The following is a 120,673-nucleotide window of genomic DNA, read 5'->3' on the forward strand; positions in this document are numbered from 1 at the left end:
CTTTGTTGAAGCCATTAATACAACGGAGTGCGAGATTCAATTCCCTTACATAATTCAGTATAGGTGCTTGAAACAAATTTTGACCAAACTAAGCGTTGACGTTCAATTGTTTGCCTAAACAAGTGATGACAAAATTTGACGCACAAGGGTAGGAGATTGCCAGCTGAACATAATCTTGGATACGAAAAAGCTACCCTGTTGATACCAATTTAATTTTGTGTTTATGCTGAAATGATTTTATTTATCATTGCTTATTTCAACTGATTCGCATAATTATTCGAAATCAAACAAAATAGCGAAGGTGGGGACACTTAGAAGGGAGAATGATTATTGTTTAACACCAAGTTATCAATGTCAAAGTTAAATCAAGGCGAAAAGAAAATAATAAGAAGACATGATACTTGATTTGGACTAGAACACGCTGAGCTGGATTTTGATAATGCGAACACACTGAAGCAATCGTCCACAGGAAGACATGTCAACCGACTCAGACCCATTGATCTGATTCCTAGCCAACCAGTCTTTGCTTTTTTTTTACATGTAAATTTTTTTTTTAAATATTTTTAAAGATATGCTATTTAATTAGTGCAAAAAGTGTTTAAGTTTCGTGTTTTGTCTTGAAAAACGATAATCAAGCTCTACGGAATGATGTAGTAATGAATATCATGCATTATATATATAAAAAAAACTAGTATGTACGTCTTTTCACACTGTATGATGTATAGAATTATGTCTTTACACGAACTCAAATATGAGAGCCAAACATAGTTTTTATCATACTTACTCCATTAAGGACAAAATATATCACGTTAACATGACACAATGATTTTAAATTTGAACAGATTACATCCTTTGATTAATGCTCTTTCCAGCTACGAGCAGAAATCGTATCATTTAGAAAGGGCCGTGATCACCAAAACAGGGCCTTTTGGTGAATTGTTAAACTGAAGACCGCAGTCTACATTTTGAAGACAAAACGTTGCTTTTTCTTTAGAAATGAACAACAAACTGGTCATTTTTTTGTATGAAATGATTAAACAAATATTGCGGTATATGATTACACAAATGGGTAACTTTTACGCAAAACTTAACCTCGAAATTAGGTACGGACGGACAAGATAAACACTATATATCCACAGTCGACGTGGGCATACACATCACTTAAAATGCTCTTAGAAACTAAAAGGCAACTTGGTAAAATACTTGAAATCCAACGTGAATACAGGTTATACGTAGGAGTGTGCTTGTTGTTAAAATCAATATAGATCTGTAATATGCATGGAAACATTAACGAAATTTCTTAGAATACCTATTTATATACATGCATCAAGGATCAAATTAAATTGATTTTATTTGCGAACAAAATCGCTTGCGACAATTAGTATCCTCTTTTAATGAAAGAATGCATATATAAACATGTAGTTAATATTTTAAAACAGTAAAAAGTCTCACTTCCGCAGTTCCAATTAAAGTTACAGTGTTGACTGATTTAGTATTATAGTTAATTTTTAAAAGAATTTATAGTAATTAAATTTAGTGCGAGTTTGAAAAGCAAGTTAATATTATGTAATCTGTCACACCCCATTTAAATGTTCAGTTCGTCACAAGTCAGTATATCGTAATGGCGTCGCAATATTTTACTGCAGCTGAATGCATGCTTGCTGGATTAAATATGGAAGATAAGGAATTTATCAACAGCAATTTCTATGTCAAAAAAGTTCGAAAGAGAGGGAGATCCGTGTTTGCGAAAAGAGCATTCAAAAAAGGAGATTATGTGATGGAATACAAAGGTATTTGTAAAATGTATACCGAAAAAGAATTCCTTTCCACACAGATGATGTACGAGAGTAATGAGGAATTGTCATATTGTTTGGAATTTACTTTTCAAAACCAAAAATACTATATTGACGCTACACGCGAATACGATTACGGTATTGCACGCCTAATAAATCATGCCAGGAATCCTAACATCAAACTTTTTAGACCAGTCTTAGTAGAAACTGACAAACTACCACGAATAGCAATGTATGCTGCTACAAATATTTCTGCAGGTGAGGAACTCTTTTGGGATTATTTCTCATCGTTAAATCCAGTCAAATGTTTGCTCGATCAAACAAATTCAACAGTTACGTCAGAAATGCAATGGATTTTTTCAAAAAGAACAAAATCAGGTGGAATAATATGTCCGTCCAAAAAAAGGATACCTCACAGAAGTGGATTGTGTACGATATGCTACGAATTTAAGAAGAAGCTGTCAAATCATTTAATCAACGTTCATTCTGTTAAATCTGTTATAACACGAAGGAAAATGATCAAGGATGGAAGAAAACATTCAAAATTAGCTAGTACGTTTTGCAAAACCCCCAAAAAGAAATCATTGTGGTGCCCATTTTGTCATCGTGACTACAAACAACTGTCTACACATCTATCGAGAATTCATAGTGCAAGTGCCGATATGAAAAAGGCAATTATCAGAAAAAATAGGGAAAAGGAAATTAAGAAAAGGAAGACAGATTTCTTGCAGAAAACAGAAAAATAAGGAGAAATAAAAACTGAGCCCGGTTTCAGATGTAATCGGAAACATTTGGCCTAACGTAGAGTAATGCGCATGCTCTTAAGACTATTTTATTTTTGTCAATACTTAGTTAGTCAGTGCAATTATTTAGCTACAAAATGAATGGTAACCCATATATAAAAGAACGTATTATATCTCATTACCACGATTTGATTAGTAGGAATGGGCATTTTCATGGAATTTATTCAAAAATTTCTAAACGGTTAGAAAATGAAAATTTCGTTGTGGACAGACGTTTTGTACGACGCACTATACAAACATTCATTTCATGTGGAAAACTATATCGTGACCGTAAAGGCAAACCAAATAGACTTTCGAAAAACAGACAAATACGTGAAATCATTGATAACTGTATGAAAGCCAATGATGAAACAACTGCAAAATATTTGAAATCCATTGTTCAAAGGAGGGGATATACTATCAGTTTAACGACAATAAATAAGATACGAAGAGAATTGGGGTGGACACTAAAAGGTACTAGGTACTGTCAAATGATAAGAAATGTAAATAAACCAAAACGTGTGGATTGGGTCAGAGAGAATATTAACGACACCTTTGAGGACGTCATCTGGACAGATGAAACATCAATTTGGCTAGAACAGCATATGAAACGATGCTACAGGAAAAAGGGCGTAAATGCTAAAAGGAAACCAAAACCAAAATACCCTTTAAAATTGCACGTTTGGGCAGGAATTAGCAGGAGGGGCGCAACAGAAGTGTGTATTTTCAATGGAATAATGGACGCAACCTTATATATTGACATTTTAGAACAAACTCTTATTCCCTTTATCAGACAAAAATACCCTGAACACCATCGATTCATGCAAGACAACGATCCAAAACATCGATCTCTCAAAGCAAAAGAATTCTTTGAAAACAACAACATTATTTGGTGGAAAACACCCGCAGGTAGATTACGCATGCATATGTACTCGTATTGTAAAAATGTTCATTAGACAATCGTTTTTGCATGTGATTTTAGTCCCAATACATTTTTTTTTCATGAAAAAAACATTCTTGTTACAGATCCACAAAATTTTATTTGATTTGCATACTAAGAAAAGTTCGTTTTAACAAATAATACTACCTTTTTTCAACCAAAGTCGAACTTTAAAAATGTCAAAGCCTCCCGTTTATAAAATGATCTTAGTCTTAATAATCAATCATTTCTTACATATACCATATACTAAAACCGTTTACAGGACCAACCAATTAAATATCGGTATACTTAACAGCGTGTTTGTATTCTTCAAAATGAAATTGAAAAGCTGACAATTCAGAATTTTTTTAATTTGTTTTACCTTTTTCACTTTCAATTGTTTGTGTGTTTGTAAGATATGGTTTTGTCTATCTAGTAAACAAAATTTGTTTGTGCTTGGATCCTTTGATCAGATTTTTCCAGAATTACACTCCACATTCCCTTTGGGCAATTACATGGCAGTTCCATTAATTATATTCCGCCCCGTACACAAAAATTTAAATTACAGGAAAACTCCTTTATCATTTAAAGATATTGAATGCATTATTTTTTAATTGTTAAAACCTAAATAACCCTGCATGTTGTTTTTTTCTTATATCGCTCTCGGTATTGTGAGGGAGTATTCATTTAAAAGAGGGGCAATTTATTTTTTAATTCCTATGATATAAAAAAAAGTGTAATTCAACAACAAACAGGAACTTACTGAAATCTAGGGTAACATCAGGTGCTTCAAATGGTAAGCAAATTCTACTCTGCATGTGACCCCTCATTGTACTCATGGAAAAAGCCTTCTTTAGAAAAACAATATTTCAAAATCGTTAATGGATATAAACTTTTGTCAAATAATTAAAGAAAAAAGACCTGGTCTTGGTCTTTTTTTATCTCCAAAAATGGCGGTTGTCACACGTGGAGCAGGTACTGCTTACCCTTCCGGAGCACCTTATTTCACCCCCGGTTTTTGGTTAGGTCCGTGTTGCTCGCCTTTAGTTTTATGTGTTTGTTGTTGTTGATCGTTGTTTGTCTTTATCTAATTTTTATTTTGGCCACGTATTTGTCTTTCCATATTGGTTTGCGATTTTTTGATAACGTCTTGGTATCTTCTCTTCTTATTTTTTGCTGGACTAAAATTCGACAATCATAAACCTCGTCGTTATACATAGACCTAGCTTGGTCCCAAAGGTCCAATTTAAAAAAAAAAACAAAAAAAACAATTTATTATTTTTTAAATTTTGTTGTTGCATAGTTTGAATCTACTTGACGCCACGAGTAATTTGATATACAACAACCTGATGTTGCCTTTAATGGGGACAATGACTATTTTTTGAGAACCATCCTGTCCCCTAGGGTTTATGCTACGGTTCTAAAAAACCAATCAGTTCTTTATTACCCCCCTGATTACTTGAAAACTTCATTGCATTCTTCCAAAAAATAAAACCGAAACTCTAGAAAATCTAAATATTTGAAAACTTAGATTAGTGGACACGCCCTACCTCAGGGTAAGAATTTGGCTTTCAAAAACTAATCAACTCTTCTACTTGTTTGTCCCAACATTTTATGATGATCATTTTGAGAAATGACTGAAAAATTGTACAACGAAAACGGTGGAAAAGAAAAAAAAATAATCAGAAGAATAACAATATGTATTTCCACCGTTGGAAAGACCTAATTATAATAGGCGCAACTTAGGCAAGATTCGATGACACATAAATGTCCTATGATAATTGTCAGACATTCATAAGTCCTAAGATAGTTCGTTAACGGAGACCCTTGGATTAGTACCTCTTCTTTGCAAATTAACAAAAAATTATAAATAACGTTGGTCAACAAGAATGTAGGACAAATTTGCTGCACATTTTTTAAAACATACGTGGACGGTCACTGCCATTTTTGGTTTAATTTTGCCCTAGAGATTGCAGAGAACAATAAGAATATTTATCAAAAGATGCCTCTTTGTCAACCGCTCACTCCTGTTTTTATTTTCAATTGGAATCTCTTTAAGTCTGAAAAGCGACCATTCTTACCAAATTTGGTTTTAACTTTCACGAAGAAGGGGAGAAGATGTTTTAATGATGTTTTGTCCAAATTTGAATATTGTGCATGTTCAATAATTTCACATAAGAACTCGAACAATGTGTTACACTACTCATTAGCAAGTTTCAAAAGTATAAATCTGAGCTTGTCTTCTAGATATAAAAAATGCTGAAGTTTTGGATATCTATGAACTATATCACAACATTTTTTTACAAGTCCTAAGTGCATATTTTATCAGTTGACAGGCTGGGCGTTGTTATTTAAATACAAAATTGTATTTCTACACATACAATTTTCAAGCCGTGTTGAGAGCCTTGTGACATTTTGTACAATGAAAATTAACGGCATTAATTATGATCAATAGCAATTTCCTGAGAACTGTTTGTGGAAAACATTAATAAACTGAAGTCTATAAAGAATGTGATCTTTTTAATGTTAGTGACAATAAATTTGCGATATACATTGTAATTGAATTTTTCGCCTACAATTAAATTTGACCAGGAAACGAAGGCGTCATTTTTATTATCTAACATTCGGTTGATAACCATGAATCAGAATATGCGAAATACAAATTGGGGGTAAACAAATTGGATCAAGAATATTGGAACTGTACTTGGGAATGAACTAAAAGATACTGATGCCTCTTTGCGATTTTTTAATGATAACGAACGAATAAGGAAGTAAAACTTAAGGCAACAAGCTGGCTGGGATTTTTTTGAAAAAAATATTTTGCTGGCCTAGCTGACCGAAAAAAAATTCAGATGTTGCACTGTAGCTGAAATTTTTTTTTATGGTTTTGTGAAAAAAAAATGTATTTCTGGTCCACATGATCATGATGATAGGAAAAAAATTTTTGCTTTCCTTCTCATAAGAAAAAAAATATTTTATCGGAGGAAGGTTCTGAAAAAAAAATTATGAACACAATGAAAATCCAGCCCCGCCATCCCCCCCCCCCCCCCCCCCCCCCCCATAAGAAAATGGTTGTTGTCTAAGGCAATGTGATTATTTTAATAGCAATTGAGAAATGTTAGTGAAAACATTAATAAATTTACGTCTCTAAAGAATGTGATCTTTTTAATTTCAGTTACAATAAATTTTCACCTCCAATTACACCTGACTAGGAAATAAAGGCGCCATTTTTATTACATGACCATAAAACAAAATATGCGAACTGCATTTTAAGAATTATGAAAACTTTGGGATCATTTTCCAGAAACATGTGCAAGATGAAAAAAAATATTTATGCTTAAACATGTAAAGTACTATATGTCATGTATGTATTCACAGGTTTAGTTCTTTGGAAGGGGGAAGAAACTTTTACCATTATTGACACAGCTTGAAAACTGTATGTGTTAAAATCCAATAATACTGTCTATGTTATATAGAGAATCACCCATATATGACCACGTTTATGAATTGTTTATCAATATATTAGTATGAAAAATCATCAAATTGCTTTTATAACAACCCCTAAAAATATTAAAAATGTTAAAAGATGTGCCTTTGCGAGTTTTTCTTTTCATAACGAAGAAATAAAAACGCAGAACCAGGAACAATGTGAGAATTAAAGAAAGAACAGTTTTGTTTCGAAAAAAACCCAGCTCTTTTGTCGAAATGTTTTTAACAAATTTATGGTAAGTGTTAAACAATCCAATTTCAATGAGACTCTCAAGGAGCACCTGAGTTCTCTCTAGGAACTCACAAGAGGATCGTTATTTTCTATATGCCGTCTTTTTAAATGTTATTCGTCATTGCTGTTGTTGTTTTTTTACCATGGTTTTGTAAATCACTTCCAGCGTATGCTTTTTGATCTTTTAATTCGAAACGAAAAACAGGGAAAACAATTTTAAGTTGGCATTCCAAGGAAAATGACACAATTGTGACATTTAGTTTCTTATAATTGAACTAAGATATTTACAGTGGTGCAGGGGATTGGTCCCGGTGGTTGAACCTCACCTTATTTAAAAATATAATATAATAATTCCTAGACAAAATTGCGAGCATTTGCAAAAACATAGCCTGGAACCCCTCTTTTCCCCATGAACTCCCTTTCAAAAATCCTGGATCCGCGACTGTTTGGTTCATGATTGAACTTTACAGTAAATAATTGTTGCAGAGATACTTCTCGATAAGTTATGTAAAGTTCTTCATAGCACTACAAATAAAATATTGCATAACTAGGCAACATGCATATATATATTTATATATTCATGTTGCCTAGTTATGCAATATTTCTTATTTTTGGTGCTATGAAGAACTCTGACTAGTCAACATGAATTATAATGTATTTCAAGACATGCTGACAGTTCATATGTCATTTCTATGTATTCATTTTTTGGTTTTCTTATTTTTTTCCTGGCCGTATTTCAAAAGTCTTTAAAAAAACCTTTTAACTTTTTTTATATTTTATACTTCAATTCAGTTGTTGGACAAATAAATTCATAAACACACACTTAGATAAACAACCTGTCAATCACTAAATCTAGAAACAAAAGCTTTGCCACAATCCATCGAAGGCAAAAGTTCTACAACATATATATATATATATATATATTAATATTTTTTGGATTATTTTTTTTATATTTTTTTCGCTTACGCATTCTTCACAATCAATAATTTTTTTCCGAATATAACAGTTTCACAAATTTAAAGCAGTAAAATTCTACAAAAGACAACAGGATCAATAGATTTCATGTCAACACCGAAGTGCTGAATATTGGGCTGGTGATAACCTCGGGGACTAACTGTCCACAAGCAGTGGTAGTAAATAAACATCTTAATGCATGCGTTAGACGCGCTTATCGACAACTAATGTCTAATCAGTAACGCTTGAACCCAAAAGTTTGAAGATAAAAAATATACCAAAAGTTGAAGATTATTAACAAGAGTGGAAATATGATATAGTCTCGCCTGTGTATCTTTCAAAATAATTAACAGAATCAATGGCTTTATTATTTTTTTATACTTAACTTTTGATGTGGATGAACACAACTCATTGAATCACCGAACCATGAAAATGGGGTCAAGGACAGGTGATAACTGCTAGACTGACATGTCCACCTTTCAAAAAATATACAGATGGAAAATTGTAGGACGAGTTAGCTGAACATACTATGTATCCTTTTATATAAAATTTTGCAGAAAAATTACTTAGTTCAACAAACAGGAAATCTATAAAAAATAGATAAAGTTCATATTTTAAAACACATGCACATCTTCATTATGTAAACAAACATCCTGTAAAATTTTAAAGATGTAGTAGGAAGATAGCAAACTATGCACCCTGTATACACAATTTTGCTGAAAAAAATGACCAAGTTCAACACTGTGGAAATTTGTGAGTTTATTTTCATTCTTATGTATGACCAACTGCACATATTATGTAAGAATATTTTTTATATGTCCATTTTTCAGAATCTCCGGATTTAAATCCAATAGAAAATCTCTGGCACGAAATGAAAGACTTTCTTAGAAAACATATTAAACCAACGAATCAAAACGAATTGGTAAATGGAATACAACGCTTCTGGGACACAGTAACAATAGAAAAGTGCAATTCATACATAGATCACTTAAGAAAAGTGATGCCAGTAGTAATCGAAGTAAACGGTGAAGCAACCGGTTACTGACATTTAGAATGTAACATGTATTACCTGTTAAATCTCGCCTGCTTTACCAATTAATTACGTGTAACCCCGCCTTCTTCCTTATTTTAATTTACATATAAAACAATTTGTTTGACGCTTAACTTACATTGTCACAGTAACAATGAAGAAAAGAAAACTTAAAAATATGGTTCTTGTCCGATGGGTTGGAAATAACTCCAAGGATTATGATGGAAAAGAACATTACATAGAGAAAGAAAAAATGATTGAAAGTGAATCAAAAGTAGGAGATGCCGTCAGAATTAGATGGTATGGAAAAATTTGGAATGGAATCCTCGTTTCTGACAGAAAAGATATTTGTGAAGAACCAATCAAAAAAGGGAAAAAGGAAAGAAGTCACTGTAAATCAGTTAAAAATAAACCTAAAACAAAGAAAGAAAAAGACAGAGGCAAGGTAAGAAATTACTTTCTTCTCACATAATGTTATTTACTAGTTCACGTAAGCATCTGAAAGCAAATGCATATTGTATATGTTATACATAGAGAGGTTAAACCAAACACAAACCTCACAACTGAAGCAATTATTTAAAGACAGGACAACAAATCACTAAAAACCACACCAAACAAATAACAGACAGGACAAAAAAAAACGAGGGTACAAACTACTGGCTTGGAACAGTCACATATACATTAATGTGGCGGGGTTGAACTAGTTAAAGGGATCCAACCCCCCCCCCCCCCTTTTTTTCTTATTGTTCTTATTGTCTTTCATTTCGTGTATTTCTCATATGTTTCTGATTTACGCAAACTGAATAACGGGGTTTATTAAAGTAAGAACAATCATCTATAGCATCTTTTTCAAATATGAACATGTTCAAAACATAAAAATAAAATCTTTACAAAGAACAAACACTTTTATTCATGTCATGAATATTCATTAGTAATCTGCATATAAATCTCAGTGTGTAATTTTCAATAGACATTTTAAGTTTTTTCCGTATTCTTTTTAAATGTAACTGTAAATTAAAATACAATAAATAGGGGAGGAGGAGCTTTCGATCCTAGGTATAGAATCAGAACTTGTCCATATTTCTTTTTGTTTTTATTTTGTTTGTTAATTCAAATAGTTTAATTTCTATTTCTTAATGTAGGTCCTCTATAATTTATTCTTTTAAAATATACGACTTACAATATTGTTGTCGTTAGATTCCATTATTAGCGTTGATGGTATAATGTAATGAGTTTCTTTTTCGAAATAAACATTCGAAATATTATAATGTATAATCGATAGAAATAAAAGATTTACTTAATCAAAATATAAAATATAAACAAGTTGACTAGTATTTATAAACATGGTATTAATAAATTTATTACGCAAGCAGGGAATAATTGTATATAACCTTATCTTTTTTACTACAAATGTCTGATAGGATCTTTGTGTTTAATCTAAGATGTCATAATTTATAAAATTCCCGACTGAAACTGACAGAAGGACCAATGTATCAAAGAAAAGAAAATATGCCATCTTTGTAATACTGGAGTTGAAACTGAATATCACTATTTGTGTACCCTCCCAAATATTGTAGTAATTAGACGACTCCCTTCTTATTACCGAAAAATATCAGAATAGATAAAAAAAACAAAAAAAAAACACATACTTTTAAACAACTTCATCATACAATTTGGGTATTTCTCAAGAAAATGATTCATATCTTTAAATAAATAGGTAACTTACTAGGTAAAAGGTATATCCAATGGTACAATTTAGTAATTATATATACGCCGGGCGCAGATCGAGGGGGGGTATGGGTGGGGGTAGAACCCCTTTTTTTGCTTATGAGTATAAAAACTCCTAGGGAAAATTGCCAAAATTTGCCAAAACATAGCCTGGAACCCCCCTTTTGAATTGCCCTGGATCCGTGCCTGTACGCAATGTATGTCAGGCGTGAAAATTAAATTTTCTTGTGCCATTCCGTACTGATTTAGATTTTAAACCATATGTAAATTTCTCTAATTGCATAAATGTGACTGTGTCTCTATGCTGCTATTGATTTATTGTATTTTTATTATTTTATGACCTCTTGTACACTTTGTGTCTGGGGGTAAATAGAGTATTTGTTGCTGTTGTATATATGTCAAAAATTATCAACCAACTGAATTTAAAAAAGTGTTGCTCCGCTTCATGTCGTTCACATCGGGTCCTACATTTTGATTGATTCACATTCATAAGTTTACCGGTTACTTGCCCATGGTCGGTGCTTCTCTCCAGGCGCTATGGCTCCCTCGGCCAATAAAACCCGTCGCCACCAAACTAAACAAAAATATATATTTATACCCCCCGTTAGCGAAGCGGGGGTATAAATTATTCAGGAAGTTCCGTTCGTTGGTTCGTTCGTCCGTCCGTCCGTCCAGACCTGTTATGCTTTACTCCTCTGTAACCAGTTGATGGAAGTCAATAAAACTTTGAGGGATTCTTAAGTAACTTATGGCATTGTGCACCTTCTACTTTTTTTTATCCGATTTATTTTTGGAGTTTCCCATATCAAACAACGGACTTTGCTATTTCTGGTATATGAGAGGGTAGGCATTCCCCATCCATAACTCCTCTGAAACCAGTGATTGGAATTCAATGAAACTTTCAGGGATTCTTAAGTACATAATGGCATGATGCACCTCCTATTTTTTTTTTATCCGAATGATGTTTGGGGTTTCCCATATCAAACAACGGACTTTGCAAAACTGTTCAATCTACAACACCTCGAAAACCAGTCTTCAATAAAAAAATTCAGATTCTTTTGTAAAAAGTGTCATTGTACACCCCTGTTTTATTTCTTTATCAGAGTAATTTATATTTAGCTTCTCTTGCAAACCAGTTGACTTCGCTTTTTCAATTATATACTTTGTCTCAGTGGGTATGCATCCAAGTAACTTTTGATATTTTATTTTATTTGTAGATTTTGTATGTAGGCAACCTGACACTTTCCTCGACAAAAAAAAAGGTAAGACGTCTTTTTTCATATCTTTTCAGAATGTCTTTAAAAATCTTTTGTATTCCGTGTTAAATGGTTATAATTTTAAACAATGAGTTGAATTAGGATGAAAAATAATTTAATGCACTCTGTACGAAGTTTTATGAACTCATTGACCTTGCAGTTTTGAAAATTGTATGAGGAACTTCCGCCCCGTAGATAAATTGTGCCCTTGGTCTTTATGTCTTAACAGGCGCAAATCCACGACTTTAAAAAAAAGGTGGGGGCCGGGAAAAAGGGGGGAGTTCCAGACTATGTTTTGGCAAATTTTGGCAATTTTCCATAGGACTTTTTCATATACTTTTCAGAAACAAGAGGCTCTCAAGAGCCTGTATTGCTCACCTAATTAAATGACCCTTAACAGTTAAGATTTTGTTTATAAGTAAAGCAAATTTGTTTCATGTTTTTCCAGTTATATCCTGTGTAAAATTTGACTCTGCTCTGGTGGCCATCTTGGATTCTGAACTGTAACCAAAACACAAATATGATAAGGGACCAATTGCTGATTATTCCCTCAAAGTTTCAGTTTAATCGGCCGAGTTGTTTCAGATTATTGTTTCGCCTCTATCCTATGTTATTTTATGTAAACTTGATTATGCTATGAAAGCCATCTTGCATTTTCAGCACCAACACACAAATCTGAGTAAGGACCATCAATAGATCATTCATAAAGCATTTCAGTTTAAAAAAGCTTTGTGGTTTCTGACTAAAAGATTTTTCCATGTACTTTCAATGTTATCATAGGTAAAAATTGATTTCGCTATGGCGGCCATCTTGAACTTTTGATTGGCATCAAAAACATAAATTTGATTTAAGAATATCAATAGATGATTCTGTGTGAGTTTTAGTTCAATTGGCTCTGTGTTTCCTGATTTAAAGGGAAATTTCTCTATTATTACTTTATGCCCTAAATTGGTTCAATATCTGTTAAAAATCAACCCTGCAAAGTTTGATGGTCGTATCTTCAACCGTAATGAAATAAAACGATATTTAAATGAGCGTTTTATTAAACCTGGAAGTCGCCATTTTTCTCCTACTTCCTGTAGAAGCTGACGTCAGCTCCTACAGTCTCGTGTTTTTTAAAAACCAAAGACCTGCTACGTACTTAAAATGTAGAGAAAAATCCATGTCGGCAAACGAATACATTTTGTGTATTTAAATTATTTCTGTTGTTAAAATATCGGGTCACGACCCTCGTTGTGACTTTATAGCCACACGTGTGATCATCAATTCATCTATTTGAATAAACAGGATGTGTATTGGCCATGACTTGTGAATTTCGATCTTTTCATCCAATCAAATGTGTACAAGAGTATAAAAAGAATGGTAAATTAAAACTTTTAATATTTTGTTCAATAAAAGAGAAAGAAACCACCTAAAACGTTAATTAAATTTACATTGTAATTCCACCAACAAATTTGTAAATTAATAAACTGACTGAAGTTTTTAAATATTTTGAATATTTTTAAGTATATTTGCCGTGAAATAAAAAAGTGTGTTCTTGTCAAATTATTAAAGGGATTTATGTATTGTGTAAGATAACACTAATAATGAAATGCGCAAACAAAACCCGGCATCTATCCTAATGCCCAATACGTATTTATTTCGGATTAACCTGTATTCATTGCGATAAATTTCCTCGGCTAAAATATGAATTATTAGAGAACTTGCCCATATTTAAATCATATAGTCATTTCTATGTACCGTGTTTTTAAGGTGAAATTTTTCCTAAATTATTTATATCGCCATATAATTTACATATTTGCAGTGAGAGAAAGTAACAATATTTATATTCTGAAAATACCGAAATATACGTTTTTTAGTGGTATATAAATATAAAGACATTAATTCAGACAGAGATGTATGTCTCCGATACAGGAAAGAATGATGTGCGTATGATTACAAGAGGAAAAGGAAAGAGGTGACATCATTTTGTGTGCCGAAAATCTGTACCCAACCTTATTTTTTTCTAAGCCCAAAAGACCTATCTATAATTCATGTATAATTGATGTATTTTTTTGTAAAAGTCTAAATGACCACCACGTTAGCAACTAGTATGTCTTGCTAATTTTATATGAACCTAAAATGTCGGGGAGTATATTCGCATATCCATGTTTGACGTTTTGATGTACTTTTTGTACAAAAAAAAAAGCTATATCATGACGCCAAGAAGAAATGAGGATAGCTATATGCCAGTAGCTTTTATCTGTACGCAATCCTCGTTAAAGAAATTAAAAAAAAAAATTAAAAGCCTTTACAAGTACTTGAATATAATGTCTGTAAATAAATCAATAGAAACTGCTATCTTCTTTAAAATCTGTTTTCTACCATGTACATGTATGCACGTGTGTGTTGGTATCTGTTTTTGTAAAATTCAATTTAATTATTTGTAAACGTGTCGTTTGGACACTTGGAAAGTCAACTGACTCAGGTATGTGTAGGTAAAATAATTTGTATATTAGGCGAGGGGTTTGTTTGGAATACCTCGGCGTGTCAGACACATGGCTGGCAAAAAAACTCTTTTTCAATAAATTTTCCAATTATATGTCTAAGCATTCATTGGCAGTGTATGAAACATCTCGGAACAATAAAATCAAATTAACAAATTATTGCCTTTGTCTACTTTAAATCTTTAAAAATTATGTGATATACAGTGAATCGAATTTTGATTAAAATAAAATAGTTTAAAACAAACTTAGATAGGATATGGTCCCTCGTAATAAATATGTTTTATTTTATAACGTAATACTTCGTATAGTTAATAAATTTCGGTAATTTGTATATTGTACTAGCCGATATTATTACAGGAAGCACAAACAGGTGTCAAACAAGTGGCAATATACAGAGACTTAACAATAATTATAATTTGTTAATTCAATGTTTTAATACCCAACTTTAAACACTGTGCTAAGAATAGAGACATATCTTTGGCATCCTATATAATTGTTTCTGGTAAGAAATAAAAAATAACTGTTATGCTGATTGCAAAAACACAAATAGATTTATTTTATGAATATATGATTGTTTTCAACAGGTTTTACTAGGAATTTAAAACGACAAATGCATCAAATAATAAATTAACGTTATCGACTATTACACTTTTCTATTGGAAAAGCCCTTTGTGGTTATTTAACAATCGCATTTGTGCATATCGTATTTTAAATATATGGGGAATAACATCTTAAATTTTAATTTTTTTGCGAAGTTTCCCTTTAAAGAGTTTTCCATATATTTCCAATATTATCCTATGTAAAGTTTGATTTCGCACACGGCCATCTTGATCTTTTTATCGGTACCAAAATCACAAATCTGATAAAAGACCATCAATAGACCATTAAAGCAGAAATTCGGTTCCATAGGCAGACGGAGACGAATTAAACATAAAGATTTCTGGCAAGTTTACTGTTTTTGATTCAGTAAATACTTGTTCACACTTATTTTTCCAACGTTTAATACATTAATATTCATTTATATTTGCATATAAAAAAAAAAATAGAGGAACAAAAACTTTTGCAAAATCGTAGGCACTATCTTTTTAAATAAGAAACTAACAAGGGGCTGTCAGAGTGACAGCAAACCGGATTTTCCTGCAGAGGTCGAACCCTGAACAGTTGAGCAAGTATGGACACAACATTTAAGCTTAAAACAGCTCTGAATTTGGATTGTGATTGAATATTGGACACAGCATAGGTTTGTGACACAAAATGAATGTGGTCAAAGAACTGAAAAATTTTAAATTTGTCATTTACCTATTATGGTCCAATATCCAAAATCTAAGTACATTGTTAGAATCAGCATATCAAAGAACCCCTAGAATACAATTTTTGATGAAATCAAACAAAAGTTTAATTTAGGACCCTTTGGACCTCAATGTGGACCAATTTGATAAAGGAGCACAAAATCCAAAGTCTCTAAATACATGGTTAGATTCAGCATTTCAAAGAATCCCATAAATTCAATTTTTGTTGAAATCAAACAAAGTTTAATTTTGGACCCTGATTTGGACCAACTTGAAAACTGGGCCCAAAAATCAAAAATTTATAAATACAGGTTTAGATTTAGAAATTTTTGACAACTAATGACTTAACTCAATTGAACAGAGACAATCATTGATAGACTAAAATCCATATACTTATTAATTACACCATTTCTGTTCAAAGGAAAAAAACTCAAAATAAATAAACTTATTTGCCAGTGATGTAAACAACAAAAATGGTTCTCTAAAATTAGATATGATTTAACCACTAAAAATATTTCTCTAAAATTAGATATGATGTTATACCTATTTTCAAATTATTATTAATTGTCCAATAACATCTCTGAATCTAGATTCCGAGCAAATATGTAATAATAGCATGAGGGCTGACCATGCCCCAAATCAAAAATCTAAATACCACTTAGATTCAGCATATCAAAGAACACCAAGAATTCAATTTCTTTTTAAATCAAAAAAAGTTGTATTTTGGACCCTTTGGACCTAAATGTGGACCAATTTGAAGACAGGCCTCAGAATTAAAAAAAAATCTAAAAACACAACTAGATTCAGCATATCAAGGAACACCAATAATTTAATTTTTAAAGAAATCAAACAAAGTTTAATTTTGGACCCTTTGGACCTTCATATGAATCATTTCAAAAACAGACTTTAAATCCAAAATATTAAATATCTGTTTAGATTCAGCACATAAAAGAACACAAACCATTCAGTTTTTTTTTAAAATTCAAACATAGTTTAATTTTGGACCCTTTGGACCTTAATGTGGACCAATTTGAAAACAGGCCCCAAAATCAAAAATATAAATACATAATTAGATTCAGCATATCAAAGAACACCAATAATTCAATTTTTGAAGAAATCAAACAAAGTTTAATTTTGGACCCTTTGAACCTTAATATGGACGGTGAAAATCGTCAATATCGAACTTGACCTCCATTTTGTCATCAGTAACAACATATTAAAATTTGAAAAGCTTTGGTTGAACGGTTCACGAGTAAATGCACGGACACTGTTTGGCAGCCGCCCGCCCGCCCGCCGTACATCCCCAAATTAATAACCGATTTTTTTTTATAAAATCCGGTAAAAAATCATTATTATGGCTAAATAAGAGACAATCCAATTAAATCTTCAACATTTTCTGAAACATTGGAAGTGGTACTTAACAAAGTTTGAGTTTTGGTGCTGATCCGAAATTCAACATTGCTGCCAGGGCCAATAATGCATTCTGATTGGCTGAAATTTCAAAAATCTTCTTGTAAGAAATCGCTTGGCAGATTGAATTGTGATATTGTATTGAATGTTTCTTAGATTGTAGGAATGTCCCTAAGATGGTTCTCTACTAATTTTGAGTTTTTTTGTGCTGATCTGAAATCAAAGATGGCCGGCACCGTAGTACAAAGTTTAACATAGAACCCTATGGGAAATACATACAAACAGCTTCTTCTCAGAATCTGTTTAACATATTTTAACAAAATCACTGGAAAAATTATACTAGGGTGGACCTATTTCATTCCAAACTTGTAATTTTGTGCTGATCTGATTCAAGATTGCCACCAGTTTAACACAGAAACTTGAAGATTATGGATTAACATTGTAGGAAATTTTCTCAAATGGCCACCACTTTCTGATAGGAATTTCCACATTATATGATAATTATGTATTTAAATCAGGTAAGCGATACAGGCTCTTGAGAGCCTCTGGTTACATATTTAGCCAATACCTCCACCAACAGTCCTAATCTTTTTGTTATAATTGACAGAATATTGTATTAAAATTTCAAAACAATTCATCATTCGCAAAAACATAGTGTTCACTGCAGATTTTGACCAAGCAGATACCGAGAGAAGCATATCATTAAACGACCGCATTTTTTTTTTTGTGCATCTATATAAAATAAAATAAGCGTGTGGTCAGGATAAAAGCTAAACGACCGCATTTTTTTTTTGTGCATCTATATAAAATAAAATAAGCGTGTGGTCAGGATAAAAGCTTACATCCGTCAAAAGAATATCAATTGGACGTCACCAAATAAATGTTTAGGAATTAAAAAAAAAAACACAACTATAGAAATGTTTTACTTCAAAAAGACATGCAAATTCAGAAAATCAAATGACCAAATGATCTAAGCCACATCATCGAACTGATGGTCAAAATTATGACTCTGGATATATATTTGCAAGAAACCTAGAAAATGAATTTCATAGAGGTAAACACAGTCATCAATACAACAAAAGAATTGTAATGTTCTTTGTTTTCCCTTATATCAAAGATACGAGAGGTTTTAACAATATATAAGTTCCAATATTTTGTTTATCAAAAATTTATTCCCTGTCATATATCAATTAACAAAAAACAGACCTATAGATATATTTCCATATTTTAGAATACTTATGAAACCTGATAAGCATCCGTTTAGCAGAAAAAGACATTTATGTCAACAACCTTACAAATCTGAGTATTTTAGGAGAACAGGAGCATTCAAAATATTTCATAAAACAAATAAACGGTGACAAAATTTGTCAATCTCTGACTTTTCTTTGTCCTTAATAAAGAAAAATACTACAACAATGACCATTGTTATGAAAAAATGTATTTACAAGGACATACCTTTTTAATATATTGAAAAAAGTAAAAAAGTAAAAAAGAAAACAGTTTAGCCAAAATTTAGAACAGTTTCTTCATTTGTAAATATTGTTTACATTTGTATTTTACATTTTGAAAAAAAAGACAATACTTATAAAATATGTTTGATCAGATAGTAACACCCCAGAGAGTAACGCTTTCAGATTTATATCAATGAAAAACTGATAAAAAGTTACATTGCCGTTCCCTCTTAAAGGACGCTTTAAATGGAATTTCTTTTAATAATTGTTATCATGTTTCATGTATACAAACCTTTAAATGTTAATTAGGTGCAAATGTCAAAATAATCGGATTTATAGCATCTATAACTAGCATCAATGGAAATACCACATTGGAAGATTAATAGAGAGATTAATTGGTTTGACAAATAGCTGATGCATTTACGACTGTGGTTTAACCGCATCAAAAACAAATACTGACATCTGATTAGTTTCAGATACTTACAAGTGATAATATCAGGGGCGTAGCTACCTTCTTAATGAAGTGGAATCACAAACTAAAGGGCGGGGGATCTGGGGGCCGCCTAAGGCCCCCAGTAGGTCCAGGGCAAAGCCCTGGTTAGGGGGGGGCAGGGGGGCGAAGCCCCCCGGAAGATCAAAACAATCACAACCGTAATAAAAATTGTACATTTTTGTTGTGGTTTTTTGGTCAACTATTTTTAACTTCGAGCCGAATGAAGACTAAACATTGTCGTTTGCGTTTTTTGTACGCCGTGAGAACTTTTAAAATCATTTGTATTGAGCAAAGTAGATGAATAAAAAAAAACAATAAACAAAACACAATACTATATGTGGAGTTTCTGTTAGAATAAACATCTTTGGATACCAAATACTTGGTGGACACATTCTCCAATATTTTGCTGAACATATGGATTTAGATGTTTAAAAATTCTGTGGGTAAACTCTACATGCAAGAGAGAGATAGGAATGTCTAATTTTACGCAGTTAGGAATTCTCGAAGTTGAAATTAATGAACTTTTTCAGAGGGAATGGTACTTTGATCACGATCTTTTCATGATCTGCGTTTGTTAATTATCCAGCTAATTAACAAATACATGTGAATTCGATCAGTTGCATGGCAATATCTAGATGATAACAGTGAAGATACGTGTATTATAAGTTTGGTGTTTCTTTCGAACAAGAACCAGCAGTTTAGTGTCCGACTCGGATAGAAAATTCATTATAAAATTGAATGACCAAATAGTCCAGTAAAACGGGTTAGAATTAACAATTTATTTAAATGCTTTTACAATCAACTATTCGTATAGCCGGCCCATATAGAAACGATTTATCGAATCTATATACAAGATGTTTTTTTTGTAAAATAAATAAAAACGTAATACATGTACTGGAAAATGAGTACTTTCTTTATAATAACAGCAGTTCCAACTTCTCATCTATTAGTTTACGGAAATTATTGATTGATCGAATGGTTATTAATGTCCAGTAGCAAATATTACATGCACACCAGGACGGGAATACGTTTACGTGTTGTGAAAATGAAGTATTCGTGTTGTCAAGACCTACATACTTTGTCAATTTTGAACTAGTTCACAAGGTAACAGTCATTATTCCCGGATCGATACGAGTTGAAGTCGTCTTCCTAGTAAGATGTGTGTTTTGGGGCGAAGCGGAAAATAATAATTTTCAAGTTTTTTTGTTAACCCTAAAGGGATTATGTTGTTTTTTTTTCACTCAAGGCGAGTATACGTTATGGTGGTGGTACCGACAACTATGTAGCTGTTTTTTTCCTAAACAATGTCCGTAATATAAAAAGTTCCGCCATGTTTACACCAGTTGTATGTATTTATCGTACACATACATGTCTTACAGGATTAAAATTTCGCTGCATGTGTATTCCTCTTGCTCTTATTCTTTGTGTAGTTTTTAAAATGCATACATAGAAAGACTAATTCCTATAAGTTAACTTTGTCCCTCTCTCTCTCTCTCTCTCTCTCTCTCTCTCTCTCTGTGTTTTTTTTTTTTTTTTTGGCGAAAACGACGTGGATGCACGTGCTGTCATGCCTCCGGGTAGCTACGCCCCTGAATTATATCAACCTAATGATATATTTAATCTGAATTTCTCACCCTTTTCATATGTCATGGAGCATGAAATAGTGACCTATTCCAGCGATTCATCCCTACCACTCATTACATAGTAAGTGGCCCCCCGAGTTTCCTACTGCAGACTCTTCCCTCAATATATGTCCATAATAAAAAGGTGCCAAAATGTCTACAATGAACAGCTAAACCAATTATAAAGTGTCATTCATAATTACAATTTTTTTATATTAGATAATTGTCTGAATTAAAATTGATGTGTTCTTATATTAACAACTGACAAGTGTATCAGTAAATTATTAGTTAAAAACCTACCACAACCTGTGAGAAAGTTGCAACACTCAAAATACATGTATGCTTGTTAATTATCTTTGAAATATAATTCATCTGTAAAATTACAATATCAAAATTCAATACATATTGTCGAAAAGACAGATAATATCAAGGTCTTTGTATAAAAACCCTTCTACGAGTTTAAATATATACCTGTTAATGGATTATATTTTTATTCCTTTTAGAGTGCAAACATATCAACCCCAAGTGAAGTTACAAAGCGCCAATTATTTAGTCCTCTAAAAAAGGTAAGTTTTTCACGTATAGTGGCTCCATGAAAAACTTAGATCCAAATGAGTTTAGGATTCACTAAAACCCAACCCCAGGTATTTGAGTCCCCTTATTATGATTCCCTGTCTTCAATGCAGAAAATAAACCCATTACACACAACAACTAAGTAAGTTGTAAATGTTTCAATCCATTGAAAGATTATAGAGAAGATGCGGATTAAAGGAAGTCAACATATAGTTCTGTTACACACCATAAAGTTATGCTATGGGTGTACCCACCCCTACTTGCACCCAACTAAAATGCATCCTCAATACAGAAAACAAATATATGGTGCACATCTGTACACATATTAGTGTGGTTTAAATACATTCAGTAGTTGTAGAGGAGATGCTGATTGCAGGAGGTTACCCTCTTCTAATCCATTATGCGGGTCTCCCCTAGTTGCCCCACAACTTAAATATTCCCCCTACAGACCTTCAATGGAGAAATTAAATACCTACAACTAAAATGTATAACAAGTATTTTGTATAAGTTTAACTTCAAACAATTCATTAGCATAGAGTGAGTGCATGTTGCAAGTGAGCAATATTTCAGCTATATCATGGCGAAAACAAGACTAACGTGTAATGCGAGCTTTCGTATGTCTGCTTTGGACTAGACCAACACGCTGGGCTGGATTTTTATAGTGCTACCACACCGGAGTAACTGTCCGCAGTTAGACATGTCACCCCACTCGGACACATTATTCTGACTCCGAGCCGACCAGTCCTTGCTCTATCTCCACAATGCTGCGTGCTTAGCGGAGAAGCAACAAGTACCAATTTTGATGTCTGTGGTTTTACCCGACCGGGGATCGAACATTAGCATAGAAGACTTAAGGATTGCAAAATATAACCTTATACTAATTTTATGATGGTACCCCTATCTTTCGACCCAACAAAATAAAAAGCATGGCGTACAACTACAATGTTTACCAACTGCGTTATACAAGTTTGACTTTAATTAATTCATTGGTGATATGGAGGAGTGGTGGATTTCAAGGTGTAATCCTATACTTATGCTTAGGGGGAAAGAGGGGTTTAACCCCTTTTTGCTCCCCAAATAAAATGTTCCCTTAAACACCATCAATATTGAAAATAAATATATAGTGCACACTAGTAATTTTAGAAGAGATTTTAATTGCAGGATGTGACCCTTATCGTCTACATAAACTATAATTTCCACTTGGACACTCTTTGGACCCTCAACAAACTCCTACTTGAACACAAGTAAAGAATGGATAAAACCATTGTGCACAATTACAATATATATTAAGTTTGTTGTTTAAGTATAATTTCAATCCAGTTTGTGGAAAAATGAAATTCAGAGATGTCAAGTAAATTCCACAAAAACACTTCAAAAACTGATGACACCAGAGTTTTAAGACAAAAACATTTTTCGAGGTTAAATATGCAACTGGTAATGGATTATATTTTTGTTCTTTTTAGACTGCAAACATTTTAACCCCCAATAAACTGGCAAAGGACCAATTATTTAGTCCACTAAAAAAGGTAAGTTTTTCATGTGTAGTGGCTCCATAACAAACATAGATCAGAGTGAGCTTAGAACTCCCTAATAACCCCCGTCTTTAGCCATATGAGTCCCACTTTTATGACCAACAGATCATTAATGCAGAAAATAAATCATTATTCACAACTGCTATGCATACACTAGATATTTGCAAATTTCTATTTAAAATATATTCAGCAGTTTTAGAGGATATGCGAATTGCAGGGTTTTACCAAATATGAAAGTACCATTTAACTTATGCTTACCACTTTTCTCATCCATGTGAAAAAAATAAACCCATGGAGGAAAACCATAGAAAATATGTAGTAAGTTGTATAAGCATGGATTTCATACAGGTCGATACACTGATTCGATAAAAACACTTAAAACAGATGTCATCGAGATAAATGGATTATATTTTCGTTCTTTTTTAGAGTGCAAGCATATCAACTGCCAGTAAAGTTGCAAGGCATCAATTATTTAGTCCTCTAAAAAAGGTGAGTTTTCACGTTTAGTGAACAACTACAAAAAATAAATATTACGTTGTATAAGTTTGTTAAATCCATGCATTGGTTATGGAGTAGTTAATTGAAGGGATGCTCAGGAGGTACACGTATTTGCTCACCAACTTAAATCCCCCTAAAGACCCTCAATGCAGAAATAAGTACATTGTGCACATGATTTAACGTTGGTTAAAATATATCCAGTACTTTTAGAGATTTCGATTACAGGTTGTAACTCTACACCCTTCTACATAAAATATGATTTTTATTTGAACCCTCTTTAAACCCCAAACAAACACCTGTTTGAAAAAAATGAAACCATGGTGCAAAATAAAAATGGATATTAAGTATGTTGGATAAGTTTAACTTCATTCTTTAGCAATATTGGATTGCAGGATGTATCCTTACTAATGTTATACAGTTACCACGGTTACATCCTATTTGCAACCCAACTTAATATTCATATATAGACCCTTAAAAACGTTTGCTTGAATTCTATAAAAAGTGGTTAATATCAAGATTATAATAATCATGGTTATAACAGAACAGTTGCTAAAAGTCGAAAAGACTTGACGAAACAACAACTTGAAACGCACTAACGAACCAAACAGCGGAAAAGCGCCTTGGTTATTGTTCTCTATTTCAATCTGAAAGAGTTCTTCAAAGTTAAAGAAATATTCTAACGATAATGAGTACCTATTTTGTCAAGGAAAGATACTCAGTCTTTCCAATACTTAGCTCACATGGCCGTGTGATTTTGCCATCACTTTGCGTCCTTCGTCCGTCGTCGTCGGCGTCGTCCACAATTTACATTTTAATCTTCTCCTCTAAAACCATTGGGCCAATTGGAACAAAACTTGATATGGATGGTCCCCTTTCAAAATTATATCAGATAGCCCCTCCCTCCATCCAAAATGGCCGCCGTTACTAAAAATATAAATTTCTCTAAATAGCTAAAACTGCCTTATTTTTCAGCAAAATGGGCTCAAATTTGAACTGTACCCTCATGGAAAAGAGTTGTTTAACATATATTCCGGGTTTTTTTCCGAAAAATGTATACTTTTGCCGATTTTACCTACTATGCAAATTAGGCTGATTTTGACAAAAATCCAATTCAAAATCTTCTCCTCTGAAGCCACTGGGCCAATTGGAACCAAACTTGACATGGATGGTCCCTGGGTTATTATAATTATATCCAATAACCCCGTCCTCCACCCAAAATGGCCGCCGTTATTAACAATAGGAATTTCTTTACATAAAATCTTTAAATCTTCTCCTCTTAAACCACTGGGCCAGTTGAAACCAAACTTGGCATAAGGCATCCGTGTGGGGTCCCCTTTCAAAATTATATCCGACAGCCCCGCCCTCCATCCAAAATGGCCACCAATAACAAAAAATAGAAATTTCTTTAAATGGCTAATCAAACTGCATTATTTTTCAGCAGAATGGATTCAAATACAAAAAATGTATCAACTAAATATTTGTTTAACAGTTATTTTTTTTGAAAAAACATAATGTTTTCATCAAGTTGTGTCATTCTGGTCACTGACAATCCAGGTGAGCGATTACATGCTCCAGGGAGACTAGGGTTTAAATTGAAAAGTCTATAAAACTACTCGAAAACGAACTATTAGGTTCATTCAACTTATGCCTGAAAAACAGGTACAAAAAGGCAGGATAAATGTTGACATGGGTTGTGTATAAGTAAGTCTGATCTTGTGTAAAAATTTAATTAGCAGTGTGCCATCAAACTGGAATAAGTCCACATTTTTTGGGCATGAAATATACGATGATGATGTTCCGTATGAATGTTAAATATAATATGTTGGCATTCTATGGAAAGCTCATCAAGAACAAATTAGCTTTCGTATTTTAATGCAAACTGAAAATCTTTATACACACCACTCCTTAAATTTCCTTAATTTAGCAGCATTTTGTCCCTTCAAAAAATATATACTTAGTAAAATCTCTCAACTTACAAAAATAGTAGTCAGAATTGTAATAAAAATCCTAACCCAATCCTAACGTTCAACATTTGTTGTCTTTAAAATTCATTTTTCTAAGCCTTTCTTAAAAAAAAAATATTGCTCGCATACGAGTTTTGTTTTTTAGATGACGCCTACAAGAATTAATTTTAAAAAGGCGTGTTCACCAGTCCCCCCTTCATCGCAGAAAACATCTACAAGTTTCAGTCCTCCACCATGTATTGCATTGACAGGAGTATCTCCTGCAACAAAGAGGACACATATAAAAGTCGTTACTAGACCTGATTCATCAACAACAATTGCTTCGTCCAATGCAGAGGAGTACCACACCCATTCAACAAAGCAATCATTTGTAGAATATTCTGTAAGTACTTTAGTTCTACGATAGGTGTCGCCGCTACTATACTTTAAACATCTTTGAACTTTGAATCCCTAGGATAAAGTTTTACAACAAATAACTAAATTGAAGAGAACGTTTGTTGCCCCCCCCCCCCCCCCTTTCCGAGGAAAATTATTATGCCTAAGAACAACGGATGTTAGATTTACCATTCTAGTACTTATGTATCTCCCTTCATATTGTTTTTCGTCATGTCGGTTAATTACAAAACCTAATACACGCAACTCCTCCATTTTTAATGGGATTTCCTTAGAATTTTGCAATGCCCGTTTTTTTTTAACATATGGCTATTCGCATATCGTTTATCCTATGTTAAATTAAAAACACATGGTCTCAAGAAATAAAAAAATCTGGGTCTTCAAGTGGAAAACTTGAATCTCCATGTCGTAATGATCCTTATCGTAAATATTATTGCAATTGCATTAAGACGGTGTTTTTTCCCATGTAGTCCTATGTTAAAATTTAAACACCCTTGGGGTGCAAGTAATAAAGATCACAAAAACTTGAATCTCCATGTCTTGAGGATGCTTTATGTCAAGTTTTATTGTATTTGCATTTAGCCCCTTAAACAAAATATACTAGTTCAATTTCTTAACTTACAAAAATAGTGGCCAGAATTGTAATTAAAAAAAAATCCCCCAAAAATCTTAATCTTCAATATTTGAATAGATTTTATCAAGATTTTCTTAAAAAACTAATCATTGCATCAATAAAAATGTCCATCAACACGTTTTGTTCTGTAGATAGCACCAACAAGAGTAATTTCTGCACAAAAGACGTATACACCAGCCATCTTTTTATCGCAGAAAACATCTACAAGTTTCAGTCCTCCACCATGTAGTGCATTTACCCGAGCATCTCCTTCACGAAATAAAACACCTGTAAAAGTCGTCAAAAGACTGGATTCATCAGTAGAAATTGCTTCATCCAATGCAGAGGAGCATAGTAACCAATCAACACAGTATTCATCAGTAGAATTTTCTGTAAGTACTTTAGTTCTATTTTAGCTGTTCTTGCTACAAATATCTTTGAACCCCTAAGAGCAAGTTTAAAAAAAAAAAAAATAAACTGGAAAAAAATATGTTAAAATTGTCTTATCCTGGGATGTGTTCTCTGAGGTGATGCATTATTTTTTTTTTTCTTCAAAATTTACCTTGGGCATATAGCGAAAAGGGGAGATATTGAAGCATTAGAAATCATTTTTTTTTTGCCAGACAGCCATTTTATTCTTCGAAAAATCCAACTCCCCCCCCCCCACCCACCGTTATGTTTGTGCCTAAGTACACCGGATGTAAGATTTACCACTTTAGTACTGGATCAGACCAATTACGTAAGACGTAAAACATAAACATGACGATGTTTTTCTTTATTCAAATGAAACTAAGGAACTTAAATATGAAAATATATTTCAAATTGTGCTCTATGAAATTTCACAAACGTTTCTGTGTACCTTAATTATGTCATCAGACAATTGTGGCATTTCACACAGACTCACTACTGTACAGCTGTTACGTCTGTACGCCTTTGTGTGTTAATGGTTTTAATGGTTAAAGGGTTAAATTTACACATTTATATTCTAATGTATAAAATAATAATGTAATCAGCATTGAGAGGAAGGAAACAAACTTAATATAAAATTCGCTTTTACTTCTAAATTTAACTTATCGGAGTTCTTATTTACTAGTAACCCTGAATTAATTTTTGATCTCTGTTTCCTTAATAACCCATGAAAAGCTATTTAAAAATAAAGAGTGTCAAATGAAATCCCTCCTAGAACTTTCAATAACAAATGTTATCTTTAAATCAAGAGGTTTTATGGAATATCACTGCCGGCGTTTTGACCTGCGAGTCGTAATATCATCACCTCTATCAGTCTGCAGTAATTTGTCACATATCTAACACAACAATACTACGATCCTTGTAATTTTTACAGTCTGTTCAGTAATATAAATAACTTGGTATTATTATGAGAGCGTCAGGTACTTTGCAGTAGATACTCTTGGGAAAAAAGGCATTAAAAGTTATATTTATGATAACATGCAAATTCAAGGAGGAATACGGAAATCCTAAATTACTTTTAAAATTGTTTGACTCGTGTGTCAATCGTTTTCTTTGTTATATAGTGAGTTATAAGCATTATATATATAGAATATTGAAAAGGTTTAAATAATTTCAGCTTGAAAAACTATATGATAGGTTTTCTCCAGAAGGAACCCTGTAAGATATTGCAAGTTTGTGTTGGGTTTAAATAAATATACCTCAAACATGGCTACCTTAGCAGAGTTGGGACGTTATACAATCCCCATGCAATTTCTGAAGTAAATAAGTATAATGATGTTTTTTCTTTCATTCTATTTCTGGGGACAAAAGGAAAGGGAAACAAATAACTGATGTATAACGCTTTGAAAAATCTTAATATCAAAATATGTAGTAACTGTTTTAAACAATTTTCGAACTTAAGAATATCAAACCACACACTTGAGATCAAGGTTGGAAGGTATAAAAATATACCTGCATATTAGAGAAATTTTGAGAATCGCAACTAAATAAGATTGAGAATGAGATGCTCTTTTTGTGTAAATGCAAACTATATGAGAATCTGAGAAATGCCTTTTACAACAAAGTTAGTTTACTTTTACCTAAATTCCTCAGGCTATATAACACCGATAGACTCGATAGATTTGAATTGTTGATAAACTGCCAGGAAAACGATGTTCTGTTACTGATAGTATATTTCGTAGTGGTATGTAATGAGTTAAGAAACGCATCAAGAGAAATATTAAATAATTGATTTGTTTCTTTTTTTCAGTCATGATTCTACTTGTACAAAATTTTAAACTGAATAAATTTATCTTATCTGATCTGATCTTATGTAAAAGGCATTTTGCATACATATATGTTTTTCAGATATATCCATGAGGGTATAGGAATTAATGTTCTTTTAATATCTATATTTCTAATACATAGACCTTTCATCTAACTTTATGTAAAGATGCTGTTTGTTGTCTAAAGCTGATAGAAGGCATAAATGATTTAGAAATAATTTTGAACGGATAAGAAACCAAAGGTTATTTAATCATTCAATTTTCATCTTTAAACCATTTTGTTATCAGAAAAATCACGCTTTTATTGATGAATTAAATAAGTATTATAAAGTAAATGCCACGATATCTTATTGGGTTACATAGTTCATAATTAACTTCAACTGGTCAAGTGAGAGACGGCTTATGTATCCTGTATCCTTTAATGTCTTGTAAACAATGAAAAAGCAGGTCAGATGTGAATTTTGGGTTGTTGCAATTAAGACTCTAGACACGTCACTGTTGCCTCTTTTAGTATTTTAAGGCATGTTTTCGAAATTTCATATTAGTGCACTTTTTTAAGATAGGTTTGATATATTCTTTGGATTTCTTGTATGATTTATTTGTATTACCTTTCAACAATATTTCAAAATTGAAAACACAAGACTTTTACATTTTTTTCAAATAATCAAATACTAGTTACATAAATTTGTAAAATGATAATTGTTTTGGTAGCTTTTGCAATAATATTTTGTTCAGAATTTATAAATATTCACTGTGTTAGAATTTTTGAAAAATATCCTAACATTGATAGTTTACTAATGTAATCAAAGTATGAATCACAGTCAGTGTCTATATTTAACAAGAATGTGTGAACGAGATACTTATCCCTAAATGAGTGCAGAAAAGTTAAGGAAAAGATATCAATCTAATTTTTCACAATTACCGTAAAAATGCAATATTCGACTCTGTTTTCAGAATTTTACAACATCAACACCAAAGAAAGATGTAAGTAAAAATAAATTAATTGTTTGCACGATTAAATGTACAATCGAAACAAAATAGGCATAGCTACGGACTTCTTCCCAAGTCAAGGTTTTCAGAGTCTACGTTGTTCCCCAAAAGCCCTTGACGGATTCGATACATATTTTGCGGGTCTACATTCAAGTCTGCATAATCCAATCAAAATAGTTGTTATTTCGACTTAATTAGGTCATGTCAAATCTTTCGAATACTGCCTTTCTTGTATTTTTCTATAATAGTTAAATACATTTTATGTCTTGAAAACTCACGTATTTCCGATAAATCGTAACTATCTTCACAAAATAATAATTTCAATTTCAGCGCTCGAATTTATCGGTAATTTTGAATGGTTGTAGCTAAGATAAACTATTCGAAGTCGGAAGCGTAAGGAAATGTAAAACCCGCAAAATATGTATCTAATCCGTCAAGGATTTGTGGGGAACAACGTGGACTCAGAGTTGGAGTTGTGTGGATCTAAAAGGCATACCTTTTCAAATATATCAAACTTGTAAATATTTTTGTATTCCTCTTTTGGCTAATAAGCAATCCTCATTAGTTTGAAAATACTGTTGTCAGTATTGTCAAATGTTTGGGGATAGACTTGTAAGACAGGAAAAAAAATAAAAGCTGTTTCGGTATTGGTGTCGAACACTTAAAACCAAAAACATTTCTCTGTATGATTTTTTTTCCACTTGATGCCACCTTTAGACAAAGAATGCAATTATATCAGTGAAATGTAAATACAACTTAAATTTAGTCTTAAATCAGAGACAAAATTAGAGAGGAGTGGCTACAACACAAACCGTTTGTAGTGAATAAGCGAACGAGGTTTTAAGAAATACATGTCGGAACTAGTTTCTGCTATCAATATCGAAAAATTAGTTGGCCGTTTTAAAAAATCGACCTCTTTCTATACTGGGGCCAAATATTAATTATATTACTGATAAAGATAAAAACAAGTTTGTTACGTATCGTGGTATATAGACAAATAACAAGTTAACACATGAACCAGACAAGTACCCACAACCCGAAAGACAGACAAATACAAGGAACAGACAAAACTAAAAAAGAAAAAGAAAACACGAACTCCTATAAAAACTAGGAGTGAAACCAGATGCTCCGAAAGTGAAGCGAATCCTGCAGCACCAACGACATCCGTCGTGTTTCTCTTGGTCACACCCAGTGACAGTGTGAACATTATAAATTGCAAAGATATAAGATAGATGGATAGACAGATACAGACGTTGTAACATTATAGCTATATTTTCTAATAAGGTGTACAGTTATAGTTTTTTGAAAGTTGATTAAACACGTGAACAGAGCTGTTCATCTAAAATCAATCGAAATATAATGAATGTCTAAATGAAATAAGGTCAATGAAATTCTTACATGCAGTTTTTCATTTCATTTGATAAAAAGTATTGGTCACTGAAAAAACTTGACCAAATTACTGCATAGAATTCTTCTTGCCTTTGTTAATTTGTTTTCCTTCATTTTTTACAATGAAAAAAAAAAACATTTTTCATTGTTAAACAACTCAAACCCTTTTAGCTATACTTCTGCATTGATACATTAACCCGACTCTTCAAATTACTGAATTATCCTTTTTTCATTATTCAGGACACTAATGCCCCAAGTGTGTACAATTTCATAACGCGTCCCTGGGATCCAAGTCCAAAAAGCATTATAAAGAAACATAGAAGAGCCGTAGAATCAGCAACAACGTCTCCAGGCAGAGAATACACCATGTTGGACGAACAGCTTCAAAACGACTCCGGGATTGAAAAACAGGTATATATCAAAAACTTAAATCTAAGGTACCGAAGTTTCAAGGAATATTTAAAAAAGGGACAATACATTTATATTCAAAGTTGCAAATACAAGTATGGAAATCACAGACAACACGTAGTGAGACCAGATCTTCTGAAAGGGTTGGCATTTCCTGTCCTCGTATTGTCAAAATATTAGAGTCTTTCCGAAGAAAAACACAAATCAAACTGTCAACATCGAAATTTCATATGCATCCACCAGTTCTTTATGATGATGATCATATCATTTATGGAGTGATGAAGCATTAAAGGACATTTTTTTCCAATGGATGAAAGGCCTATTCTTCAAGGCTATGAAGTTTTCAACAAATCAAAACATACACCTGTATGTATTTCAGTAACTAAATAAAGTAATTGATTTATTTTTTTCTTAGTATTCAGATTGTGAGTACCGTTATCCCTATGCTCCGCTCCTGTCCGTTATACAATTACTGCAACACGTTCTTGTATTTGAACAACATATATACAAATGAGTAACAGTTAATACTAATATTGTTCTTCGTTTTATTTCATTTTAGAATAATGACCCACAAAACCTACAAATGTCATTTAATGATCATAATTCAGAGGACAACACAATTACAACAGGTATATAGAACTATCTCCCTTTAAATAGAGAATGTGTATTCTTGCAACTTTTTCCAGAACTAATTTATTAACATATGCTATTATAATGCTATATTTGCTTGCCAAATGTTACACATATAAATTGTGCTTTATCTGAAAAACGGTCACATGCATGTCAATGTCTTCGCACAAAACTCATCTTCACCTTTGGTACCTGTAGAACTGAAGTCGCACAGAGAGTAATTCAACCTGGCTGCAGCCAATCGTATTGAGTTTTACAAAATAATCTTGTAATTGACAAAATTTTGAAAAACTATCACCAGTTGCATTAACTGCAATACTTGAGCTATTCCTTTTCTTCCTTTTTAATTCTTTTATGTCAATTAATCCGCGTGACTTATTTACTTTTCAAGCGTTATACAAAGGAGATGTTATAATTGGTATAATCTTACTCATTTTTGGAACCATATCTTCATCTTCAACGGCTCTACGGACACAACTCGCACCATCTACTAGACAATGTTGCGACGGACTTACAATTATATACGGCTTTATTCGCCAAGGGTGAAAATGATTTATAAAGAATAATTGGTATTGGATACAAGTTCAAAGTCATATCTAAGCGTTCTTAACATCAAAGTTAGACATCCAATTCCATTGCTTTTTAATTTCAGACAGTATATTATACTTGCAATAGAAATATTCCTTCTTACATTTTAAAGTCGGCGTGTTATACGCATTGGGAAAATTACTGAAAATTACTACAGCACTATATTAATTCACTAAAACTGGTTAATTAAACTTAATCTGTCACTTTTTAAGAAAATTCCAGTACAAAGCCAGGAAAGTAGGAGGTTATGTTTTTATGTTACGTAGAGTTTGCCTTCCGTTTTTCTTACAACCAATTGGTCTTTGAAACTATTCTGACGGTGTTTTCATTTTCATATTTTTAGAAATTTTATAACATATATCATGTAGTTGATGGACCAGTTTGTGCTCAGACAAAATGATTTTGAAAACATGCTATCCAACTTTCAAAATAAGTTTTTCTTTAAACTTAACATAAGCTTGAAAAAAAAAACTATTTTCAACTTGACCTTCTATGATTTTTAGATTATTCGGAGAAAATAACAGACGTCTTGCGTAGTAAGCAGTGGAGGCTACTTAACAATAAAGGTCCTGCTGCCCTTACGAGAAGTTTGGTGAAGGCAATCTTTACAAATGACGAGCTGCTGAATTCATCATTTGGCGGCAAAAAAGGCAACATGTTTGATCCCGAAAGGATCTCCCGTATAAGAGGTATAGTTCTAGATTACAATGATTTGTATGTGTATTGCTAAGGTCTCAAGCTGTTTTTTGTTAAATATCTTAAGGTCAGAAGTCACATTTCAAGTTTCCGAAATGCTGAAGGAGAAATACGGCAATTTCATGTGTGGTTAGGTATGTTAATTTTCTGTGTGTCAGTCTAACCACAATAAAGAAATCCTTGAGCAAGAACTGCTTACCATTGCGGAGCAGCTGAGATAACCCCTGGTTTTAAGTGGGTCCGTGTTGCTCATCTTTACTTTTCTGTGTTTGTTCTCGTTGATTGTTGTTTGTCTTTGTCTCTTTTTTTGTTTTGGCCACGTGTTTGTCTGTCGATATTGATTCACGATCTTTTTATTACGTCTTGGTATCTTCTACCCCGTTTTTTTCATGAACATTGGCGTTTTATTTATTGAAAATGCTTACATGTACTGAATTCAGTAAAGCGCTTTCCTTTTGAGTGCGAAAAGAGATAAAACCTTGCGTTTGACTTACGTTTATATTTGAATTCCTTTTTGTTTTTAAATCAAAGCTATACTATAGAAAAATGCCATGGCTCATTCAGTGATTCACTTCCTAAATCTTAAAACACATATTGGTCAATCTGAGAACACCAGGAAAACTTTTCAATACTTTCTTTGCAGACACAGTTAACCAGGAGTTTAGTATTCCAGCTTGCATATGTTCAACAGTGTGGAATGAATGCAGGACCAGTGTTACACAAATGTTGAAGCATTTCAGAAAAGGTAATTATTCATTCCGAGGACATTTTTTTGAAATACAAAATACACAATATACTTTTTCCCTTTTTTTATTCTACAAGTGCAATTGTTTTAAAATACGTCTGTTTCTGAACACCTTAACAATTTTGACAATAATATTTAGATATGAAATTTCAACAAAAAAATAATGTTCCGTATTAATTTATACTACATTGATGTTAGGCATTTTCTCTTTGACCTGTTTAAAATATATACCCCCAGTCCAATCAAGATTTGGTACATTGATTCCAGTTGTGCAACATAAAATAGTCTTCTCATTTCCACATAATTAAAATGAATGAAAGCAAAACTATTTAATGCAAACAACCGACTGTACTTAATTGAAACGAAAGCATTTCAAAATTATTGAACAATTGCAAATACGGGTATCATGCAAGATATTTATACTTTCTCTTTCTATTGTTACAAAATTTTGTTTTTGTCCTTATAGGGAAAGACGGACATAAAGAACAGGAATAAAACAACTGTCAGAAAACAATTCTACACACTCTTAAGCAGCCTAATGAAGAAGTGATAATTGATATTTTAAAAGAAAACTTATACTGTAGCTAGCAAAAAGTACTTATTTTTTTGTCAATCTTGATAACGTTCAGCCGTTATCAAGGATGAGAAAGTTGAATAACTTGAACAATTTCAACATCATATTAGTTCTATGAGACAAAGTAGTTTCTGTTTTTTTCATAACCTTAGCGTCCAGCCGTTATGTGCAAAAATAGAAGTTCACATTGTGTTAATTTTTTTTTATAACGTTAGCGTTCAGACGTGTTTTTTTTTAAAACAAAATCAAGAAGTATACATGTATGTATTCTCTGTTTCTTTAAAACGTTAACATTCAGCCGTTCTGTAGAAAAAAGTAAAAATGTCATAATTGGATAAAATCATACATCTTGTATAAATATTAACAGATGAAAGTTAAAAACACTGTTTTCATTCTTTATAACGTTAGCGTTTAGCCGTTACCTAGGATGAAAAAATGAACATGAACAATTTCTACGTCATATTAGTTCTAAAAGACAAAGTAATATTTTTTTTTTCTCATGACGTTAGCGTTAGTTAAGCCATTATGTAGAAAAAAAATGAATATCTTTTTGGAAAGAAATTTCAAATTGAGGTGCAGGTAACATATTTATTAGGTAATGTAGACAACGCTTGCTTGCAATGGGTATATAGAAAATCACTTTTTGTGAGATTGGACAGAAGTTAGAGGGGAAACGCGAGTTTCCATACACGGTAAAGGGAAATTATACATAAAGCGTAGAGTTCAACTGAGGTCATTGTCGACGTAGGGGAGTAGAATTACGACACATGACATCTGAGCAGGTTTAGTTTTTGTTCCTGCATTCAGACGTTCGACAACAGTTGTAATCATAAAAATCTTTCTTCGCTATAATCGACATCGGGTGTCGGTTCAAAGGCATAATTTTTTTTATAGGCTTTTGGAGTTATTTTTGCCGTATTTATAGTTAAAGAAAAGTGTGCGAATACATATTCATGCTCCGATTTTCCATCTAAGTTGACCTGTAGTTTACCTGTTTAAAGAACCAATCAATAAATTTGAGAATTGTAAACTAAGATTTACATAACTATCCAAAATTTATGCCACAAAATCCAAAAGGTTTGATTAAAATCCTTCTTCCCGTGGACTAAAACTCATGAAAGTTTCATTTCAAGAAAAAAAACTGTTATGACCATAAACATATGTTGTTTTTTTTTTAATTTATCCCCATGAAACCTAAAATATCCTCTAGATCTGTATCCCCTTGGATCCCTTAAAATACTGGGGCGGAGATTCCCTGAATCAAGCATATCACTGATGAATTTGAAGTATTTCTACATTGCTGAAATCATGAATACCAAAAACACTTCTTTGAAGGCCCTTGTTGAAATAAAATAAAAATACTTGGCAGGGCATCTCCAAGCCCCCACTTTTCCCGGATAGGTCTTGAGTGCGCATATTCATTTCTATATTGCCGCAAAAGTATCACTGCATAAAATTCAATAACAAACCCCACTCCTATTTAGATCCCTCCTTTAAACAAACTTAAATGGTCTCCACAGAAAACGTTCCTTAAATTTCAAAGTTGGTTTTGCCCCCAAGGGTACCTGGGGTATAGAAATTGGTACTCGGTTTCTCCGTCCTGCGAGGTAAAACTCCTCTTACAGGAGCGTCCGTTTTGTTGTGCGGGATGTATAAATCCACAACTTACGGGTGGGAACGCAAAGCGTAAGTCCCGTGTTGGGAGAATGCCACACTCACTGCACGTAAAAAAAAACCCTTGTAACAAAACACTTCGTGAATGGTCCATAGGTGACCCATTGCAAAGCTAAATTTTCCGATCCTATCCAATACAAACCTTTGCCCGTGCTAGTCGAAATTATTCGACCATAGACATGATTACTTATTCTCGTTCTGAATAAAGCTGAAATACTGCTCGCTAAACGTTAAGACAAACGTAGAGCACCAATATTAGAACCATTATTCAAAAGCGAACAATCAGTATACAAGACAAAAACAGTACAACGCAAATTCAAACAAAAACAGAAAAGACAAAAGTTCTTACAACACGAACTCCTACATTAAACCGGGAGTGAGACCAGGTGATCTGGAATTGTTAGCATCTCCTGCCCCATATTTGGCACCCGTCATAAAGTCCTTCCTTTCTCGAAGCCAGTAAAAGAACCACAGGTTCGCAAAATTAAACTGGAAGAATGTCAGCAAGTAGTTGTGACACAGAAACTCCATATGGATCCACCAGCATGTGGTGGCGGCCATAAAATTTCTGAAGTGATTACTTTAGTCTAGGTTTATCGTAACCCTGATTGAGTAATTTTCCACTTAATAGTTGTGCCCTGTTCAGATCAATCAATCGTACGTTTCGTACTTCCGGTGTTTGAGAAATGTGTCAGGCAAATTCATATGAGAACAAAGACAAATAAAAACATAGAAATACTGTATCACCGAACTGATACAAAAGTCGACCAAACTTTGCAATGGACTCGAAACATGATACTTTAAGCTGAGCTATCAGCTGGCCCCCTTTTCTAACCCCGTTGTGAAAAAAAAAATGCAAAGGTTCAACTCATATTCGTATTATTAATTTTGCTGGAAACGAATTATTTTACTATTAATAGTACGAATTGTTTTAATTTTTTTTTTGTTATAGTAAGACCCAACCAGTTTTGACCCCTCCAGATCTCCCTTAATGACCATCAGTACATACTCATTGCACAATTTGATACATTGGTTTTATTTCCTGTCGTATGACTGGCAGGAACTTTGTGAAAATATAATAAAAAGCTCTTGCAATAAGAAGTACAATTTTTAAAAAACCACAATAAAATCGAATGAAAAATAGAAGAAATCCAAAACTTGGGAAAATTGAAACTCCCCTTGGACCTTATTTCTCAGAAACGGTAAGACGCACATGAAATCAGTTTCATGCTGCATCAAAATCGGATATAAAATTAAAGAACCTATTCACTCTTTTTTAAACTGAATAAATTACCCTTTTTAGCCCCTTAACCAGAAACGGTAAGAGCTAGAACCAACGATATCTAATTTGAACTGCGTTTTAATATAAATGACGTGTTAAAAATTCAAAAGAATCAGTGAAGAAATACTTGAATTATTGAACAGCAATGAAATGTCTATAGACGACGACCGGTGACGGACGACGGACATAGTGATACCATTAAACGGCCAAAAATGTTTTCGGCCGTTTAAAGCTGGACATTTTCAAAATACTATAATAAAATTTATTGCGTATTTCATTATTTGGAGTCAACCAATTAACAGAATTACAAAGTACACAAAATGAACAAAATAAACTAAAATTGTTAATTGAATTCAATATATATAGGGAAAATGTATAGGCTATGTCAATGGGTTTTTACCCTGGCCAATCTTTACCTCAAAAATGCAATTCCACGGACTGCTTTATACAGTCACTTGTGCACGGCAAAATATCTAATGTATGCTTCAAAATAGAAAATAGCTTAGTCATATTACTGCTGAAAGTCCCTCTATCATTTACTTCTCATCCTTAAATCAATTGTAAATAAGTAATTCAACCCTTTTACATGTAAAAAGATGTAATATTTGACCCTCAACACACTTATCACAGCAATTTCACCTTCACAGTTTTAAATAAATTCTAAGTGTCATATGGTTGTTAATTCTACGTGAAATTAAAGGTCTACCAGAAGGCGTTAACTAATTTATATCAAATTTTGTCATGGGAATTAAAGGTCGTTTGGTTTTCTTAAACAAGAAAATATATACTGAATACAAATATAGGGATTTCTAAATACAACAGATAAATCTGGTTACGATGATGATTTCGATGCCACGGGAAATTTTGTTCCACATACTGCAATTTCTTGAAACTAAGGATTTGGTAATTTTGCGAACTGTTTGCCGGTTTTTTTATGGAATAGTGTTTCATCCTTGTTTGATGAAAAGAATTGTAGTTCATGACTTTTCAACTTTTAATGATTACAACCTTGTCAGTATATTAAAGCATGCTAATCATTTAGAGACTCTGGATTTATTTCGTTGCTCGGAAATTACGGGTGCCTTTGCTCAAGATTTGGACTTCCACAAACTGGAAACTTTGAAAGTTCTAATTGTTGCGCATACAAAACTAAATGATGAAAATTTGTCAGTTCTACTGAAAAGTGCATGTAAACTTAAAAAGTTATATTTAAATGATTGCCCGCATATAACTGATGGGTCTGTAACTGCAATATCAAACCTCTTTGATTTGAAGGAATTAGCAATTGGAACAGTTAATTGGCGAGAAGGAACTATTGGTATAAGTAATAATGGTATGCTTGAGATTGTTTCTCACTGCAAAAATATTACTCATCTAGATGTAGAATCTTTAATTTTAAGCGGGACTGAATTTTGTAACTTGATGAAAACAGGATCAAATCTACAATTTTTAGATGCATCGGGGTCAATCATTTTTGATGAAGATTTATTAATGGTTAAAGAACATTTAAAACATTTGAAAGAGCTTTTGTTGATAGACTGTTCGGTGACAGAAACTGGAAAACAACAAATTTTAAAAGCATATCCTAATCTGACAATATTAATAGAACCTAATTTCTAATATGTGGAGTTAAATACTGTGGACATTTATATTCGAATATACCGAATAAAACATCGCTATCAAAATGGAAGAATAAAATAAGCGTGTTGTTCACGAAAACTTGGCATCAGTGAATTTTGGATTAAAATAACATTCCAATTTTTATGGTGTTTTTTTTTAAATAGGTAAAAGGAATTCAACAACTACAAATCATGTCAGGTTAGTTTAAGGAAATCATTATCGCCCATACAAAAAAAATCAGTCTACTTGTATTTGTACATAAAGCATGCGACTTTAAATTTAGCGCATAAATAGAATGCACTCTACCACTACCATGTCTTTACCACTATTTTCCTGGTATTTAATTCAACAACAAATATTGAAATTTACGAAATATTTTTATAAACTTGAAAGGTTGGAATTAATTTTCAAAATACATTTTTACTTCAACAAAAATAAAGAAATCTTTTTATTTTTCTTCATATTTTTTGTTGTTGTATTTTTTAACTTGTTCTCCTTATTGCAAATAGATTTATTACAAATTTAAAAATCTCCATTAAGTGTTGCTGTTGTCAAGATAAAGAGGCACTAAGAGGCTCATTTTTCTATTATTGCATAATATAGGATTTTTTTTATATTTCAACTGATTTTGATGTTGATTTTTTTAAGTCCTTATTGCAAGACCTTTCAGTGGTATGCCAATGGATTTCATGTGACTCCTACCGTTTACGATATATATGAGGTCTAAGGATCAATTTCCAATTCTTGTATGGTATTGAAATTTGTAAAACCGGTAACAAATTATTTTTACCACACTCATTTTGGTGTTACAGACATAACTAATTTTCTGGTGTCGAGAATATATATGTTTTTGTAATTTTTAATTTTGTATTGCCTCTTTAGTCATAATGATATTATTGGTGCTTGGTTAATAAAATTGTCATTCAACAAATGTTTTCAGTTGTCCTCATTTTCGCCATGTGCAAGTTGTAAAACGCCAAAGCCAAAGCATATTAAGGATCAGTATGGACAGACCACTCATATATTACAAGGCAAATATCAAAAATGATAAACTTTATCAGTTATTTTATATATTACTGACCTAGATGAAAGGCATACACACTTACACTTGCATTTCCCCACTCAATTAACCTCAAGTTGTTGCAAAAATGGCAGAGTGCACCTTGTTTTATTTAGCATGACATTTAGAAATATCCCAGACTCTTTCACATGTCTTGACTCGCAAAAAATAAACTCTTCTCACATTTTGCACATTTAATGTTTTGGTTTCATCTGATGATTTTCCATTTGTACACATGTTTTTCATTTGTAGACGTGTAGTAAGGTTTTCAAATTTCACAAATTGTGAGTGAAAAGGTCAAAATATAACATTAGCTCTTTAGGCATGGGCTTATTATTGCCATGTGCAGTAAGGTTTCTGAATTTAAAGGGCTTTTAGGTCGAATCTAAAACTAATGGAAACTTAACAATTTCCATAAGACAGATCTAGATCTGAAGTTCAGGGCAAAGTGTTTTAAAAATGCATACAATGTAATCATGTCAACATTAATAAATAAAATACCTTTAAATTAAACACAAAATCACAAGGAAGCAAAACTGAATTTAAGAATCGGTCGTCATAAATGGCCCAACCGAAACTGATAGGGGAACAGAAACAACACAATGACATCTAGTAAGACATGTATTGCTGTTATTTTTTTGTTTTTTGCCTTCTAAATCTGAACTACAAGAATGATTTGAATGATACATGAACTTAAACATGTCCACACACAACTCACCACGCCCAAAGTAAAATATAGCCGTCAGAAACAGCAGATCTCATCAACCCCTGCTACTAGACTACTACACAGGTATTTATTCTAGCATAGAATAAGGGAACGACCATTTAACTTTGAGGAGGGGGGGGATGGTTTTTTGTTTCTTTCAGAATTTTTTTCGTGCGACCCAAGCAACATATTATTTTTTTTGGGTCTTATTTGAGCATTTAACATTAAATTTTATGGCGAAAATTCCCAAACAGAAAATTTATTTTTTCCTTTCTCCCTGATCAAAATATTTTTTTCTTCAAATTGGGAATCAAAATATTTTTTTAGAAAAAAACCAAGACCCCCCTTCACAGTTAAATGGTCGCTCCCTAACGGTGGTCACAATACTGATACAGTTACAGTATAAATGTGGATTCAAAATTAGTGTGGACACAGATGTAAAGTGAAATTAATATGTAAAATCTACCCATATTTTTATTCCTTAAGAAAATTAAGGTGACCTTTTGACCCATATTTTATGACTAATTATATGATATATCTTGCAGTTTTAGTCGGCTATCTTGGAATTCCAATTACCATGCAAAACACAAGACTTTGTAGATGTTTATCCCAGAAGTTTTATTCTAAGTTTGCTTTCAAAAGGTTTACTGGTATGTTTTTTCCTTTTGAGTATACTAAGTCTTTTGGTGATGGCTATCTTGGATTTTGGATCATCATAAAAACAACTTTGTAGAGGACTATCCAAAAAGTAAAATAACAATAATACCGAACTCCAAGGAAAATTCAAATCGGAAAGTCCCTTATGAAATGGCAAAATCAAAAGCTCAAACACATCAAACGAATGGAAAACAACTGTCATATTCCTGACTTGGTACAGGCATTTCCTTATGTAGAAAATGGTGTATTAAACCTGGTTTTATATCTAGCTAAACCTCTCACATGTATGACAGTCGCATAAAATTCCATTATATTGACAACAATGTGTGAACAAAACAAACAGACATAATAGGTAAAAATGTCAAAAATAGGGGTACAGCAGTCAACATCGTGTTATAATCTTAATCACTATAAAAACAAACAAATATATCAACAAAGAAAAACAAATTGGCATATAGACAAAGCACATAAGCAAAAATGTAAGACAAGAATACAAAAAATGACCACAGCACAACAACACATTGGCGGCATGCATAAGTACCGAGCCACGCCAAAAGGATATTACCAAAAATGGACTAAACAGTAAAGGTTAATAATTTACAAAGACAAATAAAAGAACACTATAACACGTAATTAAGATGACAAACAGCGTCGGTACCTAGAATCTATACTTCAAGATCATCATGTATTATTTGTGAAGTTGATACGGAATATTTATCAACAAGGTCTTGGTATCTTCCGATGAACTTTTTTAGAAAAAGAAAGAGACGTTCTTTGACATAACTCTGGTTCATCAACTTTCTGCTCAGACACTGGTGACGTTTTATAAAGTCTGAGTAGCAGCTGCAAGCTCTTGAATACCACATGAGTTGGGAAATGTATATCCCATATGCAGGTGACGTTGGTATATTGCTACTAAGGTGGGGGAAATTGATAATTTCAAAATTAAAATCGTCTCGTTTGTCATAGATTCTCGTACTGAGATGACCTCTTATGTCAAATTCGAGGTATAAGTCTAAAAATGAGGCGGAGAAAGCCAAAGAGCATTATTACACAGTTTGCCTTAATTAATTTGGTTACTGCAGTGAAACCGTTTAAAAAAATCTTCTATGTTAAACATAAACATGTGGCAGCTATCTTTGATATATGAACAATAAAAAATGTATAAACTTTGCGAAGTCTGAGAAGAAGGCATTTGAACATTTTCCAGTAAGGTCTAATACCAATCTACTGTGTATGTCAAGTGATGGTGGCCATCATGGATTTCCAATCGTCATGAAAAACATATACTTTGTAGAGGACCATCAAATGAACATAGCTTGTTAAATTTGGTTTAAACTGGTTCAGAGGTTTCAAGGAGGAAAGCTTCCAAATCATTTTTCACAATAGGGTCCTAAGTTAAACTAAGTCCTATGATGGCATGCATCTTGGATTTCCGATCTGAATAAAAAACAAAAACTTTGTAGAGGACCATCCAATAATCATTTATGTATAGTATGGCTTCACTTAGCTTTGTAGTTTCTGAGAAGAAGGCATTTGAAAAGTTTCCCCTAGGGTCTAATGTTAATTTAAGTTCTGCAGAAGCTACCATTTTGAATTTCCTATTAGCATATTTTGATAAAAAAACATGAACTTTACAGAGGACCATCCAATGAATATTGTTGGTAAGTTTGGTATCAATTGGTTCAGAGGTTTCAGAAATTAATGTCTTTAAAACATTTTCACCATATGGTGACTTTTGTTCAAGCAAGTTCTATGGTGACAGCCGTTTTGGATTTCCGATCGGAACAAAAAACATACACTTCGTAGAAGACCATCCAATAAACAATCATGCACAGATAAGCTATATAGTTTCTGGGAAGAAGGCATTGGACATTTTCCAAAAGGGTCCAATGTTAATTCAAGTTTTGCATTGGCAGCCATCTTGAATATCCGATGTGCATAGAAATCAAATTGGTAGAGGACCATTCAACAAAAATTGCTAGTTAGTTTGGTTTCAATTGATTCAAAGGTTTCTGAGAAAAGGTCTTTGGTTTCAATTGGTTCTGATGTATGAGGAGAAGCCTTTTAAATGATTTCTCCCATAGGGTGCTATATTAAACTAAGTCCTGTGGTGGCAGCCATCTTGGATCTCCGATCGGAACAAAAACATAAATTTTGTAGAGGACCATCAAATAAATATCCATGTACAGTATGGCTTTAATCCGCTTTGTAGTTTCTGAGAAGAAGACATTTACAAATTCTCTTATAGATTCCAATGTTAATCTAAGTTCTGTGCATGCGTTGGTGGCCATCTTGGATTTTCGATCAGCATAAAAACATCAACTTTGTAGAGGACCATCCAATGAACATTGTGACCAAGTTTCCTTTCAATTGGTCCAGTAGTTTCAGAGAAGACGATTGAATTGTAAATGCTTAAAGACAACGTTGACAAGGGGCAAAATGATGACAATGGCTCACATGACCTTTCGGATCAGGTGAGCTAAAAATGTATTAGTGAAATGTATAACAAATGGATAAAGGGACCATATTAAAAATTTACTGACATGTGAGTCTTCCATGGAAGACATCTGTCGCCTACAGACAATGTCTCCCAACACAAAAAAATAATGAAGAAAATTCTAAATGTGGTGCACATCAACAGTTCAAATAAAAAATGTACACCAGTTTGGATTGATTCCTTTCAATAGTTTAGGATGAGTTGCAGATAAGTGCATGAACCACCTTAAACCTTTTCAACTGAATATGGCAATGTGGAAATGGCTATTCTTTTTCAATAAAAAAAATTTTCAGAGCAAAATAAAATAGTTAGTGCCATAATAATGAATTTGTGCAGTTTGGTTTAATTTCTTCAAATAGTGTAGGAGGAGTTGCTGATCAGAGAAGCCATCGCCCATTTCAATTCAATATGTGGAAATGGTTGTATTTCTTAATAAAATAGTTATTTCAGAGCAAAATAATATAGCTAGTGCATAGCTGGTGCACATCAACAGTTCATAATAATGAATTTGTATAAGTTTGGTTTAATTTCTTCAAACAGTTTAGAAGGAGTTGCGGATTAGAGAAGCCCCCCCCCCCCCCTCCCTTTTCTGTTCAATATGGCAATGTGGAATGGGCTATTTTTTTCAATAATAATTATTCCAGAGCAAAATAAAATAGCTAGTGCACATCAACGTTTCATAATAATGAATTTGTGCAAGTTTAGTTTAATTCCCTTAAGTAGTTTAGGAGTAGTTGTGGATTAACAGAAGTGTGACAACGACGACGCAGACGCAAGACGACGGATAGTGATCCCTATGTGTCGACTCTGCTATGCAGGCGACACAAAAATGACTTTTCCTTTCAATAGCCTGTGTATAGATCTGTCTATGTAACAACCATATTTTTAATTGATTTCATACTGCAGCTATAGGGTAGTTTATTTACATCAGAAAATATAAAGGCTACACCTACCAGCAGCTTGATCAGTACAGCAAGTCATGATGGAAATTCTAGAACACATGTAGTTTCAACTGGGATGTGGATACCTTAATTACTATAAAACCAATTACAACTTTTATCTCAGACACTGTAAAATCCAAAAATTCTATAAGAAATATGAAACAAAATAGCCATGGGAAACAACAAATCCCATCAACCCCTGAAACTCGACAACAGTTGCACCACAGGGATTTGTCACAAAATAAGTGTGGATGTAGAATGATTTTGGTAAGAATACTGGTACGAAAATTGTGGTAATATTAAAATGAAACTAGAGGCTCAGGAGTCCTGAGCCTGTGTAGCTCACATGGTATCCTGGTCAGCAGATGCCTAATCAGAATGAAAAAAAAATATTTGTGAGGACCTTGCAACATACCTGCAAAGTTACAAATCAATTGACATTGTAGTTTTCAGAATTGTCTGTGGCAGCCATGTTTTTCACCCAGTCAAGATGAAATAAGGAATCTTTGTAGAGGACCTCTTATTCATCATTCCTACAAAGTTACAAATCATTTGGCTTTGGATTGTTTAGGTTTCAGCCAATCAGATGCAAAAATTGCCAGATCAAAACGAAATGAGGAATCTTTGTAGATGACCTCAACTGCATCATTCCTGCAAGTCTGATTCCAAATGGCACAGTAATTTCAGAGGAGATGATCAAAATGTGAAATGTAAACGACGACAATGACGATGGACTGACGATGGCACAAAGTGATGGCAATAGCTCACACTGGCCTTTGGCCATGTGAGGTAAAAAGATCAGTCATACAAATTTAAAGTAAAAAATGTCAGGACAGCAAAAGTTGACAGATGTCGACGATGACAGTCCCATACCATAAGTGTTGACTAAACATAAAGTTTAAACAGGATGGTACAGGAGCTTCCAAAAATGGAAATGTATGAAAAAAAAAGAAAATTTGCAAAGATCAAACTTTGCATGTGAACAAATGAAATATAAGATAATAAACAAAGCATATTATATATATAAATAGTAAATTAGATAAATTTGACTGAAACATGTAATTTGACTAAATTATTGTCATAGTCAAGTTCACATGAAAAAGAAATCTTGCAACATGAAATATTCTGAAATCAAGACGGAAAACAAGAAAATTCAGAAATTCAGAAATGGAGAACATATTGCAAATTCGTTAACAACTTGCTGAATATGTATGAAAAGAATCCTGTACCATCTTCTTGAAACCTTGAACAGTCAAAGCCAAACAGCATACATAAGGCATGTAATGTTTCATTTTTTTTTAAATATACAAACTTAACTGCATCAGTAAAACATTTTTTTGGAAAAATTATACAACAAAACAGTTTACAGAATGAAATTGACACAAGTAAGTACATTAGGTATACATACCTTCTCACAAATATTTTTCACTGATTAAAAGCTTTTTCTGTTCACTTGATGGAAATACATAAGATTAGAAGCTGTTATTGTCTCATCCATCTATCCATAATGTATGCAAAACATCCGTTTTTACGCACAAGTAAGTATATTAATTTCAAATTTTGCCGAAAATATCTAATGCACTATAGTTCTATTTTCTGTAATATACTGAGCACAAATGGGAACCTGAAAAGCGCCCTTGACATATGATTTCAAATAATACTCATTGTCATCAAATTGGGTAGGGGGGTGCAACAGAGGTTTTAAAAACACCACCAACATATATTTCCTCAGAATTAAAACTTTACCCATTGGGTATTAATTTCAGCAGAGGGATAAATGTTGTGTAATTCACTTTTAAAAGAATTTGTTTTAGCAAAAAAGAAATTGAGGGCTTGTTGAAAACCACCCAATGATATATCATAGCTTTAAAATTACAACCCATTGATCTTTTAGAGTGGAAAATTTACGATTCAATCATATACAGTATTTGAAACCTAAACCAGAGGCTCCCAAGGAGTCTGTAATCGCTCACCTGGATTACCACAGACATCAATAAAAAAATGAAGCATCGGTCATATGAAAAAAATCTATTTTTAGTAACAGCAGCATTGGATGGAGAGCGTACCTATGGACAACAGGGATCTACAATATTTTTTTTTTCAATTTGTTCGTTCGGACAAGTGAGTTACTTATACTTATACTTGTGTCTTATAAGACACAAATCGGAAAAGGGATCATCTAAGTAGTACTCTAACTTTGGTTCAATTAAGCTAAGCGGTTTATTTTCATGGATGACTGGCTGGCTTATCAGTCAAAATTCTGAAAGGGAAACATCTAAAGAGCACTCCAGTCAAATTATGTTCAATTTGGTTGAGCGGTCTATTTTAAGATTTTTTTCCATTCGACCATTCATGGGCCATGGTGGCCATCTTGGATGACATACTATCTTATAGGACATAAATCTGAAGGGGGACCATATAAGGAGTATTCAAGTCAATTTTAAATCAATTTGGCTAAGCGGCTTATTTAAAGAAGATTTTTTACTCAAATAATCATGGGCCATGGCGGCCATCTTGGGAGACCAGCCAGCTCCGAAAGGGAACCATCTAAGGATTATTCCAGACATTGGTTTTAGAGGACAAAATTGTTTAATGATTTTTTTGTCAAAATCAGCCTAATTTGCATAATTTCGGTTAAAATCGGCAAAACACAATACGTCTCTGCAAAACCTGTAACATATGTCATAATACTCATTAAATTGTAGCTACTGTTCACAATTAAACTCATTTGGTGGGAAAATGTGGCTGTACTGGCTCTGGAAGTGTCTTTTACTCCTATGTTCTATTTATAGACATAGTGGCCATGTTGGTTGGAGGGTAGATCATCGGATATAATTTTGAAAGTAGACACCCTAAAGATGATCCAGGCCAACTTTTGTTCCAAACGAAATCACAGGGGATCATTTTTATTTTAAATTTACAGACGGACGGACGGACGAGTCGATGGACACAGAGTGATGGCAAAAGGTCACCATGGCTTTTAGCCAGTTGAGCTAAAAAGTTAAACCATTCCAGCGGTATCTCTGTATATAAGTCATGACTTTATATTGTAAATGTTATCTTATACTAATATGTTATTGTACTGTTGAGAATTAGATAACTGTCAACAATTGACAATATTCTGCATTTTGCAATGCACTTTTGTTGCGAGTTAACATTGGAAGAAATAAAATCATACAGTGTGTCAATAGCTTTAACTAAGATGGTTAGACACTACTTTTTGCTAGATTTTGCAGTTTAAATCAAATATCCCTGCTGTGAAAATAAGGTGTAAAACCTCTGATACCCTCTATTTTTGTATAATGATGTAATAATATAATATTTATATTTACATGCTTTACACTTTTATATTTAACTGTAAACAATACAAAAAAAAACAACATGTAATTTATATTATACATGTGTATATGTATTTAAATATCTATTAACGCAATTGAGTGTTTATAGATTGATCTATGTGCTGTTATCTACAAATATTATAATTAATCCGACTGTGTGTATCTATTAATAGATCAGCAATCCTGTATTAATTTAGATCTGCAAAGGAAATCCTCTCACACTTCTAACATCGTGTATATTATTAACGTTTGTCTATATGTAACACTTGCCCAAATGAAATACCTTTTTTTAGGGGTATGGATTTGGTCTTGTAAATATATGCTAGGATGTTGACAAATGTGATGGTTCAATTCTGGATAGGAACAAAGCAAAAATCAAGTCAGTTCCTGTGAACTGTAAAAATTACATGTATCTTTCCTATCAAAACCTGAGTCAAGATATTTTTTTCAACCAGAGTTAAAGTTAAAATATTCCCCCTCTTGTTCATAAAATGGTTGGCAACAATATCAACATTTTAATTGAGGTTCGCAAACTGTATTCGTCATATGGTACGTCGTCTGAAAACAAATTAAGAACATTTTACCTATAAATGCAACCAATTAGCTAAAACTTTGGACATTATGAATTTGAGCCAAACTCTACATGGGATTTATTTGTAACAACTTGCATCTCCATCACACAAGACAGGATTTATATGTAATAATAGTCCTTTTCATTTTGTCTAATATTGAAGAGAAAATTGTAAAAAAATATTTCCCAACTGAGCTTATAATGAACTTCAGACAACAAACATGGAATCCATATAGGCCATGGAACATATGTCATGTTCATACCAAGAATTATTTTATTTTTACTGTGAGATGTTTGTGAAGATTTTCATACCTTTTTTCCCATTGAAGCCTATTCTAGAATTTGTGGCCAAATTCGGGAATGCTACACAGTTTTTTAACCCATAAACTGTAACAGTTACTAATTGAAAGGAAAGTCAAAAGATGGTATGTCATGTCAAACACTAGTGGATTTTAGGCCAATCTTTTCATGAATGTAAAATTGAGAAGTTTGTAAAAGAAGGGCATCAAACTATACTTAAAGAAAATAAAATTAATGTTACTATACAGCAACAATCACATTAGTAGTTTCAGTAATGTAATTTATGTGAATGCCATGTAACTATAAACAAATGAAGTATGTATTTTTCCTGTAAAAGCAATTAAAATTACCTGTAATCAAAATTTAAAAAGGTCAAGAGATGAAATCATTTATGTTAACAATTAGTAATTAAAACAGAAGTGTTTGTATAAATAACAACTTTTACATGTAACCATAATGAGAGAGAGGTCAAAGGATAATTACTCCTTGTCAAAAATCATCATCCATGTTATGTGTTAAGTTATTGCTGAATAATCGTTCTGACACATTTACAGGTACAAATAATTGAATTAAAGAAAAGGTCATTACATAAAATAACTGTAAAAATGTGTCACTTCTGTAAAAGTTTGTACTGTATATTGACAACATATGTCAGAAGTAACAATTAAGATTCCGTCAAGCATAAAAAATACTCAAAGGGAGCCTTCATTTGTTAAAATTACTCAGTATTTTTATTTCTATTGGTGCTCAGTGAAGAGGGATTTAAAAAGTCAACACTACCAGACAAGTGCTCCATTTTGGTTAATTGATTGAAAAATGATGGATGGTTACAAGTCCTGGTACCCATAAAAATATTAATAATCAGGAGAATTAAAAGTCTGAGTGGGGATATATACCAATTTTGCCAAGCCTTTGAATGTTGAAAAATATATTTCAACTGACTTTTTGTTAAAGAATATTTCAGGATTTCTGATGGTAATTGGTATGTGACCAGAACTACTTCCAGGGTTTTTAAGAGTCGGAAGACTGATTAATATAAACCATAATATTTGTCCATGTAAAAAATACAATTTTATTGTTAAATAGATAATCAATATGACTACCTCAATCTCCTTGTTTTATTCATAGTTATATGTTGATATAATTCAATCATTAATCATACATCTGATTACACAAAGTTTCTCTTGGAGCATCTCAAAGTATCTAGTTTTATGAAAATGAATGAAATTGTGATTGAAGGTTATGTGTGTTTCAACATAAATTTTCTGCATGGTGCAGTAGTGTGTATATCTTTTATGTGAAAAATACATAAATAATCTGTCACATCTGAGATGCCCCATTAAAGGGAAATAACTCTTTAAAATATTTAATTTACTAATACATTTGTTTCAGCCATTTTCAAAGCTAAATTTAATTTCACATAGATGCTTAAAAGGCATTGATGAAACTAACTTTAACAAACATTGTACTGATGTAAAGAGTTATCTCCCTTATTAAGGTCTACCCTTTAACAATATTACTATAGTTACTGTTCATACATACTAAACCTTACATACATTTTAATTATGGAAATACTCAACACTCTTTCAACAGTTTCATCAGTTTACAATAACTTGATAAATTTGAAATAAATCTGAAACTAAACCACATTAAATCCACCTGTTTGGTTACCGGTATATGAATTCTATGAAAAAAATATAAAGGATGTGTATAGCTTCATAGCAAAATTGCAAATTAGCATATTTCAATCTGATAAATATAGAAATTATTTAGAACTTAGTCAAAATATACAGAGATTGTATTATAAACAATGATCCTATCTCATCTTTAATACTAACCTTTTACAATCAGCTTTGAAATAAAGAAAATTCTTATATTCTCTTTACCCACAAATAACCAATGTTTGAGATATATATTAATTCCCTATTATGTCAATTTTATGACTGAAGAGTTCCTTCAGAAGAATGGTAATCAAGATTTTCAAGAATGAAATTACAGTAACATTAAAAAATAACTCTTCTTAAAAAAGTTTTGAACATCACATAAAGTACAATATATATTGAACAACCATTTGAGGGTGGGGGGGGGGGGGGGGGGGGTGGGGGGGGGGGGGGGTTCATTCTGAATTTTTTTTATTTTTTTGTCACTAAAGTGACAATTTTTAAAAAACTAAACATTAATTTAATAACAAAAACTCAATTAGACAATCAGAATTTTTTTTCCTTCTCCCTGATCAAAATAATGTTTTCTTCAAAGTTGGGAATAAGAATATTATTTAGAAAATATGCATAACCCTAGTCCCTCTTAAGACTTCCCTTAGATTTAAAACATTGTTAAAATCTTTGGTCTTAAAAATTCACTAAATACAAAATATCACCTTATTGGATATTGTTACAGGCTAAGGTGGTCACTACCACATGATTGGACATTTGGACACATTAACTGGCTGCAGTGGTCAACCAGTTAATCAACTGCATCTCTCATTACTCCATAAGACAGTTACTGTAAACTGGTTTATTTATTCAGAATTTAAATTTGTGGATTTCTAGGACCAAACAGGTCTGCAAGAATTTAAGATTTACATGTTTTTCTTATATCTAATACTGATCTTTCTCCAAAATTACAAATTGTCATAATGTTTTCTGTTTACGCTGTATCCAAGGCAACAGTTGTCTTTTTGTTTCACTGTGCTAATTGTCTTCTCTTAACTGCAACAATGACGGACCAAACCAAAGCTACTGCATTACCAAATAAAACACGGTACTGAAAAATAAATTATAGAATGCCTCAAATAAAAGATGGTACTGAAAAATATATTATAGAATACACCAAATCTGGATAAAACAATTTCAAAAATATAACAAACTTGCATAACAAAATATTACACAATACTGAAAAAAATGTACTGGTATAGAAAAAAAATCAACTCTGCCTTACCAAATAAAACTTGGTATTGAAAAAATATTTATAGAATAAATTAAACCTGTGTTACCAAACAATACACACTATGAGAAAACTACTGAATACATGGTACTAAATAAAACTATTAGCTCCAATGTCCCTGCCTGAATAACTCATCTAGCAAAGTTTTCATACATACTTTAACAAGAGTGCACACGCTGAAATGTCTCGCCTGCTTTACTGACTATTGATTTTATGTTGAAAGTCATAAAGATAAAGGTTTTACTAAAACATTACAGAAACTTAACATTTTTAAAGATCTATGACAATGAGGTCAAGGTCAGATGATACCTGCCAGACAGACATGTACACCTTACAATCATTCCATACACCATATATAGTTGACCTATTGCTTATAATACTTGAAAAAAACCCAACAAAAACACAAAAACTTAACAAATGAACCATGAAAATGAGGTCAAGGTCAGATGATACCTGCCAGACAGACATGTACACATTTCAATCATTTGATACACCAAATATAGTTGACCTTTTGCTTATAGTACTTGAAAAAACAGACGAAAACACAAAAACATAACATTGACCAATGAACCATGAAAATGAGGTCAAGGTCAGATGAAACCTGCCAGACTGACATGTACCCATTACAAACATTCTATACACCAAATATAGTTGACCTACTGCTTTTAGTATTTTAGAAACGGACCTAATCATGTAACTTTAACCTTGACCACTGATCCATGAAATTAGGTCAAGGACACGTGAACTCTGTCTGACAGACATTTAGACGTTGCAAGGAACCCATATACCAAATACAGTTATCCTCTTATTCATAATAAGTGAGAAATTCACATGACAAAAAAACTCAAAATTTTTTTCAAGCAGTCGCTGAACCATGAAAATGAGGTCAAGGACAATGGACATCTGATTGACTGAAACTTCGTAACATAAGATATCTGTATACAAGATATGAAGGATACAGGTGTCCTACCTTCTGAAATATAAAGCTTTATACAAATAGTTTACACCAACGCCGCCAGATAGTAATACCTATGTCTCACATAATGAGACTTTCATCGCAGGCGAGACAAAAATCAACATAAAAAAAATCCGTTACAAATTTCCCCTCGCCTCAAGCAAATGGCCTCAATTAAGCAGTCATCAAAATATAAGCAACCAATAATATCAATTTTGCTGTATACAATTTTTCTCTATTCATTAGTTTTAGGTTGATATACAAAAACTTTAATGATTCATAAAAACAGTCATTAAAGGGCAGTAAATCCATTTGTCTGAAATTTTGATGGTTTTACGAAATACTTTCTAAGTATTCTGCTCGTCAGATTTTCCTTATCAGTGTAAACATATTTGTTGAGCTAGAAGTGTATTTGTTAAACTCATAGAACTTTGTTAAAATGCAAATCAAAGTACATTCAGGGTATTTATATATAAATTAAAAAATAGGATAATGAAGGAAATTATTGACTTAGATGAGCCTGTATCCCTGTCTTCAAGTTCTAACTCACATGAACCTGTATCCCTGTCTAGGGTCTAGTTTCCAATGATTAATAGGTTTGCCATAAAAGTACACATGTAAAGAAAACATTCAATCAAACAGAGTATTTTTCAAAGGTACAAAGGTCAGCTTTATCCTCTGCTGCTACCGGTAATTATATTTGTTAGCAGATACTCTGTATCAACAATGACGCTCCATAAACTCTCTTTTGGTTTAAAAATATATTTTACTTATATACATTAAGTTTTTAAAATCTTTTTTAAACAAAGAGTCCAAAATTAACTCAAATCAGATATCAAATACCATGAATACAGATTGTCCTCCTTCCTATCAAGAGAAACAACCTCTTATTAGTATTAGATTACCAGTATACATGGTATGATTCAAGGGAAAAAATACTTGAAAAATAGCTATTCTCCTTCAATAATTTTAAAGCAAAAACTAGGACTGGCTCAGAGAATTCAAGAAGACAACTTTTATAACTAAGGATTTTCTTATCCCAGGAATAGATTACCTTAGCCGTATTTGGCACAACTTTTTGGAATTTTGGGTCCTCAATGCTCTTCAACTTTGTACTTGTTTGGCTTTATAACTATTTTGATCTGAGCGTCACTGATGAGTCTTATGTAGACGAAACGCGCGTCTGGCGTACTAAATTATAATCCTGGTACCTTTGATAACTATTATATCTTTCTATTGTATCCTATTTTTACACTCAGCGTATTCTGTGGTATAAAGCAACATGAGGCTGATATATTTGTAATATTAACTTATTTACCTTCAGAGGTACATAGTTTACATTAATAAACTGGAACACTGTCCAAATCTGCCAGTTCATTTTTAGTATCGGCCAGAAAGTTTCTTTAATCTTTGCAATAGCTGCCTCGTGCCCTGAACCCTGTATAAACAAAACATGATAATTATAGAAAAACTAATCAAAGAATTCAAATATAGAAAAATATTCAATGAGTGACCAAACAACACATTAATTCACGAATGCGCGTAGCGAATGAGTTAATTATTAGTGTTGTTTGGTCACGAGCTGAATATTTTTCGATATTTGAATTCTTTGATTAGATATTCTTTTTATTACATTGTCAATGGACTTTTGAATGGGATTAAAGTAGAAAATGTAAGGAACTATATCTTTTTCTACGCATTCACAATTTGTTTTGATGCGACTTCATCGACAACGTCTATTGTTGTATGACATCAGAGGAGTGAAATAACAGAGTTTATTTCACATGTGAAATTATCGGTTTTTATTTCACTGGGAAATCACGGTAATTCATTGCAACCAATGTAATAAAAATAAATAATAGAACATTACTGCTTTTCAACAATTTCTTGTATAATGAATCTAAAGAGAGATGAGGAGTATATGTCAATGAGACAGTAAACCAACATGAACAAGGACACAACAAAAGCATAAAACATCCACATGTGACTTGTCAACAATAGATAATATAATAAGGAGATGTGGTATGATTCCCAATTAGACAACTATCCACCAGAGTCCTAATGACATAGATTGAAACAATTAAAGGTAACTGTATGGTCTTCAGTAAAGAGGAAAACCAATATCCTATAGTCAGCTATAAAATGACCAGACATGACAAAATGTGAAACAATTCAAACAGCTATAAAAGGACCAGACATGACAAAATGTGAAACAATTCAAACAAAAAATTGAAGATTTTTGACAGACGCTGTGTTACTTTGAAAGCTCGAAATCTCCCAGATATCTAGACAAATTGTGAATAAATTCAACTACAAAAGATCTGCTACTAATTTTATAGGTTACAGATTTTGAATAGGCATAATTAAACAAGTTTTACATGATTCTTCAGGTAACAGAATTTTGATTTAACATCAATTTAGTCCATTATGATTAGGACATTGGACCTATTATCATCAAATATTAGAATTCTTATGAGGAGACTGGACCTACTATTAATTTTCAGAATTCTGATCAGGTACCAGATTTTGAATTAATACTTTTAAGGTAAAAATGTTTTAAACTATAACTTTCTAAAAATTTCTTCTAACATATACATGATATAGATTGGATGAAATAAACCTTAATGAGACAGTACCCTAATGACAGAATAAAGACTTCGTATTGATCTAATGACTAAATGTACTATATCAAAGACAACTTAAAGTATGGAAGCTTCTGATATAGAAATCATACTACAAACACTCTTATATCAGCAGATGTACTTCGGAGAAGATTTATACTGTAAATTCAGAAATTATTACATCCATTTATTATTGCGAATTTTTAAGACAAAAATGTGAGATTAATTATTGCGATTTGAGGAAAGTCTGCTTACAGATATATTATCGAATTCAGAATGTGAGTTCTTTCTATTGCAATACTGAACCTGTTGTATCATTCGCAATAATAAAAACCTCGCATTAATTTCTAAATATACAGTAAACAGTGCAGGTATATATGATCTGGAACAATTCCTAAAGTATTGGAAACACTGTAAGTTACTTTGAGTGCTCCTTAAGATTAAATAACAAGGCCAATTTTATCATCTACCAACCTATATAGTTTATAGGTATGTAATTAGTCTAAGTTTGCCCTTTATTTTTTACTTTTAGTATTGTTACAGAGCTTGTTAAGATCAAAATAGATTTAATTTCCAATTAATGGTCCTAAAGCATTAACATTTGACATGATAATAACATTAATATTTCAAGATTAAAATAATGAATACAATTAGAACAAGTGAAAACATTTTAAAAATTCTCAACTAAATTTTTAAAAAGCTCATGACATGATACACAACAAAAAACTGTAAATTCAGAATTTTTACGATGTTTTTTTTTTATATTGAAATTGTGAAAACTGTGACAGAATAAGTATCTCAAAAGTAAAAACTCAAATTTAAAATCACAATAATTAAGGTAGAATGTTTGTCCCTTCTTCATAAATCGCAATGATACACTGTAAATGCACTCTAAAAAAATGGTATATATATATATATATATCTTTTTACCTCTAGCATTGTAACTGCATATAAAAAGAGGAGTATAAATGGAGGTGCAAATATAAATCTGTCAAATATAACTCTCTTGATTCCATCAAATGTGGCTGATTCTTTCTTCTTTGGTATCAACTTATCCATCCATATGTAGAAATAATGTATCAATGGTCCACTTACTACAAAACTGCAATAAAGTGAAGAAATAATGTATCAATGTTGACACATACAACAATAGTACATTAAAGTGTAGAAATAATGTATCATTTGTCCACTTCTTACAAAACTACAAAAAAGTGTACAAATAATGCATCATTGGTCCACTTCCTCAACAACTACAATAAAGTGTAGAAATAAAGCATCATTGGTCCACAAACAAAAATACCAGAAGAAAGTGTACAAATAAAACAATTTTGTCACAATTTATGTTTGTTTGATTATAAAATAATTAAGACTCATCATCTAAACAAGCATTCTAAGAGTATTGCATGGCAATACATAGTCCCCTACCAGTTAAGAATTCATTGTAATGGAATTAAATGCTATCATGATCTATAACTTGTCATGGTGTTAACTAAATAACAAATATCAAGTCAATATCTTCAAGCATGATGAAAAAAAAAGTGGAAAACTTGGTTATTTAAGTGAATTTTCTATGTCCAAGGACCATAACTCTGCACAAAATCATCAGACCGGAACAAAATTAGAACTTGATCTGTAACTTGTCATGATAAAACTATATACCAATTATCAAATCAATATTTTCAAGCATGACGAAAAAAAGTGTGGAAAACTGATTATTTGAGTGAACTTTCTAAATCCAAGGACCATAACACTGCACAAAATCATCAGACCAGAACAAAATTGGAACTCGATCTGTAACTTGTCATGATGAAACTTAATATACCAATTATCAATTCAATATCTTCAAGCATGACGAAAAAAAGGTGCGGAAAACTGATTATTTGAGTGAATTTTCTAAGTCCAAGGACCATAACTCTGCACAAAATCATCAAACTGGAACAAAATTCAACCTTGAACTATAACTTGTCAAGATAAAACAATACACCAAATATCAAATCAATATCTTCAAGGACGAAGAAAAAAAGTGTGGAAAACAGATTTGCTGGACTGACGGACAGACAGACAGACAGAGTGCAAACCTAAAGTCCCCTTCGACATCGTCGGTAGGGGACTAATTCATAGGTGGGCTAATAAGTCAAAGTATATTTATCTATTGACTTTACTATGCAATTACAAATTGTACTCACCTAAAGGAGGCATAAGAAGCCACACTTCGCCAGGCAATTTTGCCACCATTTTGTTGGTTAGGGACAATCAACTGTGATATAATGTTACCAACTGCTGAAACTGTAGAACTGGAAAAAAAATAAAAAAAAGTTTTTCTGGGTTGAATTGTTGGTAACATTTGTCATGTAGGGCCTTTAATAGCTTACCATACAGCAGTACAGTATGGGTTTTGCTCATTGCTGAAGGCCATATGGTATACGGTGACTTATAGTTTGTAACATGAACGTCAGTTGGTCTCTAGCATGTCCAGTAGATGTTTGTCTCATTTGCAATCATACTATATCTTCTTATTTACATATTAGCTGTTTATCTTGAATGTACCACCAAACTTGGACTGGGGTTATGGGAATTTTGAATCAGTAGCGACTCTTCTGTTATTTTCATTGGATACAAACATTTGACAAAGTTTTAATGGATTTGGTTGTAAGCCTTATGACATGCACAGTGTCTTTGATACATGATTTTTTCATTAGTTATTATTTTGCTTTGAACTAGCTTTCAGGAACTGTGAGTACTCTAGGATCTGTACTTTGTATCTTTATTGTTTTTGTTAGTCATGTTAGTTGTCTTTGTTTTGTGTATCAATCTGATGAGTTAAGCCCTTTTCAACTTATTTTATAGCAAGTTGTTATGATGTGCTGTTGCACCATTGTCCAAGATTAGGGAAAGGGTTGGGCACCCGCAAAAATGTTTAACCCTGCCACTTTCTCTATCTGCCTATCCTAATCCAGGAGCCTGTGCTTCAGTGGTTGTCTGTCGCTGTATATCATATTTGTTTTTCATTTATAGTTTTGTCATGTTTGTACACGTTTGAAATGTTTTACATTTGTCATTTCCGCCTTTATAATTTGCTATGCGGTATGGTCTTTGTTCATTGCTGAAGGCCTTACAGTGACCTACAGTTGTTTTAATGTCTATAAGGGGCCTCGGTGGCCCAGTGGTCTAAGTAGTCTAACTACTGTATTACTAGCCTATCAGCACTGAGGTTGTAAGTTCGAATACCGCATGGGGCAGGTGCACTAGACTCCAATCTTTATTGACTAGGATTTTTGTCAGTTTTCGTATCAAAGGTCGGTGGTTCTCTCTGGGCACTCCAGCTTCTTCCACCAATAAAAACTGACCGCCACGTAATAGCACAATAGTGCTGAAAGTGGCATTAAACACCAATCAATCAATCAATTTTAATGTCTGTCATTTGAATTGTTCTCTTTTTCCTGTTGATAATTAATTGCAACAATACAGGTTTTTGAGTACTGCATAGAAATAATAAAGATTACAATGTGTGGCTGAGAGTACTACAAACGAAGCATCATATTCACAAAATAAAAGCACTGTGTTTTGGTTATTTGGTTTGAACCTTTTGGAGAGATGATATTCAACCATACTGACATAAGTTATGATTCATTTACTTATACACTTATAATGATGAAAACAGTAATAACATACAGTAAACATATCCTTGATAATGAAAAATTGACTCAACATTCCCTTTTTTCTTGAACAAAAGTTTCATTTCTCCATCTATCTGTATAATGAAATATTGAAATTCACCTTGAAATTAAGAATTAAAAATAATAATACACATATATTAAAAAATTAGTAAGGGTTCCACCATGTCCACGGAACCGGGTGTCTCGCCTACTTTTGCTGTTAATCGCAGGCTCAACAAAAATGAGGAAAAAAATTAATAAAAATATTCCTCTCGATACTATCTTTTGATTGTAAGAAGCTTCTGTCCAAGTTTGGTAAAAATCCAGGATAGTTTATGAATCTAATAAATGTTTTAAAAACTTTAACTGCAGGCTGTATGTAATGTTAACTGGAAGAAAAACTGAGTCCATTTATAAGTAAAATACGAAAAAACAGGTACTAAATTTTAACAAAATTTCCTTCTAGATACTAGCTTTTGATCATAAACAAGCTTTTGTCCATGCAAGTTTAGTACAAATCCAGGATAGTTTAAGTTAATAAATTTTAAAAACTTTAACCACAGAGTGAATGTAATGTTTCCTGGCAGAAAAACTAAGTCCATTTATGAGTAAAATATGGAAAAAAAAATAATTCTTTTTACTAAATTTACATCTGGATACTATCTTATGATCATAAACAAGCTTCTGTCCAAGTTTGGTAGAAATCCAGGATAGTTTAAGAAAGTTATTAAAATTTCTAAATCTTTAACCACAGAGTGAATGTAATGTTTCCTGGCAGAAAAACTAAGTCCATTTATAAGTAAAATACGGAAAAACCAGATTTTTTTTTTTTTAAATTTACTACTGGATACTATCTTAGGGAGCTGCCATTTGATTTTTATGGGGGGGGGGGGGGGGGCTAGGATGAAAAATTTTGTCCTGCCTTTTTATTTTTCCCTCTATTCGGTCCTGCCTTTTTATTTTTCACTCTTTTCGGTCCTGCCTTTTTTTTTAGTTTATCCTGACTTTTTTATTTAACTAAATTGTCATCCTGCCTTTTTTTTTTACTCAAAACTCCTGTCCTGCCTATTTTTTTCAAATTTCATCCTAGCCCCCCCCCCCCCCCCCCCCCCCCCCCATAAAAATCAAATGGTAGCTCCCTTATGATCATAAACAAGCTTCTGTCCAAGTTTGGTAGAAATCAAGGTTAGTTTAAGAAAGTTATTAATTTCAAAAACTTTAACCACAGAGTGAATATTTGTGGATGCCGCCGACGACGACGCCGAATGAATGTTTGATCGCTATGTCGCTTTTTCGACAAAAGTCGAAGGGTCGACAAAAACCAAAAACGTTTTATACATGAACTTATATTTATTTATTATTTATTTATTCTTAATAATTAATAGTTAGATTTGTTGACGCTAAATTAGTCTTCTTGTCGCTAATTAGCATTGATTTGTGAGACCCCACATATATACAGCATTTACCTTATCATAATATGTTACTCAGCTGCAGAACAAATTTACCTGATGTAGCTGCGGAACAAAAGGACCTAAGAGAGGGTAGGAATGCCCTTTACCGTCAGGCGTCAAACGGTCCTTTTTTGGCTACCGTTAGCCTCAAATTAGTTAAAATTTACCGTGATTCGTCAAAATATCCTTATCGTGATTCTTCAGAGGTCTAAAAGAAAATGTACATTTTATCATCATGCACCTAAAATTACCGTTAACATCATTTGGCAAGAATTTTTACCGTTATTCGTCATGAAGGAACCTCCATTACGACCCTCCTAAGAGCTACTGTTCCGCAGCTAATACCTGATGGTGCAATTAGTCTTACATATTTAACTCAAAATAAAACCTCATCCATTTATAAAACACAACACTATTCACAAGATAAAAACTGTGTACCCAACTTTACGAGCAGCAATTATCAAATAGGACTTATGCTCCAGCCCAGAGAAGCCTTGTACAGGTCAGGAATAACCACGAATTGGTGGACTATACCTCAATTGACGTATAATCCACCAATTGGTGGTTATTCCTGACCTGTTGTATACATTGTACATGTATTGAAGAAGAAAATATATAAAGTGAATATTAGTGGGCGTTTCTACATTGTTTACCTGGTGATGGCTTTTGTAAGTACGGGTCTTGACTGTAACAATCCAAGGTAAGCTTTAAGAGCCTTTTCAAAGGCATTTTCGTTAGACTTATCCTTGCTCAAACTCATTTTTCAAAGTTGACAATGTGGGACGTTGTTTTGAACTTTCAACCGGGCGCAGACATCTTGGGTCTCGAGTTTTATCGTGCACCTGCGAGACTATAATTTATCATGGAAGATCGAAATTGATCACTTTTATTAAGAAAGCTGTTATTATTCGTTTATATATTTTATTTTAATGGTTTTAGCTGTTCCATATGTATAAAATGTGAAAAGACTAAATGAAACTGCCTTTTCTTCCGATTTATTAAAGCAGATTTTGACAGACAATGAAAATCATCAGTTCTGCAGTTTTGTTTTGGTTGTCACTTTTGGGTAAATATGTTTAACTTATCAAACTTAACCTTATGTAATCCATTCACCTTCTTGTTATTGATCTTATATGTTATGGTCTCGAACAAAATAAAATGTCCTTAGCTTTGATAAAGTGTCCATTGTTATCACTGGACACTTAACATCATAAAATTTGGTTCTTGAACATTATGTGATGAGTAGGATTTAATAATGTCTCCCATGAAATAATATTTAACTCCTTCTTCTTCTTCCTGGTACGGGAAAGACTCCGGTGCCGGAGTGTGGAATATCCCGGAACTGTGGCGCTATGTACATGCAAATGGATGTCGAAAATTTTGTTATAAGATAAAAATATTTGCCACAGTTCAATGAACTCCATCACAATCTTTTGTGCCTATAACTAATCAAGCAATCTTTACTCTGGGCAACACTGTTCATGGACAATATTTTAATTTTTATTATTGTTATTATTTTATTTAATCATGTAAATGTGTTCTGGACATGATTGTCCTTATAAATATAATATATCTCTCCAATTTGATTTTATATTTTTGACATTTTCTTCAAAGTGTTCGCCTTACATTTCCATTGAACTTTTCTGGGTATTAGTATTTCTTTAAATTTAGACATGTTAATGATGTAGTTGTAAATTTGTCGGTATTCACTGCTATTAGCATTTTTTTATGTTTAAATTCATCTATTTCTAATTAATACACCTTTCTTAATTAATGAAAATTCAAATATAATAAAACATTTTGAAGAACTTAAATTTGTATAACTTCCCTTAAAGGAAATAATTTAATAACAACTGTTATGTAATAGTGTCCTGTGGGAGGATACTATTTCATAACTGTTGCTGTATAATTCTGTCCACTTCAAGACACAAATTTTCATGGCAATGGACATTATTTATTACTTTAATTCTGTGAAAAACTGTCCAGGCGGACACTTTTTCACAGGACACTATTATGTCTTACAAGTCCTTACGAATCAGATTTCTTCACTAGTCACAATTTTTAATTGCTAGTACAGCTATTTCAGTGAAGATCCCTGTATATTAGTACCTAAAGACCAGGGTATCTTAAGGTATATACATGTACATGTATGTTTATAATTTTGTTAATATATTTTTATCATTAAATACATTATTTCTTTATTATCTTACTATTTTAACTCTAAATAGGAATTTTATATCAAAAACAGTAGCTCTTAATATAATATTGTTAACTATCTGATAGATGTTGAGAGTGAAAAGGAATAACGGGTTATAATAGCATTTTCAGAATTTGGTTTGTGGTTTAATATGTTTCTCTATCGTCCAGCTAATGGTATTTTCAGTTTTTTGTGTGGATTAATCACTTTCATATATAACAAACAAACTTATAAATTTGATCATAAATACTGTTTGAATATAAGTAAAATACCAGGGGCGGATTTAAAGGGGTGCCCCGGCCCCCCTTATGGAGTTTCATTTATGGTAAATCCAGACTTTTTACCGCTTCCCCCCCCCCCCCCCCCCCCCCCCTTTTTTTCAAAATCCTGGATATGCATCTGAATACTGACAATCACTTATGATATTATATGTTATTTACCTGCACAATGGGGCAGAAAGGGTATCTGTGATGTCATTATGGCTCCATAAATATAAATATATACAATGGCCATTTCGTGCATATTTTTTGGTCAAAATAAATATGAGCACCAGGCATTTCCAGGTCTACCCTAAACAGTCAGGGGACTTACTGAAATAAGTGATTTAAAAATCACTTATTTAAGTAGCAAATTTGAAATTTTGTCTCAAATTGTGATTTTTTAGTTTTACCAAAATTTTAAACATATACATTGTAGGTTTAGATAATTACTGTAAATTCAGAAATTATTGCGATTTTGGAATAATTATCACAAATACGAGATTAATTATTGTGATTTTCGGAAAAGCTGAATACATTATATGTCTCAGATATCAGAATGTGAGTTCTTATTATTGCGATACTCGCCCAGTCGCATTATTCGCATTAATAAAAACCTCGCAATAATTTCTGAATTTACAGTATATCTTATTATCATGATTATTACTGTAAATTCAGAAATTATTGCGATGTTTTTATTATTGCGAAAAATGCGACAGGGTTATAATCGCAATATTTTGAACTCGCATTTTGATTATTTATATATGAATGAAACAGAAATTTTCTCAATATCGCATTTTAGTCCAAAATGACAAAATCGCTATAATAAATGCACGCAATAATTTCTGAATTTACAGTAGTAAAATTGGAAAAAATTAACCTTTTTCTTCTTTTAAATAGCAAGGTTTATGCCTTTGATGCAATCAATTAGCTGTAAATTCTATATTTGTTGAAAAAATGCTATAATAAAGGCTTTACATAATGAACTGATACTTTCTTAACAGATTTTTCCCAGCAGTGGGAGTAATTTTCCTGTAAAATTCAAGGTTTCATCTTACAGATTATGTAATAAAATTTTACTGTTCGCGATCAAAATTTCACTGTTCGGGGGTGTTGAAATTAGTTTGGGTAATTAAAATAATAATACTTAAGTGATTTTTTGGAAGAAAATAGAGTTATGATACTTAAACAAGTGATTTTTATGTCATTATCCTAGATTTAGTACAAGGTCATCACCTGACATGACCCGGTCATCCTATCAACACAGATGTTGGTTCTGATAATTTTAGCAGCATAATTAGTCCCTGGATCATTAGTATTCTATACTTAAAGCTACAATAAAATTAAATCACTTAGTCCAGTGATTTATTTGAACTACTTAAATAGGTGATTATTAAAGAAAAACAACTCTTACTTCCAACATTTGTGTAGACAATGTTACTTGAATCAGTGATTAAAAAATCACTCATTTAAGTAAGTCCCCTGACTGCTAAAAGATATTTAACACATATTAATGAAACATACCCTCTGCCAAATGGTATTGTGTTTACACATCTTTATGTAGTCCACTGATTATGATACTTAGAAAGGCTATGTCAATTTATGCTTTGCCATCTTTCAGGAATACCAGAGATCTATGAACATGATGAAAATACCATCTCATCGATCTGTGTTATTTTTTTTTTTTTTTTTTTTTTACGATCTGTGTTATATTTTTTTTTTTTTTTTTTTTTTTATAGATTAGACCGTTGGTTTTCCCGTTTGAATGGTTTTACACTAGTAATTTTGGGGGCCCTTTATAGCTTACTGTTCGGTGTGAGCCAAGGCTCCGTGTTGAAGACCGTACTGTGACCTATAATGGTTTACTTTTATAAATTTTGACTTGGATGGAGAGTTGTCTCATTGGCACTCATAACACATCTTCTTATATCTATATACACATTATGGTTGTATGGTATACAAACAGTAGATTTAGTACTATGTCATATTCAGTAAATTCGTAACATGCAATTGTGCCCTTCGCTTAGCTTGTGCCCCTCTATTTTCAGTTCCTCATGTTCCTAGCTGGAATCTAGATTTGTTGGCACAAATCCTGTGTCAGTTCACCTTGATTTTTTGATGTACATTTGTAGTCTGACTGGTGATGCTAACTCACACACACAAACTATAAAAAGGCTCTTTCAGAAAAGCCTATAGTGTATACTATGGTTACATATGGTACATGTATGTGTACATGTACACCTGTGTTAATGTGTCTGAGCATGCTGAAAGCTCTCAAAATAGATAAATAGTTGTATTGGTTACAATCTATCTCTGTTAGAACATGTAGAAGGAGGAACATGAAAAAGAACTGATAATAAAACTTGAGAAAATTTTTGAACTCTTGGCTTAAATGTAATGCAATGAATTGAATTCTAACATTACATCTTTGTTCAAAGTTTTTCAGTTGTATAGTGAAGATTTGGTATTTCTTAACGAAATGTTTACTTTCTAAACATTGTGTGATTTAGTTAACAAAAGAATGGAACAAAAACTGAATTCTTTTGACCATGTTGACATACTATAAAGCTTCTTTTGTTTGTTTTTAGTGAAATCAGATGGTCAGCTGACTTGTAAAGATTTTGAAGGAAAAGCCATCCAACATGGAGAAGAATTCATGCCAGACCCCAATGATCGATGTAAGACCTGTACCTGCGATCAGGGGTTTCCTACCATGTGTAGACTGGTATCCTGTTCACCTCCATCTTGTCCAAACTGGCAGCAGGTTAAAACAGAATGCTGTAAATTCACCTGTCTAGAGACACCTCCAACAGACTTACCTGCTGACAATAGTACAGACAACACAGGTAGGTAATATTCACCTGTCTAGAGACACCTCCAACAGACTTACCTGCTGACAATAGTACAGACAACACAGGTAGGTAATATTCACCTGTCTAGAGACACCTCCAACAGACATACTTGCTAACAATAGTACAGACAACACAGGTAGGTAATATTCACCTGTCTAGAGACACCTCCAACAGACTTACCTGTTGACAATAGTACAGACAACACAGGTAGGTAATATTCACCTGTCTAGAGACACCTCCAACAGACGTACCTGCTGACAATAGTACAGACAACACAGGTAGGTAACATTCACCTGTCTAGAGACACCTCCAACAGACTTACCTGCTGACAATATAACAGACAACACAGGTAGGTAATATTCACCTGTCTAGAGACACCTCCAACAGATATACTTGCTGACAATAGTACAGACAACACAGGTAGGTAATATTCACCTGTCTAGAGACACCTCCAAGAGACTTACCTGTTGACAATAGTACAGACAACACAGGTAGGTAATATTCACCTGTCTAGAGACACCTCCAACAGACGTACCTGCTGACAATAGTACAGACAACACAGGTAGGTAACATTCACCTGTCTAGAGACACCTCCAACAGACTTATAGCTGACAATAGTACAGACAACACAGGTAGGTAATATTCACCTGTCTAGAGACACCTCCAACAGACATACTTGCTGACAATAGTACAGACAACACAGGTAGGTAATATTCACCTGTCTAGAGACACCTCCAACAGACTTACCTGTTGACAATAGTACAGACAACACAGGTAGGTAATATTCACCTGTCTAGAGACACCTCCAACAGATGTACCTGCTGACAATAGTACAGACAACACAGGTAGGTAACATTCACCTGTCTAGAGACACCTCCAACAGACGTACCTGCTGACAATATAACAGACAACACAGGTAGGTAATATTCACCTGTCTAGAGACACCTCCAACAGATATACTTGCTGACAATAGTACAGACAACACAGGTAGGTAATATTCACCTGTCTAGAGACACCTCCAAGAGACTTACCTGTTGACAATAGTACAGACAACACAGGTAGGTAACATTCACCTGTCTAGAGACACCTCCAACAGACTTATAGCTGACAATAGTACAGACAACACAGGTAGGTAATATTCACCTGTCTAGAGACACCTCCAACAGACTTACCTGCTGACAATAGTACAGACAACACAGGTAGGTAATATTCACCTGTCTAGAGACACCTCCAACAGACATACTTGCTGACAATAGTACAGACAACACAGGTAGGTAATATTCACCTGTCTAGAGACACCTCCAACAGACTTACCTGTTGACAATAGTACAGACAACACAGGTAGGTAATATTCACCTGTCTAGAGACACCTCCAACAGATTTACCTGCTGACAATAGTACAGACAACACAGGTAGGTAATATTCACCTGTCAAGAGACACCTCCAACAGACTTACCTGCTGACAATAGTACAGACAACACAGGTAGGTAATATTCACCTGTCTAGAGACACCTCCAACAGACTTACCTGTTGACAATAGTATTGACAACACAGGTAGGTAATATTCACCTGTCTAGAGACACCTCCAACAGACTTACCTGTTGACAATAGTACAGACAACACAGGTAGGTAATATTCACCTGTCTAGAGACACCTCCAACAGACTTACCTGTTGACAATAGTACAGACAACACAGGTAGGTAATATTCATCTGTCTAGAGACACCTCCAACAGACGTACCTGCTGACAATAGTACAGACAACACAGGTAGGTAACATTCACCTGTCTAGAGACACCTCCAACAGACTTACCTGCTGACAATATAACAGACAACACAGGTAGGTAATATTCACCTGTCTAGAGACACCTCCAACAGATATACTTGCTGACAATAGTACAGACAACACAGGTAGGTAATATTCACCTGTCTAGAGACACCTCCAAGAGACTTACCTGTTGACAATAGTACAGACAACACAGGTAGGTAATATTCACCTGTCTAGAGACACCTCCAACAGACGTACCTGCTGACAATAGTACAGACAACACAGGTAGGTAACATTCACCTGTCTAGAGACACCTCCAACAGACTTATAGCTGACAATAGTACAGACAACACAGGTAGGTAATATTCACCTGTCTAGAGACACCTCCAACAGACATACTTGCTGACAATAGTACAGACAACACAGGTAGGTAATATTCACCTGTCTAGAGACACCTCCAACAGACTTACCTGTTGACAATAGTACAGACAACACAGGTAGGTAATATTCACCTGTCTAGAGACACCTCCAACAGACGTACCTGCTGACAATAGTACAGACAACACAGGTAGGTAACATTCACCTGTCTAGAGACACCTCCAACAGACGTACCTGCTGACAATATAACAGACAACACAGGTAGGTAATATTCACCTGTCAAGAGACACCTCCAACAGATATACTTGCTGACAATAGTACAGACAACACAGGTAGGTAATATTCACCTGTCTAGAGACACCTCCAAGAGACTTACCTGTTGACAATAGTACAGACAACACAGGTAGGTAATATTCACCTGTCTAGAGACACCTCCAACAGACGTACCTGCTGACAATAGTACAGACAACACAGGTAGGTAACATTCACCTGTCTAGAGACACCTCCAACAGACTTATAGCTGACAATAGTACAGACAACACAGGTAGGTAATATTCACCTGTCTAGAGACACCTCCAACAGACTTACCTGCTGACAATAGTACAGACAACACAGGTTGGTAATATTCACCTGTCTAGAGACACCTCCAACAGACATACTTGCTGACAATAGTACAGACAACACAGGTAGGTAATATTCACCTGTCTAGAGACACCTCCAACAGACTTACCTGTTGACAATAGTACAGACAACACAGGTAGGTAATATTCACCTGTCTAGAGACACCTCCAACAGATTTACCTGCTGACAATAGTACAGACAACACAGGTAGGTAATATTCACCTGTCAAGAGACACCTCCAACAGACTTACCTGCTGACAATAGTACAGACAACACAGGTAGGTAATATTCACCTGTCTAGAGACACCTCCAACAGACTTACCTGTTGACAATAGTATTGACAACACAGGTAGGTAATATTCACCTGTCTAGAGACACCTCCAACAGACTTACCTGCTGACAATAGTACAGACAACACAGGTAGGTAATATTCACCTGTCTAGAGACACCTCCAACAGACGTACCTGCTGACAATAGTACAGACAACACAGGTAGGTAACATTCACCTGTCTAGAGACACCTCCAACAGACTTATAGCTGACAATAGTACAGACAACACAGGTAGGTAATATTCACCTGTCTAGAGACACCTCCAACAGACTCACCTGCTGACAATAGTACAGACAACACAGGTAGGTAATATTCATCTGTCTAGAGACACCTCCAACAGATTTACCTGCTGACAATAGTACAGACAACACAGGTAGGTAATATTCACCTGTCTAGAGACACCTCCAACAGACTAACCTGTTGACAATAGTATTGACAACACAGGTAGGTAATATTCACCTGTCTAGAGACACCTCCAACAGACGTACCTGCTGACAATAGTACAGACAACACAGGTAGGTAACATTCACCTGTCTAGAGACACCTCCAACAGACTTATAGCTGACAATAGTACAGACAACACAGGTAGGTAATATTCACCTATCTAGAGACACCTCCAACAGACTTACCTGCTGACAATAGTACAGACAACACAGGTAGGTAATATTCACCTGTCTAGAGACACCTCCAATAGACTTACCTGCTGACAATAGTACAGACAACACAGGTAGGTAATATTCACCTGTCTAGAGACACCTCCAACAGATTTACCTGCTGACAATAGTACAGACAACACAGGTAGGTAATATTCACCTGTTTAGAGACACCTCCAACAGACTAACCTGTTGACAATAGTATTGACAACACAGGTAGGTAATATTCACCTGTCTAGCGACACCTCCAACGGACTTACCTGCTGACAATAGTACAGACAACACAGGTAGGTAATATTCACCTGTCTAGAGACACCTCCAACAGATGTACCTGCTGACAATAGTACAGACAACACAGGTAGGTAATATTCACCTGTCTAGAGACACCTCCAACAGACTTACCTGCTGACAATAGTACAGACAACACAGGTAGGTAATATTCACCTGTCTAGAGACACCTCCAACAGATTTACCTGCTGACAATAGTACAGACAACACAGGAAGGTAATATTCACCTGTCTAGAGACACCTCCAACAGACTTACCTGTTGACAATAGTACGGACAACACAGGTAGGCAATATTCACCTGTCTTGAGACACCTCCAACAGACTTACTTGCTGACAATAGTACAGACAACACAGGTAGGTAATATTCACCTGTCTAGAGACACCTCCAACAGATGTACCTGCTGACAATAGTACAGACAACACAGGTAGGTAATATTCACCTGTCTAGAGACACCTCCAACAGATTTACCTGCTGACAATAGTACGGACAACACAGGTAGGTAATATTCACCTGTCTAGAGACACCTCCAACAGACGTACCTGTTGACAGTAGTACAGACAACACAGGTAGGTAATATTCACCTGTCTAGAGACACCTCCAACAGATTTACCTGCTGACAATAGTACAGACAACACAGGTAGGTAATATTCACCTGTCTAGAGACACCTCCAACAGACGTACCTGTTGACAATAGTACAGACAACACAGGTAGGTAATATTCACCTGTCTAGAGACACCCCCAACAGATTTACCTGCTGACAATAGTACAGACAACACAGGTAGGTAATATTCGAGCTGATGAAGTCAATATTAAAAAAAAATGTCATTATTCTTTTTATCAGCAATTTTGTTTCAACAATAGGTTGTTTGGTTTATAATATGAAATAAAATGAAATTGTCAGTAAAACTATTATTATGTGTACACAACGTTGTGATCATGGTGATAGTTGTTCAGTTGTATGAACAAACAGTCAAAGATATAACTCTATAGGGTTATTACAGAAAATAACTTGCATGTGTTATTACAGATACTTTCATGAGTTGTCTACTCTTTATTCCTTAAATTTTCTAAATCTGTAATAACATATGTTTGTTATTTGTAAAATTATTTCATTTATAGTGGGCTCTAGGGAACTCTTGAGACTGCGCAGAAACTAAATGCATAGCCTTGATAACTAATTTTTTAATTAAATTAATTCATTTTTGATTAACCATGGTAAATCAATGAGACGAGGCTATTAAGGGATAAACTTAGCTGTGATAACAAGGCTAGGTTATTAAAGGAATGTAACTTATTATATAAGACACTTGGGAATTACTGAGAAACTTGCGCAGAACCTCATTACATGCTCTGGTCATTATTTCTTACAATAAATTAAAATACATTGTAATTAAGCATGATGTATGTCTGAGCAAATGCTTTGAAGTGATATAGAGAAGCTGTGATAACACCCTTTAGTTATTACAGGCATATTTTTTCTGTAATAACATATAGGTGTACTATGCAAAATTGGCAAACTATGAACTGTTATATCTTTCAATAGTTAAGTATACATATAGACAAAAGTAATATCAATAGAACTTTTATACATTTCAACTAAACTAATGATGTATATTGTCCCTTTGAAACATGTAACATACATATGTTATCACAGTTCTTTGATTTTTTAATCCACAATAACAAATGTATGTTATTTTACTGTAATAACCCTATAGAGTTATATCCCTGACTGACAAAGTAGCATGCATTTCATTGATCATGTTTATAAATTGTTGCAGATGGACACCAACACGTGAAGTTGCTGCACTGTTATGGAACGTCATTGCCTTATGTTTTCGAATATCAGATATATATAGAAAAATATTAGGATGTAAGATGAAAGGGAAAATGTACAAATTGCTGATATACTTATATTTCGATTAATTTTTATTTCAGTAACATCAGCAGATAGCTATAGGTTGAGGACGTTAGGATTGAGACTAATAGCCAGTACATACACTTATATTTTGGTTATTTTTTATTTTAGTTACATCAGCCGATAGTTTGACTACACTAGGATTAAGACTTGTAGCCAGTACAGTGACATCGTTCCTGGTTTTAGCCTTATTACTTTTTGCTGTACATCAGCTGAGGAGGAAGAGATTGATATTAGCCATGAGAAGTAAGAACAAACAATAAAACAAGATCTGAAGTAAATTTATCTGAGACAACAATTTAATTATACATCAGTTAGCCCAAAATACAAGTTTCAAACATGTCTGTCATTTTTACAAAAAGTCTTAAATTTTGATTGACCTTAGAATATAGTCATGCACTTTTTTCATAGTTTAAGAGTAGTCAGCCCATGCCCTATTATTTTTGACAAAGTAAAACATTTATTCATGCTCTCCTTATGATCTGATCATCACTAGCAAGCAGATTGGTTTTAAATAAATATAACAACTTCAAATGAAAAAAGAATGATGTTAAATTGGAAGATACAATTTGTATATTGGTTATAAATGTATTATGTGTTTGGTTTCCTAAACTTTTGGTCTTAGTGGACATTTTATTAAAACATGATATGTGGTATCATGCCAATCAGACAAATATCAGACAACTATCCACCAAATACTCAAGTACAATAATGTAAACAACTCACCATACAGACCAGTACAAAGAGCAGTTAAACATACAACAATCAATCACCATACAGACCAGTACAAAGAGCAGTTAAACATACAACAATCAATCACCATACAGACCAATACAAAGAGCAGTTAAACATACAACAATCAATCAATACAAAGAGCAGTTAAACAAACAACAATCAATCACCATACAGACCAATACAAAGAGCAGTTAAACATACAACAATCAATCAATACAAAGAGCAGTTAAACAAACAACAATCAATCACCATACAGACTAATACAAAGAGCAGTTAAACATACAACAATCAATCACCATACAGACTAATACAAAGAGCAGTTAAAAATACAACAATCAATCAATACAAAGAGCAGTTAAACATACAACAATCAATCAATACAAAGAGCAGTTAAACAAACAACAATCAATCACCATACAAAGATCAGTTAAACATACAACAATCAATCACCATACAGACCAATACAAAGAGCAGTTAAACATACAACAATCAATCAATACAAAGATCAGTTAAACATACAACAATCAATCACCATACAGACCAATACAAAGATCAGTTAAACATACAACAATCAATCAATACAAAGAGCAGTTAAACATACAACAATCAATCACCATACAGACCAATACAAAGAGCAGTTAAACATACAACAATCAATCAATAAAAAGAGCAGTTAAACATACAACAATCAATCACCATACAGACCAATACAAAGAGCAGTTAAACATACAACAATCAATCAATACAAAGAGCAGTTAAACATACAACAATCAATCACCATACAGACCAATACAAAGAGCAGTTAAACATACAACAATCAATCACCATATATATATACAAAGATCAGTTAAACATACAACAATCAATCACCATACAGACCAATACAAAGAGCAGTTAAACAAACAACAATCAATACAAAGAGCAGTTAAACATACAACAATCAATCAATACAAAGAGCAGTTAAACATACAACAATCAATCAATACAAAGAGCAGTTAAACATACAACAATCAATCACCATACAGACCAATACAAAGAGCAGTTAAACATACAACAATCAATCAATACAAAGATCAGTTAAACATACAACAATCAATCACCATACAGACCAATACAAAGATCAGTTAAACATACAACAATCAATCAATACAAAGAGCAGTTAAACATACAACAATCAATCACCATACAGACCAATACAAAGAGCAGTTAAACATACAACAATCAATCAATAAAAAGAGCAGTTAAACATACAACAATCAATCACCATACAGACCAATACAAAGAGCAGTTAAACATACAACAATCAATCAATACAAAGAGCAGTTAAACATACAACAATCAATCACCATACAGACCAATACAAAGAGCAGTTAAACATACAACAATCAATCACCATATATATATACAAAGATCAGTTAAACATACAACAATCAATCACCATACAGACCAATACAAAGAGCAGTTAAACAAACAACAATCAATACAAAGAGCAGTTAAACATACAACAATCAATCAATACAAAGAGCAGTTAAACATACAACAATCAATCAATACAAAGAGCAGTTAAACATACAACAATCAATCACCATACAGACCAATACAAAGAGCAGTTAAACATACAACAATCAATCAATACAAAGAGCAGTTAAACATACAACAATCAATCACCATACAGACCAATACAAAGAGCAGTTAAACATACAACAATCAATCACCATACAGACCAATACAAAGAGCAGTTAAACATACAACAATCAATCACCATACAAAGATCAGTTAAACATACAACAATCAATCACCATACAGACCAATACAAAGATCAGTTAAACATACAACAATCAATCAATACAAAGAGCAGTTAAACAAATAACAATCAATCACCATACAGACCAATACAAAGAGCAGTTAAACAAACAACAATCAATACAAAGAGCAGTTAAACAGACAACAATCAATCAATACAAAGAGCAGTTAAACATACAACAATCGATCACCATACAGACTAATACAAAGATCAGTTAAACATACAACAATCAACCAATACAAAGAGCAGTTAAACATACAACAATCAATACAAAGAGCAATTAAACAAACAACAATCAATAAATACAAAGAGCAGTTTAACATACAACAATCAATACAAAGAGCAGTTAAACAAACAACAATCAATCAATACAAAGAGCAAAACCCATACGGTCACCAATGTTCTCCCCAGTATTTTCAAATAGCAAAATGGGATTTGAAAATGCACCATTTCCCTAAGATTATACATTTGTTGTATATATATCACCTTATTTATAGTACATTCTAATTATAAAATTTATAATGAAATGTATTTAGATAGCACCATGGTACCATGACAAGGCCCTTGGGAGAACACTGCCATGCCATATTAGTAAGCTATTAGAGGTATCAGAATGACATTTGAGAAACACATGTACTGTGCAATGAAAGTGTTCTATTTCTTGACATAGCATAAGTGAATGAATATTTTCAGACAATGTACAAATTTTGTGATGTTTGATATGTTTCTGTTTACAGGATACAGCGATAACAGGAGGAGACATGATACAGACATGTATACACCAGATTATTTTGGCATGGCGTGTCCACCGTATGAAGAACCACCACCACCATACTCCCCCCCGAAACCACCCGATGACACACATCCAGATGATGCCCCACCCCCTTATGAGAGCGTGGATTCTAATCACAATGTCAGCTCTCGTGTTTTTCCCACGCCGTCTGTTATTCGTACTACTAGTCCTCGGGGAGAAAGGAATCGCTCAGAACACTCTGTGTTCCATACTGCTAGTCCAGTGAGAAACAACAGTTGTAATAGGTCAGAAAACAGTGATGTAAATAGCCAATCATCAGCCAGAACTCAGCTATCAAACATGCACTGTCGATCATCACCTGACACACTGCCTACATGGAATAGTTTCACACATCCAAGGGGAGATAATCTACCTTCCAATAATAGGCATTTAGAAAGGTGTATATCTGACTCGGACTTTGAATCAGACCGAGGATCTACAGACTTTGGTCTGACCTCAGATTCTGAAGCTCATTATAGTAGGTGTGGTCCACGGGAAAACATAGATTTACGTCATGTACGATTGTCTAAATTGCTAAGTCCTAACGGATCTGTTCCAAAAGAAAATGGTACTTTTTCAGATCTTCCTGGTCGTGGCACAGTTTCTGGCAATCTTGAGAGTGACGCGCAGTATCCAGACCACAACTTAAGTCATACACAATGTAATAATTTACCTTCTGTACATAATGAAGTTCCCAAGAAAGGGATTTCAGGATCTGTTGATATGGTAATAAGTAATAAAGAAAATGAGAGTCCGCCGTGGAGTCATTCGTTAGCCGATAGTAATGATGAAACAGATGGACAACACTGTAGTGTTGTATAAATTTATGAACCTTTTATGATTATGACATATTTTGAAATATGGTTTTAACAATATTAATGTGTGAACATTTGTATTTACATGTGATGAGATAATTGTGATAAAAGTAGGTAGGCATTGTAAGTGTTTACATGGATGGTTGCAATTTCATTTTTTTTAATAGGCTACTGGGTCAGCATATCACTTTTAATTCATTTACTTTGGTGAGATATATAATAAACTTCTTGATTTCACATTTTAAAATCAATCATGACAGAATCCTGTTTATTTGTCAGATATGGCACACTGGCTTAGATATTTAGCATGTTCAATGAAATAGATACAACCCAAATCATTGATTTTGAGTCGTCTCCTCTTTGCTCTTACTCTTAAAAACTGTGTACTTAGAGGAGAGGCAAAACCTAACACTTTTAATGTATATACATGTATTTTGTTTTACCATACTTGTCAAGAAAATCATTTTGTTGAAATGAACAAAAGTACTTGGTGTATATGTATAATAACCCCTGAACTCCGTCTGTTCAAAAGACCTTGGGTAGAAAAATATTTCTTGGCTTCTAAAGATGGGAATGATTTAATATTTAGTCTGCAGCTTGATATTGTTGATTTGTAACCTATATTCAGAATTTTTAGATCTGTCATGCGGCTTCTTCCTGTTTTACGATAGTTTGAAATTATTTAGGCAAATTTTAGTAAAACTTTTCTTGGGTTCTATTGAAGCGAAAATTTTATATTTGGTCTGGAGCCTGATAATGTTGATTTGTAGTGTGTATCAATTTTAATGTCTGCATGTCAGCCACTTCCTGTTTGCAGATAGTTTGAAATATTAAACACTCATTGTACAAGGAAAATTTTCCCTCCCTTAACGTTACATCAGTGAAAGGACTTTATTCAAGTCCAAATGAACATACATGTAGTTTTGGAAATCATCTTCATTAGTTATTCTTCAACACGCATGTTGCCTCAATCAATCTCATGCAGCAACAATGGTCCAGACCCAGTATTGTCTTGTTTCACTATAAGGGTCACACCACAAAGTTGAGAACTGATATGAAACAGTAGAATTTTTTGCATTCATGAAAATTTTTCCTGAAGTAATGAAGTGTTTAATGTCATGGAGTAATGAAGTGTTTAATGTCATGGCGTAATGAAGTGTTTAATGTCATGTAAAACTTTCAATGTCTTGTCATGTCACTGGTCATTTATTTTTTGTTGATAACTATATTTTTGACCAAATTACTTTTTATATGAATAAAAGGAGATGTAGCACATATGTTGATGAGACAACAACCTAACAACACAAATTACAAAAAGACTTCTGTTTTGTACTGGTACTTAATGTTTTTAACATTGATATCCTTTTCTCAATACTGTAAATTCAGAAATTATTGCATGCATTTATTATTGCCATTTTGTCATTTTAGACTAAAATGCGATTTTAATTTTTGCGTTATTGAGAAAAATTCTGTTTAATTCATATAAAATATTTCAAAATGCGAGTTTAAATTATTGCGATTATAACCATGTCGCATTTTTCGCAATAATAAAAACATCGCAATAATTTCTGAATTTACAGTATTCTATTGAAAATGTCAGGGTTTCTCTAAATCTTTTAAATGTTCATGTTTTTTCAGTATTCATTGGGACATGTCATGGCGTGTCTCATCTTGAAGGAGTAACATAGGCGAGATTTAGGCATGTAGTTTACAGCTGCCTTGTCAATATGTAGTAAAAGTTAATAATAAGGTCAGTTTTAATGGCATCACTAATGAATAGTCAATGATATTTGGTATGCAGTAGTTTTAGCATTGACATTTCTCATTTTCATTGAAATTATTTGACCTTATTCCCTCAGTCATGGTCTATTGACTCTCAAACATTTGCTTAGTTTAACTCTTATAGTTTGTGATTAGGTCAGTTTTAGATGAACTAGTAATAGAAAGTTTTTATTTAGAAACCCAATGATATTTGGTATTCAGTGGCTCTTTTCACAAAAAATCTTAAGAGTAAAAATACTCGTAAGTCATACACATTTCTGTATAACTTACGATCAATTTTTATCGTAAGATTTCTTGTGAAAAGAGTCGCTGTTGCATTAACATTGGCACATCACATTTTCAAGGAAATTATTTGACCCTCAGTTAAGGTTCGTTGACTTAAACTTTAGCACATAGAAATAAGAAGATATGGTATGAGTGCCAATGAGACAACTCTCCGTCCTAGTCACAATGGGTAAAAAGTAAACAATTATAGGTCAAAGTTTACAGTTTACATATTAAAGTTTGTGATGGGGTCAGTTTAAGGGGAACTACTTGTTACTATCAAAAAGACATATGGAGACATATCTCTCTGTCAAGAGTTCATTAATTTGTAAGATATTCTAGTTTAGGAAATATAGAAATAGATTCCCCACAAATGTTTCTACTTTTTAATCTTTTACACCAGTGAATATTGACATCAACAAGACGTTAAGTTTTTTTTAATTGTTTTACATTTTGTCACCCCAAACATTTTATAGCTAACTAGACGGTATGGGTTTTGCTCATTGTTAAAGGTTTTATGATGGGTGACCTGTAATTATTTACATCTTTGTATTTGGGTTGATAGTTGCTTTACATCTCCTCAGTTTTATATCAGATGATAATATTGCACTGTGATAGAATCTATGTAAATTATTGTGTAAATATAATGACACTGTGTAGTAACAAAGATTTTACCCAACCTTGTATGTGCCATATATAAACTGTATGAGGGTTTTACCGAACAAATGTGACGTCACTTTATAAAGCACGAGTTGTCAATTTTATTTGTTTCGTCAGTTGTTGTATTATGTGTTCATTATTTTGTCAGTAAATTTAAATTTTTTGTTTTAGCTTGAACACCATGAATACATTTATTTTGCTTTAAATTGTACAACAGAATGGTTAACTATTCATGCTTATTAGTGTAAAAGGTTAGAATATAAATAGAAATTATTATTGTTATTTTATCATAAGAAATTTTAGTCAGCAAAAAATCTTTCCGTGCCTACCAAGTATTAAAATTATTTTGAAATTAAACCATTTTTGAATATCAGGAGTAACAATACCATAAACATGATAAATTAGAAGTTTCAAACTAAGGAATTGACGTTGGCAACTATTCAAATATGGTTCTGTTATTCCTCTTTTAATGCAATACTTGTAAATATAAAAAATAATACATGTGAAATATCCCACAAACCTGAACATTGTTGTCAATGATTCCTACCATCACACGTCAATGGTAGAAATCATCCAATCAGAAATGGTAGGACATTGCGCATAGAAAAAGAATTTTCATTATGTTATGAAACTTACATCTGTATATGTTAAAATTTAGATTAAATGAATTAAAATCAAATCATACATGTATTTAAAATGTTGCCATCGTTAAATCCTATATTGATGTTTGCAACTCTTTAAATACAATACTGTTATTCCTATTCTAATACAATATTTGTAAATATTCGAATAAAATGTGAAATATTCTGAAAACCTCAACATTTTTGTTGATTACACATTATGATGGTAGACATCATCCAATCAGAAATAGTATTACACATTTGTTACATGTCACATGTCATAAGCATTACCATTGTGTTATGAAACATACATCTTTGTATGTTAAAATTTGATTTAAATGAATTGAATGAATTCAAATTGTTTATATAAGGGAAACAATAAAGTAAGGGTATGTTGGTAATGTTTATGATATTAAAGTAAAACTAAGGTTAGATATGCACATTGTTTTCAGAAAGATTGAGTTACTAGGAAGAAAACCAAGTTTGTTTGTTAAATTTATTTCATGTTTTATAATTAAATTAGATCCCAGAAACTATCAATGAAACTTCACAAAAGAAAATAGATTTTAGATTTATTACTTCATAGTTTTTGACATCAAGCATGTTATTATTTTTCCATTTCTATTTAAAAACAGAAAAGGTTGGAGGGGTCAGGATGTTTGTCTGTAATCTCACAGTTTATATCTTCTTCATCTTATATTTGTTATTGTAATATTAATCAATAGATTTTACAATCATCTTCGTTGTTTTGAGTTCTTTATTTTTACAGTCTTTTAAGAGAATATAAATTAAAGAAGTTGTATTGTACAGGTCAATGAGACAACAACCTAGCAATATAATAAGACAGAATACAAACAAAAGATGATAGTGTCTTCAATGATGATATCATCTTTTATCATGTCCCAAATCACTATAAATCTTTAAAAGTTGTGAATCAGATGTTCTCTAAACTTTTTACCAATATACCGTTCATTAAAGTTGGTCATTGAATTTATGGGGAAATTCCATAAACTATTTTCGCTAGATTGTAATAGGCAATAAAAGAAAAATTTTACTTGTCAGTGTCGTAAATAGTCAATCTTTCCTTGAATAAAAAATGCACAAGTGTTTATCAGTGATGTGTAGACTGGTCCAAACAAATAAAATTGAAGGAACAACAAACCTCTATTGTCTAAAATATAAATGTAAAAATAAGGAGATGTTGAATGATTGCCAAGGAGACACTACCTTAAAGACAATGATGGGGACAACTACAGGTCACCATACGGCCTTCAACAATGAGTAATAAATATATATATCAGATATAGTTAGAGGAGGGGATAAGGCATCTGCGCAATGCTAGGCGGTGATGTCGTAGAAGTATGAAGTGAAAAGTACAGGTTCCAGCCCCGGTCCGGGAGGAAGTAAAGAATCAGATCTACTTTTAACATTGTTAGGTTGATTTTCTAGGCACTTTATAAATATTCTAACGCCTGGTATTTATTAATCATAAAAAATTCCGATGGACAAGGTATAATTTACAGTTGTCACTACACATAGGCAGACATATATTATATATATATATATATATAGAAGTCTATAAAAAGGACCAACCAGCAAATTTACTATGTACCGGATCGTCTAGAATAGACGATACTGTGCAGATAAGGAAAAAAATTATATAAGTCTAGAGATTTGCACAACGATACTATTTAAGAGGGTATTATACGAAGATGTTGTTAATAAATCGTGTTGACAAATATTTCGGCTTAACAAATAGCCTTCTTCGGTGTCAATTATTTTAACAATACTGATAATATGTATAAAAATAGCTCAATAATACAGGTAAGTTTTGGTCTATTGATTTAATCCAAAATCCTGAACATCATAATATAAAACAAAACTCAATACTCAAATATACGTGACTGTGTATATTTACAACCCAAAATGAGTGAAAAATAAAACTTAGTATTTTTTATTGATGCCGTTTGGATGATGTACATTTAGTTCCTTTATCCAAAAGCTTTCCCGAACCTGTCGCTGGGCATCACTCCAGTGAATGTTCTGTTCAATCACTAGGATCTTCATGCGGTTAAAGTCATCAAGTGTGTGACCAGACTGTCTGAAATGCTGAGAAACTGGGAGAAGTGGCTTCTTAGAGATATCACTCCTATGGCCATTGAGGCGTTTGTGGAAAGGCTGCTTTGACTCACCAACATATTGGAGGCCACAAACCGAACATTCTAGAATGTAAATAACATTCATACTTTTGCAGTTAACATTGCAAAATATCTTATAGTTATTTTCGGTTGCCTTACTGTGAAAAGTTGATGAGTGATGCATCTGTAGGCAGCATTTGCAGCGTTTTTCATCACACGAACGACATTCTCCAGAATTACTTCTATTATCAGACACTTCAGCCCGCACCAGCAGGTTACGCAGACTATTGGGTTGCCTAAAAGCTATCATGGGAGGCTCGGGAAAAATCTTGGATAGTTTGGAATTCTTTTCAACTGTTTTCCAATGCTCACGAATGACACCGAAGCAGTTTTTGAGAGATGGGTGGTAAGTAAGAACACATGGAGTCCTTTTATTTTTCTTTTTATATTTGTATTCTAACAGTTTACTCCTTGGAATAGTTTCCGCTTTCTGAAAGCCTTTTTGGATAGTTTTGTGTTTGTAGCCCCTTCTCTTCAAGCGGGTTTCGAGTTGACGTAGTTGTTTTTTAGTTGTTTCTGAGTTGGAACATATTCGCTTGACTCTGAGTGCCTGACTGTACGGGATGCTCTTAGTACAATGAGCAGGATGGCAACTTTTAGGGGACAGATATTGGTGAGTGTCAGTAGGCTTAGAATATAGATCAGTGGATATGATGCCATCTGTGAGCGAGCTGGAGGTATCGAGGAAGGTGATTTTGGATTTAGATTTCTCATGAGTAAATTTGATACTTGGATGTATGTTGTTGGCATGAGTGATGAATGTATCTAAATCCTCGTCACTTTTATTCCATTTCATATCCACATCATCTATAAATCTAAACCAGGAAAGCGGTTTTTCGATGGAAGATTCAAGGAGTTGTTTTTCTAATTTGCCCATAAATATGTTGGCATATGATGGAGCCATTTTGGTGCCCATAGCAGTTCCATTAACTTGCAGATAATGGTCTCCATCAAAAGTGAAGTTGTTGTTTTTGAGTACCAGCGTGAGCATTTTGACCAGGCATTCAGTAGGTGGATATTTCACTGGTCGGGAATTCCAAACTTCTTTACATGCATCAATGCCATCTGCATGTGGAATATTCGTGTAGAGGGAGGTGACGTCCATAGAGACAAGTGTCGTGTCGGAGGGGAGTGGATTTAAGGCCTGCAATTTTCTAAGATAATCGGTAGTATCTTTGATGTGAGATGGTAAGTCCTCAACATGTTGACGAAGATGGAAGTCAACGAATTCCGATATTTTTTCTGTCGGATGACCGTTCGCTGAAACTATAGGTCTTCCTGGGTTATTGGCCTTATGAATTTTAGGTAAAAGATAAAATCTGCCCGGTTTTGGATTTTCTGGTTTCAAATATTCTAGAGTCTTTTCATCGATGAAACCATCGTTGTGCATTTCTACCAAACTATCAGTTATTTCTCTGCTAAAAGATGTTGTAGGATCAGAGTCTAGTTTTTGGTAGAACCTTGCATCGCCAAGTTGTCGTTCAGCCTCTTGAATATAGGCAGATTTATCCATGACAACCACTGCACTGCCTTTGTCTGCAGGTTTAATGACGATATTGTCGTTAGATCGTAAGTTTTTCAGTGCAGTTCGTTCTTCATTGGTAAGATTGTCAAAAGGTTTATTGTTATTTCTAGTATTTCTAATAATGTCCGACTTAAAATTGTCAATAAATGATTCCAAGGTGGCATTTTTGCTCGGTTTAGGGATCCAAGTACTCTTTTTTATAAATTTGTAGTTGTTTTCGTCTTCTGAAATTTCTGAGTCGCTATCCGAGCATCTGTTGTTGTTCTCCTTCGACGCGAAATATTCCTTAATGCGTAGACTTCTGGCAAAATTGTCAAGGTCTTCCGACAATTTAGTTTCATTAGGGGCAGGTAAAGGACAGAAATTTAAGCCTCTCGAGAGAAGAGATGTTTCAGCTTCCGTTAACTGGTGTTTGGAAAGATTGACCACAATGTTGGAGGGCGAATCAGTCTCTAGTGACCTACGTTTAAAGCGCCTTACTCGTTTTCTCTTTTTTTCAGATGGTAAAGAAGGATTGATATGTTCGATGCCATCCCTACGGAATTTTCTTTTCTGCCTTTCACTCAAATTTTGAGATTGTATGGTTGTTATGTCTTTAAGGCGAGCACTGATAGCATCACAATTGTCAGATGTGAGATCTTTTTTGCAGCTATTTGAAAGGGTGTTAAATTCGCCAGTAAGAGTTTTCAGATATTCTTCGCAGTGTTGTTTGAGGAGGACCATTAACCGCTTGGAACAATGGTAGAGGGTTTGATCCCATTTGCGAAGTAATGTGTTGGATACATTGCCAGGTGTTTGTGGCATAAGCTTGATTTGTAGTCCGTTAGGAATACTTTCATTATACACATAATGGGTTAAATTAGGTAAGTGGTGTTCAGTTCTAATTTGTTTTTGTTTAATAGCTCTAAGTTGTTTAAAATAATCATTGATGTTCATGATATAAGAGCTGAAAACTTAAATTCACTGGGATTATGTGAATAACATAATACAGGTCATTCAGAGGAAAATAATATAGAAGTCTATAAAAAGGACCAACCAGCAAATTTACTATGTACCGGATCGTCTAGAATAGACGATACTGTGCAGATAAGGAAAAAAATTATATAAGTCTAGAGATTTGCACAACGATACTAATATAAGATGGTATTATACGAAGATGTTGTTAATAAATCGTGTTGACAAATATTTCGGCTTAACAAATAGCCTTCTTCGGTGTCAATTATTTTAACAATACTGATAATATGTATAAAAATAGCTCAATAATACAGGTAAGTTTTGGTCTATTGATTTAATCCAAAATCCTGAACATCATAATATAAAACAAAACTCAATACTCAAATATACGTGACTGTGTATATTTACAACCCAAAATGAGTGAAAAATAAAACTTAGTATTTTTTATTGATGCCGTTTGGATGATGTACATTTAGTTCCTTTATCCAAAAGCTTTCCCGAACCTGTATTTTGGCAAGGCCTTCAAAAATTGCTCTTATGGGGCTTGTAAATGAGCAGTGTTCTGAAGATAACAGACAAATGAGATTTTCATTGTCCATGAAATTACACTTAAATGATTAGTTAAGACATCTGCAAAGGACAGACAATTTAAAATTCTATTAGAGCAAAGAAGTCCTAAGAATTCAAGAAAAGATGATATGATGGCTTTTTCACTTATACAAGTAAATAAAATACACCTGTATATATATTGTATACAAGTAAATAAAATACACCTGTATATATATTGTATAGTAAGCTTATAATTTTTTTTTATAAATTATCATTGTTATTTAGAGAGCTTGAATCATCAGATTGGTATATACTAAGCACAAAAACAAATAACCGTATAGAATTTCACAAAGTACTAATCTATTAAAGAGTACTCACAGTTACTGAAAGCTGAAGAAATTTCTACATATATTTATTATTTGTTGAAGCCAGCACCAATGATTGGCATATTATTTTCTAGCCTTGCTTTGAGATACTTTCAAAGACAATTTGAACAATGAAAATTCCAATTCAGCCTGGCATAACCCAAGGGGCAATGCCTTGTATTATGATTGTACTTAAAAGGTGTGTAGAATTTCCTGAAAATGATGTAAATTATAAACTACAGAAGTTGACAATACTGTCCCAGAAAAGATTTTATCTTATGTGTTGCTTTCCAATGATATTCATTACAGGCAATGCAGCTAAATGATTGATTTGATTGCATAACCTGCAGTGGCAAATATTTGATATTTAGGATATACACCAATGATGTTATAAATGGAGTGTTCAGGAAATTAGATTTCGATAAGGATATGTTCGATAGGGTTAAAAGTTTGCCTCCAAAAAATCCTGTGATGACCTTTCTAAAGAGTTGGTTAATGAGGTCTTTGTTATGCTGTACAAGGGTATGGCACGATGAGTTAATATGTGAATTACCTCCCCTTATCTACTCATTCATATAACCTGTGCTCTAAAGGTATGATGCCTTTGATTGTTTTGAAACAACTATAGTTAAAACAGACCCCAATTAAGTTACATATCATATTCAAGCATCCACTCTTAAAGTTCTTCTTTCTTCTTCCGGTAAGCGGCCACCGTCAACTGGTTAACTATTCTGCCACATTTTGGAGTGAGCGCATGAAATATTTTGGAAATTTAATGAACAAAAAGAGGATGAGTGCAATTTAATATATATACAGGTGCAATTAAAAACATGGCATTTAAATCTAATGTTGTTTTACATGATGGTATTCAGAATTCTATGTGCATTTTCATTGTTATTTCTGGAAGGGCGTTCATTCGGTATTATCGAACTGGATGTATCGATTTTGACAAAGTTGTTTTGTAGCTTATACATCATTATTAAGCGGCTATGTTTCCTTCGTTCTTGTAGGGGAGACCATCCAAGATGTTCAAGCATGCTACTAACAGATGAGGTGTTGTGATATCTGTTAGTAACATACCTTGCTGCCCGTCTTTGCATCATGTCCAATTAGTGGATGTCGTTTTGTTGTTATGGGTCCGATACTGCACTAGCATATTCTAAAGTAGGCCTGACGAGGGACATGTATGCTTTTTTTTTAATTGACTTGTTTGAGATGTTAACATTCCTTTTTAAGAAGCTAATGGTGTTGTTGGCTTTGGAGCTTATATGTGTGTCCCCCATTTAAGATTTGATGAAATAGTGCATCCCAGGTATTTAGCTGATGTTACATGTTCGAGGTTATGGTCATGCAGTGTGTAATTGTACTTTGATGGAGTTCGCTTCTTGGAGATGGTGAGTACATTACATTTGTCTGGATCATAGATCTAATAGCCATTATATCTATGTCTGGATGGAAATTCATAAGCCATGTTGTTTCCCATACAGCCAGTTGGTTAAGGTCCTTTTGTAAGTTTGCGGCATCTGCATTGGATGAGATTGTGAGATAAGCAATAGTGTCATCAGCAAACAGTCGTACGGTTGATTGAATCACCTGGTGCATATCGTTTATATGAAACAAAAATAGGCTCGGTCCCAGGACGGATCCTTGTGGTACGCCGGACTCTACATGTATGGAGGTCGATGTTTCACCTTCTACTACTACTGACTGTATTCTATCACTGAGGAAGTTGTTTATCCACTCATTTGTTTTACCGGATATCCCATAAAGCTTCAGTTTATGGATGAGAAGGCTATGACTAACCTTATCAAATGCCTTGTAGAAGTCCATTATGAGACATAAAATTGAGAATGGAAATGGGGAATGTGTCAAAGAGACAACAACCGACCATAGAACAGACAACAGCAGAAGGTCACCAACAGGTCTTCAATGCAGCGAGAAATTCCCGCACCCGGAGGCGTCCTTCAGCTGGCCCCTAAACAAATATATATACAAGTTCAGTGATAATGAACGCCATACTAAACTCCAAATTGTACACAAGAAACTAAAAGACAATCTGTTTGTTTCCCCTGATCTAAGTTTTTAGTTAAAGTTAAATAAATGCAAGGATTTAGAAAAAAAATCATTTGTTTAAAAGTCTTTGTTTACTGTAATGTCGAGTCGTTTTATCAGATGCTTTTTGAATAAGCTCCCAGGGTCATTTTTGCTTATTATTTTTTTATAAAGTAAACAGTCATCTGCGAAATCGTTTATGTGGCAGAGAAATAGTACGGGACTTTACTGTTCCTTTTGGAACTCGTGGCTTTAATATGGCCCGTCTTTCAACCCTACCTAGTGTACCTCCCATCTATCTGGTTGATTCTGAAACGATACTGGTGCAGTTTGTGAAGAAAGTTTTTGTTAGGTATTGTGTCAAAAGCATTTCGAAAGTCCAGTATTGCCAGATTTATTGTTTCCCCTTGTCGTATGATTGAAGCATGCATGTGGTCGGTAAATATATAATAGTTACATAGCCAGAAATTAGTAGTACTTTTGCTAATTAATATTCATAATATGTAAATGAGAATTGTACCACGTGATAAGGGAGTAACCATTTGATTTTTATGGGGGGCTAGGATGAAATTTGAAAACAATAGGCAGGACAGGAGTTTTGAGAAAAAAAAGGCAGGATGAGACACTTGCAAAAAAAAGTCAGGACGACAATTTAGGTAAAAAAAAGTCAGGATAAACTAAAAAAAAAAAAGGCAGGACTGAAAAGAGTGAAAAATAAAAAAGCAGGAGAGAGATTACAGCTAAAAAAAATGCAGGACAAAATTTTTCATCCTAGCCCCCCATAAAAATCAAATGGTAGCTCCCTAATAGTTGAACTGGACTGGCTTGATATCATTAAAATCTTTAAAACACGGATATTATAAGTTGCCCGTCATATAATCTTCTTTCTTTCTTTCTTTCTTTCCAAATCTTCACATCCTTTGTAGGACAACCACACCGCTACACTATCTGTTCGGCATGTAGAACAAAACCCACCACCATGAATGAAGAATTATATGTACACTATATTTTGAATAATACTATCCTCCACCAATATATACAAGTTCACTTAGTGTAGTTGCTCGCATAACTTGTTGTTTGTACTCTTAGTTGCATTTAAAATTCATAGGCTAGTTACCGGACATATTTACAGGGGGATTATATATGTTTACGTGGTAAAATAGTTCATACATAAAAAGAAAACGTTGGAAAATAATTACATCAGTCAGGTTCGCACTCTAAAATCTAAAATTAAAGATAGTTCGCCTTTCATGTCGGTCTTATTACCGTCCAGTATACGGGTAGTCCTTTCACAATGGGCTAAGAATCTAAAAAATCGGCTATTTGAACTTATTGTCTTTGTATTCACATCATAAAATCTAATAGAACGTTCACTCTGATATTTCCGTAAAGTTGTCAGGCGGTCAAAATCAAAACAATGAACGCGAATTTAGTGAATTTTTCGTGTTTTCGTAAGTTTATTCTTCTTGAAATAGGGGCATTTTAACTTTACATGGGAACCTACAGTTCAACGACTACACATACAAGGTTTGGACTTGCTTATTCTTTGGACATTCAAGTTTCAAGGCGTTCGAGACGTTTCGGCCACGAACCGTTCGGCCGTATGTTGTTTCGGCCATACACCTGTTCGGCCTTGGTTGTTTCGGTCCATTATACTATTTTCTTTTCATAGAAAGAACTAAGTGGAAAGTAGCCATTTCTTAATCCTATTTGATAAGACTTTCGTAATAAAGGTAATTGAAGGTGAACATGCAGTGTTTGGAATTTTTTTTTTTTTTTTTTTTTACGTGTCCTGTAGACGTGTGGTATTGCATTACTAGTAGTTTTTCGACATCTTGATTGCAGTACTGATAAACATGATGAAAAGGATTGATAAAGAAATCAAATTTAATAAATAAAGACTATACAAATCATTTCATATCTTTATTGGTCACTCTGATCATCAATTAACAATACATAACAAGAACAATTTTTAATTGCATTCAAATCAGATAAAGCACTAGATTACATGATTGGCAATATCAAGCACTGAAACATACAGAAAGATATACATAGCACACAATACAGAGTACATATACAAACCAATAAAATCAGTTGACATAGTATATTGATTGTCAAACACAAAGTACACAAACACAAGATAAGTTATCATTCACTCGGAGTCGGAGTCAGAATAGTCGGAGTCTGGTATGTCTGCTGGACCAGGAACATGTGGTGCGTACATATACCCAATCTGTTTGAGGAACTCTGAGGTCTTCAGTGTGTTGGCGTCTAGCCGGTCCCATAAGTCAACCAGTTTACCCTGCATCTGGCGATAGGTCTCTCGTTGGTACCGCGTCACTTGCTGCCCACTAACGAGTCTGTGGGTTAGCTTTACTGTCTTGGCTTCTTTACGGAAGGCAGGAACTATCCTACAGAAGTGAAGGTGGGCCCGTCCAGCTTTGCCATTGAAGCGTCTATGCCATCCTGCAGGATAAGAAAAGAAATGTTAAAAAGTTGCAGTATATACACATAGCAGAACTTAAATACATATTTAATACGGAATTTTACATCTATATATCATATAAATAAATAAACCAGCCGTTACACAAATTAAGGATCTTCTTCTGTCTTCTATAATAATATTTTAATTTGTTATACGCTGTTGATTAGTAATGATTTCTTCTTATCAATTTTTGTAAATGTAATTCAAATTATAGTATTTTAAACTACCTTCAACATCATTGTTAGTTCTCACGGACTGGCGATAGACTGACCACTAACGTACGCTCCACACAGTACTGGAGAACCAAGTCCTACAAATGTATGTCATCAACTCTTTTAGTTGTTGCGTGGCATTGGTGGTAGATTCTACCAGTTGGAGAAATGCTGGCCTGATGTGGTCTGCAGGCAGGAAGGGTAATGCAAGTAGTTTCCTGATGAAAAAGGTGAGTGGCCTGTTTCTGGTTATACTTGCACTTTAAACCAAGTGTTGCTACCTTCCTCATGACGGCCTGGGTCCAGTGGAACGAGCAACCCTTGATTTCTGCTGTCGGGAATACCATCTTTATAGCTGACCATGCTCCTGTTAGAATAAAGTAATATATAATAAAAGTGAATAAATAGATAGATATTTTTATTCACCAAATTAGGGCCCCAGGAAGGCATGTAGCATACAAACAATATTATTATAAACAATAAAATATGCAATACATAGACATGTGACGTTTATTATAAAGACTATATATATGTACATATATTTGTTTTAATTACATATACCACAACCCGTATGTAGCACGACCAATTCTAGGTGATTAACAGTGAATAGATATATTTTCAGATTTCATAGTTTGAGCTACTCATTGTTTGATTTATTTTAATAATAATAAAAGTATATAATTGCTTCATTTACAAATACGTCAATGTATAAAAAAAAAAATTTAAAGTAAAATAATACATTTATAGATTTTTTAAAATTATTATTTTAATAGTAAGATAATACAATAAGTTAATTTCTACTTTATAATAAAAAAAAAATATATACCTGACTCAAAATCTAAACAGAAAGCTTCAACCCTTGAATCTGGTAACAACTGCTTGAGCTTGTTAAAGACCTGAAAAAAGTGAGAACTGGTTTAAACTTATTTCACATAATAGACAATTCAATAAATAGACATTCAATATATAACATGTAATTTCTGTGTCATTTGTCTCATTGGCAATCGTACCACACCTTCGTATTTTTAAATAATTTCTTTCTCTTTCTGCTGAATCAATTTCAAAATAACAATGTAAAAAGAAATTAGTTACAGCTTTATAATCTCTCTTCTTTCGTCTTGACATCAGCACAAACACTAATGGCACTTGCTTCATGCAGTTGTCTTTCTGTACAAAGGCGTGGATAGTGAGCAGTTGCTTGAAGGGCCGTCGAACTACCTTGAAAGTACCATCTACATACCAGCGTCGAGCATTCTGTAAAATCTGAAGTTGATCTGGTGTAGCAAACATGACGTGGCGTTGTGTGTCAACATGAAGATCACCAATCAAGAGTGTCTCACAATTTCTCCGTGTAGAACGCCACATGCGGGGTGTCGGCTATGTTTGACATGGGGTGGCAATTGCGAAGCGAAGAAAAACTAACAAGGTAAGTTCAAGTATCAAAATTTCTTTTTTTTAGAAGTCTTAGTACCATATAATGTATTGCATGGAAGGAACCGAAACATAATCTATTTCCTGCAAGCAGAAGCAGTCGTTTTCAGTGCTCTGTTTTCTCAAACACTTCTCCATAGTTTTCCGTGTTGCAGATTTTGAGGCTTCATATGCAAATTTCTGGATAAAAAAACTACTTTTGACAACTACCCTCCGTATCATTTATATAGAATTGAATTCCTCTCATGGAATTTTATCAAATACCAGCTTCTTAGTTAAAATTAATTGGTTTCAAAACTAATTTTCATCAAAATATAAAGTATCGCTCGGGGTGTCAGATTTTGCGTCTCAAAGGGTAGAGGCTTTTCATAAAAAAAGAATACATTTGCATATTAATTGGTCTTCATATGATACTTTTTAATTCAAACACATCTACTATATTATGATAACACATTACAAAATGAGGGTACTTCATTTTGCCTGTTTTTTAGTCTTATAAGACATGTGCTTTTGATTTCATAAATAGTAAAAAATGACTCAAAATATTTAGTTTTAAAGCTGGAAATGATTTTTTTTCCTTTTCAGTCACTATCATGGTCAGAAAAAAGTCACGACTGTGGCTCAATAAACCGAAACATGGTGGAAAATCACAAAGCAGTCCTCAATATAAGATTTGCCCGAAGCCACCACCAGTCAAACTGCATCATAGTTCATCACCAGGTTCTTCTAGAAAGCACTCGTGCACACCGCAAAAATCCCTCACTCCAAAAAGAATTAGATTACTCTCTCCAATGAAACACTCACCGGCATCTTTTTCATCGAATGACAACACAGCTTCAAGTAAACCTGAAGACAATGATACTACAATTCTTAATGATTTCAAAACAGCGATTCAAAATCTAAAAAAAACTTAATCTGGCTGCTGATTTTCTATCTTTTATCCAAATGGTAAAAGAAAATACATTTCCTTTAGACAATATTTCTCTTCTTCTTTTCCTGGAGACGGTCAGATTCATGTCAAAAAGAATAAAATCGGAAATGTGGTATCGGGAAACAACAAAAAGGTTTTGGAAAACTGGCTATAGATTTTTTCATGGGAAATTTTTATATTTCATGGGTGGACCAAAAAGTATTGGAAACATAACAGAAAACTTGTCTGAGCGCGGAATGGCCGATCCCCAAGACGCAAGAATCAATTTCGCAGTTCCAAGCCAAAAGATACTATCAGACTTCATCGCCATTGACCTGGATATCCCAAAGACAACTTCTCCAGGCATTCTTTATCCTGTATTGAATATGTTACGTAACCAACAAAATGATGAGTTTATGTTATATGCTGACGGAAAAAAGGTAACAGCAGGGGTAGATGGCAAAGGTGGAGATGTAGATATGTTCGGTTTTGAAGATGGGGTTACATTTAAGGAAAGAAAAAGACTACTAGAAGACCAAATTAATATTTTTAATAAAATTATTAACTTTTTACAAGGCCAACAATTATTGGGTACAGACAAGTTTTTGGAACTTTCTCTTTGTAAAAGGGTACATGAAGCGCTTAAAGTTATAGGTCTACGATTGTAAAGAGCTCGCCATACGCCAGAAATTGGGTCTTCAAAGGTTTAAAGGAATGGCAGGTGACAATTGGCGTGAATCTAGATTTGTGTTTGTGATCAGTGGATGACAGGCGTCATTGTTTCAGCTAACGAAACTTGTCGAAAATGGCCTTTCTTTTATCAACTCGGTTCTTTCTAGCGCAAGTGACATATTTGGAACACAATCACATTATGTTAATGAAAGCACAGTAGACATCTCGTATCAAGGAAACCATGTCAGCCTCATGGAACATGATGAAAGTGTTTCAACGTTAGAACCAAGATATCTTAAGCAGAGGTCAGATGTATGGCATATACTTCGGCAGTCCGCTAGGATAACCGGTAGTACATTACACTCAGCTCTGGGATTAAGGGGACTAAAGGAACAACGGCTTCACTACGCAAAGTTTATAGATGGAATTGATGGCGAGGTGTCAGAAGAGACTCAAACACGGATGAAACATGGTAGCGATCACGAAAAGGATGGAATAGTAACATTTGTAGGTAAAGTTTTGCCCGTCTGTTTTCCAGACTGTTTTTTCATAGAAGAAGGATGTTATATTATTCCTGGAAACAACATTGACGTTTTGGGAATAGTGTCACCAGATGGATGGGTAAAGTCACAAGTGCCGAATAAGTCAGATTCCGATGGAGGTATTATTGCAGCCGTTGAAATAAAGTGTCCTTTCCCAAATGATAAGAAAGTTGCCGTTCACTATTCACTTCTAGAATATTATGTGTGTCAACCTTTGGCTGAGATGTTTGTTCATAGAACCCACACATTGATATATGTCTCTTATACGCATGAAAGCTCCACATTTTTGAAGGTGAAGTTCGACAATGATCTTTGGACAGAAATATGGTCCGAAGCGACGAATATCTATGGAAATAATAAGCCAAAAAAAGCAACGAGGATAAGTGCCAAAACAAAGGAAATACAAGAAAAAATAAAACTGTTTGTGCAGAACAATGTCGAATTCCTGTGTGAAGTGCAGTCCTGTACTATGACAGACAGTGGATTGAGGACATTGTCAGTTGAAAGTTATTACATGCAGCCTCTAGAGAGGTGCCAGCTTCAAAATCCAGCGGATACATCACCGTTTGCAGAATTAAACAATGCAATTGAGAAATGTAAAGTATTTGTAACAAACGCTTATGAAATTTCCAGACGTAGAGCAACAGAGGTCATGGTTTGGGTCCTGACAAATACAAATAGAAATTCTAACCAAGAGATACCTTGTTCTATTCCGGTAGTATTTGGACTCAAGGATTATCGATTGAGTGGAAATGCTATGCGACAAGCAACGGATTTGGTTTTGAAAGAATCTACTGATTGTGGTTTGAATATTCTAAACTTATCCACGGATGTGGATCCAGTTAATGAATCGGGACACAAGTGGCAAAGCTTTGACCATCTTTCAATTGCAGAAGGACGTTTGGAATAGTACCAAATCAATGTCAAAACAGGAGTTACTAAAGCAACTAGTGAATACCTTTGACAGTAACCAGGACAGGGGCATTTGTTTGAAGAAGCTGTCTTCAGGGGCATTATCGGTGTCTAGTGAAGATGAAGTGCTGATGAATATTAGGACACCTGCAGATCAAACTATTATGAATAAAGAACACATTTGGAATTGGGTTGAAGAAAACGTTGATGACACAACAGGAAGTAGAAGTACGTACTGGTTTCCAGACTCAGTAATCAACATTTTGCCTGAGAACTCTGACTCTGACCTACTAAGAGATGTAGATAAAGTATCCAACGAAATAACAGATGTATGTCTAGCTGACAATGCAAACGAAGCAAACACAACAGAGGCGGAATCCGAAAATGCAAAGCAGACTGATTTTGAACACATTATTGAAGTACAATCCGACATCATAGAGACGGATACAAGTGGAGAGTCTGGGACAACAAGCAATGATATTGAACAACAACGTAGTACCGCAACTCATATTGAACTAACCGCAGAAATTCTAAATAAACTTATCACTTGTTTAAAACAAAATCGAATACAGCATCTAAATGGGCAAATGTTACTCATGAACAGTTAAGGACCAAATTGACTTCATACTTGACGATTAGATCATTGAGACACCCTGATTTAGAAGTACTATATGAAACATGTAAGAATGAAATTCCAAGCTTCAGTCCGGAATTCAGGACAAATTGGAAAAAAGATGGAAAAGTAGGTTACGTATGCACAATGTTCGGGGTTGATGTACCTTCGACTGTTTCAACCAAACAGTCCAAAAGTCAGACCCGCACAAAACCAAAGAATCCTTTGCCTTTAAAAAACACTTAGTAAGCGCATGATTCAGACCAAGGCCTACCCAAAGGCTAATTTGCGTATTGGTTATTCTGCATATTTATTTGAAAAAAGGTAAGAGAATGGCAAAATGAATCACCGTTCCCATGTCCAGCAAATATTGAAGGGATATGTGAAGATATCAAATACTGGTTTTCTTATCCAGAGAAAAGCGCAATGACTGGACGCTTGCTAACAAAGAGTATTGATTGTTCTCAGTTCTCATAATTTAACACACTTGCGTGTCAGGACAAATACAATAGGCATATGTGGTGTTTCATCAGTAGCATGGTACAAGTGCGCTAAATCAAACGAAACAAGATTAACGTTACCTTTTGTAGAAGATCTTATTGATAAACAAAGTGTTCCAAATGCAAGGACCCATTTTTCACAAGAGGTTGAAGACTGAATGAATCTGAATGAATATAAAAAAGCGTCAGATCTAACTAGACTAATACGAAATTGGTGTGAAGCGAGTGAAAACCCTGGAATTCCTGCAGCACAAAGAATTCGCTTCCTTGTAGAAATGAGAAATTTCCTGTTGAAGGACTTGGACTTTTCAAAGTTTCCTCCTTACACAAGGTATTTCAAAGGAATTCCATGTGTTACCCTTGAGGGAATGATGATTGACATCGATAGCAAAATACAGTTGCACACTATGGCAAATGGATACAGCATAAGATCAGTGGGCAGTCTACCAGCAGAAACAACTGTTGGAGTCTTGCAAGCGATGTACCCAACATCACAGGTTTCGATCAAAGCACGAGATGTCCCTGAACTTATTTCTAGTGCGGTGGAAGTAATAATATGCAAAAGTAATCCGGACATGTAAAACTATGCATAAATAATTCATGTTTAGAGCATACCAAACATTCGATCATAACCTTTTTTTTTAATTGATTTTAGATTTGTTTTATATTGCAAAACATAGTTTTATTGCATAAAGAAAAGGAATTAAAAAGCTGTATTTTTTCATCAATTAGGTTTGATACTTTAATTTTTTTTATCATATTAAATAACATCAGAGCTTCTGCATTCGCACAGCAAATTATTCCCCTGAAAGCGTGATATATAAAATTGAATAAGCAAAAAACCAATATGTTTATAAAAAAAAGAAGATGCAGTATGACCTTCAATAAGACAATTCTTCACAAGATACCAAAATGGCACATAATTAACAACTATAGATCGCCGTATGGCCTCAACAATGAGCAAAGACCATATTGCATAGACAGCTAGGAAAGACCCCGAAAGGACAAGTGTAAAATATTTCAAATGAGAAAACTAACTAATGTTTATTTATATATTCATTGTAAAGATAACATTTACGTGGTACCATTTTATTCGTGTAATGATTCATGTATTTATGTTTGCAGAGGCTTTTGGATGAAAACGTCACGGTCAAGTGGCATATATCCCGACCACGAGGCTGCCATGACGACACGAAATCTTTCTGACAAACAACAGATAACAACAAATGGCATTATAATTCCAAGGTAACGATTTAATGAAGATTTTATATTTGCATACATAATCTTTTTGAAAAAAGCTTGTCAATTTGTTGAGAAAATTGTCAATGAGAAAACGACGACTTATTCACAAATATACAATGGAACAGGTTTACAAGAAATTGTGATTCAAGACAGTTATTTCTTTCGTCTTCCGCCCAGCTAGAACTATACGTTATATGTTACACATTTCTCATATTATATCTACTTTAAAGGTCTACTCTGACTATCTCTAAACAAACCGGAATTGAGTCTCGGAATTGAGTACACTTTGAAGAATTTGGTGTAATCGGTGTTACTCTCGGTTGAATTTCTGTTGTTTCATTTAAGTTCATATTTGTTTTCAGAGGCTTTTTGATGAAACCTTCGCAATCTAGTGGCATATACCCCGATCATGAAATAGATTTGACAGCACAGACAATTTCAGACATGCGGACAACATCAAACCAATGCATCATAACTCCAAGGTAATAGATATAGTAAAATCACTTAAATACTCAAATATTACATATAAAGTATATATCCATAAATTAAAACAAATATGGAATTCATCTGAATTTAGAACGTTTCTAGTAACATCAAGACTTCGTTTTTCATTTCTTTTTTAGCAATTACAAATACAATTATGCACTTAGTATGTCCACCTTTTTCGGTTTCTTGTTTGGATAGTGTTCAAATATTCGGGTTGTTTTGTTTGAATTGGTTTTTTTTTTTTTTATGTTTTTATAGTTTTGATTGAATTGGTTTTTAGGGGGGGGGGGGGGGGGGGTTCGTTTCTATTAGTTTCATTTATTTCTTAGGCAATGCAGTGCTATTATTCATTTCATTACAGGGATCATGAAAAAATAATTTCGGCCTCCTAATTATAGTGTAAATCTGCAGTTGTTTCATGTAGTTGATATACAAATTATCACAAACCTAAATGGATAAGATGAATGAATTAATAGTTGGTTGTTTAACGTCCATTGGCAACTGTTAGATGGATTATTAGGGGAGAACATTAATCATGATATAATTATGAACATTGGCAATCATACCACATCTTCTTTTTTATAAGAACATACATGCATGTGTAGATTTTCGTCTTAACTGTAAACGACAGTGTCCCCGGGCGTCAAAACCGAATTTAGACTTGTGTAAATTTCTGAAACATACATTTCATTATTTAACCAATGTAAAGTGTTCCGAATTCACTCCAGATTTCTGAATTTATTCTCATTATGAAATCAAGAAGAAAGAATCATCAAATGCTCAGGCAAAACAAATAATACCGTTTTGAGCTATAAAGCCACAGCGATCCTTAGGTTAGGATACACACAAGACCTCACGTACTACATTTTATTTTATATGCCACAAAACGTATCTAGCTTAGTTTAAATTAAAATAAAGAACAGAGAATAAAAAAGTTGCTAAAGAGAAAATACATATCCGTGTTAATTTTGCCTCAGTTTGTTTATTCAAGTTTGACATCCAACTTCTTAATCCGCAATCAACATTCACCCGACAACCTTGTATATTGTATATTCTTGATGAAATACCCTCATGTTCATGCATGAGACCACCAGGAACTGGGACAAATCTGATATCTTTCATGGTATTTATCAAAACCTCCTAAATGATTGAAAATATCTAAGTAGAATATGACTTTGCCAAATAAGCGTTCAGAATTTTAATCTAGCATAGTTCAACATTGGAGAAATGACTCAAGTTGAACGTTATTAAAAAGATGTCCAAAATATATATACATGCATATTGCGATTGGTGCTGCAGTGTATCAAAGGTGTGAGTTCAAATCCCGTTGAGAGACAAACATTTGTCAGCTTAAAGATCTAATTCTTACACTAATGGGTTTAATTTTCAGACTCAATCATAGACGTAAGTAAAGTTTTAACCCAAAATCGAGAACAAGAGATTTGATATTTGCTGTTTCAAATATATTGCAATTGAATAAAGATAAAGTTACATAATAGTAAACCCATTTCTATAACATCATGATACACATGTACAAGTAGATGAAAAAATGAGTATCTCGCAATTAAAAAAAAGTTTTCAAATCAGTTATGGTTATACAAGACTGTAAAGTCATCTTACAAAATGCACTAAAGACTGAATGAATATCATCCGATTTAGAATTAACACACGTTGAGTGCACATTACACGATTAAGAATGAATGAACGTTGAGCGCACTAAACACAATTGAGAATGAATGAACGTTGAACGCACTTAACACGATTAAGAATGAATGAACGTTGAGCGCACGTTGAATGGAAAACACACAGAATGATGAACAATGAGCGCACGCACGTTGAATGCACGATGAATGAACGATGCACGCACGCAGAACGGACGATGCACGATGAATGCACGGAAAATAGGTCAGTTTGAATTTTAGAAGGTCTGTATATATACATGTTTTATTCCACGAGTTTTCCGATGCAAGAATATTTTATTAAATTTCATATTGGTTTTTTTCCCGTTTAGCCTGAATGGAGAATTTAGAAATAAAGTAGGAAAATAGATTATAGCCTAGCGTGCTGTCGAAATATACCTTGTGCGCTAAATTGTAGAAAAGGGAATTTGGTCCTATAAAAATTACAAATACGAAAATGAAGAATTTTTTATAGTGGCGGGAATTTGTGTTCGATCTCTGTAAAAATACAAGGCACTCATTTTTGCTAATATTTCTTTAGTTTACATGTACAAATCATTGCAATTTATACTAGTAAAAGAATATATTGTTCATACAACCTTGACCATAACAGGTCTCATTAAATCATTCTCGTTGCTGCATAGTAAGCCGATAAAACGTTTTTTTGGTGTTTTTTTGTACTGATAAATGAAACAACTCCAAAATTGATAATTTCGTATCAAATAAAATGTTGTCCCGAATAAAAACTGAAACTCAATTTAATGAATAAAAAAAACCGAGTCTTGTTTCAATGCAGTACCCAAGTTTTCCAGATTCAATAATTACACTTACGATATTTCGAGGATCAGTTGGGGCATGATCATACTGAGGAATTGGTATAATGAAATTATCCCCCACAGCAAGTTCTGATTATTTCTGTTTCGTTTTCTTGGTTAGATATTCGGCTTGGATCTGTTGGCACGTTTGATTGGTGTTTTAACGTCAGCGTCATCCTGATTGTCACTGGGGCCAATTTCTATTGTACCATCACATTGTCACTGGGGCCAATTTCTATTATACTATAAGAATTGTCACTGGGGCCAATTTTTGTTATTCCATCAGAATTGTCACTGGGGCCAATTTATATTGTACTATCAGAATTAACTTGCATGCATGTATCAATTACATTTTACTTTTGTATTTTGTAAATAGGGTTTATTGTGTGGTCATTGAATAAAAATTCTATAGTGTGTATCAATGCTTGTTTATAACAAAATCCATACTATAATATATTGTACAAGTTATAAGTGAATTTTAGTCAAATTTTGTACAAATTGTTATTTGTACAAGCACTTTTTGTACAAATTACAATTTGTACAAAGTCAAAATACAAATTATAATTTGTACAATTTTTTTGTACATATTATAATTTGTACAAAATGATAACATATATATATATAGGTATAAGCGTTGTCTATTTTTATATGCCAAGACCACAGTGGCAACAATATCCTTTTAATGTAGAATTCTTTATAAAAAAACTATGCCGACAATGTTCAAGCATCATCGCATACAGGTTTGTTTTATAAGACAGCTGATTGGATAAAAGTGATACATTCCCACGCCTACATTAATCTGATGTCCAATCAAATGCCTTCAAAAACCTGTCAATAAAACAATTACTGCAAAAATTGATAAGTTAGAGATTTGATTGTGTATTCGATATTTGAAAAAAGTAAGAAAGCTTCTATTCGTTCAACATTAAATTGCGAAGAACGTGTCGTGTAACAACCCTCCTTCTTTCATGTTTACACCTTCTTATTTTAACACTTTCTTTTTCAACGGTGAAAATATAAAATATAACCGTACTGCAAGTTTCTGAATTTTGCAAGAATTCTATGTAGCAACGTGTGATTCACGGAATTGTCATATTTTCAAGGTTTAACAGACCTCTGAAAGAAGTTAGATCATACAAATTATTTTCACCAATCATGTGCAAAAAAAAAAAAAAACCACCGAATTTTATTTGCAAATTGGAAAAGATTAAGAATTGTTTTATATCCGTACTAAAAATCTTCCGTAATTATTTGAAATAAAACCAAAAAAAAATATGTTTCTCTCTGCCTGAATGCAATCGAAAACAAATTTTCATTTTATTCTTTATCTATAATTTGCAAAAGAGGAAAAATTATCAAATTATTAAAAGAAAGACTAACGATAATATTACCATTCAGGTAAATGAGTTTTCCATAAAGTAACTAATCCTTAATTCACAACCGTCAATGTACTTGAAAAACTCTGGATTCTTTTTTGATATTTACCTGATAGATAGATAAAAAAAAACCATATCTATCAGGAAGTTCGTTGGCAAAAATGAAATAATAAATGTGTTTTTTTTTGTAGACGAGTAGCAAATTGAAGTAGGAAATTTTGTTGAAAGAAAATTAAAATATATTCACATCTTTCTGAGTAAAGTGTCAAAAATGCAACAGTTTAATTGTATTAATAGTAACTGATGACTATTTTATAGATTAAAGGATTATAAGTCGAACACGACACTCGCACAATGTACATAATTTAAAACTGGTTTATTTTTTTCTCTATAGATTGCATTCCGAAGTGCACATGCTTGGCTAAGATAGTTGAATGTTCAGCGAACAATATTACATGATATGCAAATGATATCGATCGAAAGCAACAGAGACAGATTTAAGTTTTGAAATCAGAGCATTCCTTAAATTAAACATTTGAAACAGATTTTTTAAGCACCAGCATGCATATTATGATTATATAAATATAAAATTGAGAATGACTGATGTACTTATTATTCTATCTAACTATTAGCATTGGTAGTCTCGGCAGTTTTCTCTCCCTGAGTGCGGGAGGTCCTTTTTAACGGACAGCGGAAAGAAAGTCACAGGACAGAAAGTTACAAATTTGATAGGACAAAAAGTCACATATAATTTGTTGACAATTGATTGATTATATAAGAGACAAATCTTGAAATAATTACTTTTTATTACATATTTTCTTTTTACAGTTTGGGAAATTGTTCATCTGCCTTGATAAATGAAGATTTATTAAATTTTAATCATTAGAAGAATATGTTTTTTGAAGCACCATGAAGCCGTTTAGGCACCAAGCCATTTGACATTTTGTTTTTGAAATGAGAAGTAACACGGGTGCTATATAAAACAAATCTGCTACGAAACAGAAATATAAACCGTAAACTAGATGTATAATTATGTACATTTTCTTTCTAATAATTGTTTCATAACTTATTCTATGTTATATTTTTCTATAATATAGTTTATTCTTTTTTTTTAGTTCTTGTTAAAAAAGACTTGATGCTTAAAAAGGTCAGAGAAGTATCAAAATCGGGTTTTATAGGTACCTATACTAAATATAAACTGTTACCTAGATTTTTGAAATATGCTTGCATTCTTGTTGCATTTATTTTGAAATAATGTTGTATAATTTGTAAATGTAATAATTTTATCCGGTGTATCCTTATATATGATAAAACATGGCAACATATTTCACATAACTTTCATGGATAAAACAGTCACAGCGTTGCACGGGTATTTATAATTATTAAGATAGTGTTTGACAGTCCGTTTCGGTTGAATGCTCAGATAATCCGTATATTAAAATGTAAATAACTTTCACCAAACATCTGTCATCTGTCAAAAATTAGAAAAATATAAAGTAAATAAGATACTCAGAATATATTTTCCTTGACTAATTTTATATGGGTAAGAACAATTATTTTAAATCACAGACGAAAATGTGTTTAAGAACATTTTTTATATTTATTACTAATCATTATATCTTTACAGACGGAACGAATAAATACTAAATTACTTAATGCAAAAAAGCACGACTGCAAAGTTTTTATGACTTGCACACTTTTCCGGTTACACCAATTATTCTTTTCTTATATAACCAATTAAATATTTACGTGAAATAACATCGGAAAAAAATGAATTGCAACTTTGCAAACGTTATTTAATTAATAGACATACAACATAACATTAAAAGACCACAAAAGAATACCCTCCATTCTTTTCCGATTTTATTCATGAAAGGGAAGCAACCCCTAATAAACACAGAGAAAGTGTCGCCCGTTTTGCATCCGAATATTTAAAATCTTAACACGACTAAACACGATCTTACAAAGTCTAAACAGCATTTTTACCTTTAGTCTGATTTGATCTGAACATGGTCTGATCAAGTCTTAATCGGATGCAAGAACAATCTGTCTTGTTTATCTCTAAATGACTGAACGGACTTAACACGGTATATCGTGACAGCGTCTGAAAGTCTGAAAAAGTCTTGACGTTTTTCTCTAGCAGTAAATCCAGTCGATTAAGACTTGATCAGACCAAAATGACCGTTTCAGACTCAAATACTGCTACTAGTGCCTGCACCTATATATCCCATTTTTTTTTCGTTTGATAAACAAAATCTTAAGATTTCTGTGTTTTGTGTATACGACTTTTTCTTTTAGCCAATGCTGTCTTTCTTTGATTTTGGGTTTTAATTGCCCTTTTTCCATCTTCTTCCTCTTTGTACCTAGGATAGGGGTTTTACAGAAAGTTCTATTGCATGACAAGGAACGTTAATTGATCTATTATATTAAAGAGAATAGATACTTTTTTTCTATTTTAAATAATTCATGTGGGCTTGAATTGATAATAATGTACCATGAGCTAGCGCTTGATAGTGTTATAGGTATATTAAATGGTTATATTATAACGCTATCATTTAATGACGTCATCAACAACGATTTTGACCTCGGTCAAATAACTCACAAAAAGCATGCTACCTGAGAAATTGCAGAAACAAATCATGATGTTCTCGATCATCTTACATATATACTATATTCGAACTTTATTACGAGTGAGTAGTCAAAGCGTTTGAAGAACATCATATTAGAATATTATTTTTCTTTTATTGATTGTTGCTCAACGTCATTTGGAAAATATGGCATCCCATTTTAGGTTAAAAATTGCAAATAACATCATAATTTACCCTGCTTTCTGCTCTTTTGACAGTGCGAGTCAGATGTTTAACATATCAACTCACCCGATAACAGGTCGCAGGAAAACATGTCGTCATTGCGTATATATGTTTGAAAAAAGTAAAATCACAAAAATACTGAACTCCGAGGAAAATTCTAAACGGAAAGTGCCTAATCAAATGGCAAAATCAAATGACAACACATCAAACGAATGGACAACAACTGTCATATTCCTGACTTGGTACAGGCATTTTCAAAGGTAGAAAATGGTGGATTGAACCTGGTTTTATAGCGCTAAACCTCTCACTTGTATGACAGTCGCATCAAATTCCATTATACTTACATATAGTGAGCCAATCAGACGAAAAAACAGATAATTAAAAAAAAGTTAACAAACGGGAAGCTTAATGTGGTCATGACATCGTATCTATGATATATCACATTTTACGTCAGCGAATTTCCGTGAGACCACTGAGGCTGCAAAAGTGGAGAAATTATTTATTTAAGACGATTTTTCCTATGGGAAATGGTGGTATAAAGTGTTGATACCATTACACCAGTAAATACTTTCACAGTAATCAGGAGGACCTTCTTTCGCTTCGGACAGAATTTTTGTCAACCTAATGGACAGTTCCTTTGTACAAAATGCAGATGAGCTAGAAATGTAGCGGTTTTTGTCCGGCATTTTGTGAAGCTTAGGTATCTATAATACAAAACAAAATAAGTCTTCAGATTTGCTGTTTAATGTAATGTTCATTGAAGCCATTAAAGACTTATGATTCGCCAGAATTTCATCCTTGTGAAATGATATGTTTTTGTATGTGGAATTACCTGAGTGGTAATTTATTCCTTAGTCTTTTACAAGACGCTCGTAGTAGTACCATTTACATACAATAAACATATAATTTGAAGTTTTGTCAGCCGGAACAACAACGATTTCATCGTGAAGAGATGATATTCATTTCACAGCTTCTTTGGTCGATCAATTTCACAGTTTTTTTAACTTTTTGATTCAATGTTTTATCAGAGACTTGATGGCTTTAACCCCTTCTGACAAGGTGGCAAGTTAAACTTCTTCTCGTTTAGCCTATGCTCTGACGTAGTCCTCAATGACATCCATAATTATTTTGAAGATACAGTTCCTATTGATGTGTTCGAGTTCTCTGAACTTAGGACCATGCTATATCACCTTTCGGAGATGTTTATGTTGATTTATGTTTAGATCCCCGGTAATGACATGGTCAGAGAGGCTGTAGATATAAGGGAGCAACCATTTAACTTCAAGTGGGGTTATGGTTTTTTTTTCTTAGTCAGAATTTTTTTTAGTTTTTCGACGCGATCAATCAGATTATTTTTTTCAAAATTTAACACTATAAGGTATGGGGGGAATTTGCATTCAGAATATTTTTTTTTGTCATCTGCTTGACCAGAATACTTTTTTTCATCAATTTGGGGATCAGAATATAGTTGTATACTTTATGTGTAATGGTTTTGGTTTAACTGTATGATACAATAGGAACAGACTGATTTTGAAAATAAAGTTGGATTTTAGATGTTACCTCTTTGCTGATGTTGGTATCATCGATTCTTTTATTAGACAACTAAAGTAGAATGAACTTCCTTTATTCATCATGTAATTATCCCGATCTTACTGATTTAAAAAGAAGGAAAAGAGTTACACCACTAATTATACTAACCTGTCTGTATTTGGAGAAAATGCATAAGTGCATTCCGTGTCAAGTGTAAACTTCGAGTATTCTGATACCAAAAATCTGTGTCATGTTTTATGTGATTTGTGCCAATCTAATTAATCAGACCGTTTTCAACTGATTTTAAACAATGTATTCTTATATCTTATATTGTGCTGTTTACAATTGACCCAAGTTAAGTGAAGTTAAAAACTCTCAAACATGTTGACCAGGTCTGATATGGTGGTGTTACTTCTAACAAAGTCTATCCGAATTATTTTTGCAAAGAATTCTGCTAGAGCCAATGATAGGGACCGTCTTAGACTTGCAGTGAGGTGAGTGTTTTTCACAATTCAGGAACCTTTTTATCAGTTGTTTTCGTTGGCTGGTGTTTATCATATTTGTTTTTCGTTTATTGCTTTGCCGTTAATCAGGTCGTTAATTTTTCTTTCAAATTGTTTAACATTTTGTCATAATGGGCACTTTTATACTGTATTACTTTACGACAAGGATTTGTTATTTGTTCCAGACCATAAAATGACCCATTTGTTGTTTAATTCCACGTCATTGGAACTCTGGTGGATATTTGAATCATCAGCAATCTTCTCATCCTCTATTTTTTATATAAAAGAATAGCCAAATCCAATTTGGTCTGATGGATTTTGTGTCTTAGTTTGATGATTCTTTAGACATATCAATAGAGAATACATGTATTTGTTTTTTTTTTTTTTTTGGATGGTTTCGTATGAATTTTCAAACCTAAGTGTGTACCTAAGTATCAGGATATTTTCTTTATTCTATGATTATAACTATTATTTTTTGATATTTGTGTTGATTTATTGTGGTTTTCAATAATTATACAGGTTGTCGCATAATCTGAAAGGTCTTCTTTGACTCAAGGGAAAGAATAAGATAAACGTTTTGATATTTAATTGCTATATACATGCTATAAAAAGATGATGATGATGATGGATGGATGCTTTACTTCCAGCGGCAAAGTAATACGATATTCAGGACAAGAATATGTTAATGTAGTTTGAACACTTACACTGCTTTGTACTATACCAACAAACTGAGCCGCATTTTTCACGTGCTAGTTCACAAGGTAACAGTCCACAGAAAGACATGTCACCTTACACCTTACTCGATGCGAACATGCTACCGAGAGACCACCGAGGCGGTTCTAAATGAAGAAAACACGAGAGGCAATCAGATAACATGGATATTTTCGGTGTATGATATAATTCTTTGTACTGGTTGTGATATCCGACAATGATAGACTGTTTATCACCAAGGGTACCATTAGCGCAGTAGGAAGTGCTTCTAAAATAATTGTTTCCTTTGTGATACACGATGGACTTTCCGCTTTGAAATCTACAATCCTATACAAACTGAGAAAGGACAAAAGTGAAGTCAAACCTGCACATAGATATTCAGATATATATGAGGGAAATATAATCTTAAAATGATAGCAAATTTTTACATCAAACAATTATCGGGGTATCTTTCAATATAATTTGGAAAACTGTTAAGAGTTGCCTAAAATGTACACGAAACGACTGCGAAATGTTTCTAAAATGAAACGCACCAGTGTTACATCAGTATGAACATCCCCATGCATTTGCCTTTCAAAACATAAAAAATGATGAGAGAAATAATTAAAAAATCACTACCACATTTTTTTTGGTTTTCACTCAAACATGTAGAAATTTACAAAACAGACAATAGACAACAATGATAAAATAAAAGCAGCTACTGCTGACAATTATTGGATGAGCATTCTTTTAAGTGGCAATGTTGGTATCTTTCAAATTGAGCTACTAAAATTACTTATACACTCTGCTGAGCTTTCCTGATGAAGTGATTACTACGTTACGTGAGAGGTTTAGCTAGCTATAAAACCAGGTTCAATCCACCATTTTCTACATAAGAAAATGCCTGTACCAAGTAAGGAATATGACAGTTGTTATCCATTCGTTTGAGCTTTTGATTTTGCCATTTGATTAGGAACTTCCCGTTTTGAATTTTCCTCGAATTCAGTATTTTTGCGATTTTACTTTTAACGTTATAGGTATTGATGACAAGAGAACTTTCCCGTTCACATTGTTCAGTTTTCTAAGTACAAATTTCCATATGATTTCTGTATGTTTCATTTTAATCAAATGTAAAATTGAGAATGGAAATTGGGAGTATGTCAAAGAGACAACAACCCGACCAAAGAGCAGTAAACAGCCGAAGGCCTTTCTTCAAACGAACTTAATTGGGGAAATATCAACATTTTAGAAAAACCCTGTTTTGTATTCGACCTGTATATTAGCAGTGATAAAAAATTATACGTATGTTAGTCGTAGAGTTTTCTAAAGGGAAACTTATATAGTTCGTTTCTTTGTATGTTGCATTGTCGTTTGTTTTTTTGTTGCACTTCAGTGTTTCTGTTGTTTCGTTGTTTTCCTCTTATAGTTGATGTGTGTCCCTCGGTTTTAGTTTGTAATCCGGATTTGTTTTCTCTCAATCGATTTATGACTTTTGAACAGCGGTATACTACTGTTGCCTTTATTTATAAGAATTTTTATTCGATACTTTTGCTGGAAGTTACAGAAAAAAGAACAACACAGTTTCATTTTTGTAAGCCACAAGATTTTAAAATTACCATGAATAAGTGTAAAGTTATACAAATAAAACACTAGACAGAAAACTGATAAACATAATAATTGAGGTTATGTCAATAGCCGAATTTTAAAAGGGATTTGTTTAAGGAAGTTTTTATCAATTATCTACCCGAGAGATCGTATTACTTTAAATGCAGTAGAGCGATATTTACAATAATGTGCACATACGATTGAGCACATATAAACTTTTCGGCTGTAGTGTTAACTTTATGGAAATCCTTCGACAGAGTAAATTTGTAAAATGATTGTTTAGGTGAGATGAAAAAATAGATTAAGTTAATGATACTTCATACAGGATAAAAAGGTGAGTGCTGTAATTTACGTTGATATTTCCTTAGAGGGATTAGTATTTATATTGACTTTCACTACATGGCTTTATGACGTGTAAAACTCAAATCTTATTAAAACAGTATTTGTATTTCAAGAGTAAATGTGTGTTTAAAACACAAAATGTGTACAATATTTGTGTTGGACGATTAAGATACCTGGAACATATAAATAAGTGAACTATAGTCACCATATTTTGTTTGAAATGACTGTGCTATTTGTATAAATAAAATGACGACATTTTGCATGGTCAATCTTTAATTCAAAATTTGTTTTTTTCCAATTCAATGGTTCAAAAATTCTAAAATAAGTACATGTGTATAACAAAATACCGAATTCCATCACTTGGCAAGACATTTTCAAATGAAAATTGTAAGTTAAACATAGTTTTATAGCAAACTAAACCTCCCATATGTATGATAGGTGCAACTGTTATTAAGTCATTAAAACAAGTTGAAAAGAGGTCATATAAGGATTTAACAATACAGGTAAATATAAAACACACTATTGTGATGATTTAAATTTAAAATGTGATTCAATGCCATATACATTTAAAAACTTTAAATTGCACCCTATTTTCGTGGAAATCTGAAAATCTTTACCAATAAAGATTACCGGTATATATAACTTTGAACCGAAAAATTAGGAATCCAAGGTGTTGACTTACATCATTCATTAAAGAGGTGATTTTAGAAAACCACTTAAAAATCTATCCATTGGTATTAACAACTGGATACATAATCTTCACAAAATTTCTCTTAAAAATAATATATAGCCGGGTGGTCAAAATTTTAGACTTAACGCCTTTCTTAATTTCTGTCAATTCTTTCTAAGATTGCGTTCAGAAATAGTAAGATAAGGTATATTTAATCAGCGATGTAAATTAGATGTCGATTTTTTAAAGTTCTAATGATTTGTATTGAAATCTTTAATTGAAATCTTTTAATTTTACTGTAATGACAGACCTTTTTTACATTACTATTTCATTATCTGAACTGAAAGATCGACTTGGACAGATGATTTGTTTAGTCTTTGTACAAATATGGGAATCGTAGACACAAATTACTGTGGATACAAATTTTCGTGGATTTCGTGAGTACAGGAGAACCTCGAATTTAAATGTTCAATGAATATATAACAAATTTTCTAAAGGAATGTATGCAAACTTTGTCAAAACAACGAAATGAATATCGACGAAAATGCAAGTTTTGCTCAATCCACAAACATTTGTACCCACGAAAATAGAATCCACAGTATTTTATTGAACTGACTACTTAGTTGGTGTTACCATTGTGGACTTAACGTTCACCAGCAGAGGTATTGACCTAGTGGTAATAAGATAGGATGAACTGACTACTTAACTGGTATTACCATCGTGGACTTAACGTTCACCAGCAGAGGTATTGACCTAGTGGTAGTAAGATAGGATGAACTGACTACTTAACTGGTATTACCATCGTGGACTTAACGTTCACCAGCAGAGGTATTGACCTAGTGGTAGTAAGATAGGATGAACTGACTACTTAGTTGGTATTACCATCGTGGATTTAACGTTCACCAGCAGAGGTATTGACCTAGTGGTAGTAAGATAGGATGAACTGACTACTTAACTGGTATTACCATCGTGGACTTAACGTTCACCAGCAGAGGTATTGACCTAGTGGTAGTAAGATAGGATGAACTGACTACTTAGTTGGTATTACCATCGTGGATTTAACGTTCACCAGCAGAGGTATTGACCTAGTGGTAGTAAGATAGGATGAACTGACTACTTAGTTGGTATTACCATCGTGGACTTAACGTTCACCAGCAGAGGTATTGACCTAGTGGTAGTAAGATAGGATGAACTGACTACTTAGTTGGTATTACCATCGTGGACTTAACGTTCACACGCAGAGGTATTGACCTAGTTGTAGTAAAATTATAAACGGTACCAATTATACCACACCAACTGCGGGGGTAAATTAAACTACTGTTTCAATTTAACCTTTTGTCATAATGGGCCCTTTTATAGCTGCATGACTATATGGTAAGGATTTGTTATTTGTTCAAGACCGTATGATGACCCATAGTTGCTTAAATCCATGCAATTGGAACTCTGGGGTGGATATTTGTCTCATTAGCAATTTTGTCATCCTCTTTTTTTATATAAAAGAATAGCCAAATCTAATTTGGTCTGATGGATTTTGTGCCTTAGTTTGATGATATTTGGACTTATCCATAGATATATTTGCTTATTTGTTTTTGTGTGGTTATTTGAAAATTTTTATAAACTAAGTTTGTATCTAAGTATCTGGATACTTTCATTATTCTATGATTATAACTATTATTATTTGATATTTGTGTTGTTTTGTTTTGGTTTTGAATGATTATAATTGTTAGACCATAAATTTAAAGGTCTTCTTTGACACAAGGGTAATAATAAGATAAACGTGTTAATCTATTTTAGCTATATAAATAGAAAACGAGAGACACACAAATTACATTGGTATATTCCGCGTATAATATAAAGATTTAGACTGCCAGTGCTATCCAATGATGATAGACTGTTGATCACCAAGAGTATCATTATTTCAGTAGACAGTGTTTCTAAACCAATTGTCTCCTCAGTGATGCACGAGGGAAAAAAGATTTTGAAATCCACAATTTTATACAAACTTTGAAGACCTGATAAATAAAAAAAAGGACCAACAGAGAATTCAAACCTGCTCATAGATATTAAGATATAATCCTTAATGCAAAATGATCGCAAATTTTTATATCCAACAATAATCGGGGCATCTTTCAATATAATTTTGAAAACTGGAAAGAGTTGCTCAGATGTACACAGAACAACGGAGAAATGTTTCGACAATAAAACGCACCAGTGTTACATCAGAATAAAAATATCCAAACCTTTTTTTTCAAAACATAAAACAGGATGAAAGAAATAAAAATCACTACCATAAATTTTTTTGTTTTCACTCAAACATGTAGAAATAAACAAAACAGGCAATAGACAATAATGATACAATGAAAGCATATACTGCTGACAATTATTGGAGGAGCATTCTTTTAGAATGGCAACATTGGTATCTTTCAAATTGAGCTACTAAAATTACTTATACACTCTGCTGAGCTTTCCTGATGAATGTATTCAAGTACAGTACTTACTACGTTACTTTATAGGTATTGATGACGGGAGACCTTTCCCATTCACATTCTTCAGTTTTTCTAATTACAAATTTTCCATATTATGATATCTGTATGTTTCATTTTAAGCAAATACCCTTCGTAAATATCAGCATTTAAGAAAAACCCTGTTTTGTATTCGAAATGTTTAAGTGAATTTGATTGAGCTAAGCTATGATCAACAGTTATATCGTATCAAATTATAAGCCTGGTACCTTTGATTACTATTTACACCACTGGGTCGATGCCACTGCTGGTGGACGTTTCGTTCCCGAGGGTATCACCAGCCCAGTAGTCAGGACTTCGGTGTTGACATGAATATCAATTATAATGTCTTTTTTTTTTATAAATTTACTGTTTGCAAAAGTAGGTATTATTCGAAATACTAAGGATTTTCTTATCCCAGGCATAGATTAGCTTAGCCGTATTTGACACAACTTTTTGGAATTTTGGGTCCTCAATGCTCTTAAACTTTAAACTTGTTTGGCTTTCTAACTATTTTGATCTGAGCGTCACTGATGAGTCTTATGTAGACGAAACACGCGTCAGGCGTATCAAATTATGAGCCTGGTACCTAAAGGGAAAATTATAAGAAATGTTTATTCGATACTTTTGCAAATTTTAAGTCTATATCTCTGAATTGCTGGAAGTTACAGTAAAACAACAACACAGTTTGGTTTTTGTAAGCCAAAAGTTTTTAAAATGTTCATGAATAAGTGTAAAGTTCTATAGGTACTGCTATTTTTATACAAATAAAACACTAGACAGAAAATTTATCAACATAACTGTGGTTATGTAAATAGACGAACTTTAAAAGTCGTTTGCTTAAGGAAGTTTATATCAACTATCTACCCGAGAGATCGTATTACTTTAAATGCAATAGAGCTAATATTACAATATATGTTTAGGCTTATTTGATGTTTAGGCTTTCTTATTACGTATGCACAAACGATTTAGCCCAAATAAACTTTTCGGCTGTAGTGTTGACTTTATGGAAGTCCGTCGACAAACTAAATATGTAGAATGATTGTTAGGTGGGATGAATAAATAGATTTGGTTAATGATAAACAGGATAAACAGGTGAGTGCTGTAAATTACGTTGATATTTCCTTAGAGGGATTAGTATTCATATTGACCTTTAACTCCATAGCCAGTATGACGTGTAAAACTCATATCGGACTAAAACAATATTTGTATTTCAACAGTAAAAGAGTAAATGATTGTTTAAAAAACAAAATGTGTAAAATATTTTTGTCAGACGATTAAGATACCTGGAACATATAAATAATTGCACTATGGTCACCATGTTTGATTTGAAATGTCTGTGCTATTCTTATATATAAAATGACGACATATTGCATAATCGATCTTTAATTCAAAATATGTTTTTTTTTTCTAATTCAATGGTTCAACAATTCTAAAAGAAAGTTATAATGTGAAAAAGGTAAATTTGTATAACAATATACCGAACTCCAAGGCAAATTCAAAAAGGAGAAAGATCATTAAAGCTGACAATTCAAACATTATCAACCAACGAAACAAGGGAAAACAAATGCCATATTCCTGACTAGGTACAGACATTTTCCGATGAAAATGGTACGTTAAACATAGTTTTATAGCAAGCTAAACCACCCACATGTATGACAGGTGTAACTGTTATTAAGTTATAAAAGAGTTGAAAAGAGGTCATGTAAGTATAAGGGCAACAGCAGTATACAGATGTTCAAAAGTCATAAATCGATTGAGCGAAAACAAATCCGGGTTACAAACTAAAACTGAGGAAAACACATCAAGTATCTAACAATACAGGTAAATATGAAACACACTATTGTAATGATTAAATTTGTGTCATTCAATGCCATACATGTACATTTTTAAAAATTTAAATCGCACCCTATTTTCGTGGAAATCTGAAAATCTTTACCGATAAAGATTACCGGTATATATAACTTTGAACCGAAAAATTCCCAGATATTGCCTTACATCATTCATTACAGAGGTGATTTTAGAAAATCACTTATCCTTTTATTTATTGGTATTAACAACTGGATACATAATCTTCACAAAATTTCTTATGAAAAAGATATGTAGCCGGGTGGTCAAAATGTTTGACTGAACGTCTTTCTTGCTTTCTTTCCACAATTCTTTCTAAGATTGCGTAAATAAGTACTGGGATGCAAATCTTCTCACCGACTTTGGTTTGTTCTCATATGAAACGTAATTCATGCAGATTATTCGCAAAGACAAAGAAAAAAATATCTGGCAAGGTTCTTTGATTTTATTTTCAGAAACATTGAACATGTCGTGTCATTCAATAACCCACATTTCAGCGAGTGCTGGCATCTCATAAATACCAGTGAACCTTAGATAAAGGAACCTACCGAAACTCTCTTCATATCTTGATCTTGTCCTCGATATTGACACATATGGACGACTTCAAAACAGACCCAATTAGACGCATGATAATTCAAATTTTTCAATTATCATCCTGTGCACTGTTGTATGGCGTTTACACATCTCAATTTATACATTTTCACACTATACGGACCTTATTGACTTTATTAACATGCATGTGCTCCTCAACTGTTCAAATAACATTAGTGGCACCAAGTTTATTACACCATATGCGCATTTTGACAATTAATGTCTCTTAAGTGATGCTCGAGGCTAAAATATTTAAAAATTCAAATTCTAATACACCTGTTGAAGAGCTGATTAAACCAGAAAGGACATTAAGTATAGCCATTTTATAACACACCTGTTGAAGAGCTGATTAAACCAGAAAGAACATTAAAAGAGGGGCGAAAGATACCAGAGGGACAGTCAAACTCATAGATAGAAATTAAACTGACAACGCCATGGCTAAAAAAGAAAAAGACAAACAGACAAATAATAGTACACAAGACACAACATAGAAAACTAATGACTAAGCAACACGAACCCCACCAAAAACTGGGAGTAATCTCAGGTGCTATTAAGTACAGCCATTTTATAACACACCTGTTGAAGAGCTGATTAAATTAAAAAGGACATTAAGTATAGCCAAATTATAATACACCTGATGAAGAGCTTATTAAACCAGAAAGAACATTAAGTATAGCAGAAGTTGGACAACAAGATATCAGAGCGTTACACGAGGGAGATATAAATTCCATAATTTCAAAACTTTGTATCGGAAAATTCAAATTAAACAATTTCCGTATTATTATGTATTAAGTACTGACTTCTTATAATCCTGCTACCTTTGATAACTATTCTTGCCTGGGGATTTCCTCAGTGACTAACAACCTACCAGCAGAGGTATCGCTCAAGTTGTAGTAACAATATAGTAATAACATGAATAGTATTTACGGTACCTATTTAACTACACCAGATGTGCATTCTGACAAGTAATGTCTCCTTGTTAATTTTCTAGTCAAAAATATTTAAAAATCCAAATTAAATCAAGAATGTTGAAGAACTGATCAATCAATGGCACCCTAAAGTATAGCCAAAACCTTACAAGATATCATAGCTTATGACAAAGACCAACTGAAATCGACCTTACATACGATTTACGGTCACCATCGCGAATTGGTCGACCGATAAGATGTGTCTCGGTCGCCAGCGCGGTCTTTATAAATGAGTATGAATTCGAATGACATGTGATGCATTCACTTAATCCACCAATTTTGCGAGCCTGCGACTTTTGTCGCAAAAGCGAGACATAGCGATCCTACATTCCGATGGCGTCGTCCACAAATATTCACTCTGTGGTTAAAGTATTTAAATTTTAATAACTTTCGTAAACTATCCTGGATTTCTACCAAACTTGGACAGAAGCTTGTTTATGATCATACGATAGTATCCAGAAGTAAATTTTGTAAAAAAAATCCTGTTTATTCGTATTTATCTCATACATGGACTTAGTTCTTCTGCCAGTTAACATTGAATTCACTCTGCTGTTAAAGTTTTTCAAATTTTAATAATTTTCTTAAACTATCCTGGATTTGTACCATACTTGGACAGAAGCTTGTTTATGATCATAAGATAGTATTCAAAAGTAAATTTTGTTGAAAAAAATCCTGTTTATCCGTATTTTACTTATAAATGGACTTAGTTTTTCTGTCAGTTAACATAACATTCACTCTGTGGTTAAAGTTTTCAAAATTTTAATAACTTTCTTAAACTATCCTGGATTTGTACCAAACTTGGACAGAAGCTTGTTTATGATCAAAAGCTAGTATCTAGAAGGAAATTGTGTAAAATAAAAAATCCTGTTTTTCCGTATATTACTTATAAATGGACTTAGTTTTTCTTCCCGTTAACAATACATACAGTCTGCAGTTAAAGTTTTTAAAACATTTATTAGATTCATAAACCATCCTAGATTCTTACCAAACTTATATTCAAAAGATAGTATCTAGAGGAAAATTTTTGATAATTATTTCCCCATTATTGTTGAGCCTGCGAATAACAGCAAAAATAGACGAGACACTGGGTTCCGCGGAACCCTTACAAATTTTTTACACAAGAATGGCCTGGTTTAATCCACCATTGTCTACATAAGAAAATGCCTGTACCAAGTCAGGGATATGAGTGTTGTTGTCCATTCGTTTGATGTATTTGAGATTTTGATTTTACCATTTGATTAAGGACTTTCCGTTTTGAATTTTCTTCGGAGTTCAGTATTTTTGTGATTTTTCTCTTTTTTAAAGCAGAAGACGCTTACCTTCTGAACATGCTCAGTCGTACCCTTTTTGGAGATCATGCGAATTCTTTAGTTTTTACATGGAATCTTTATTTGTTTGCGTTCTATCGTCGTAATCGATCGATCTATTTATTTTTGATATGAACATCGGTTAACTACAAAATGTACTTAATTGAGGCTTACAAAAAAGTTGTTATTTTTCTGGTATTGACCTAAATTTGTTAAAATTCTACAGCTTAAAAAGCTACAGCATCATAGTTAAGAAAATATTAGCACAAAAATAAATCATTGCACGAAAGATCACTTTCTTATTATATTTGATAAATAAAGATAACGGGAAGTCTTCCAGCTGCATTGTTTTCTAGCTACATTTTACAATTTACAAAACATCTTAAGCATGACAAGATTATTGTATAGCCGAGACTTAATCGAGGTTTCAGCCAAGTTTTTTTATCTAAAAAAACAATTTAATAAAACAATATCTGTATCCGATGAACTGACTACTTAGCTGGTATTACCATCGGGGATATAAAGCAGAGTAAATATATAAACGATACACATTTTACTATACCAACTGCGAAAGTAAACGAATATCTTTCCAGTTATTGTCTTGGATAAATATTTTATGAAATTCCACATTTGAATACAAACATTGAAAAGATGATTTAACAAAACAGGATCTGGACAAATGCAAAAATCGGATATTAAGGTATAATGATGTTGTCTGTTATTTTTACCATGTGTAGATATATGGTTTTCTTAAGTAATTATATATAAATATGACAAACTCCTTAATAACTCAAACGTGCGATATCATAATAAGACGCGTTTTATGGGAAGAATTAAAAAAAAAACTTTATTATACAACAAGTGTGGACACAGATCAGTGTGGATAGTATGTTTAGATGTTTGACAGTGTTTTCTGACAAAAGGAGTTCTCTGTTTTTTCCCATGGGGTTCTATATTAAACTGTGTTGCACAATGACAGCCATCCTTAGCCAAACACTAAACATTAGCAGTGTTGTTTATTCAATATTTAGTTTTAATGTTCAAGACTGTCATGGAGGAGACACCTATTGCATTGATTTCCAAGTGCTTATAATAAAATAAGATTCCAAATCTACGACCAATTAAATACCCCCTTAATAGACGGCTATTTGTTATTTTTAAATCAATGTCCATAAAGTATTGGCTTCTTTAATTGACATCCTTTTTACAGACTAGCCGCAATGAGATCACAGTTTTCTGGTAGGTTTCTAAAACTCAAAAAATTTTAAAAGATATATTTTTAATCTTGCAAATACAAATAATAATAACTCTTTTCTATAATTCGCTGGATTTTTTTTAATTTTGTCTATTGTTCGAGACTGTATTTTGACCTCTAGATGTCTTTCAATACATTCAGTTTGGCGTTGGGTTGATGTCCGATTGATGTACATGTAATATCGACGTGGGATTTATTTATATAAGTAACAACTATTCGCCAAAGTTCAAATAAAGTGGATGTAAGCAATTATAGGCAACCATACGGCCTTCAAAAATGAGAAAACCCCATACTGTATAGTCGACTGTAAAAGAGCCAAAAATGTTTATATTGCGATACAGTTTATATTGATATGATTTATTCAAAAAGCTTTCATGACATCATAATTATTTGCATTTGTTCTGTTAATTGGTATAAGGACTGGAATGAGATCAAATAGTTATAGTTCTGCTCAACAGTTTTATGGTAAATCAGTTGTAGTAGGTTGTTTGAAGTTTGCAGCATATTTAACTTTATACATCGTTTTTAGGTCTGCAATCGATATAAAAATCAGAATATGTGGTATGATTGCCAATGAGAAATATGCACAGAAACTCAAATGACAAAGCAACTATAGGCAACTATACAGCCTTCAAAAATGAGGAAAACCCTTGTCGGCTGCAAACAGTCCCGACATGAAAAGTATGCAACAATTCAATTGAGATAAGTTATGGCCTAATTTACAACTAAGCAATAATTTGCGAACACCCCCCCCCCCCCCCCCCCAAACAAAAAATATGAGGGATATCCCTTATGTTGCTGTTGTAAAAAATGAAAATAGAAAATGTAGCCTTTTTAACTTATAAAGGGGGAGGGGGGTTCATTATATTCGGAACAACTTTTCTAAAGGATTGATCCACTTATTTTCAATAAATAATAAAGATTATAGTCCATCTGGGAACAGTATAACTATATTATATATACATTCCAAATTGTGGATTAACTCGACATCAAGTGTTGATAATTAATGTTCTACTCGAATGACTGTATTGGTAGGAGATCAAATTAAAAGACAGTCAATAAATTACATTGCAAAATCAATTTAATTGTCGCAATGGTGATTCATTCCAATGGAAGCGCACACCAAACAGTGACAGGAAAGTCAACCTAATGTCACTTAGTGGTAGAAGTAGAAGTAGAAGAAGGAAGTCTTTCTTTCCGCGTAAATGTCATGTGTAAAACGGGATATACCATTTTCAGGGCTATACTTCTTTAATATTTAGGTCATTTTGAATCAGCAAAATACCAAGAAAGCGTTAACTAAATATAATGTTTCTGTGTTAAGGAAGTTCATCAGGAAATTAAGTTGTTTTCGCAAAAAAAAAAAAGAAAAAAAAAAAAAAAACACGAAGTAACATACATCAATAACTCGACTCTGAATGTAAACAACCCCTAAAAATATATTGGTATATGGAATCGTCCATACCGATTTTTATAAAGGTGAAAGACGTAGAATTCGAGAAATAGAATTCGCAAAATGTACACTGATTCTGTTGATTTTGCCAGTTGAATGGACTGGAATTAGAATAAATGTATATACATAAAGGTCTATTTAACAGTTGTAGTGTAAATCAGGTGTATTTGTTGGTTGAAATATGATGGGATATGCTGTACATCTACTTAAGTTCTGACTATACTAGTGACTTAATGTGTACAAAACTGACGTCAAATTATGTACTATAGAAGAAGAAACAAATGATATCACATTAAATCCTATCACATTACATCCAAAAACAATTTACATCACATTACAATAATCCAAATTCAATTATATGACGATGTCAGTGGAAGTAGTTCCCGCGCAAATGTCATGTGTTAAACGGGATAGACCAAACAGAGTTTTAGGTCTATGTTGTCATTCACATTCCGATCAATTTACACATTTAAATAAAATATATATGTTAACCGCCTCCGGTTGCGGGATTTACTCGCTGTGTTGCAGACCCATTGGTGACCGTCGGCTGGTTTCTGCTGTTTGGTCGGGTTGTTGTCTCTTTGACACATTTCCCATTTCCATTCTCAATTTTAACTACATTTATTTTGGTTTTGAATTTAGTTACCTTATCAGAAAAATGATTTAGTTCTCGCAGAGATCGCTAAATAATATACATTAACTCGACACTGAATCTAAAAAATCCTAAAACATAATGGTATATGGAATCGTCCAAACAGATTTCCTAATATTGATAAAGGTGAAATACGTAGAATCAGAATTGTGCACACAAAAATAAGATCAGAAATAAAGCCCTATGTAAAGTGTAAACCAAAAAAAAAAAACTGTATAAAATCATTGTGTATTACATTTGCTTGCATAAGAACCTTGAAGTTTAAACTAATAACGATTACGTGTATCCTGTCAACCCCTGAAAAATAATATTGTCTTCTTGACTACTTCCCCGCGCCACGGATTTGTTAATATATTGTTATAGAGTATGTTAACAATACGAAATATCATCCTCCTTGATGTATTGTTAGACAACTTTTAAATTCCGTTGTATGAAATATTTTAATATAGAATTGTGTTAGTAATAGTGTAACTATTTGTATTTCTAACTATGTGGGATTTTGAAATCCACAAGTTTATACAAACTTTGAAGACCTGATAAGTCCAAAAGAAAGACTAAAAAGTGAACTCAAACCTGAACATAGATATTAAGTTATATACATGAGGGAGATATAATCCTTAATACAAAATGATTGCAAATTTTTATATCAAAAAGTAGTCGAA

At 33.2% G+C, this 120,673-nt stretch overlaps 4 protein-coding genes and 1 pseudogene across 4 annotated transcripts; 3 read left to right on the top strand and 2 right to left on the bottom strand.

Moving 5' to 3' along the window:
* Window positions 1-1,621: 1,621 nt before the first annotated feature.
* LOC127736722 (uncharacterized) lies at window positions 1,622-2,539 on the top strand. Its single transcript, XM_052247307.1, has one exon. The coding sequence runs from the start codon at window positions 1,622-1,624 to the stop codon at window positions 2,537-2,539; it is 918 nt and encodes a 305-aa protein (XP_052103267.1).
* A 6,814-nt stretch (window positions 2,540-9,353) lies between these two features.
* Window positions 9,354-35,139, top strand: LOC127736723 (uncharacterized). Its single transcript, XM_052247308.1, has 5 exons — window positions 9,354-9,644; window positions 29,696-29,725; window positions 33,261-33,435; window positions 34,086-34,187; window positions 35,129-35,139. The coding sequence occupies exons 1-5, from the start codon at window positions 9,354-9,356 to the stop codon at window positions 35,137-35,139; spliced, it is 609 nt and encodes a 202-aa protein (XP_052103268.1).
* Window positions 35,140-50,506: 15,367 nt separating this feature from the next.
* On the bottom strand, window positions 50,507-61,863 carry LOC127736779 (peroxisomal membrane protein 2-like). Its single transcript, XM_052247372.1, has 5 exons — window positions 61,690-61,863; window positions 58,116-58,223; window positions 56,860-57,031; window positions 54,627-54,746; window positions 50,507-52,173 (listed from the first exon to the last, which is right to left on the bottom strand). Exons 1-5 carry the CDS (start codon window positions 61,794-61,796, stop codon window positions 52,093-52,095), a joined length of 588 nt encoding a protein of 195 aa, XP_052103332.1. The 5' UTR covers window positions 61,797-61,863; the 3' UTR covers window positions 50,507-52,092.
* An 18-nt stretch (window positions 61,864-61,881) lies between these two features.
* LOC127736778 (uncharacterized) lies at window positions 61,882-80,507 on the top strand. The gene is made up of 4 exons (XM_052247370.1): window positions 61,882-62,102; window positions 66,079-66,336; window positions 72,407-72,541; window positions 75,572-80,507. Exons 1-4 carry the CDS (start codon window positions 62,057-62,059, stop codon window positions 76,447-76,449), a joined length of 1,317 nt encoding a protein of 438 aa, XP_052103330.1. The 5' UTR covers window positions 61,882-62,056; the 3' UTR covers window positions 76,450-80,507.
* Window positions 80,508-89,410: 8,903 nt separating this feature from the next.
* Window positions 89,411-91,263, bottom strand: LOC127736724 (uncharacterized; annotated as a pseudogene).
* Window positions 91,264-120,673: the final 29,410 nt, after the last annotated feature.

The sequence above is a fragment of the Mytilus californianus genome, unplaced genomic scaffold (assembly GCF_021869535.1).
Source record: "Mytilus californianus isolate M0D057914Y unplaced genomic scaffold, xbMytCali1.0.p SCAF_36, whole genome shotgun sequence".
Taxonomy (NCBI): Eukaryota; Metazoa; Mollusca; class Bivalvia; order Mytilida; family Mytilidae; genus Mytilus; species Mytilus californianus.

What these genes read in the sequence shown, in the direction of transcription:
- LOC127736722 (XM_052247307.1), top strand. Translation starts at nt 1,622, where the DNA reads ATGGCGTCGCAATATTTTACTGCAGCTGAATGCATGCTTGCTGGATTA.
- LOC127736778 (XM_052247370.1), top strand. Translation starts at nt 62,057, where the DNA reads ATGAAAATCATCAGTTCTGCAGTTTTGTTTTGGTTGTCACTTTTGG. An exon ending in CAATAGTACAGACAACACAG is followed by an intron (nt 66,337 to 72,406) that starts GTAGGTAATATT and finishes TTTTTATTTTAG; the next exon opens with TTACATCAGCCGATAGTTTG. An exon ending in ATTGATATTAGCCATGAGAA is followed by an intron (nt 72,542 to 75,571) that starts GTAAGAACAAAC and finishes TTCTGTTTACAG; the next exon opens with GATACAGCGATAACAGGAGG.
- LOC127736779 (XM_052247372.1), bottom strand. Translation starts at nt 61,796, where the DNA reads ATGAGTTTGAGCAAGGATAAGTCTAACGAAAATGCCTTTGAAAAGGCT. An exon ending in ATGCAGTTACAATGCTAGAG is followed by an intron (nt 54,747 to 56,859) that starts GTAAAAAGATAT and finishes TTGTTTATACAG; the next exon opens with GGTTCAGGGCACGAGGCAGC. An exon ending in TAAACTATGTACCTCTGAAG is followed by an intron (nt 52,174 to 54,626) that starts GTAAATAAGTTA and finishes TTTATTTTTCAG; the next exon opens with TACCGTGTTTTATTTGGTAA.
- LOC127736723 (XM_052247308.1), top strand. Translation starts at nt 9,354, where the DNA reads ATGAAGAAAAGAAAACTTAAAAATATGGTTCTTGTCCGATGGGTTGGA. An exon ending in AAGAAAAAGACAGAGGCAAG is followed by an intron (nt 9,645 to 29,695) that starts GTAAGAAATTAC and finishes CTCTGTTTTCAG; the next exon opens with AATTTTACAACATCAACACC. An exon ending in CATCAACACCAAAGAAAGAT is followed by an intron (nt 29,726 to 33,260) that starts GTAAGTAAAAAT and finishes GATTATTCGGAG; the next exon opens with AAAATAACAGACGTCTTGCG.